The 114,709-nt window shown below is 57.1% G+C and overlaps 3 protein-coding genes, 2 long non-coding RNA genes, 1 other non-coding gene and 1 pseudogene across 16 annotated transcripts; 4 read left to right on the forward strand and 3 right to left on the reverse strand.

Annotated features, from left to right (window-relative positions):
• Nucleotides 1–1,237: 1,237 nt before the first annotated feature.
• RNF213 (ring finger protein 213) lies at nucleotides 1,238–83,697 on the forward strand. 5 transcript variants are annotated; one of them, XM_016143298.2, is made up of 67 exons: nucleotides 1,240–1,481; nucleotides 6,202–6,362; nucleotides 9,893–10,036; nucleotides 14,851–15,360; nucleotides 15,558–15,680; nucleotides 16,245–16,393; nucleotides 16,937–17,095; nucleotides 17,359–17,558; nucleotides 19,807–20,096; nucleotides 20,778–21,034; nucleotides 21,501–21,698; nucleotides 23,428–23,650; nucleotides 24,097–24,152; nucleotides 25,181–25,331; nucleotides 27,554–27,721; nucleotides 31,435–31,524; nucleotides 32,227–32,349; nucleotides 33,894–34,074; nucleotides 35,985–36,158; nucleotides 36,574–36,726; nucleotides 38,442–39,031; nucleotides 39,388–39,553; nucleotides 40,793–41,010; nucleotides 41,858–41,995; nucleotides 42,111–42,275; nucleotides 42,844–43,999; nucleotides 44,608–44,798; nucleotides 44,997–45,152; nucleotides 45,921–49,547; nucleotides 51,041–51,177; nucleotides 51,594–51,689; nucleotides 52,431–52,549; nucleotides 53,357–53,476; nucleotides 53,955–54,100; nucleotides 54,493–54,631; nucleotides 54,751–54,889; nucleotides 56,296–56,490; nucleotides 57,269–57,414; nucleotides 58,295–58,449; nucleotides 59,637–59,843; nucleotides 60,142–60,323; nucleotides 60,698–60,818; nucleotides 62,265–62,365; nucleotides 62,481–62,663; nucleotides 63,393–63,562; nucleotides 63,663–63,762; nucleotides 66,847–66,958; nucleotides 67,494–67,707; nucleotides 67,933–68,123; nucleotides 68,841–68,963; nucleotides 69,755–69,865; nucleotides 70,306–70,545; nucleotides 70,830–70,911; nucleotides 71,574–71,608; nucleotides 72,723–72,817; nucleotides 73,886–74,045; nucleotides 74,563–74,743; nucleotides 75,057–75,148; nucleotides 75,779–76,030; nucleotides 77,196–77,328; nucleotides 77,677–77,760; nucleotides 78,160–78,340; nucleotides 78,632–78,911; nucleotides 79,466–79,660; nucleotides 80,056–80,145; nucleotides 80,280–80,458; nucleotides 81,706–83,697. In XM_016143298.2, exons 1-67 carry the CDS (start codon nucleotides 1,385–1,387, stop codon nucleotides 81,857–81,859), a joined length of 15,654 nt encoding a protein of 5,217 aa, XP_015998784.2. In that variant the 5' UTR covers nucleotides 1,240–1,384; the 3' UTR covers nucleotides 81,860–83,697. The 5 variants fall into 5 exon arrangements, with proteins under 5 accessions (XP_036078753.1, XP_015998784.2, XP_015998786.2 ...); XM_016143300.2 differs by having other exon boundaries at nucleotides 45,924–49,547; XM_016143299.2 differs by having other exon boundaries at nucleotides 36,577–36,726.
• Nucleotides 45,488–45,606, forward strand: LOC118604302 (annotated as a pseudogene).
• Nucleotides 52,984–59,707, reverse strand: LOC118603866. Of its 2 annotated transcripts, XR_004951398.1 has the most exons (3): nucleotides 59,606–59,707; nucleotides 59,047–59,249; nucleotides 52,984–58,626 (listed from the first exon to the last, which is right to left on the reverse strand). It is a non-coding gene; the product is annotated as an uncharacterized LOC118603866 (long non-coding RNA). The 2 variants fall into 2 exon arrangements; XR_004951397.1 differs by having other exon boundaries at nucleotides 52,984–59,249.
• On the reverse strand, nucleotides 64,874–86,015 carry LOC107510089. Its single transcript, XR_004951396.1, has 3 exons — nucleotides 84,596–86,015; nucleotides 67,133–72,399; nucleotides 64,874–66,399 (listed from the first exon to the last, which is right to left on the reverse strand). It is a non-coding gene; the product is annotated as an uncharacterized LOC107510089 (long non-coding RNA).
• Nucleotides 86,016–86,025: 10 nt separating this feature from the next.
• On the forward strand, nucleotides 86,026–96,865 carry ENDOV (endonuclease V). Of its 6 annotated transcripts, XM_016143304.2 has the most exons (9): nucleotides 86,026–86,206; nucleotides 86,515–86,686; nucleotides 88,224–88,358; nucleotides 88,560–88,599; nucleotides 89,567–89,679; nucleotides 90,572–90,640; nucleotides 90,895–91,023; nucleotides 92,939–93,012; nucleotides 93,834–96,865. In XM_016143304.2, exons 1-9 carry the CDS (start codon nucleotides 86,151–86,153, stop codon nucleotides 93,949–93,951), a joined length of 906 nt encoding a protein of 301 aa, XP_015998790.1. In that variant the 5' UTR covers nucleotides 86,026–86,150; the 3' UTR covers nucleotides 93,952–96,865. The 6 variants fall into 6 exon arrangements, with proteins under 6 accessions (XP_015998790.1, XP_036078754.1, XP_036078755.1 ...); XM_036222861.1 differs by lacking the exon at nucleotides 90,572–90,640; XM_036222862.1 differs by lacking the exon at nucleotides 88,224–88,358.
• Nucleotides 96,866–101,196: 4,331 nt separating this feature from the next.
• LOC118603940 lies at nucleotides 101,197–102,151 on the forward strand (the record flags this gene model as incomplete). The annotated part of the gene is made up of 1 exon (XM_036223366.1): nucleotides 101,197–102,151. A coding segment is annotated over one exon (633 nt), but the record flags the coding sequence as incomplete, so codon positions are not given.
• Nucleotides 102,152–102,183: 32 nt separating this feature from the next.
• On the reverse strand, nucleotides 102,184–102,287 carry LOC118604415. Its single transcript, XR_004951726.1, has one exon. It is a non-coding gene; the product is annotated as a U6 spliceosomal RNA (small nuclear RNA).
• Between the last annotated feature and the right edge of the window lie 12,422 nt (nucleotides 102,288–114,709).

Below are 114,709 nucleotides of genomic sequence, written 5' to 3' on the forward strand. Positions count from 1 at the left end.
CGGCCGGGCCGGGCTGGGCGCGCCGGGGTGTGGCGCCTGCGTCCCCGCAGCGCCGCCGCTTCCTGAGGCGCCCGGTTTCGGTTTCTCCGCCCGCCCCGCCCGCGGGCAGCGCGCATCCTGGCGGGGCGCCCGGGCGACACCCCGCGGCCCCGCCGCCCGCCGCTGAGCCGCGAAGCGCCGGCGCTGGTTTAGCCCCCGGTAAGGGCCTTGGCCCGGCCCGTGGCGAGAGGGACGGCCAGACCCGGGCCGGCGGCTCCCGCCCGAATCCTTCGCTCTCACTAACCGCCGAACCGGGAGAGTGTTGCGAAAAGACGCCCATGTCTTTACTTCACAGTAACTTCCAGGAAACGGGCATCGCTGCCGCCCACCGCACCCCCAGAGCGCAGGCTTCCCCGACTTTCCAGGCAGCCTTGAGAGCCAGGAGGGGCGCAGAATGAGGGAATGGGAAAGTCGTGGGGGGCCGCCGGCCCCGACCCGACTCCGGCGCCTGGTTTTCCTGGGCGGTGGTTGGAGGCTGGACTCTGGGTGCCGGCGGGTTCAGTGGTTGGGGAAAGCGAGGCGGGAGCAGAGGAAGGTCCCGAATGATGAGTAGAGATTATTCCCCGCCCCCCACCGGCCTCTGGTGCAGGGGGACAGTGAACTGACTAAGGAGCCAGTGAGGGTCGCCGCGCCCTCTGAGTTCTCTGCTCCGTGGTGAGGGGAGCTTCGGGAAGAAGGAAGACAGCTCAGTGACAGAGGGGCCTGGGTGGTGGGGGTCTTCGGCGCCTTCGAGTGTGACAGCCGGGGGTCCTGCTGGCTGCTCCAGGGGGGGCTGTGGTGGGGCCCTGCCAGGTAAGGGCGCCCGTCCTGTGCGCTTCGCCTAATGGTCACATCAGCTGAGCCAGGGGCCTTGACTCTGGGCTCCTTGTCTGGGGCGTGCAGGGGGCAGGCGCCCTCCGCCCCTGGCTTATCTCAGGGCCTCGCACATGCTGTATCTCTGCCTCTGCTGGGGACACTGTCTCCCCCACCCCCCGGCCCCAGTTCTCACTCTCCCGGGCTCCCCAGTGGGGACAGTGAAGGTCGGGGGAGGGTGCAGGTGGGGGAGGGCCAGCAGAAAGAAAGCGGGTGCTGGAGCCTCAGGGCGCAGCGGTCCAGGGGCAGGCTGGAGGGGGAGGGCCTGGGATGAGGCGGGGCTGTGAGCCGCGGGGGAGGGGCCTGGGCTGGTTTCGATTGAGCAGGGGGACCTTCTGGGCCACTGTAAGTTCACTTTCCCAGAAAATGAAACTAATGCAGGGCTGTGGTCATGTGACAGGTGGCTGGTATATAGCTGCTCCCTCCTCGGGACTGAGGGGACTACTGCTTCCAGATCGGCAGGGGCCCCCAGCTCCCCCCATCCCCCCGAGGTATGAAGTGTCCTTCTTGCCAGCATGTCTCTAAAGAAGCCGCTCCCAAGTTCTGCAGCCAGTGTGGAGCGAGGCTGCCCTCTGCGGCCCCCCTACCAGGTGAGGCGCAAGGGGCCCCGCGGGGCTGGGGGCTGCATGGGGGCGGGAGGCAGCCGGTCAGCCCAGTCCCCTTCCTAGCTTCCTCTCCCGAAAGTGGAAGCTGCTCCCAGCAGGCAGCCCAGGCGGGCAGAGCGGTCTCCTGAAGGCAAAGGGCTCTTCCTAGAAGCATTTTCCTTAAAATAGTTCCATCTGGTCCTTTGCTGGAGGCACCTGTCACTTTTTAAAAATTTTGATTTCATTTCTCGGAGAGAATTCCCGGTTGCCCTGCCCCCTTGGGAATGGGAGGCGTGGGCTGAGCGCAGAGCTCCCGGAAGGCTGCAGAGGGTGGCGCATGGAAGTGGCACCCCAGGCACGGAGGTGGGCGAGGGGACCCCAGAGGTGGCACGGAACTCTCCGTGGCGAGTCGGTGCCTGAGCGGAAGCCTCGTGTGCGGCGGGCCTCGCCCGCTGTCTTGGCCGGGCCTTGATTCCCTGGGCGTCAGACCTGAGGCCAGGGCCCCCCTCCTCCCTCCGGCTGTCCCTCTCCATCCCTCACGGTGACCTCACCTGATTCCGTGGTTTTAAATACCATCCGTGGACCAGCAGCTGTGCCGCCCCGCCTGGGTGTCTGCAAGGCCTCCGTTTCCCATTTCTGAAGCCCAGCTCCTGTCTTCCCCCAGACCTGCCCCTCGGGCTCCCGCCTGCCCGGGCCAGGGCACCCCGTCCTTCTAGTGCCCCGGGCCCAAACCCAGCACCGATTCCCAGTCCTTCGCACCCTACGTCCGCATCTCAGATGACCCTGCTGGCCGCAAGTCAGAGCCACCCAGGGAGCTGTGCCCCGCCCCCTTCCACTCCAAGTAAAAGCTCCCAGGCCTTACCCGAGCGCCCCCTCCAAGGCCCTCTGAGCCCTCCCCTGCAACCCTCCCCCCAGCCCACTGGCCTCACTATTCCTCCTAGGACACAAAGGGCCAGCTCTGACCCCAGGGTCTTGGCACTTCCTGTTCCCTCCGGCTAGGGCACACACATCTGCCCTCAGAGGGCCGCCGGGACCCCCCTCCCCTCCTTCCATGCTCAGCCTGACCACCCCACTGAAAACTGCAACCTCCCTCCATCTGTTTGTCTGTCTTGTGGTTTCGGGAGAGACTTTTGCTGCCCCTTGTTCACAGCTGTACTCCGGGTCCCTTGCACAGTACTGGGCACAGAGCAGGTGCTCGGTAAACAACCGCCGAATGAATGGAGGAAAGTGTGGACCCCGAGCTGCTGCGCGCGTGCGTCAGTAGGAGCCGCGGGCCCGGCCTCCCCGCTCACGCGCGCTGGGCGAGAGCCCCTCGCGCAGGGCGGGCAGAAGGGCGGGGCCTCCGCTTGCCCCCTTCCCTGCGGTCGTGCGCGGCGCTGCCGTCCAGACGCCGACTGTGGGCTCCGCGTCACGTGGAGAGGCGGGCGCTTTTCATCGCTGATTTTTGCTCCATTGATTTTCTCTTGCCTCTTCGGGGAGGAGTCTGACTGAGAGTCAGACCTGAGGGTCCCGTCTTGCCTTCTGGAACCCCTGGGACCGGAGGGGTCACAGCTCCTCGTCCGCCCTCGGTGTTGAGCTGAGTGCCCGCTGCCGTCACGGGTTTCTCGCTGCCCCGGATACTGAACCGTGGCATGGCCAAGCTCCCTGGTGTCCGCCTGGGACTTCCTGCCTGCCAGGGCCCCCACCACTGGTCACCGGGACGTCTACCCGGGTGGGGAGCCTGGGGAAGGAAGCATTCTTTGGGGCTCCAGAAAATAAACCAGACCAAACCCCAGCTAAGCTGCGACATGCCCTGCATTGTCGCAGGAGGAGCTATCATAAACCCCCATTGCACAGATGCCAAGAGCAAAGCACAGAAAGGTTAAGCGATTCGCCCACAGTCACACAGCTTGAACCCAGGCTGGTGGGTCTGGAGCCGATGCCCTGGAGGAGGCCATGGTTGGGGTCTCACTGGCCACCCCCATGTGGGCTGCTGGTGGCTTTATACCCACTCTGGGTGCTGCCCACTGGGCCAGGTGGGTGACTGGCCCCAGCCCCTGCTGATAGATACTGGCCTGTCGTGGGAGGACAGGGGTCAGAAGGGTGTTGAGTGTGAGCCTCAAGGGTTACAATTAGTTACTGTAACCAGATAAACTAGGGTGGTCCTTGGCTGGCAGCTGAGAGGGGCTGGGGGCGGCAGACAGGAACTGCAGGGGCTTCATCTGAGTTGGGTCCTGGAGACTGGCCTCTTGGGGAGGGGCCTCCTCTTGGAGGGGCTCCAGGAAAGCCCACTCCCTCTGCTCCTTCTTTTGGGTTGTGCGAGGGCCTTTCACAGGGCTGCAAGGCCAGCGACGAGTTTGCCGCCTGAGCCAGGGTGCAGGAGCTCTGTCTGAGGACATGGGCGTGCGGCGTTCGGGGTGCAGGAGCTCTGTCTGAGGACATGGGCGCGCGGCGTTCGGGGTGCAGGAGCTCTGTCTGAGGACATGGGCGTGCGGCGTTCGGGGTGCAGGAGGCTCTGTCTGAGGACATGGGCGTGCGGCGTTCACACAAATGCTATCTGTCTTCCCGTGCTTGCCGCTGACCCTGAGCAGGTGGGGAGAGGGGGCGGGCTGTGCGGGGAGGCGCTTTCCCCCTACCCTTCTAGGGTCTCTGGCTGGTCTAATAAATGAACACAAGGCAGGTCAAGAGGACAAAAACACACATTTAATTTCATACATATGGGAGCCCCATAAGAATGGGAAGCCCCAGAGAGGGTCAGGCCCCTTGAGGCCTTCCTGGCACCATCCTGAGCTAAGGAGAAGGGGGTAGTGTCAGGGGTTTCAAAGGGGAGGATGAAGATTTGCAGGAAGATGGAAAATGTAGGTAAACAGGTGTTTGCTGGGCCCTGCAGAGGCGGTGGGACCAGGCAGGACTTTGGGCTCCAGCCGGGCCAGCTGGCCTGGTTCCCCACTCCTGACCCCGATGCTCTGTAAGCATCTCTGGTGATGGTCCTCGGCCTGGACCAGGCCCTTGATCTAAATTCTCTCAGGCTATTAAGGGGGAGGTAAAAAGCCCTTCCTGAGTCTTTTGTCTCTTAAAAGTAATTGGCCTAAAATAATCCTCCCTCCAGAGACATATTTGGGGTGGCAAATCCCGCTCCCCTACAGTAGGCTTGCTCAGCCAGCTCAGGGGCCACCCCAGTGCTGCCAGTCCGAAGCAGAGTGTGATCACTCCGGGGCAAACGACCCTCACCTCCCAGCAGGGGCAGAGGCCACTGGCTTCTGGGCTGCCCTCTTGTCCCGCGAGACAGGGACAGGGCCATTGTGCTTTGGGCCGGGTCATTGTGGGTGGTCCGTCCTAGGCTGCTGGGCGGGGGCTGGCGCTGGGCCCTGGTCATTGTGGAGCGCAGAACAGGCCGAACACCTGTGTGTTGCAAGGCGGGAGCCTGCCTGGTTTGGCTGGCCCCGGACCACCACCTGCTCCAGCCCTCAGGGCCAGGGGTTTAGTGTGTGTGGGCCCAGGGACACATATCACTTCCTGTGGCCTGGCTTCTCTGCTCCTCACGCTCCGGCTGGAGCTCTCTCTACAGGAATTGAAAGTGAAACCCAGATGTCGGGTGCATGTCTGGAGCTGCTGAGGGGCTTGGGGCATCCCAGGCACTGCAGGCGGGGCAGGGGGCTGGGCGCTGGGGGCCTGGGGAAGCCTCGGTGCAGCTGTCCAGACGCGCCAGGGTGCTGCGGTCTGGGGGAGTGGGAGGCCCCGTGGAAAAGCGTGGGAGGGGATGTGTGGAGAGTTCCAGGCCACCCAGGCCTGGGTGGAGGGCGGCCGGCTTTGCCAGGGGTGCCGTTGGGCTGGTCCCATGTGGAGGGCTTCAAATACTTGTAGGGTATGGGTCAGGGGCCAGGAGCCCCTCCCGACCCCAAGTCCCCACTGCTCCGGCTGGTGCCCCAGGGGACCCAGGCGGGACTTCCAGGTGGGACCTTGAGTGCTGGACAGCTGTTTGGGGGGAGCAGTAAAGTTCTGGGCAACGTATTTCTTTTTTATTTTCATTTTTCAAGTTTTCTTGAAGGTTTTTTTTTTATAATGAGAAAAAGTAAGATGAGTCTGAGACCCAGCAGCGGTCTGGGGAGGGGCTGGGGGCCTCCAGGGGAGGAGACAGCTAGTCCCCCAGAGCCTGTGGCACAGTTCCCGGGTTTCTCTGGGATGGTCCCCTGCTTCCTCCTGAGATTTGACCCATGTGCATCTGCTGTAGGAAAGGAAAGTTTTTCCTTCTACCCTCCAGGTTCTTTGGCTGGTCTAATAAATAGATTGACGTAAGACAGATTAAGAGAGTGAAAGCGACAGTGTCATAATACGTTCCCGGGAGAGACCCCGCAGAACCGAGTGACTCTCCAAAATGGCAGAAGCCACCGCCTTAAATACCGTCTTCAGCTGAAGACAAAAGAAGGTGTTGAGGGTGGCCAGGGTCGGGGTGGCCTGGGAAAGGGCTGCCGAGGGCCACGGTCACTATGCAGGTCGCCCTCGTCGCTTCGGCATTGATGAGTTTCTAGAGACGCGGTCGCCCCTTCCGGGGCCAGCCGGGGAGACCCCGCACGCACAGAGGCTCCCCGCGCAAGTGTCGGCGTCTCTTTCTAGCGGGTCACTTCTACTCAGATTTCAGAGCCTCGCCCCGTCTGCCCTTTCTTAAAAGTAGCCAGCTAAAATAATCCTCATGCCAAAAGATGTGTTCTGCGGTGACGAGTTCTGCTTCTCTCCACTGCCTTTGCAGATTCTGAGAACAACCCCAAGGTGGCTTCGGCCTCCGAGGGAGAAATGGAGTGCGGGCTGGAGCTGAAGGCGGAAGGCGGCCCTTTCTTATCTCCGGGCACAAGTGACCGGCAGCGAAGCCTGGACGAGCCCTGCGCGGCCGCCTCCTGGGACACCTGCCAGGTGAGGCCAGCCCCCGGTGACGGCGACGTGGGCCTGGCTCTGCCCAGCTCCCGCCCGCCCTCACTCTCAGCTTCCTGCTGTGGTTTCCTCAGCGGCCGGACAGTGCTCCCCCAGCCCTCACGACGTCCTCTCTAGGACGTGGGCACAGCACTGCTGCCCTCTGACCCCTGCTCACTGGCCAGAGGCAGAGCCGCCCCTTCTTGTTCGGTGCCTGGGTTCCTGTCTCGCCCGAGGCCTCCCCCGCCTTCCCCGCCCACCAGGCCCCATGCGCCCTGTCTCCCCACAGCTGTGCAAAGCGCCTGCTTCTGCCCTGGGGGCGTCTGCCCCATCTGGGCCTCTTTGCATCGAGGATGTTGGCCCCGAGGCACTTCTGGCCTCTGGGGACAGGCTGTCTTTTATCTCCCATCCAGTGTCAAATCCCGGGTGTCTCCTGGTTAAGGGGCCACCAGGCTGGACCCCCAGGCCAGGCCTGCAGGGGAGTTACCTGGGCGGGTCCAGGGAGAATGATGGGGGAGGAGCCGCCACGCAGACGCTCACCCACCCAGACCCCCAGTGGGTCAGCTCAGGCTCCCTGCGGGACACCGGGAACGGAGGGACAAGGGACGCTGTGGCTGTGTCTGCGAGAGACGCTCTCCAGGCTGGCCTCCTGCTGTCCCCAGCAGGGGCCAGGCTGGGCTGGGCAGTGCCACAGCTGGCCGCGTTGCGCTGTGTTGCGTGGATGTGCGTGCGCGTGTGAGGTCTGTGTGTGGGGAGATGGGTGTCCACGTGCGGTGTGTGTGTGCAGTGGGGAGGTGTGTATTTGAATGTGCTGTGCGTGTGAATGTGTTGGATGTGCGTCTGTGTGAGTAGCGTGTATGAGTGTGGAGGGTGTGTGTATTTGGGGATGTGTGTTTGTGTGTATGTGTGTGAGAATTTGTTGGGGGTGTGCGTGAATGTGGGCTGTATATGTATTGTGTGCGTGTATTAGGGTGTGTTGCATTGGGGTGTGTGTATTGGGGTACGCGTGGGGGTGGATTCCAGGGGCATGCATACTGGGGTTTGTGTGAGTGTACGTTTGGGGGTATATGTGTATTGTAGGATGTGTGTGTATTGGGGTGTGTGAGTGAGTGTGGACTGGGCGTGTGTGTCCTGGGGTCCGTGTGTGAGTCTGTATGTGTGGGGAGTGTGAGTGGGTGTCTTTCCCCTGACCCATCGCCCGCCGATGGCCAGCTCGGAGCCTGGGCCGCGGGCGTCACTGGGGTCTGGGCAAACCAGAAGTGAGCGTCGGCAAACGCATCGTTGAGAAGCGCGCGTGGCGATATGACTGAAATGAGCGCCGAGCCCAGCAGGCTTGGTTTGTTTTTTTCTTTGACAGAGTAAGGTTAAGGCTCTTTCAAAAAAGAGATGGGCAAGAAAAAACAAAATTGTGAAAAAGAGAAGTCCGGAGTGGGACTTGGCTGTACTAGATTAAACAAAACTGTTACAAGGCCACGGTCATTAAGACAGTGGCTCCTGGGGGTGGTTAACGAACCAGAACAGACCGCCTGAAATGGAGTCTGATGTGTGTAAAAAGCCTCGAGGAAAATGTACGTAAATATTCATGTCATCTCTGGAGGAGGAAAGATTTTCTAGTAATTAAAGCAAGGGGGAAAATGCAAACAAAAGATAGTATATTTGGCTCCCAGAAAAGTCTTAAAAGAACCGAAAACCTCACAGACTATGATAAGCGCAGTTTAGGAAAGATATGTAGAGAATGTCCGGCTTTACATACAGATATTTTTAGCAAAGAGTGAGTTCCCTCAATGTGTCAAAAGCTCTTAGAAATCAGGTAGAAAACGGCAACCGACCCGATAGCAGAACGGGCCAGCGGCAGGTGGTCGTCCCCGAGAGAGGCGCGGGTGACAGCTCTGGAGTCCGACACTAAGGATTAGAAGAGCCACCCTCCGATCGAAGCCTCGGCTTAAAGCCAGCGTTCGCTGCGGCGAGGCGGGCTCGGCCTGCCCTTCCGGGGCCGCCAGGGTGTTTGGCACCAGGTGGGGGAGGTGGTTGTACAGCGCCGTGAGGGCACAAGGTGCCGCCGAGGTGTGTGCCTTAAAATGGTTAATTTTAGGTCACGTGATTTTCCACAGATGGGAGTGTAAAAAACGCCTAAATGCACAGGTACCCACCCAGGAAAGGGAGCGAAGGAGGGGCGCACAGGACTGCCTCCGCCGGTTAGTTCGTGGCCGTTCCCCATGCCCCACAGTGACCCCACAAAACCCTTAGGGTCAGGAAGTGGAGCGTGCGTTGTTGAGAACGGGCTGGTAGGCATGGCGGTGTGATGACATGCCAGGGGACCAGGGACGACGGCCCAGGGCGAGGACCGGGCCGCGAGGCCGGCCTCGTCCCCAGCCACCAAGCGGGGGTTCCTGCGTCCAGCAGTCGTGAGGCCGTGTGCTGGGCGTGTTTGCTAATGAGCTCCGGTCCTGCCTGTCGCCGAGGCTGGCCGGCTGGGGGCCTTTGCCGGTCCTTGCTTCCTCCCCAGCAGCTGGTGGATTTGTTCTCCCCAGGGTTAATTTCCCTCTATGGGCAAGTGGGGTCGAAGGCTCCGTCTGGCCCTGTGGTTCCTTCCTTTCTCAGCTTCCGGCCACTGGGTGACAGGAACCAGTCGGCCTGGATTCCTGGCTCTGTGGGGAGCGGGGGCTCTGGCCCCGGGACCAGCAGTGTGCTCTGCTGTTACCCACTGGGCCGTCCCATGTGCCCCTTGCAGAAATACCAATTGTCTGCATTCCCCAGGACGCGGTCCAGAGGCTGTCGCCTTCCTGCTGTCCTTCTCCTCGATAGTAGTTCGGGGACCCAGATGTCCACCATGCCCTGGGCCGCTCCAGTGAGCCCGAGGCCAGACTGGAGGCCACACAGGTGGCTCTCTTTGTGCCCATAGCAGCTGCAGCATAGGAGCTGGGCCTTGGTTCTGGGCCCTGTTTGCCAGGACTCGCCCTGCCTTGCCCTGCCTCAGCCGGTGGCACGTTGGCAAGCCCCTCTGGCCGCACTGTCTTCCTTAGAGAAAGGAGGAGGTGGTGGGAGGAGGATATGAGCCCCCCGTGCCAGGGCCAGTCAACCCTGTGCCAGCCGAGGTGCACCATCCACAGCGGGGGGCTCTGCCCTGCACTGCCCCAGCACCTGAGAGTCCCCGGGGGCCTGGCCTGGCTCTGCCCAAGCACGAGGTGCCCAGTCCTCCTGGGAACGCGTCCACGGAGGGGGGAGCACCAGCCCAGGCACTGGGACAGAGGCCCCGGAGCGCCAGGCCCTGGGCTCGCTGGCGTGGGCGTCGGGCGGGCCGACTCATACAAGCAACAGCCCTGCTGTGGGGCACGTCTCTTACCTGGGTTTGCTCTGCCCACCTGCCCCCCCACAAAAGCCCTTCCTTGGGCTTCCTGCACTCAGCTTCCTGCTTGGACTGCCAGGGTTTGGAGAGGTTTCTGGGCCTGAGTTAGGGGTCCGCGAGGCTTCCGCCAGAGAGGGGCCTCTGGTCCCCCTGCCTTGTCTGAACTGTGGGGGTCATGTTTCGACAGGGAGGTGCGTCAGAGCGTTTTGTAGACACGGTCGCTTGCACGTCTGATGAGCTGGAGGCTGCTAATCTCCCTCCCAGCAAAAGAAGAAAAGAGGACGCGACCTGGGTGGAGGAGGCTGGCGTGCTCTCGGCAGACCCCGAGCAGGTAGTTCGCACACACGGTGGGACGCGGCGCTTCCCACGCGCTCTGCGCCTGCATGTGGTCCAGCACCCCGACAGGCAGGCACCTGGGACGCTCGCCCCGTCCAGGGCTGGTCCGTGGCGGAGCCGCGCCCTCAGGATTCGGCCCTTGTGACAGAGGACGCCCTGCGGACTTTAAATTTCAGCTTTTCCCATGTGTGCCCCACTCCCCGGCTCCCCACCGTCCCCCAACCCTCTGTTCATCGTTGTATTTCTTGTGAAACTATCTCCTTTGAGATGCAGGGAGACGCACGTGCCACACGAGATGTTCTCTCTGGGGCAAAAGGCAGGGGCCCGGGTCCTCGCGAGGGCCAGAGCCCTCCCGGGCGCATGTCACCGCCGCGTCACCTGAGTCCTGAAAGCCAGTGCGGTGTGTGTTGGATGCCGCTGATCTTGGTCTCAGGTTTCCGGAAGTTCGAATCCTGCTTTAGGAGTGTCGCGGTGCTTACTAATAACATAAAAAAGGAAACTAGCTTATATCTGCAACGAAAGCGTTTTCGCTTATGAGGAAAAGCCTATCAGATGGGCGGGGTTTTGTTTTTATTAAAAAGAGGGTTTGGGCTGGTGGCTGCTGCCGCAGGTGTGCTGAAAGCCACCTCTGCTGTTGGCGGGTGGCTGTGGTCTGAGGTCCCCGTGTGGACCATTGTCCTGGCAGTCACCTTTCCCTCGGCGAGTGTCTCCAGGAACTGGCTCACTGTCCCCCCGAGGGTCCCTCCTGTGTGTACTGTGGTCTTCACGTGGCCGCCCGTCCCAGGCCCCCGCTGTGCCGACCACGCCCCTCCTTCTGGAAGGCGGGCACGACCCCAGTGTCCCGGGGATGGCAGCCGCCACCTGCTATGAGGTCACTTGCCTCCCGCCACCTTCTGAGATGCCCGGAGGGTGGGGCCCCTTCCACACGGGGTCCTCCTGCACTGCATCCCGACTCGGCGGCCTTGGCCTGAGGGTCTGTGGCCTGGTGTCTTATTCAATGAAAGCTGTCAATGTCTTGATTACTTTGACTTATCCAGGTTGGAAGCAAACTAATTTGAGGTGCAATTATTTTAACCATTAGAAATCTTTGGGTTGCAAATAATCGAAAACCCAGCTCAGATTCAGTAATGTGACACAGGGCACGTGTCACGCACGTAACGGGGAAACCGCCAGGCAGGTGGCTGCAGGCAGGGCTCGATCCAGCCGTGAGGTCTGGGCCCCAAGTCCGGCATCTGTCCGTCTGTCCGTGCCTTTGCTCTGCCTTCCCGATGCCTCCGGACAGCCGTCTTTGGCACTCGGACTCTTCCGCCTGCGTCCCTTCTCGGCTTCCGCAGGCAGCCACTCCCCAGCCATCCTTCGGGAGCAGGGGAACACCTCCCTTGGCGGCTCTTCCAGGAGACAGAGGAAGCGGCTGTCTCCCCAGGGGCAGCTTGCTTCAAATCTCCTTGGCTCTGATTGGCTCACGCTTCTGTCCCTGAACCAATCACTGCGGCCAAGTGAATTCTACTTGCACCGCCGGCTGAGAACAGGGCAGCGCCTGTGCACAGCCTCTGCTGTGCCTGGGAAGGCCCAAGGCCACCGCGGCATGGAGGGCACTTCCCTGTGTGGTGGCATCTTGCTCTGCAGCCCGTGCATGGTCACCGGGCCACCTGGTGTGCACTGAGTCTGCAGGTCAGCTGATCTTTCTGGTTCCTGTCACAGACTTTTTTCTTCTTGCTTCCGCAAAGCCGTGCCTTGTGTTTGTAGAGGTGTAAGCTCAGTTTTATGAAAGACGGAAGCTCAGAAAGGTTACTGTCACTCAGGGCCTGGCCCCGCTGGGGTGGCCGGGGAGACGCAGACGAGGCTTAGCCCGAGCAGTGTGGTTTGCTGGGAGGACGTGTCTGGTCAGGTGCCAGGCAGAAAGGTGACACCGTCTCCTGCCCGCTCGCCCTTCCCAAATCGGCACCGCACTTCCCGTCAGCACAGGCTGCGCCAGCAGGCGCCAGGTGGTTCGGCCGGAGCTAGAGGGCCCATTTGTCAGCCCCGCGCCCTTGCCGAGCAGCCTGGGGCCCCCCTCCGGCTAGCCCTTTACGTCTCCGCGTCTCCACCGCAGCACCCCCACCCCCTGCAGTAGGCACCTGTCCGGGGTCCCCAGCCTTCCCATGTACTCCTGACCCGGCACTCAAGTGAGGGGACGGGGCCGCCCGCCTCCCCCAGACCGGGGCCTCCGTGGGGGGTGGGAGGCCGGCGTCGCTTCGTTGCGTGGAAAAATGAACCAGCACTCATTGTAAAATCAGGGATGCCTTGTGACGGAACAAAACCCCCAAGAATTAGCAAACTTATTTTTTTTCCTAGTTAGTTCTCTTCATTTAGGCAGGGGTAGGGCTCCTGTGGTCATTTATTTTGCTTTTTGGGAAACAGCCATATTCAGAACGGGCATGACTCGGAACATGTGTGTGTACAACTCACGTTTGTAAACCGTGTAAAATCTTGGTTCTTGTCAAGGAAGATGTTTAGGCTTCAGCCCTGAGCCCCGTGTGCCGGGCGTGCCAGGCCAGACTAGATGTGCGACGGGTGCTCAGCACGCGCACGTCCCCCAGGTGTGCGCTCATCGCCCTCTGCTGCCCGTGCAAAGTCCGACTCCCGAGGCAGCTTGCAGAGAGCAGGTGGGGTCAGACAGAAGGAGAGAGGGTGGGGTGACGAGGAGGGCGCGGTGCGGGGCCAGGCCGCGGCCAGCACGCCCGTCCTGCGTCGCCTTGTCCTGGGCGCTGGACGCAGAGGCGAACGGGACAGACTTCCCCTCCGGGACAGAGGAGGCAAGCCAGTGTGTGTTTAGTGTGTGTGTGTGGGGGGGCGCCGTCGAGCGGGGCCGGCTGGAGGTGTCTGCTTCCTGCAGAGGGTGTCAGGACCGTGGCTATGTCTGGGGAGAGGCAGGAGGTGTCCTGATTGCCCCTGGGATTTGGTGTGTGGAGGCGCCTGGGGACCGGGACGAGAGGGCAGTGCTGGGGAGCACAGTGCCCAGGAGGAGGCGGCACGGCACGGGCGGGCGGAGCAGCAGTGGCCGGGAGGCGCGAGGCCCAGCGTGTGGTGGGGCAGAGCGGCCACGTCCGGCAGGTGCATGATGGCGGCGGCCCCAGGGTGATCAGGGCTGGAGGTGAGAGGTCAGGAAGGTGGTGGGGGTAGGCAGGGCCTCTGGGTCAGCTGGTTCGCATATGAAAATTAGGCTCTCTGGTGATTTATCTGCTGTCTCTAGGAACTAGCCAGTCCTGGGGTCAGTGGGGGGGCATCCCTCCATGGCCCCTAAAATAACAGAGCACTCTAAATACAGAAAATAAAACGCAGGGTTAATACCTGAGGCCAGGGCCCGGGGGTCTTAGGGCCGCGTGCGGCTGAGCTCTGTTCCGGGTGAGCGAGGCGGCTGCAGAGGCCGCTGTGCCATCGGCAGCACGGGTGCGAGGCGGCATCGCTGGGTCCTCTGGCTTCAGTGTCTTCCAGACTCAGCCTGTGCCAGCTCATCCAGGGAGCCTTCCAGGCTAGGGCTACCTTCGGCTGCCCAGCGGCCGCACGTGCCTTCGCCGTCGGCGCGTGCCGTGCACTGAGACCGTCTGCTTCCAGTCTGTCTCCCCGACTCAGCTCTCAGCTTTGTGGGGAAGGAACTTGCCGTGCTCCCCTACTCCGTGCTCCTCGCACGGATGCCAGGCTCCTCCATGAATCGTGTCGAGGCGACGCGACTTGATTTCAGGCAGCCTAGAGCTAAGGAGGAGATTCTGCCGTGGGCCACGGGCCAGGCGGTCCGTGCACACGGCCTCCTGCTGGCCTGACCGCTGGTCATCCACCAGGAAGGTGAATGGAGGCGCTAGTGCCCGGGCCTCCCCAGACCAGTCAGATCAGAGTTGGGGCGAACGCGGCCGGGCTTCCAGGGGTGACCTGCTGCTCACAGCAGGTCCGGGGCTGGAGGCTGCCCCTGGAGACGCAGACCCTTGGGGGCCCAGCATGCGCCCAGACCTGTCACCCACGGCAGAGGGGGGTGTTGCTACTTTAAACGACCTTTCTTTAGCCTCTGTCTCCCTATCGTGATGTTAGTGGGTATCAGTTCTGAGGTTCAGAAACTGCCCTTGGGGTGGCCCGCGGCAGCCCCGTGTCATACTTGTCACCATGGGCAGATGTGCGGGACGTTTGCTCAGGATTCTTGCTGGGAATCTGGGAGCCGACCCAGAATGAGCCCACGCTGCTCCCGAGCACAGTCCCCACGCGAGGCAGGGCACCAAGTCCCTGTGGGGTCCTGGGGAGGCCCCTCCACGCCAGCTTCAGACGAGCTCCATTTCCAGTTCCGAAGTCGGGGTCTCAGCTTTGAGCAAGGGTCTCCGGGCCGAGGCGGGACGGGGTGACCGAGTGCATCCTGCCTCGCCCTTCACGCCGTTTCAGCGTCTGTGAACGCAACACACCCTGCGAGCGTGGCATGTGGAAGCCACCACCATGGGCCGCCCTCCAGCGGGAGCCAGCTCCGCTCTGGCCAGCGCTGGGTGGCCGGTGGCGCCCAGGCTCCGCCCACCACCCCGTTCCTGTGCATCTTGGTGCAAGACAAAGCAATGGCAGGCTTGCCGGGCGTGAGGCGGTTCGGTCGAGCTGGGCATGACACTCTTTCGTTCCTTTGCTCGTTCGTGTGTTTTTTATTGCTATTTTTTTCAGTTAGAGTTGACGTACATCATTGTATTAGTTGCAGGTGTACGGGCTTGACCTTCTCACGCAGTTGAAAGGAACTCAAAGGAAAGTATGGGCAACAGTAGAATAAACCTAAGAAGTAACATTTGTGTCTCCTTTTCTGTCTAGAGCAAAAAGAAGAGAAGGAGAAGAAAGAGACGGGGGGCCTCCGCCTCCGCCGGGCCGTACTCCCTGCCCGCGCGGCCCACCCCCCCCTCTGGCCCGGATTCGCTCGCGAACCCTGGCTTCCAGGACGCAGCCCGGCCCCGACAGTCGGCTCAGCAGGGCGGTCCGCCTGGCCAGCCAAGCCCGGATCCAGGCGCAGGCGCAATGCCGGCGGATGGGGCTCTGCAGAGCCACCCTACGGCAGCGCCGAAAGCAGCCCCCGGAGGCCCGTCTCCGAGCAGCCCCGCATCTGAGGATCAGGAGCTCAGACGTGCCCTCCCGGAAGCAGGGAGCCAAGAGCCCCCCGATATCCCCCAGGAGGGTGCCGGCCTCACCGCCTCTGCCTGCGGAGGTGGCCCCGGGAAGGAAGACAGAGCCCAGGACCTCCCTCTGCCTGAGTCCCAGGGGGACCACGCTGAGCCCAGGAAAGACCCACAGGCTGCCGGGCAGCCGGCCGAGGCCGCCCCCTCTGGGGTGAGTCGTGAACAGAGCGATGACTACGGGGCGCCCGCGGGGCCCACGATGCCTCGCTGTCTGGGGAGGCACTGTGGGAGGGACTGCCCCTCCACCCTGAGCAGCCGGTCCCCATCGCTGGGTTGGTAGCCAGTCCTAGTCCCCCTGTCCATTTTGTTACCTCGGCCCTGATGTTTTGGGGTCTTCGTTTCTTCCAGGTAGTAGATGCTGCCGCTCAGCTGGCGAACCCAGAGAAAGGGACTGAGGAAGAAGTTACCAAGAAGACTCAGAAATCGGAACGGCCTCCAGCGAGCGCCGCTGCTCCCAGCGGACGCTGCCAGGTGAAGTGCCCAGGACGGCCCCCGCGGCCCGGCTGTCTGCCCCACGCCGGCGCCTTTCGGCCCCGTTTCCCCAGCAGGTCGCTTTGCGTTCAGTTACCCGCCGGATGCGGATCAGGTGCGAGGGTGCGGCCGTGAGCGAGCCCCAGCTCCTGCCTTCACACACCCACGTTCTAGAGGGAGAAAGACAGGAAGCAGGCTGGGAGGGGTGCCCCAGAGAGCGGGGTGGGGGGTGCCAGAGGTGCCGCCAAGGGGATGTGGCCGGGCAAGCCTCTCCGAGGACACCTGGAAGAGTGACAGGCAAGCAAGGCGGAGATCTGGGGTGGCGTCCCCTGCAGAGGGAATGGCACGTGCAGAGACCCGGAAGTCGAGGGTGGTGGCCGCTTAAGGGGAAGCAGGAAGCTGGCACCCGGAGAACCATGAGTGGGGGGGACCGTCGGAGCTGTAGGGGGCACTCCAGAAGGCGCTGGCAGGTTCTGAGCACTCTGGCCGCTGTCGAAAGCCTCGCCTCTCGGGGGCAAACTTGGAGGCTGGTCCTAGAAGCTGGGGTTTGGTCACCTTTCCCAGGAAGCTGAAACCAAGGACAAGACGGCTGCTGCTGGAGGGAAAGCCAAGCCGGAGAAGCCGGAAGGAAGCGCCAGAAGCCACGCGGACGCTGCGAAGCCTGGGAAGGAGCAGAGAGACCGGAAAGCTGGTGCACAGCAAGCTAAGGACAGGTGGGCACCCCAGCGTGTTCGCGGGGGACGGGGGCCCAGGAGCCGTCCCCACTGCACCCCGCCCCACAGCGGAAACCCCAGGCCGCCCCTGCGTGCATGTTTTTGAGGGAAGGGACTCGACCCCGAGGTGTGGGGAGGGGACACTGTCCTGGTGTCTTGCTTGGCTTAAGTGCTGAGTCACAGTCCCTGAGGGCCCAGAGGCAACAGGGCCTCACAGACTCAGGACAGAGGCTGTCACGTTTCAGAGGGCTGGCCGGCCCTTCCCGCCACTGCCCCAGCCCTTCGAGAGGGACAGAAACTGTCCCCAGCCCTGTGCCCTGTGCCCACTGACCCACTGCTGTGGGAGAGGCAGGAGGAAGCCCACGGCGGGCAGCGTGTTGAAATGTGGGGCTCTTGCATTTTTGCTGGGCACGTGTTAATGCACAGTCAAGAAACAAGGATCCTATGTGTGTGTGCGTGTGTGTGCATGTGCGTGTGTGCGTGGAAGCAGATGGAGGGACCGATCCGGAGGTGACCAGTGTTCCCTTTGTGGCTTTCCTGCAGTCCCCTGAACCCCGGAGAAGGAGTCATGGTGTTCTTTCATGCAATCATATCGAAAGATTTCAAATTCGACTGCAACCGGCACCAAATATTCATCAAGGGGGGAGAAGAGCTCGGAAAGCCCAAGTGGATTAAAAAATTTTGCGAGATGACCTTCAGCAAGTGAGTATGTCCAGGGCTCACAGGCGCCCCGAGAATGTATTGGACGTCCGGTCCCTGAAGTAGATTGAAGCCGTAGTTTTTATCAAGTCAATGACATCCTTAGACTTTTGGAAAACGAATGCTCCGGACAACAGGCTTCCCTGTCCGGTTCCTCTGTGCGGCCCGCTCTCGTGGGCTATGTCAGGGGCCGTGCCGTGTTTGAGGGGCACGAGAATTTCCGCGAGGCCGTTCTGATGACCGGCCGGTGTCCCTTTGGCTCGCAGGGACTTGGACCAGCACGGGACTCTCGTGGAAGGCTCCGGCATCATCTCCAGGCAGCACCTGGACAAGCCCATCCCGTACAAGTACGTGTTGTCCCGCGGCAAGGGCTCCGACGAGTACGAGTTCATCTACAAGCAGCAGAAGGAGAAGCACGAGCACGTCAACCGCTGCCTGCGGGTGAAGGCGGAGCTGCTGGGCCCAGGTGGGCCGCGCGCCGGGCCGCCCGTGCGCCAGGGCCAGGTGCCCGCGGCCGGCGGGGACGGGGACCCCCGCGGCGCCCCGCCTGCCGCGTCCCCGCTGCCGCTCCCCTGGGTCTCTGTCGTCACTTTATTCTCCGCTTTCTTTTTCTTTCTCTTATTTATATTGTTTCTTATCTTTTTGTTTATTCTTTGCACTGTTTTCTACTCATTGCGTTATAGTGCTTGTGTGTGGGTGTGTGTGTTACTAGTAGTGTGTGTGTTACTGGCGGGGGGTGTGTGTTACTGGTGGTGTGGGCGGTGTCTAATGTGTGTGCACACGCGTGTGTGTTCTGTACATGGACCGCTCCATGCATTCTACTCCGGGAACCTGCTCGACGCTTCTGTGTAGCCTGATGCCTCGTCTGTCACCAGCGTCCCGTGTGTGCTCGGAGGACCGGATGGCACGTGTCTAGCAGACGAAGTCTCGTCAATGCCAGAAGCGTTTCTGAAGACCGGCCTGTCGGCTTCTGCCCGCTGTGTCCTGTCTGCCACTGCGCCTGGGCTCCAGCTCCCGACTCCTCACGTGGGCTTTGCTTTTAGAACAGCTTGGGGGCTGGCGCCCCAGTCGGGTGGGTCGGGTAGGGGTCTTGGGCAGCAAGGAGCCGAGGATGGACGGCTGATGATGGGAAGGTCCCCGCTGGCTCCCCAGCTGTCAGGAGGTCACTGCTTGAGTCCAAGTGATTCGATGGGACTGTCCGGGAAGTGCTGGAATTTTGTCGCTTGAGAGAAGTTTTGTGCTCTGCTCCATTTAGTGCTGCTGTGGTTTATCGATGTCAAACATAGGTGTTACTCCCAAAGCAGAGGGACAGGGACAGGGACAGAGAGACGGCCCGCCATCCTCGCACTTTCTAAGCCTGTCAGCACCTCTCAGCGGAAGGAGCCATGTGGCAAGGCCAGCAGGAGGCGGGCGCCGGGCCTTCAGCCCCGCGCCTCGTGGGGCCCAGATGGCAGGCGCACGTGCTGGGTGCGGGACGGCTGGGGGCTGGCACTCTGTCCTTTGAGTGCTTGGCGCCTTGTGAGGTGGTGCCCGGCACGGTTCTGCTGTGTCCGCTTTGCTCGGCCGGCGTCCTCCGGCCGCCCGTCCCTGTCCCCGCCCCTCCGCGGCCATGGCGACTGCTGTGCACGCTCGGGTCCGGCGCTCGCGGCCACACGTCTGCCGTGCCGGACGTCCGCGCGCATGTTTTCCTGTGTTTCTTTCATTCCGTCCAATCCACTCTGATGGTGAATTCGGCCCGTCAGCCTGGGCCGTGACTCTGGCCACCTGAACGTGTCTTTTCTGTCCGCCTGTTTCCTCGTTCTTTGCTGTGCTTTTTCTGACTTTTGGAATTTCTTTTACTTCTTCGCTCTAGTGCCTTGGAACCTCGATGTTTCATTTCTATTCTTCCAGTAAGTTCTGCGAGGCCAAGACCGTCGATGTCCCTGCTTGCCTGGCCCTCCTGGGGCCAGAGGTGCGCCTGCCCCCCGCCATGTCCGCGGGTCCCAGCCAGCAGCCCTCACCTCACCTTTTGTCTGACAGGGCCGGGGAGTTTTTGTAAAACTGAGAGAGGCCCACTGCGTCCCCACATGGGCCCCATGGGCCCTGTAGAAGGGACAGAGAGAGGAGGGAGCGCTCCCAGGGGAGCTGGCGCCTCAGTTGAGACCCGAGTGATGACGTCAGGCCGTCGCAGGCAGGGCGGGTGGCGGAGCCGGAGCCGCAGCAGCGGGAGGCCCGCTGGGCCGTCTGCTCGCTCTCATTTTCACCGACTCGTGCGCGGTGCCTCTGGCGCTCTCCTCGGCCTCTTTGTCTTCCTATGTCACCGTCGATTTTACTGGATCCGCGGCCTCCACTGGCATCCTCTGTAGGGCGAGAGACGCAGCCCCCGCCCTGTGCCCCTGCTGGAGGGCTCCGTCCACTGTCACCGGTGCTGTCCTTCGTGGGGTGGGTGTCGCGGTTCCCAGTCGAGGACAGCGGCTCTGGCGCCGAGTTCCTGTCCACCGGTCCTCAAGCGCTCACAGTGCCGCCCCAGGTGGCGCGCGCTTGCCCTCCGGGCAGCCGTGTCCCAGGGAGCTGGCTCCGCGCCGAGCTTGCCGAGTGGCGGCATGTGCCAGCGACGCGTGCCCAGTGTCTTCGGGCCAACCAGATCGTGTGGCCTCCGTCTCACGCCTCCTCGCCGCCCCGAGGCCCAGGGGGCGCGTGTGGCCGGGAGCATGACGCTGTTCCTTCTCCCTTAGACGCAGACTGGCATCAGTACGATGACATCGTCTGCATGAAGCCCCCTGGGATGGTGCAGAAATTTTTCAACACCATCTGGGACACGTCGAAGTGGAAACTCGTGAAGGGGAAGCAGCTCGCTGCCGGCGTCATGCTGGACCGCGTCTTCAGCGTCCTCCAGACCTGGAACGCCATCAATTTGAAGAACTTTTTCGCCCAGTTGAAGCAGTTTTATTTTGTCGTCCACGAGCCCACCATCTACGAAGGGGACCCCCAGCTCTGGTCGGAGCTACAGTACGGGGAGAAGGAGGTATCAGGGTTGGCTGTCCCCTGCTGCCCCGCCGCCCAACGCGAGAGGACCCCCTAGACTCAGGGGGACGGGTACAGAGGGGGGCAGGTACACCTTCAGTCCCCTTTCCCTAGCACTGCCTCTTGGGATTTCTCTGTGCTCCCCATTTTCTCCCTCCTCTCACGGCTGGACCCACCTCGTCGCCTGCGCCCCGCACGGAACCCCCTTTCTCACTTGGCCCCGCCACACCACTAGACCTACTTCCCCGCTTGGCCCCGCCCCCACTAGACCCACCTCCAGGCCCGGCCTCCAGGCAGAGTGCGAAGAAGGGTGGAACCCTCCTCAATGGCATCTCCATGGTTGCTGTGGTGTGGCCTGGGCAGTTTCGAGACAGATCCAGGGCCACTTCTGAGATGGCAATTGAACCCTTGCGAGCATCCCGAACCCCAGCCTGAAGGCCTGCCACCGCCGTGGGTCTCTGGACAGCAGTGTCGGTGGCAGCTGCCCAAGGCCCAGGGTGGCTTGGCGCAGAGGCGGGTGCTCGGGGTTCCGCGGGGAGGCCGGGCAGTGGGACGGCTCCCCCACAGGCCCGTCAGGGGCATTGGCCTCTACTGAGCTGACACGGGACTAGGGGGCCGCCGATGGGGCCGTTCTGAGGGGTTCAGCCCTGTGATCTCGTGTCTTCTTTTTCTCCCGGGCCAGGTGAAGAAAGACCTGTGGGATCATTTGGCAAAGCAAATGGCACCATTTCAGGAAGGAAGTGGAGACCCTCTGCCTCAAGACCAACCAGTGAAGAGTAAATTGAGAATGGGCCTAATTGTCCTTAACTTGGTGGAAAGCTTTGACTTTCCCTTGTCACCAGATGACCTGGCCTTGCTATGTACCCTCCTCTGCTCCAGTGCCAGTTCACCAGATGACTTTCGCAGAGACCTAAGCCATATCTTTGAGACATCGCAGAGGTAGTGTGTGTGTGTGTGTGTGTGCGAGAAAAGATTTTATAGCGACCTGTAATGATGTTCATCTGATAAAATCAGTGCTTCTCCCAGAGCGGGTGAAAATGCAAGACGTAAAAACTACCCATCATTTTACCACTCACTTTTCAACCCGCCAGCCATTTCCCTGGCATATACGTTAATTTAATGACATGCTGAGTATGCTGCTTTTGAGACAGTATGGTGTGTGGCGACTCCATCAGGAGTTTTCTGGGGGGCTTGCCTGGGGGCTTGCCTGAGGGCTTGCTGAGTGCCCGATGCTTTGGGGGGTTGCCGGGGGTACCCTGCCTCCCATGCAATCCCTTTCTCCCTGTTCTAGTCACTCAGACCAGCCCCGAGCGAGGACCGGGCACTTCCTGGTAGGACATTAGACCCGCGGGTGCGTCTGACACTGGCCGCCCTTGCTCACTGTGGGGTTCTGCTCCCCGTCTAGCTGGCGAACGTGGTTGGTGGACCTGTGCCAAAGGAGCATGGACATGAAGGTGGACCTCTGGGTGGGCACCCTGCCTGTGCTGCACCACTGTATGGAGCTGCCCCCTCCCAGGAGGGATGCCAGGATTCAGTCTGAGGACTCCTGGGCAGCCCTTGAAGGAATCTCTTTCTCAGAGTTTCGGGAACGAAGAGCAGACCCGTAAGTGAGCACCTCTACGTGGAGGTCTCAGAGCGGTCCCTGTCCCCTGCGATCTCCACTGGGCTTCAGCGGCGCTGTCCTTTCTGCTCCTAGGCACACGAGTGTGGTGCCACTTCTTGTAAAATTACTTCTTTAAAGTTTTTTTTTTTTTTAACTATCAGACATATAAAGAAACTTACGAAAACAGCCTGTCGCGGCGCCGGAAACAATCGGGGGGTTGGCACGAGCGGGCACATTTCCCAGGTCTTGTCCAAATGTGGCTATGCGGCTGCTTCCGCGCCGAAAGCCACGACCCAGAGGTCATTTTTTCTGTCTTCCAACCTTTTTTTTTTCCTTCACTTCTCAGTACTTGGTCAGTAAGTAGACACCTGCATTGCCATTATACCAACTGCTTAGTCCGCATTCATTTTCACTGAGCCAGTTATGGAGCGGGGATTGTTGCCTCACTGTTGCTTGGTGCACCGCTCCGATGAGCATCCTTGCAATGTCCCTGTCTGCTTATCTCCCCGTAATACATTCCCGAGAGCAGAGCTGCCAGGTCAAAGGCTTTGCACATCGGACATGCGCATCTCGAGGCAGCTAAGCCCCAGGCGATGGCAAACTAATCTTTCTTAGGAAAGACACAGAAAGCGCGATCCACGGAAGAAAAACGGTAAATCGATTTTAAGCACAAAAATCAAATCAACATCAAAGAAGACATGAATGTGAATTACGTGCAAAAAGATGAGTACCGCTGCTCATTTCTCAGCTCAGCATCCCCCATGTGCTTTGTCTTTTGTCAGAGAAACCGTTCCGAGCCTTGCTACCCCTCCCCCGATCCAAAGGGCACTACTAGCTGTAGATTTTTAGGGGTTAAAACTATGAGCTAAATTACGTTATGTGTCTTCACTGTTACTGGAACTTCTGGAAATTAAAGCCAAATTAAGATTATTTATAAAATTATATATTTTTAAAAGGCTCTCCAGTGGTACACAGATAATCTAGAAGAGATTTAGCCATTAATGACAGACGCCAGCCTTGACCCTGGAGAGTCTGTCTTTGGGGCGGAAGTGGCCGTTAGTATGTCCTGAACCTCTGGCCACATGTCTTTCATCGCCCCCGTCACTTCTGCAGCACCCCGCTTTATTGGTTTTCCAATCGTCATTTTTGGGGGTTTCCAATATGATTTTACGGAACGAGCATGGTTTAAAGACCTTCGCTGGGGCTCGCTTGCACTGTTTGACCCGTGGCGCTCACTTACTCATCCAAATGTGTCCGTTTTTTCCAAAGTATTGCACCCACTTTGGAAAATACCATGGCGACTCCTCAAAAAGTGAATGTTGGTCAGAAGTTACAAACTTCCAGCTGCAAGTTCTGGGCAACCAAAGCATAGCGTGGCGACTAGTCAGCGGTGCTGATCACATGCTCAGAAGTTGCTAAGAGAGTAGATCTTAAATGTTCTCACCACAAAAAAGAAATGGGAGCTATTCTAGGTCCTTCCCACCAGTGGACCCATGCAGTATTTGTCCTTTTGTGACTGGCTCATTTCACTTGGCCTCATGTCCTCCAGGTTCATCAATTTTGGTGAATTTTTAATATGTTATTGTTTTCTTTTCATTCAATTCACTGCTTAGCATTTAAATTAGTTTAAAAATCCGAGCTTTCTCCATCCCTTCGGACCTACTTTCCTCATCTCGGTCTGTCACGGGGCTCACTGCGCCTTCCTCTGCTCCTCCTCGCCGTCCCACAGGGAACAGCTGCTCAGGCTTATGGAGGAGAAGCAGCACTTGCTGAGGGTAGACGAACACCTGTTTCGATCCTGGTTCAGTCTGCTGCCTCTGAGCCACCTGGCTTCCTACATGGGCAACTTGTCTGAATACTTGAGTTGCTTTCCCTCGCGTGTCCTGGACTGTCTCCTGGGGACTTGTTACCGGCTTCAAGGACTGAAGGAACTCTCTAAAGTGAACCTGGAGGTTCGTTGTCTGGACCAGGCTCTCGAGATCTTCCTTAGCAAAAGCCCATCAAAGAGTGAAGTGCAGAGCCCGGGCTCCTTCTTCTCCAAAGAACTGACAGGGCGAAACCCTTAGAAACCAGGGCACTGGAAGGGGTCCCCGTCTCCTAGGGCCGAAGCCTTGCGCGAGGCAGGATGGGAAGTAGCCCTGGGTGCCGGCACATGTCATGCCTACTCTCTTTCATTTTCCACTTTTGGAGTGGAGAAAATGGTATAATTTTAAATCCCACATTTTATTTGTGAGAGAGAGAGAGAAGTTTAGTAGCCGAGCACCTCAAAACTTGTTTGTAGGCAGAGAAGAATTAATGGTAGGCCCTCTTTTTTGTGGAATTTTTTTAGGGTCTGAGCAAAGCCAGTGGTGTCATCATTAAATCTTCTTTCCTGGTTTTCTTTTCTTTGCCACCCTAGGACATTAAAAAGGTTCTTCAAAAGCTGTTGCACCTCCTGGATATTTATCAGGACAAGTAAGTAGAAAAGCCAAACGCGCGGAGCCACCTGCTGCTGGGCGGCAGTGTCCCGTATTTGCTGCCACAATCGGAAGGTCATAAATCAATATGTAATCCCGCTCCTTTCTTCAGATTATTAACGTAATCCTCCTGTTTTTTGAGGGACAATGATAGATATAAACTGCTGAGATTTTCGGCTTATTTCCATCTGGGCTTTTCCCGCTACACGTTTTTTCCTTTTACTTCTAATGATCATCGCCATGCGGCATGTTCACGCTCGTGTCCCGCATCACATTATTTAGTTTTTCCACTTTTTTTTTTTTTTTTTTGCAAGTCAGGCCAGTTGAAAATAAAAATCAAAGTAGCTTTACGTAGTTACCCGAAACCATCTGCTCCTGCGGGTTTTTGTGACTTCCGACACCTGAGAGAGGGATGGAACACAGAATGCAGATGCGGTGGCGGAGGGGCGGGTCCCTGCAGCGCCTCTGCCTCGCCTGCTCTTAGGGTGTTTAGGGACGCGGAGGCTGGGGCGTCAAGCACCTGTGACTTCCGGGACCTCCCCGACCCCGGGTGTTACGGCATCGCCCCAGAGAACCCTTTCTTGTGCTCTGGTCAACTCACTGTCACCTCCGGCCCGCATGAGCTGGACGCGGTTCTGTACACAGGACACGTTCTTCCAGCTTTCTTCCTTTCTCCTTCCCTCCCTGAATCCTTTGGAATGATTTTCAAATTTGCGGAGTGTTTTAATCTTTAGTCATATACATCCTTAGCGTTTTTTCAAATCAGTGATGACCTTTGGAATAGTTTCACTTTTTGTTGAAACGGTTTGGACCATAGGCAACCAAAAGGATTCTGCTTTCTTTTTGTCTTGGTCACGAGTTCAAAATGGATTGAAATTTTCTGGCTGTTAATTTAACCTAATGGGGTCAAATCAATGCCTTACCTGTCGGTGCTTTAAAGGGATGGAACTCATCATAGATAACACTACTGTTTCCCAACTTCTCCCAAGTCACTTCAGTGATTTCTCTTAACTCTTTGCGGGGTAGGATTCTTGAGGAGCCCTTGGTACAGTCTTACTTGACTGTGTGCCTGAATATTCATGAAGCTATCTGCAGACTCACAAAAGACCCGGCCTTTTATGAGATGCCTGCCTTATCTGCCGAGATTGTTTGCAGAATAATACTTAACACTGTAGCGGTAAGTGGGGCACACGTATGTCATTTATCCTCAGGACACGTATGGACTTCCAAGCAGCCTCAATTGGAAAGGAGGTCGGCCAATGCTAGGATTGCAGGAGTGACCCAGGGTGGCCAGTTCCCTCACCCCATTGTCGGGTGCCCGGCTGATGCTGGTTCTGTCCGTGCATGGAGGGTATTTCGGAGGACCCGTAGGCGCCCTTGTGCTCCCGGGTCTTACACCGGAGTGCTTGTGTAGATAGATGACAGGGAAATGACAGAGCAGTGCCACCGGCCGGGACGCCAGAAGCCCTCGTCCCCATGCACGTCCACGTGGTCTTGCCCACTTGTGCTTTTTCCTGTACGTTTTGTCTTAAACGGAGCAGCAAAGGCTGCAGGTCCCGCGTGCACACCGCAGTGCCTCCCCGCACGGGTGCGCGCCCGGCCGCCTCCCTCCCGTTCGTTCCTCCCAAGGGTGACCACGCCCCGCGAGCTCCCCACCGCAGATTAGCCTGTCCGTGTCTGAACGTTCCGTTTCTTGCATGTGACCTCCCGCACTCACATCGCCTCTCCGAGCCTCATCCTGGCCTCGCACGCGTCAGCGGCTCACGCTTCCTCATTGCCCTGTGCTCTCCACCCGCTCGCGTTAAGAGCCGCCAGATGTAGCTGTAATTATGAGTTTATATTTAGACTCTTCACGTGTTAACCACGTTACGAGTCAGAACTGTGACAATACCACATTTTAACTTTATTCCTTTTAGTTTGGGTCTTTAAAATACCACACATGCATTTTAAAATAATATTATTGATACGATGATTGCTTTTGTCTGAAGCGGGTACTATTAAAGCTATCACAGGCACTGCCAACTTCCAAATGAAATTTGCCAGCTACTTGGGGTTTATTCCCCTGCAGAAATAACTATCTGAAATGTTGGTTTGGATCTCGGATTAGTGTACCCCACAGTACGGTCAAAATACTCTTCCTGCGCCACAAAAGCAAAAAGCTTTGCAAAACAAAAACGAACCAGCCAGGAGTACAAGCTGCGGTTTTTAAAAAGCTGTGGGTTGGCTGCCGACGCACAGGGTTAATAGGGTTGACAGGGCACTGGGTAGGGAAAACGAATGAAGGTGAGTTTCGGGAGCAGGTTCTTAGGCTCGGGCTCTTTTTCTCACCCTCGTGTGCCCAGCCCCGTGCCCGGTGCCAGGAGCCGCGTGGGGACTGGGCAGGGCCCGGGAGCGAGGACCGCAGAGGGCCGTCCTGTGGGCGCGTAATTGTGGGGCAGTGGGCGACCGGGGAGCACAGACAAGGGGGGTTGGCCAGAGGCGAGGCCCCGGCCTGGGCAAGGCCTCATCGTGGAGGGCGTGGCACCCAGCCGAAGCTTCTGGTTTGTTTTAGAAAGTGCCGTGCCCCTCAGGGACTTTCGGGGGCCAGTGTGTCTGGTTTTCCGCTGGAGCCGGCTGCTGCCCCCGCCGCCACGTTGTCCTGTGCGCTGTGCTCCTGCCAGCACCTGCGTGCGTCCCCGCCCGGCACCCCCCGCCCGGCAGAGCGCGCCCACCCCGGTGGGGAGGGTCCCCTTCACGCACCTGGGGGACAGCCTCTGCACTCCCGTCTGGGCGCTTGCCGTAGGCGGCGGGCGTGCCTGTCTGTCTGTGGGCTGTTGGTCTGTCCACTCAGTACTCAGCTCCTAGGGCAGGAATGGCCTCTGCTTTGTCCCCTCCCATCCCAGAGCTTCAGGCAGAGGGCCCTGGTGGTTCTCGAGGAGCAGCTGTGGAGGGAGGGGCACCAGCAGATCGAGGTTTGGGGGTCCTGACACTTAGGCAGTTCGGGGGTGTCCATTGAAGAAGCAGCACACATACCTGTACAGAACCGGAAGCGGAACCGTGAGGGCTCCTCCCAGGGCCTTGGGACTGACCCCATGTAGGTGGGGGCTGGGCCGGAGCTGCTCGGAAGAAGAAGGGGGTGGGGGAGGGGGGAAGGGAGAAGTGTCACCGATGGCAGGGGACGTGGGCTTACCTCTTAGCCAGCAGGTGGGCTGTTGGTATCCCTAAGGCCTTGGGCTTTGCTCTCGCACTAGCTGGGGAGCGCCGAGCTGCTGGGAGCTCTGCCATTGGGGGTGCGCCCCCCCCCACCCCCGCCGGGAGAAAGCGGAAGGCCTCTTGGGCTCAGGAGCGCTGCAGAGCCCCCAGCTGTCATAGTATGGGGACTGTTCAGCATAGGCCATTAATGCCACTCCCTGGTAACAGGCTTCTGCAGAAGGACAAGGAAACAACAGTGGGAAGACCTCGGTGGGGACCGTCATCCAAGCGGCTCTGACCACTACGAGAAAATGGCATTCTAACGTCTTTAGGAAGGGGATGTTTCAGGCTCCACAAGCGTCCCCTGTCAAGTTCACCTACCAACAGGAGATCCAGGTGAGCCAGGCTGTGACCCCTGGGACCATCCTTGTCACAGGTGCCGTTGGCCTGGGCCGGCCTCGGTCCTCACCTGTGAGTAGAATCAGGCCCTGCCATTCCCCGGCTGGCACGGAAAAGTGCTCTGGGCAGTGGCTTGCGGGGTGGCATTTGGGGTCCAAGTTGGTGCTGAGGTTATGAATTGGGTTCATGACTTTGGAAACAGACGAAAGAGGTGAGAAAAAGAGCCACTTGTGAGGGAAGCTGCACAGAATGGCGCCCCAGTAAGAGGAGCAGAGAAATCAGCCTCGGAGGGGCAGGCGGGGGGCGGGTCTCCAGGTGGAATAGGGTGCTGGGGAGAGGGGCAGGGAGGCGCAGGGAGGGGCAGGGGCGGCACGTGGATTTGCTCCTGGGCCTCAGACAGATGCGGCTGAGGGGCTGCTGGCCGTGGCCGAGTGGGGAGCCGATGAAGGGGGCGCCGTGGGCTCTTGTTTTGTTTTCGGTGCCTTTCTGTTTTATTCCTGTGGCCTGGACGTTGAGAAGGTTCCACCTGTTGGCTTCCAGGCGTGGGGGAGACTATGGAACCCACTTACGAGGCCCTGTAGCCTTGACGTGAGGTCTCTGCAGGCCTCATCTGTGTGGGGTGTGACGCCTCTGGCATGTGGATGGGGCTCAGTTCCGCAGAGGCGCCTCCACATCCCGTTACTACAAAGCGAGCCTGCTTCCCTTGTCCTCTTGGAAACCAGAGGGGGGTGAACTCCTAGGTGCGCGCCCGGTGGGAGAAGGTTGGCGGACGAAGACACAGTCTTCAGAGGCCAAGCCGTCCCCGTGAGCAGTGGCTGCGAGGCTGGTGGCTCCTGCACGAGTTGGTGCCAAGCTTGCTTGCGCCGCAGACAACCCTGCGGGTTTTGCTTCCTGCGTCCCCTGGGGCCGCGTAACCCAGATCCGCACCTCATAACCAACATTCGGACTTTTCCCGGCCCCTAAATGGGACCTGGGCGTGCATGTCAGTGCCTGCTTTCCATCCAGAGAGAAAGTTCCTGCAAATATAGATCCCTCATTGGAATTAACTAGAATATATGCCCCCCTAAAAGAAAGATAGACAGTTGCAAACTTCAATTTACGACTTTCAATTAAAGGATTGGAAAACCTTACTCTGATCGCTGTGTGAGGTTTCAGATCAATGAAATGCCACCCAAACCAAATTGAATTATTAAATATTATTTCAAGATTCCAAATGGTGTCAACCCCCAACCATGAAGCTGGAGTTAGGGACAGCTATTGGCCCATTGATGTGAGAGAAAGGCTCTTAAGTTAAATGCGGTGATAACGGTAAAATAATAATTAAAATGTCAGTGAACGCCCGCCCTGAGGCAGGTGTTGCTGACACCTCGTTCTACAAAGGAAGTAACTGAGGTTTGGGAGATGAAGAGAGAATGGGGGACAGGGTCCCCACTTAGGCGGACAAGGCCGTCCGCCCGTGTCCCATTCAGCCTCAGAGCACAGGAGATGGACCTGTGGAGTTACTCAAGTCCCCGGTGCCAGAACACAGTTCTAGAAAGTGAGTCGAGCCACCTGACCCGGGGCCCGCCGATTGCGTTTAGCTCGATTTCAATAGGCCGTTGCCTTCCGAGGCCCCTTCATCCAGGTGGGCAGAGAATCACCTAGCAGAGACTAGAGACTGCGTGCACAGGGACAAATGGCCCTCGCTCGTCGCCTGTCCATCGGGGAACAGGTGGTGTACCAAGTATATAGGGCATGGCACTCACCCACGGACGAAAACGCACGTGAATCTTGAGCACGTTGCGAGTTCGGTTGTTGGCGGCAGCACGGACGTGGCACTCATGTGGCTAGTAGGTGAGCGCCATGAGACGGAGCGAAGGGACGCGGGGGCTGATGCCGTGGGAGGCCGGGGCCTTCCTCTCCGGAGCGGGAAGAGCAAGGGCGCACGCTGGAAGGAGCTGCGGAAGCCGCGTGACGCGATTCCCAAAGCAGCGGCGACAGCTCCTAGCTCCACCTCTGCCACCGCGAGGCCCAGAGTAATGACGCCCAGGCCCGTGCACAATGAGATCCCGTCATGGCTTCTGATTCCGTTCCGGCTTAAAGAAACCCATGCTTCCGAGCGGGACGGCCGGGCCCTGGGCGGCGCGGGAGAAGTGCGAGGCCCGCCTGGAGCGCCTCGGGGTGCCAGAAAGAAAGTGCTGGAAGAGGAGCGGTGACGGTCCCCAGGAAGCAGGGCGGGCGGCAGCGTGCCGTCCTGGGTCGCATCCCGGATGGACAGCAGCAGGGCGTTCGTGGAAAGCAGCGGCGAGGTCCGAGCCGAGCGCGCTCCGAGCCTGCCGGTCCCTGCTGGCGTGCGGGGAATCGGGGTTGACACGGTACTCCCAATACGACCTTCGCAGCATTTCCATAAGTTAAATATTTTCCTCGTCTTCTTTCAAAGAAGGAAACAAGCTAGCCTGCAGGGGCTCCCACTAGCCAGGTCTAGGACAATGAGCACCGACAGGAGTCGGGCAGAATTCAGCGAAACTTGAGGTGTGTGTCTGCAGAACGAGGAGGAGAAGGAAGGAAAGCTCTCTTTAAAAACTTTGCAGAAGAATGCTGACTGCTAAACAAGGACGAAACACTTGCAGTAGAAAACCATCGCTCCGTGACAGGGTGATAACCGGGCTCAGGCAGGACCCACAGACAGATGCCGAAATCGGCATGAAACACGCGTTAGGGAACAGGGCGTCCCAGAGGCCCCGCCACCAAGTACGTTTTAATGCCGAGCAGAAAAGGGGGCTTTACACAGGAGAAGTGGAAATCCGGCGGAGGACGTCTTAGCCGAGGGCAGCCCGGGCCTCAGCCCGCTGGGCAGGTCCTCACGGGGCTCCTGGCATCAGGGGGGCAGGGGCAGCAGCCTCCCCCCCAGGAGGCGCCACGCCTCACCTGCCTGACCCTGCAGAGAGTGTGTTTTCAAATGGCTCAGCACACCCACGCTCCAGGCTAATCGCGGGCGAGAGTCTCGAGGCAAAACAGTTGAGAGACACTGCAGGACAGTGGCCCGCACTTTGCAAATGATTTTTCCATGGTCGTCGGGAAAAGAAAGGAAGACGACGGCCTGAGAATGCTTCTGGAAAGGACACATGACAGCCGAATACCGTGTCCCCAGATATGATCGTGGACCCGGAGAGGCAGGACGGCAGTGGGAAACGGGAAGAATGCGGACAGGCGCCCCTTCTAGAGAGCGGTGTCACGCCCACGCGGGCTGTCCTGGGCGTGCCATGCGTCAGGAGACACCCGCCCGAGTTCCGGGCCAACGTGGCGTGGGATCCGCAACTTACCTGCCAGCGCCTCGGGAACGAGAGCACTTATCGAGGGACAGCAGTGGGTGCACGAAGCCACCGTGGTGAAAGCTGGCAGTGTTGGAGGTCCGTGGCTGCCAGGCCATTCTCGCGAGAGCGGCATCTTCAAAACAAAACATTGGAGAGAGATTCTTGCAGGGTAAGACCGGTAACACAGCAAGAGCGCCACAGCAGCCCCCTGGCCCGCACGGGGCCGTCCGTCTTCTGAGGCTCGGGTGGGTCACCCTGGCTCACCAGTGACTCAGGCCGCCAGTGGCGAAGGTGGGCTCAGAACCCAGGTGTCTTCGCAGCCCAGCGCTCTTCATGTGACCATAGTAGTCTTTTTATACACTTACGCTGCAGCATTTAGTTGTCATGGTGGCCGTCGCTCACATGTGGCTTTTGCAGATCTGGAGGCGGCTGGTGGAAATAAACTTCCCCAGGGAGCATGGCTGGAAGGAGACCTTGCTGGCGGACATGGAGGGGAGGCTGAAACAGGTATCAGAAGCTGGGGCTGTTCTTGGGGGCAGGGCAAGTTATCACTAAACTAGTGCATTATTGTCAACCGTTGGGGTGTGTTTGGATGGACGCCCTACTGTGCGCAGGGCGTGGGGTAAAGATGACTTTGCATTTCTGCTTCTGATCCACAACCCCAGGCGACAGTCCATAGAAGAATCAGGAAACAGGGTTCTCCCGCCTGGAGAGCCCGAGGCATATGCCGGGCAGTGCCCCCCCAGTGTACAGTGGCACCAAGTGGCCTGTCGGTGACAGGAACCTTACTAAACTGAGTGACGAGTGAGGAACACAAAAAAGTACTCTTCATTCTCAGTAAGGCCCGTGACCCCAGGACAATTAGGGCTTATTTTTTTTTAATGAGAAATTTATATATAATTATTAAACGGATGTTTGTAGGAAAACAGATGCAAGGAAAAATCACTCCTTTCCATCCTTACCTGTTTTTGCAAACTGCCGTGCCAGGTCCTTTCTCTGCAAAGTGGGACTAGAGGCTCCTTGAATTGTAGTCTGGTTGGTCTGAAGTTTGGGGGCAGTGAGGGTATGCTAGTGTAGGGTGGGAAGAAAGTTGAAATAATGGGGGTTAATGAAATAGTGGGAAAGTCAAAATAACGAGGGTTTTTTACTACATAGAGTCTGAGCAGGCAGCTCCCCAAGCTCTCAAACCCCCATCTTGTGGTCTTGCAGGAGAATCCCTTCTCCCAGATCTCTGCCTTCTGCAACATCGACTGGGAAACCACAGGCTCAGAAGACAGTGTGGCCAAATGCTTTGAGAACTGCGTCATCGGAGCCGTCAGCTCAGCCTGCCAGGTGAGCAGCCCTCCCACCTGAGAAGTGCTCGTGGGCTCACAGCTGCTTTCTGATGGGCTCTGACTCAAAGAGCGGGCCTGGCCAGGCGCCTCTGGCCTGGAGGGATGGTTCTGGATTTCACTCCCACCACCAAGTCCCTGAAATGCCACTCAGCTTCCTGCTGCTGCGTGGCTGCTACGTGGTGTAAATCACAGCCACTCATGTGTGACCTCGAATCAGGCAGTCTCACAGGCTGCTTCTAAATGTCCCTCCTTTTATCATTGCTACTAGTTTGCTTTATTTTCTGCCAACACTGCTTAGCAGGTGTGCGATGCAAGACGCCAAAGGCTGACAAAACATTTATGTAGGAAAAACGTCCGAAGTTGAATAGATTCCATCAGTTCACTGAGGGTTTTTTCCTGCTAAGTGGAAAGACATTGTGTTCCGCACTGCCTCTTAGGAACGGCCTCCTCGTGCGTGTGTGTGCGTGCTGTGCATGTGTGCATGTGCTGTGTGTGTGTGTGCATGTCTGTGTGTACGTTAGGGTTTTCTGTACATGAGGTCATGTCTTCTGTGAACAGAGATAGTTTTGCTTCTTCTTTTCCAGTCCGGGTGCCTTTTCTTTCGTTTTGCCCAGCTGTCCTGAGTAGGTCCTCCAGTACCATGCTGACCAGAAGTGGAGAGAGGAGACATCCTTGTCTCGTTCTGATCTTAGGGAAGAACATTCGGTCCTTCACCATTGAGTATGACGTTAGCTGTGGGCTTTTCCGAGATGCCCTGTGTCAGTTTGAGGAAGATTCTATTTTTAGTTTGAGTATTCTTTTTAATCACAAAAGGGTGTTAGATTCCGTTGACAGCTTTTTCTGCATCCACTGAGACTATCGTGTGATTTTTTTTTCTTATTGATATGATGTATTACATTTACTGGTTTCTTATGTTAAACCAATGTTTCATCCCTGGCATAAATCCCACTTGGTCGTGGTGTATAATCCTTTTTACATGTTGCCGGCTAAGGCTTTCTTTTATCCTTTTAAATATCAGAAAGTATTGTAAATTTGCCCTACTTCTTTTTTTTTTTACTAATTACTGAAATGTTTTGTACAAACTTTGACCCTAAAGAAGGAAAACATTTTGTTTCTTGGGGAAGCAGGAAGAGAATTAGAACGTATGCGCTGTTTGCAGCCAGCCTCGGAAAGAATTAGTTTAGAAATACAAAGTGCGTCGTGTGTGAATGGTTGACTCACACTGTGTTTGGTGTTTTTTGTGGAATGAAAGTCCAGGAAAAATGTAGAAACCAGCAGTGGAGCCGGGAGGAAGGGGCAGTGACGTGTGGGCTGTGTCAGGGTGTGTGTCGCCACATCCCTGGTCATCGCTCAGAGAATCGGTTCACAAGCAAACAAAATTCCCCAAGGAAAGATAAGTTAAACTACTCTTCCACTAGTACTGAAGCTTTGTAAAAGTCCTGAAAGTTTCTGAAACGCTATTGTGTGATTTACTTCTGTTATTTGAAAGCAAGCCAACAGAAAACCTCCTAAACCTCCCTCTCTTTCCTCATTTTCTCTTAGTCTCAGACCAGTGTCCTCGAGGGCCTCTCTTGCAGAGACTTGCGGAAGTTCTGCACGCTCGTGTCCGCTGTGATCACCAAGTCCTGGCCCAGGCGCAATGGGGAGGCTGTGCATGACTTGCTTGAGGTTTTGAAGCACCTGCTCACAGGGCCAGACATCAAGCATCTCTTCAAATTGTATGGTGTGTTCACAGGGGGTGTCCACATGGTGTCCTCCTGACTGTTGCAGGGGGCAGAAGACTTGACCTGACACTCAGGGTGGGCCGATGACTGACTAAGGGAGCAGATTGCAGGCAGGGACCTGGCAAGGCATAGGGTGTCTCAAGTGTGAAGAATTAGCAGTGAAGGCCACTGTCCTTGGCACACCTGCTGCGCAATAGCCATCATACTGAGGCGGTATTCCTGGAGTTGTCCCGAAGGTCCCCATTTTTCAGATGATGAAATGGAAGTGGAGGATGGGATATGACTTGCCCTGGGGCGCTCTCCACCCCCAAGGAGCCCGGCTCCGCCCACTCTGAGACCTGCGTAAATGGCTGGTCCAGTATTGGTGACCCACGCAAAGCATGGACAACTGTCTGCGTCCCCCACCTGACCCTGCCTCAGGGGCTTTGCGGCCTGAGAGGGGAGATGCATGTTGCCCCAAAAATGTTATTTTCATGTTTCTGTTTCTGAATCATCAGATTTGAATTTAGTGGTAAAGCACTAGTTTTGGACCTAAAAGTTGCAAGTTAGTTGCTTCTGACCCTCAGTTTCATCAAATTACTGGAACAGCCAAAAATAAAAAAATTTTTTTAAAAAAGCTAAGGCGCTTACATTCAGGATTCTCGTAGGCATGAAATAGGGTCGCTGATGTGGGGCTTTTATGTACATTGTTTAAAAACCACTCACTGAGTGGATTATATTTGTGCTTTTTTTTTTTTAAGTCATAAACCTTATTTTTTAGAGAAGTTTTAGGTTTATGGAAAAATTGAACAGAAATTACAGTTTCCACATTTACACAATCCCCCGCCCACCCCGCAAAAAACGTCTCCTATTACTGTCTTGCTTTCGTGGGGTCCATTTATTATACCGGAAGGACCAGTATCAAGTACGTGCGGGTTCACGCTCAGTGTTACACGTTCCCTGCGTTTGGATAAATGCGTGAAGGTGTGCGTCGCCATGGCAACGCCACACAGCAGTTTCACCGCCCTGATCACGCCTCAGGCTCCCCCATGCGCCCCTCTCCTCTGCCCTCCCCTCTGGCGTTGCTTTTTCTAGAATACATATTTGGATCTAATACAGTATGCAGCCTTTTTAGATTGGCTTCTCTCATTCAGAAATATCTATTTAAGTTTCCTTTTGATAGCGCACTTTTTTTTTGTTTTTGTTGTTGTTTTTTTAATTGCTGAATAATATTCCATTGTCTGGATGGACCACAGTGAGTCCATTCACCTACTTGGACGCTTCCAAGAGTTTCAATTATGAATAAAGCGGCCATGTTTTTTTAATGGCACAGATAATTTTGGTCTTCCCATTGTGTTACTCAGAGAGAAATCTTCTGGTAGTTAAACTGAGCATTTTTTTAAAGTTCTGCCCTCTGAATTGACCCCAAAATTCACAATGAGAATTTTGCAAGATGGCCAGGACGTGCAGAGTACGCATCTCCGCTTGCACGTGAGGTGGCAGTGCCCCGTGAAACCATCCGGATTGCTCGCTGGCGGCGGATGCGGCCTTGGCACAATTTTTTGTGCCGCACGGGTTCTCCAGACAGGGGCCCTTAAGGGAGATTACGTGTGGTTTAAGAACGTGGAAGGGCACAGTTTTTAAAACCCCGAGAAATGCATTTCCCCGGCTGCTGGTGGCTGTGCAGGGAATCATCTTCACAGTCAAGGAAGTCGTTGGAAAATGAATTTGCGTGAGACCTAAACGTCTTGGGGACAGAAAGTGGAGCCAGTGAAGGGGAAGCACACCTGGAAACAGGGTGACTGCTTGTCCCGCCTGCGGCTTGGGGCACAGCGGCCAGGTGGTTGTCGAGAGTCCTCATGTTTAACGGAGGGAGGAGGGGCGGGAGTGAGGCGCCCACCGGTTTTAATTCTGTTCTTACCCTGATCAGGAACCAATGAGAAAATACTAGCAAACTTGACAAAGGATGGCAAGGAGCTGATGGCTACTGCTGACTCCGTGTTCACGAAAGTGACTGGCGACCTCCTAAATGGGACAATTTTAGTCGGACAGCTGGAGCTGATCAAGAGCCACGTCTGTCAGTTTCTCGACATCTGGGAACTGAGTGAGTATCCCGTGGAGCTGGAGGCTCAGGCTCCCGGACGACAAGGATGGAGGCCTGCATCCGCCTGCGAGTCCTCTAGACAGGGTGTTTGTCGTCTTTATGGTGGGTGGCTCCTCTTGCTAGTAAGTTGACGGGGACGGTTCCCACTCCTTGGGGAAGTCACAGGAAGGTGGTGAAATCAGGGCAGAGGTGGAGCACGTGCTCCGTGTTCGTCCCGTGCTGCTCAGCAAACGGACGTCTCGCCAGCGCAGCCATGCGCACAGCCCCTGTCACCCTACCCAGCCCTCGACACTCCCCCTGGCCCCTCCGTGCTGTGCATTCGGAGGCAGAGTGGAAGAAACGGGTCGCCGTGGGGAAGGACGTGCTGCTCATTTATCCTATTGGGTCACTATCCGTCCCCCTTTCCCCCTCCCAGCAGAGAGAAAAAATCGTTCATCCCAGGAGGAAAAACACAATATGAGGAAAGTGCTGGAATGCAGAGAGAACGCGCTGAGTTTTCTAAAGAAAGAGAAAAGACGCGTGGACAGCCTCCTGAGACTGTGTGAAACGGTGAAGCACCTCATAAAAGGTGACATTCTTGAGGATTATAATCCCCGAAGCTGAGGGGCCCCCAGGGAGAACGCCAGTGCCTAGCAGCATTCACCTGGGGTGGGGGGAGGCTTTTTAACTTGCGTTTCTTTTCAACGAAACGAGGCGTCCCCTTGCCCTCTGTGTTGTTTTCTCCCATTCCTAGAATGAATGCGCTTTTCCAGATGTCGGCTTCGGCCACGGTGGGGGATGGGGGGCCACGTCGTCATTTTCCCACCCTCCGCCCCGCAGACACGCGCCTCAGCGCCAGCCACACCCCCACTTTGCTCCGCCCCCGCCCCGCAGACACGCCCTCAGCGCCGGCCACACCCCCGCTTTGCTCCGTCCCTGCCCCGCAGACACGCCCTCAGCGCCGGCCACACCCCCGCTTTGCTCCGCCCCCGCCCCGCAGACACGCCCTCAGCGCCGGCCACACCCCCGCTTTGCTCCGCCCCCTCCTCGCCACTGCTTTTCGCTCCGGTCCTCACGCGTGTAACTACAGGAGCGGTCGCCTCCGGGTGGCCCTCTTCCTGTCCTGTTCTTATTTGTGATCGCTGCGTCCTGCCTGCCTGAGGTTGCGGGACTTTTTGGATTAGAGGTCTTTCTCTTTCTCGCGTTGTGTCCCGTTTCCTCTGAGCTGTTCCTCGGTCAGCGTTTTGATATCTACTCTTCCCGTGAAAGACCTTCCCAACCCCGGGGGGCTGGGAATTCTTGTTTTCCTTTGTGCATTAAGAGAGGAGAGCAGCGGGCGCGCCGAGGACTCGGAGGGGCCGGGGCCTGGTGTCCTGAGGTGTCCTCTCTGGGCCGGCTCGGCTCTCCAGCCCGTCGCCTGCAGAGGCCGGGTTTCTGGGTGTCGAGAGAGAAAAGCGGCTGGAGCGTGCTCAGCGTCCAGTCTGCGCATGCCCGCGCGGCTCTGCTTTCCCGTGCCCCCCCGCCCCTCCCGCTCCTTGCACCCTGCGCCTCCCCCTCCCTGACGCTTCCCCCTCACACAGCTTGCGTCTGGGAACGCCTTTTTCTGCCGCGTGCCTCCGACCTTCGCTGCTCGGACACTCTGTGTCATTTGCCTCTGGAATGTCATCACCTGCTGCTGTCCCTTGGGCAAAAGCGGGGAGACCGGCTTGTTGTGTAGATAGGGGGTGGAGGTGAAAATCAGCCTCTTTGACCACTTCTTGGACCAGCTTTCAACCCAATATTCCTTATTTCACCCCCTGGCCCAAAGTCCAGCTCCCCGCGCACCAGTGTCCGTGCTCCGGGGATCCTGTGCCGGAGGCCTGCCAGACCCCCCCCTTCCCCCACACCTTCCACATGCTCAGGCTCAAGACCCCACTGGCCCTGGCCACTGCCCATCCACTTTAACTTCCAAAATTTTGCTGCCGTGGTCTCCTTTTCTGTTCTTCCTTGTCCTGTCAGTCGATGACTTTTTCAAAAAAAATCTCTCTTCTGGCACTGGCGAAGGATGTGGGGATGTCGTGAAAGCAGGTGCATGTCTTCAAACTGTCACCTTCACCGGAAGTGACAGCGTTTTCTTTGTTGTGAAATTTGGTGAATGCATGGGGTGGGGGGTGGGAGATATCAGGATCCTTACTGAGGAAAAAACGGCCAGGAAGGACGCTGGCCCGACTTCCCGCGAGCGGGCACAGTGGGGGCTGGGAAAGCAAAATGAAAGGATGTCGCGGCCAGCGCTCTGACTGCTCACTTCCCTTCTGACTTCACAAGTGGATCTGGGAGAGATTGCCAAAAGACACTCGGAAGACCTGGGCAGTAAGAGATTAAACGACGCTGTGACATCGAGTTTGTCGCCCGCCTCCTCGAACATCGAGTGGACAACACATTACAAGCTGAGCGCCCAAGTCCAAGAGATGGCCGAACAGATAGACTTGCTGAAGGACAGCCGCATCTTCCGGGACTTCTGGAAAGAAGCCGCCAAGTCACTGAGCGAGCCGGAGGAGCAAGGGGCGAGATGCGCTCTTCAGCTGGAAGACGTGTACCATTACTTGTACTCTCCTTGTTTCGTCAAGTTCTTTAACCTGTACGACAACCTGAAGTCAGGAGGGGTCACCCTTGGGGAAGTTGATGTCGTCTTCCAGGTCTTTAAGGATAATTACAGCGCCCTCACCGCTGACCTCCAGGTCATGTGCACCTTGGATTCTGAGGACCAAAAGGATTGGATCAAGAAGCGAGTTGAGCAGATCATGGAATACCATCACCTGGATCAGGCTGTCAGCTCAGCTGAGGTCATCTTGAAGGTCCAAAAGAATTTGGGCCTGACCGGTGACTTCAGCGTTCTCCACAGTTTGCTGAGATTTGTAAGTTATTTGAGAGGGATGCCTGGGATGGGCCGGGATGCTCAGACTCCTGGGAGCCTGGGGCTGTGGCTTTTGGGGGCTGATGCCTCCGTGGCCTCCCCTGGGACCTCTCGTTTGTGTTCCACTCAATGCCTGAATGTGCCAAGGGCTTGGTCATCACCTCTGCGGTGGGTTCTTGAGTAGGGGGACAGCAGCAGGGCCCATAGCGTCCAGATCTGGGAGTAGAGCCTCACGTGGTATCAGCTGTAGATCCAGCAGGTTTGTGGGGTGGGGCCACAGGGATGGTCGGTGATGCCGGCCAGACTCTGGGGTCCCCAGTGACCAGGTCCAGCTCACAGTAGAGCCTTGTCTTGCAGACTAAAAACTTCGAGAACTTCCGTCACGAAAAACTGGACCAGATCAGCTTGCAGCTGATCCACGCAAAGAAACGGCTGCAGGATGTGAACGAGGCCCGGCTCGAGTGTCTGCAGGAGCTGTCCCTGAGGAGGGACTTCATCTGCTGGGTCCAGGAGGCTCTCGGAGGTATGGTCCATCGGCCGGGCTGCGGGGGCCTGGGCTGTGTGCAGATGGTGCTCAGGAGGTCTTCCGAAGCCTCTGGGATGTCCCTCCCCTTGACCACATGCCGTGGGAAGGAGGGGAAGGTGTTGTCTGCGAGCCTTCGGTCTGTGTGTGCTTCAGTAGTTAGTGGAATTCATATCAAAACACTGTCTTGTGCTTCAGCATAAAAACCATGTCTCCCTCTACTCCCAATGCCTGCTGTGAACAGTTAGGCATCATTTTCCTAAAAACTTGGCCCCACTTTATTTTTCCTCTCTGGTTGATGTGCCCATGGAGAAATTTTATGACAATAAAAATGTATTTCTTTTCCAATCAGGGGCTCGGCAGCTTTTTTGGGCTGCAGCGCAGGTGCCCTTGGCCAAGTTAATACGTGGTGGGGAGACAGAGAGAAGAGGAAAGGGGGCGGCGGGAGTGGGTGGGGGTCTGCACTGCACCCCCCTCTCCCCAAGCCTTTAACCATGGGCTCTGGGCCACGTGGACACACATCCTTTGATGAGTACATAGCCTAGAGAACGACGTCTGCTTTTATAGTAAATGTCAACATAGTCCGTCACTGAGCAAGGGCTTGCTGCCGGGCGGGCATGGGAGCCAGCACCCTGATATTGGCTTTTCGGGAAAGAAAGCTCTCACTTTGAGGCCCATTGGCAAGGAGACGTGATGCAGGGCTCAAGTCCTTCTGCCCATCCCACTTTTGGGCGGGGCGTCAAGGGGTTTCAGCACCAGGTCTTCCTGGACAGTGGCCGTCACTCCCGAAAGGGTCTCAGTGTCCAGTTAGGTCGTGCGTGTCCTGTGGTTCCACGGGGGGAGCAGTTAAGTGTTCACAAGTGTCCCTCATGCCTGGTGGCCATGTGTTTCTCGTAAGGGGTAAACTTTGGTTTCAGACCTCCTTAGAAACAGGTTAGGACTGGTTCGAGCTGGTTCTGCGGTTAGAGTATTCACCAGCTGAGCCTGTTTCTTGCTGTGTAAGATGGTGACTTTTCGTGGCTTAGATGGACTCAGGCCCATGAAAGGCATACGCGGTGCCAAGACATGGCTGCCATTCGCTCAAGTCGGGTATTGGTCAGTGGTGTTCAAATCACCGGCAAAAGAAAAGACACCCGAATTCTCATTAAAAGCCCAAAGTGGACAAAATCTCTAAAAATCCACTGAACATCCATTTGTGGCTTTAATAAGGGTCGCCATCCTGTCTCTCCACGCCCCCAGGCATCAACGAGCTGAAGGTGTTTGTGGACCTGGCTTCTATCTCTGCCGGGGAGAATGACATCGACGTGGACAGGGTGGCCTGCTTCCATGACGCCGTGCAGGGCTACACGTCCCTGCTGCACAAACTGGACAGGAGTGCGGACTTCCAAGTGTTCATGTTCCATGTGCGAGAACTGTGGAAGGCTCTGGAGAATGACCCGCACCTTCCCAGCAAACTGGCAAGTCTAATCTCTGGCTCTGCAAAGCATCGCTTAGCAAAGCTAGGGGCACACCTAGGCAGATTGTCACACCCGTGCGTGCGGCAGGTCCTCCTGCCGACGTGGAAAGGATGTTTAAGAACAGTTTTTTTCATACGTGGAAACGCCTTCTCTATCTCATATGTTAGACAGTAGGGCACAAAATTGCATGTAAATAAGAGTGATTTCTTCTCTGCAAAAGGCACGAAAACCACATTGAAATGTTACCAGCGGTTTCCTCGAATGGTGGTAATTGGGACTTAATTCTGTCTACTTTTTGGGGTTTTCCATATTTGCCACCATCGGGGTCAATTTTATTTTTTTATCAGAAAAAGAAAAAGCATTTCAATGTAAGTGGACCATGCTCGCCCCGGCCCGAGGCGCCCCTGGCTGGGGCCGCAGGAGGGTGGGGAGGGGAGGGCGTGGACGGAGCAGCCGTGGGGTTTCCAGTTCTCTGCTGGGCGCGCACATCCAAAGGCCTCTGCTGTGCTTTCCTCCTAAGGCTTCTGGTTGCACTTGGGGACCCCAAAGGACAGAACAGAAGGCCTCGTGGCCCCGTTACAGTCAGCGCTACCCTCCCACAGAGAGCTGTTCTGTGCCTGTCCACCCTGTCCCTGTGTCTATAAGTATACGTTGGAGACCTCCACGTGCTGCCAGGGCACCAGGCACGGGTGGGGACACGGGGAAACAGCAGCGGCGCACCACGGCATCCTGCGAGAGACAGCCGAAGCGCGCAGGGGTGGCGGGCAGTGGACGGGGTGACCGCGAATGGCCGGGGAAGGGAGGAGGTGGGAGGAGGGAGAGAAAGAATCTCATTCTGTCCCAACAGCGTGACTCTGCCAGGAACTTGGAGTGGCTGAAAACAGTGAAGGAGAGTCACGGGTCAGTGGAGCTCTCATCACTGTCGCTGGCTACGGCCATCAACAGCAGAGGCATCTATGAGATCAAGGCGCCCAGAGATGGCCCGGTAAGCTGCCCGCATCCTTGGCACAGCTGGCCGTGGTGCTTACAGGCTACTGTCAATGGGGATGGGGGGTATCTCCCTCCAGAAAAATGACCACTAAACACGCACTGTCCCACAGATTTCCCCAGACACAGTTCTCCATTTGCTCCTCCCCGAGAGACACGCGGACCAGGAGGAGGTGCGCAGCTACTCCCTGGAGGAGCTGAGGGAGCTTCTGAACAAGCTGATGCTGATGTCTGGCAAGAAAGACCACAACAGCACTGAGGTTGAGGCATTCTCCGAGGTGAGGGCGCTTGGGTACTGCCCCCATCTGTCGGGGGCCAGGGCGCCCTGTGGAGCTGCCTGGGGGAAGTGACAAGCATTTGAGTCTGGAACCGCGTCGCTCTCTCCTCCATGGGGCATGGAGCCTGTGTCTGCAGGGCTCGCCATCTGCGGTGGGACAGGGCCTTTGGTTGTGGCTCCTTCTTAGGACCTGCAGCCTTAGGCGGGGAGTCTTAGAGAAGTAAGTTGGCCACTTCCTCTTTAAGCCAGCAAACCTACCTGGGGATCCAGATGGGAGTCCTTCGTCAGACTCTAAGGCCACCATGCCGGCAAAGCACATAAGTTTATGTCACAGTCTCTCCATTTTGTCATGGGTTTTGACTTTAACCTTTTACTTGGTAGCCTTATCTTGACAAGTTCTGGCCTTCCTAAGGAAGAGCTTATGCAGACAGGGAAGGCAGGCCTCTGGGCTCAGTCTCCTGTGCTCCGGTCACACGCGAACCCCGGGCCCCCGGGTTCTGGGTCTGTGTGCGGTTCTCCTCCCTGTGGTGAGGTCTGTGATGCCCACCTCCTGCTTCCATTTGTACCAGGTGTTCTGCAACGTGCAGAGGCTTGTGCAGGCCTTCATCAGCCTGCATTCTGCTGGGAACATGCTGTTCCAGGCCTGGACGGCCGAGGTGTACTGCTCGCCGCGCAAGGACGTCTCCATCCGCATGGACTTCGGCGTGGAGCTGCTGAGCCAGCTTTCGGGGGCCGGGCCAGTTGCACAGCTGCTGGAAGCCCTGTGCAGGCAGATGGAACACTTCCTGGACCAGTGGCAGGGATTCGTGGCGGAGAAGCGCACCGAGCACTTTCATCTCAACTATTACACCGCCGAGCAGCTGGTTTACCTGAGCATGCAGGTCGGGAGCCAGCTGCCCAGCGACGCTGCCCTCACCATGCTGTCCTTCATCAAACGCAATTGCACCCCTGAGAACGTCTGGGAGGCCTGCCGGGGTCTCGAAGGCGGGGCTGCCAGGAGCCAGGAGAGGACAGTGGCGGAAGAACTGCCACTGATGGTCTTCTGTGAGTCCAGCCTGGTGGACAAGCTGCGGGTCATCATGGAGCAGTCCCTGGCCTGCATGAGCGCCTTCCTGCCTGACTGCCTGGACCTGGAGGCGCTCGGCTGCTGTCTGGCGCGGCTGGCGAGGATGGCCGGGCCTCCCGTGACGCGGCAGCTCCCAAAAGGCCTGCAGGTTGGCCAGCCCAACCTCGTCGTGTGTGGCCACTCGGAGGTGCTGCTGGCCGCCCTGGCCATCTATATGCACAGCCCGGAGCAGGCCCTGCCCAGCTACGATGAGGTGCTGCTGTGCACGCCGGGGACCACGTTCGAGGAGGTGGCGCTGCTCCTGCGCCGCTGCCTGTGCCCGGGCTCCCCGGGCCGCGGCGTCTACAGCCTGCTGTTCGCAGACCAGCTGAGCTACGAGGTGGCCTGCCAGGCTGAGGCGCTCTTCCTGGACCTGCGCACGCAGCGCCACCGCGAGGACTACCAGCTCGTCATGGTCTGTGACAGCGAGCGGGAGCACTGCTACCTGCCCTCAGCCTTCAGCCAGCACAAGGTTCTCATCACCCTCCAGGCCCCCCTCGAGGACATCCAGGCCTACCTGGCATGTCACTTCCGGGCCCCAGAACGGACGCCGTCAGCCGCTGCCGTGTTCAGAGACCGGACGTGCGTGGCGATCGTGGCCTCCAGGAGAGCGGGTGTCGGTAATGCTGGCTGCTGGGGAGGCGGGTCTCATGTGTCCCACGGATCCCCCAGGAGCCCTTCCCTGTCCCCGAACGGGTTCAGGGGGTCTCAGATGACCCCTTCTGCTCAGGACGTGGCTCATCCGCGGTGGCAAATCATGCCCACGCCGAGCAGGGCACTGTCACCTGTTCCAGCTCATGCGACTCCGGGGAGCCAAGCCACCTACCTTCTCTGAACAACCTTCTCTCCTGTTTTTTTTTTAAACTCATTGCCTTTGGGGCAGATGTGAGCGGGAGAGCGGGGGAAGGTGTGATCGCTCCGTGTGGGTGAGACAGACCCTCCCCGCAGTCCCCACCCGACTTTCTGTCCTGTGCACTTCCTCCCGGTTGCCATCCTGCATCTGGCAGGCGGCCCCCCACACTCCCCTCCCCGCGCCACCTTCCTTACCCTTAGGTCGTGTCACTGGCAAACAGCAGTGCCCGTGAGGTGGTCACAGCGAGGTCCATCGAAGGCTCTTCAATCCAGCGTTATATTTTGCAGAGAAAAGCGACTCGTACCGAGTCTTTCTGGATTCTCTTACTCTTGGTCCTTGGCCCGGGCACATGACTCCTGTATTTCCATGTCACAGGAAAGTCTCTCTACGTGAGGAGACTTCACGAAGCTCTGCAGGCGAAGTTCCGTAGGAAAGTGCCTCTGAAAACCGTCCGGCTGATCGACCCTCAGGTGGACGAGAGTGACGTCCTGGGCTCCCTCCTGCCTTTCCTGGATGCGCAGTACCAGGCAGGACCCATGCTATTCCACCTGGACGTGACCTCGTCGGTAGGTGTCCTGGGATTCCAGCTGAGTGGCCGGCCACATGGGGACAGATGCGACTCCTCCCCCCAGCAGAAGCGGTCCCTTCACAGTGTCGACGTTCCGTCCTGGTGTTTCAGGGAACGGCAGAGGAAGGTCCTTAGGGCTGGGAGGACGGGTCTGGTTTTATGTAAGCATTGCAAACCCGTGTGATTCTGTCTTTAGGTGAAGAGTGGAATCTGGGGGCTGCTTTTTAAGCTCCTCGTTCTGCAGTACTTGATGGATGTAAATGGGAAGATGTGGCTTCGGAACCCGTGCCATTTATATGTCGTTGAAATCCTGGAAGGCCACTCACCACTGCCCAAGACGTCGTCAAAAAGGGTGCGTGTCCCAGGGCACCATTCCATTATTTTGGGTGGGGGGGCTTTTGTTACCTTTTGGAGGTCCCCGACTAGTGAAGCAGCTGAGTGCAGGGTTAGTAAAGAAAAATCAGTCTTTAAACTTACTTTTTTAATGTCTGGGGTAAAAATACTTTCCTGTTAATTAGCGGTATCTTGAATTTGTTTTGTTTGGTTCCCTCGATGCCATGTCCTGGTTAAATGCCAGCAGTGCCTCCAAATGCAGCAGGTGCACCCACTGAGGGAGGCGCCATCTTCTCAGTGCCAGCTGGGATGGGAAGGAGGCTTTCGTCTTATAAATTTCCTTTAAGGAGTTTTGTCTACGGCCATGACACCCTGGACGTGCCTGATCCCGTCTGATCTCGGAAGCTAAGCAGGGTTGGGCCTGGTTAGTAGGTGGATGGGAGACCACCCAGGAAGACCAGGTGCTGTAGGCGTTAAAAAAAAAAAAAAAAGTTAAAAGGGGAGTTTTACGCACACGAGCACACGCACGCACACGCTCACGCATGATGGAGAGATTTTGTCTCAGGAAGTCAGGTAGAAAAGCACTTGCTGATTGAGAATGCCGCTCCCACTGTGCCTGAGTGTGCAAAGATCATGCCCACGCAGAGAGAGTCTATAGAAATCGCCTTACGGAAAGTGAATTTTGAATTTTCACATGGGTCTGTCCAACACATGGAGCGTTAATACGCAAAAGCCTTTTTTTAGGAAATTTAGTCGTAACCGTTTTATTCGTCCCTCTCCTTTCTAGAAGACACGTGACTCCCAGTTCAGTTTTCTCGACATCTTCCCGAAAGTCACCTGTCGGCCTCCCAAGGACGTGATCAACATGGAGCTCGACACCCGGCAGGACCATGGGGACCCGGGGATGGACCACACAGAATTCTGCAGTGAAACCTTCCAAAGGCCATTCCAGTACCTAAGACGGTTCCACCAGAAGAAGAACCTGGACAGGTTCGAATACCAGAAGGACCTGGTGGAGGGCAGCCCCGGCGAATGCCTCCAGCACCTCCTCATTTACTGCGGGGTGGTTGACCCATCCTGGTCGGAGCTCTGGAACTTCGCTCGGTTCCTCAACTACCAGCTCCAGGACTGTGAGGCTTCTGTCTTCTGCAAACCGAACATCGTCGGAGACACACTGAGAGGCTTCAAGAACTTCGTGGTCACCTTCATGATCTTGATGGCGAGAGATTTCGCCACACCCACGCTCCGCATGTCCGACCAGAGCCCAGGGAAGCATGAGGTCACGCTGGATGGGGTCAGGGAGGAAGATCTGGCCCCCTTCTCCCTGCGGAGGAGGTGGGAATCAGAGCCCCACCCGTACGTGTTCTTCAATGGTGACCACATATCCATGACCTTCATAGGCTTCCACATGCAGCCCAACCAGAGCAGCCGCGTCGACGCCGTCGACCGCCTGAGCAAGGAGGTGATCAAGAAGAACGTGATGACGCAGAACCTATACAAGGAACTGTTGTTGCAGAGGGTGCCCTTCAACATCAACTTCGACGAGCTGCCCCGGCACGAGAAGCTGGAACGCCTCTGCCTGGCCTTAGGGATCCAGTGGGCCACTGACCCCGACGAGACCTACGAGCTCACGACGGACAACATGCTCAAGATCCTCGCCATCGAGATGCGCTTCCGGTGCGGCATCCCCGTCGTCGTCATGGGGGAGACCGGCTGTGGGAAGACCAGGCTCGTCAAGTTCCTCAGCGACCTCCGGCGTGGGGGCGCTGACACCGAGACCCTGAGGCTGGTCAAGGTCCACGGAGGGACGACTGCGGACGCCATCTACTCCCAAGTAAGGGAGGCGGAGGAGCTCGCCCTCTGGAACAAGAGTGCATGTGGGCTGGACACCATCCTGTTCTTCGACGAAGCCAACACGACGGAAGCCATAAGCTGTATCAAGGAAGTGCTGTGTGACCGGACGGTGGGCGGCCGGCCTCTGGTGCAAGATTCCGGCTTGCACGTCATAGCAGCCTGCAACCCGTACCGGATGCACACGCCGCAGATGATCGCCCGGCTGGAGGCGGCCGGTCTGGGCTACAGAGTGCGCGCGCGGGACACGGCGGACAGGCTGGGCTCCATCCCCCTGAGGCAGCTGGTGTACCGAGTTCACGCGCTGCCACCGAGCCTGATCCCGCTGGTTTGGGACTTTGGGCAACTGAATGACATCGCAGAAAAGCTCTACATCCAGCAGATGGTGCAGAGACTGGCGGAGGCCACCGCGATGGGTCAGGGGGAGAGACATGTGATGACGGAGGTGCTCTCCGCCTCTCAGCGTTTCATGAGGACAAGACAAAACGAGTGTGGCTTCGTCAGCCTCAGGGACGTGGAGCGCTGCGTCAGAGTCTTCCAGTGGTTTTACGACCGCAGCGAGATGCTCTTGTTGAAGCTGGACTTCTTTCTCCACGAGTCCGGTGCCGGCGACGGCAGGTTTGAGAGAGACCCCGTCCTCTGGTCGCTGGTGCTGGCCGTCGGCGTGTGCTACCACGCCTCTCTAGAAAAGAAGACACAGTATTGGAGAGCCATCTGCAGGTTCCTCCCGGAACCCTACGATGACAGCAAGGTGGTGCTGGGCGAGCTGACGCGAATGCAGGACCTCTTCCTGAGCGGCGTCCCTCTGAGGAAGACCATCGCCAGGAACCTGGCCCTGAAGGAGAACGTCTTCATGATGATCATCTGCATCGAGCTGCGCATCCCTCTCTTCCTGGTGGGGAAGCCGGGCAGCTCCAAGTCTCTCGCCAAGACCATCGTGGCGGACGCCATGCAAGGCCAGGCTGCCCACTCGGACCTGTTCCGGGGCCTAAAGCAGGTGCATCTGGTGTCCTTCCAGTGCAGCCCACACTCCACCCCGCAGGGCGTCATAGGCACCTTCAGGCAGTGTGCCCGCTTCCAGCAGGGGAAGGACCTGCAGCAGTATGTGGCCGTGGTGGTGCTGGACGAGGTGGGCCTGGCGGAAGACTCGCCCAGAATGCCCCTGAAGGTTCTGCACCCCCTGCTGGAAGATGGGTGCATTGAGGACGACCCTGCCCCCCACAAGAAAGTGGGCTTCGTAGGCATTTCCAACTGGGCGCTGGACCCTGCCAAGATGAACCGCGGCATCTTCGTGTCCCGTGGCAGCCCCGGCCAGGAGGAGCTCATCGCGAGCGCCCAGGGGATCTGCGCCTCGGAGCCTCTTGTGCAGGACAGAATCCAAGAGTACTTTGCACCCTTCGCCGCAGCCTACCAGACGGTGTGCGGCAGTGAAGGGAAGGAGTTCTTCGGGCTGCGCGACTACTACGGCCTCATCAAAATGCTCTTTGCCGCGGCAAAGGCCTCTCACGAGAGGCCCTCCGCGCAGGACATCGCACAGGCCATTCTCCGCAACTTCAGCGGCAGGGATGGCGTCCAGGCCCTGGATGTTTTCACAGCCAGCTTACCCGAGGTGCGGCTCTCGCAGGAGGTCAGCACCATGCAGCTCATCAGGCAGAACGTGTGCGGCGGCCCCCGGCAGGCGGCGGCCAGGGAGGCGGACGACCCTGAGGCCCGGTACTTGCTCGTGCTGACCAGGAACTACGTGGCTCTGCAGGTCTTGCAGCAGATGCTCTTCCGTGAGGACCAGCAGCCAGAGATCATCTTCGGCTCCAGTTTCCCCAGGGACCAGGAGTACACGCAGGTGTGCAGAAACATCAACCGGGTGAAGATCTGCATGGAGACGGGCAGGATGGTTGTGCTGCTCAACCTGCAGAGCCTGTACGAGAGCCTCTATGATGCCCTCAACCAGTACTACGTCTACCTCGGGGGGCAGCGGTACGTGGACCTGGGCCTGGGGACCCATCGCGTCAAGTGTCGCGTCCACCCAGACTTCCGCCTGATCGTCATCGAGGAGAAGGACGTCGTCTACGAGCACTTCCCCATCCCCCTCGTCAACCGGCTGGAGAAGCACTACCTGGACATCAACACCGTCCTGGAGAGATGGCAGAAGGACATTGTGGAGGAGCTGAAGGTCTGGGTGGAGAAGTTCGTGGACGTGAGGGTGGAGCATTTCCTGGCCAGGGGCGCAAACTCACAGTCACACCGGTACAGCGCCCCTGAGGCCTTCATCGGCTACCACTCGGACGCGTGCGCCTCTGTGGTGCTCCGGGTGACAGAGGGCCTGGGCCCCAGCATCCCGGCCGACAGGCGGTACCGCGAGGTGCTGGAGGCGGCCAAGCTGCTGCTGCTGGACTGCGCCACACCCGATGCCGTGGTCCGGCTGAGCGCGTCGCAGCTGGGCCTGCCCGCTGCGCAGGCCCTGTCGCGGGAGTACTACGGCAGGCAGCCGCGCGGCTCCTTCGCGGACTTCGTTCACGCTCACCTGCGCAAGGAGCATCCTGAACGCAGGGCCGTCTTCACAGAGGTGAGTTCTCGCCCGTGGCTTCGCCCTCATTTCCTCGCCTCAGCATCCTTGACCTCTGGCATCAAAAATTCAAGGTCCTTTTCAAGGCAGGGCATAGGGGTTGCAGGCAGGTTGAGACTTCATGTTAAATGTTAACCTTGAGGAGACCCACGTGCTGACGGAAGCTCAGCCTCGCGAGTAACGGGGGCCCGTTCTGTGCGGATAGGGACTCTGTGCAACGCTGACTCTGACGGACGAAACGCCATGTCCCAGTACTGTGCCCAGGGCACTGGGGACGTAAAAATGGACTGGCAGAGTTCTTGTTCTTGGTCAGCGCACAGCGGAAGGTGGAAGGGCAGGTTCGGCCCGGGCCATTGGTGTCCTCTGGCCATGCTGTCCCCAGGCACAGCGAGGGGGGCTGCGCGGGTCACGGTGTGCGGTCCTCGAGCAGATCGTCTGACGTGGGGAGCGTCATAGGTGGAGGGCCTTGCTTGAGTGGAGGTGTCACAGTCTGTGCAGGAGGCCAGGCGCCGGTCCCTGATACAGCTTCATGTCCAAAGTCACGGGTGCCAAGGGGGCGGAGAGGCCACATGGTGGACTCGTTGGCCATGCGGAAGAGTTTGGCCTTTGCTATGCGGAGCGGAGTGATGGAGGGACGTGTGTTGAGACACGTCCACTGCCTAGGGAAGCGGGGAGGAGTCTGGGAGAGACGGCTGCGGATACGGCACACAAGGGGGGAAGCTGCTGGCAGCGTTTGAGACAGAGGACGGACGGGAGGAATTGATAAAGTTACAAAGCGAGCTGGCCGAGCGAATGCCGGGTTCGGTCTAAGGGTGTGGGAGATGGAGGGGTCTAAGGTTCCCTGGGTTCTGCCTCTGGTGGCGGGAGGTTCGTTTAGTCACAGTGGAGAATTCGGAAAGGAACGAGCAGCAGGTTTTGGAGGCGGAGCTGAAGTCCACGTGGGGAAGGCTCTGCAGCCCAGGCGGACGTGTCCGTCCTGCAGTGGACGTAGGAATTGGAAGCTCAGTGGCTGGGCCGACCTGGAGATGGAGTGTCAGCAGCTATGACATCCACATGCCTGTAGGGAGTGTCCTGGTCACACTGTTACCAGCCTTAGGTAGGAGGGCAGGGGCACTGTCAGCTAGCTCCATCTGAAAGCATGAAGCGAGACCGCGAGGGAGGAAGCGGCATTTGTGCTGAGACCGAGGGGTCATCAGAATTTCCAGTAGGGTCCAAAGCAGGAGGAGACACATGGAGTCTGGGAAGGAGATTCGAAGTCATCTTAGGGACAGGGTGCGTCTTCTCTCCAGTGCCTTGTGCTTGTCGGTCCCGTTTCCCTCTGCAGAGCCTCGTCCTTAAAACCTCTAGTACTAGGTTCCTATCTGTGTGCCCTCCACACGAGTTCGCCCACAGAAGGGGTTTGCCAAACGCCTTCGAGTTTCTGGGGCTGACCCCAGCAGACGTGCGACCTTTCCCGAATTCTAGCACCTGACTTGCATTTCCCGGCTTTGCAGATCTCCACATTCTCCAGACTGCTAACCAGTCACGACTGTGAGCTTTTAGAAGCGGAAGTCAAGGGCAAGGCTTCAAGACCCACGCTCCTGTCGCTGCAACAGTTCGACACTGAGTTATCGTTCCTCAAAGATGTGAGGTGGGGCCCCCTGCCTTCCCTCCATCTCCCCTTCATCCTCGGCCCTGACCACACCTGGGTTTCGTTTCCATGGCTGCAGTGACCTCTGATGTGGTCACCAGCACCGGTTAATGTTCGTTGAGGGCATGCAACTCTGAAAAGGACAGTTGTTAAATTCTCCAGGGGGTCCCTCTCACTGAAGTTATCTTCTGCGCAAACCTCCTTCTCTGAAACCCGGTCCTCGTACCCTATTAGGAAGCATTTGTTGGGGTTCGTTGCTTCCCCACTGGATCCTGCTCGTCTCGTGGAGAATCTCCCCCAAATTGTGTTTTCTACGTGGCTCTTACAGTTCCCATCGCCCGGGGGAGGGCGGGGGGTACTTTAACACCCATCTTTTAGGACAGGGAGCTCATTTCCATAATCTCCTTTTCTTTAAGGAACTGCCTGACTAACTCAGCCACCTGCAAGATCCTCATCATTCAGACAGGGTTTGAAGACGGAGTTTGCAGCGCCCAGCTCGTCGCCTCAGCGAAGTACGTGTTTCTGTTACTTGTCTCAGAAATCACATAGGGAGCCCATTGAGGGCTCTTATGGAATTTCTTCCCCCAAAACATTATGGCATCATGATGAATATCGAAATGAAATATATAAGCAATTCTCCCTTTTCATCCCTCCTAAAGTGGACTAGAGAAACAAACTGAAGAAAGACGCAAAGAGGGAAAAGGCCATGATCACAAAAACGGCAAAGTGAAAGAAGTGCAAATGATAGGACGTTAGTGGGATTGAAAAGAATGTCTTAGAAACGTGTGTTTGCAGACATGTTTTGGTCATTTAGTTTTAAGCTCCACATAGTTCAAGGGCAGCAACAGTCTGTTTCGTTTGTCATTTGTCGGACGTTTTTGCAGGGGAGTGTTTGCAGGGGAAATGCGACATTTTCGGAACTATGTCCCCTTGTTACTTAAAGTGGGAGAGATTCCTGGGCCTTTTAAAGCGTCGGGAGCCACATTTCACCGGCTTTGCCCTGGCTGCCTGCTCGCAGAGCCCTGGCTCTTGAAATGGAAAGTCCCCCGGCCTTACCCTCAGGAGGATCAGGCCAGCCCTTCCAGGACCCCGGTATCCAGCAATGCCACTTCAGAGCCGAAGGCGGTGGGATTTATTTAAAAGTGTTGAAAGCGACAATGCCGGGGACAGCCATTGGCACTTCACAACGTTGGTCTATTTGCTTGGTATTGGCTTTGATTTGTTTCAGTGTTCCTTGTCTGTTTTAAAAACAGGTATTCTGCTATAAATGAAATCAACAAGATGCTAGGAAACGAGGGCCGCGTCTTCGTCTACTTCATCACGAAACTGTCCCGCATGGAGAGCGGGACGTCCTACGTGGGCTTCCACGGAGGTAGGCGCGAACCGCGAGTGCGTGTGGCTGTTCGAGTGGCATTCGTGTTATTTCTCATCTGGTCCTAAGGTGTATGAGTCTGAAATACGAGCGTCGATGTTCATCTCAACGATATTCGTTTCAGAGGCCATCGGACATTCTTACCGCCGAAGACGGCACGAACACACTCATGTCTGGGCTTCCTGTTCCGCGGGTGCCATTTCCTCCATTCTCTTGCAGATAGACACTTGACTAGTCTCTTGGGTTCCTTGCCTTTTATTACATGGACAATGCAGAGAAGATAGATATTCCCGACTCGCGAACGCCCTCTATGCCTGTCTGGGGAAGGGGACAGGGAGGGGCGCCATCATAAATCAATCTCTCGCTCTCCCCGCCCTCCCTTCATAGGATTGGCTCACCAGATACTTATTATGTAAGAAAACGGTTATTCTGGAAATAGACAAACGATGTTTACTTTAATAATCGTATAAATAACGGGAGGCCAACCTGGCCAGTACCCCACGGCCCGTTACTAGTTGTGATTCAGCAGGTGAACAGCGAATGTAGAATAGAACCACGGACCTTCAGGTCACCTTTGCAGGCCGGTTATTTCTGTTCTCAGGACGGATTTTTTCTGTTCAAGTCGCGGCCAGGTGCAGTGTGGGCCAGGCGGCTTCTGTGCATGTTCAGGGGTTTAGACTTCAGGGTGTTGATCGTTGGCTCAGCAGCACTGTCTTTGGCACCAGGACATGCAGCGCGTCCCCGCTCGTGCCTGACAAGCCAACCAGGAAAGACACGAAGACATTCTGGGGGCTTTGATCTCCACAGGCCTGTGGCAGTCCGTGCACATTGACGACCTCCGCAGAGCCACAGTCATGGTTTCGGATGTGACGAAGCTGCAGGATCTGACCATCAGCCAGCTGTTTAATCCAGACGACAGACCTGAGTGTAAGTCTCGAGGAAAGATCTTTGGCGATGTGGGGTGGTACGAGTGACAGCCAGGCAATGTCAGGAGAGCCGCAGGACAGGGCCACTGTGCTTTTGTCACCTTTGCATCCTCTCAGTAGTAGCTCAGGACACGTTTGCTGAGCTGACAGATGACAGCTCCCAGGGCACCCCCTCCTGCTTTCCAGGGCCCCCTGAAAAGTAGGTCTGTGGGCTCCCGAGGCTCAGAGGTGAGTGCCCGTGGCGCGTCAGCCTCCATCGGTCCGACATCGGCCATCGGAGCCCAGGACCAAAGGAAGGGGTTACCTTAGCAGATCCCCCAAGCAGGCGAACTGAAGGCTGGTCTGCGTGTCCTTGGCCTCTCCGTGGGGGCCCCACCAGCCGGGTGCTGGGAACACCCACTGGGTGGCACCCCGCACTCGGCTCACGGGCAGTGTTCCGTCTACCGAGCAGTAGCTCGATGGTGTCGTTTCTGTTGCAGCTGAGGTGGGACACAGGGCCAAAGGCGGCCACGAGGAGCCGATGGAAACTGAGAGTGGCGGTCCAACGGACCCGGCTGAGGTGGACATGGAGACAGAAGCTTCTGACGGCCTCGAATGCGAGCCTGCTGAGCGGGGGGGAGCCCATGTGAGTCCTGGCTCCTTCTCGTCCCTTGGGTCACCCTCCAACCAAGCTTCACGCTCGCCCCCAGGAGCCTGCGGGGCAGACACAGTGGCAGGCGGAGCCCGGCCCTTTTGCCTCCCCCCTGCGGTAGGGACCAGTGACCAGGACAGGGGCCGATGTGGGCTTTCCCTGCTGTCCCTTGGTCGGCGTTGCTCTTTTCCTTGACCCCTGGCCGAGAACCCGAGCACGTGCGGCCATCTCACAGTGGTTCTCAAAGGGCTGGGGCAGGTGGACAGCAGCCAGGCTCTGGCAGGAGCTTTGCCTGGTGCGCCCCACACACCTCCGCAGGGCCTGTCTGCCTGGCAGGCGTCACCCATGCAGCGGCGGCTAACGCGAGCTCTGTCGCCTTCGGACAGACGCAGGTCCTGGACACCGGCAGCCTGCTGCGGAGCTGCGTGCAGAGCGCCGTGGGCATGCTGAGGGACCAGCACGCAGGCCGGCAGTGCGGCATGAGGAGGGTGCAGGTCCTGCTCGACCTCCTCCAGGACGATGCAGGTGAGGGCCCCGTGGCCGCCCCTCCGGCCCCTTGAGTTCCTCTCCAGGCCACCCCGGGGGACAGGGCACAGCAGGGCCCCGGCAGGCAGTGAAGGCGTGTCCCCTCTGCTTTGTCGCAGCCGCTTTCTCGCGGGTGGCCAAGATGCGCCTGCACAGCCTCCTGAAGAAGCAGGAGGAGACTCACCTCTCCCACGTGACGCAGTGGGTGGCCAGGGAAGCCGCCAGTCCCGACGCCCTCCGGGAAGCGGGCACGTTCAGGTACCGCATGCGGCCTGAGGCGCCCAGATGGGCGGCGCCGCGGGGGTCACAGGCAGCATGTCGCACGCCACACTCGCACATGCCATTTCAGGTTGTGGGAACAAGAAGGTGATCCACAGGGAAAAAGAGAAATCGTTTTCCCCGGCCTCCTGCTTGCAGTCCTTTGACTACAAAAATGAGACCCTGGACAGTCTGTTGCCGGCGGTCTTTTTTCTATAAAACCTCGACCCTTTTCTTGGGAGTAACCCATGGTGACCCGTGTGCCAGGGGGAGGGGGACCACTCTGGACCCCAGACCTTCTTCACTGTTCTGACCCTCAGCATCCTCATCTCTGAAAGAAGGTCTAAATCATGCATGAGCCCCTTCCAGGCCCCGCCTCCTCAGCTGGCGGACTCGGCCTTGGCGTCCAGCCTTGTGCCATCTGCAGGAGGGGGCGGGAAACAGCCAGAGGGAGTGGCGGGTGGGCACTCATTAATGCTGGCTTTGTGACTGTAGGGGTTTTTCTGCTTCTCTTTTTCTAAACATCCTCCATTTCTTTCCTAATTATACTTTCTGGGTAAGAAATTCTATAAGATCAGATATGGACCTTGAAAGATTTTCATTTCCCTTGATCACTTTCAGACTTCACAAATACTTAACTTTACCTAAATACTTCTTAAAAATCTGTACTTTCCGTCTCCTCTTTACACCACTGCATCCGTGACTCGACTTCCCCGTTTGCCAGGTGTCCAGAGAGGGGTGTGGGCGCCCCACCGTTCACCACTCTGCTGTTCTCACCCCGTGGTCACGGGCGAGGCCTGAGCAGCTCCCACTGGAGTCACCTGTATCGGGCGTCAGGCATCAGGCAGAGCTCTGGAACCAGCTGGTCCATGACCACAAGCCTTGGGGACACACTGTTCACCCTCCATGTGTTTCGGACTAAAGTCCAAATCGTGACGGTCCATACACTCACGTTTGTCCACTGCCCAGCGTCTGCACGCCCGTTCGGTGCACCTTCCCCGTTTGTCCCTACGGCCGGCTCTTCCCTTCCACACTTTTTCTAGTTTTGCATTTTTCCCCCTTGCATCAAGGATCTCTTCGATCATCGCCAGGCTGTTTCCTCAATAGATGGCTGAATTCTCTCCAGGTTCCTGTGTACTATGTATTTTAAAAACTAAAGTATATATATTTTTTCTTTTCGAAACAGATCCTGCATTTTCCTCCCCAGTATTAATTACCTCGCAGTAGATTTTGTAGGCTTCACCACAAGAATTTTGAAATGAATCGTAGAGTGTATTACTATGTATAAACGTAGCAACAAAGTGTCACGTCGTTAATATAAGCAACACAATCTAACTTTGACCTAACCGCGTGCTTTCCCACTGTGGTCTGACCTGGAACTGGGCTGCCCCTCCCCCATGCTGCAGGCACACCCTCTGGAAGCGGGTCCAGGGCGTGGTGACCCCTCTCCTGGCGAGCATGGTGTCCGTCATCGACAGAGATGGGAACCTGGAGCTACTGACCAGCCCAAGGACTCCGTCCTGGGCGAGAGATCTTTGGATGTTTATTTTCAATGACATGAAGCTTCTGAACATCCCTCTTGTAACGAATGGTGATACAAGGTGAATAAAAGGCTTTCTTTTTCTGGGAAGAGAAAAAACCCTGACGTAGCATTGGTCTTCACGGGTCTCCCAAGTATCTGGTGAAACATAGGTGTCCGTTTTAGAATCACACTGAAGTTGGTCTTTTGCAGCCTGAAGGGTTGTGGCGCTGCAGTAACAAGTGGCCATTTACCAAGGTTCCGAGAACCTTTGTTCGTTCCCTGCCACCCTCACCTTCACGCTCTCGGGGCACGTGACAGGTGAAATCGTCAGTGCTGGGGCTTCCCCGGAGAAGTGCGAGGAGAGCTGGTCCCTCGTGCCGTGGTGGGACCCACTCAGGCTCAGCTGGCCTCCAAAAAGCTTCCTACTTGGATTTCAAGGGGCTTCGGTTCTGGAGTGTGTAGTTAATAAAGAATGCTCGAGGAAGTGGATTTCTGAGTCACCGGTGGAGACACTTATTTAGAAGATGAGGCACTGTCAATAATGAGGGTGACTCGCTCAACAAGTCACATTGATATGCAGAGGGCGGGCTAGACCCAGGCTCCCCAGGACCTGCCCAGCCGGAGACTTTGGGCAGCGTATTGACCCCTCCCAGCCACGGTCTGTTTGTTTTGCCTACAAAACAGAGATCGCCAAGGTCGTCCTGACATCCTTTATGACAGATGTGAGCTGTGAGACAGCCCCGGGGACTGGCTTTGTGCCTTTGAGACGCCCCGTTCTGAGGCATCATGGTGGCTCCTATCTGTGTCTTGGGCGACATCTCACTGACTGTGCTCTGTCCTCATTTGTGCCACTGCAGATCCAAAAGTGAGATGTCCTACATCCTGGTGCAGAGTCACATAGACCTCTCTGAGAATGTCTGCTGCAACTTCCCGTTTAGCTGGAGAGTCAAGGACTACCTGGAGGAGCTGTGGGCCCAGGCTCAGTACATCACGGAGGCTGGAGGTGAGCTCAGGAGGGGGCATGTTCCAGCCAGTGAGAGCCCGGAGCCCCGTCCTGGGTTGGTCACTCCCCTTCTGAGGCTTCTAGACAGCCAGGGTCCCAAGGACTCAGGAGAAGTCCTCAGCTGGGCCTTTCTCAACAACTGCCAGTGGTGAAAGCAGAAGGACTTTGTCAAGTTGACCGACCGTGTCCCTCCTGACCACGCGGCACCATGCTCTGCTGTCACACGCCAAGCACTTTGGTGTTGGCAGTCCAGGAAAACCGGCGTTAACGCGGTGCTTTTGGAAAAGCCATTTTTCACACAAGAAATGGTCTCGCTGAAGTTTGTTTATGGTCTCGCCTTTAGAAAGCACAGGTCGAGGCCTCCAGAGCTGAGCTTCCTCACCTAAGTCAGCTTCCTGCCCCTTCCCGAGCCCAGTGGAGCAGCCTCTGTCTGAGCCTCTCTGTGCCAGGGCCATCCTGAGCCACCCTGCTTCTCTGTGGTAGGGTAGCATGCCCCAGAGGTCCGCCCCAAGGGGACCCCAGGAAGGCAGATCTTTCTGGATGGAGCGTGTGACCCCACCCCTGGAAAGCAGCCCACCGCTCTGACCGTGGGTTCCCAAAGCCTGTCAGGACAGAAAAGCGAGTCTGTTTCGGTCGCTTCTCCCTTTGGGGCTAGCGAGGCTATTAGTAACTGAGATGTAACCTCCTTTCTGCCTTTGTGGCTGTGGTCCCCCAGAAAGCTATCTGAAGTGTCTGGAAACGATCGTGAAATCAGGCTGCGGGTGCCCTCCACTCACCCCGCAGACCCTGACCCGCCACTCTGTCTGCAGGGACTGGGGTGGGGGAGTGGGTAGACCGAGTCCAACCGCCCGCCCAGCCCCTCGGCCTGGCCCCTCCACAGGGCTGCCACGGAAGCTGGTGGAGATCTTCCGGCAGACCGACCTGGGCGCGTTCCTGGCCCGGCACACCGCCAGCGAGCGGCAGGAACAGTTTCAGCGCTACCTGATGGACTTCCTCCTCTTGAGCATGAAGGTGTCCACTTGGCAAGAGCTGAAGGTATGCCGGGGCGGCGGGGAGCCGGCGGTGTGGCCCGGGCCGAGCACGGGGGCTTCTCCTCTGCGAGGCTGCTGCTGCGGAGTGTGCGTGTTGCTGGCTGAGGGCCGGGGTCTGAGAGGGCCCAGGGCGTGACACTGCTGCCACCTCCGGAGCCGACCCAGCCCACCACCTGGGTCCCTACGATATAGAGCTTCAAGTTAACCCAACAGAGACCTCTGGTTTTCTGTAACTTTCTTTTGAGTGTTTAGTTTCTCTTGAAAATTGGGGAGATGTTTAGCTGACCTTTACAGGGCAATAATAATAACAGAAATTCCCATGGGAAGAATGACACTTATGAACACCTAGGGACTTCAAACTCCAGTATGTCAAAAAGGAAAGTGACAAATTTGAGAAGAACACACAACTAAATTGATTAAGAGTTAATAAAGTATTTCTAGGACCCACTAATAAAATCCCCTTAATTTAAAAAAATGGGTAAAACTTGTAAACCGACTACTAACAGAATAATTACATAGACATCCAGAAAACATTTGTAAAATTGCTCAGCGTCACTAGCAAATCAACAAAACACAAATAATTTTTAGACAATATCTTTACCTGTCCTTGTGGCAAAACTAGATTATTGAAAAAGGCCAGAAGCCCCTCCACTGCCTGCGGCCCTGTGAACGGGCACGAAGCTTCTGGGAAACACGGGGCGAGCTGCGAACTCACAGATTCCGAGCTGCTACGTCCTGAGAATGTTATTGGAGACGTTGACAAGCATTTTAGCCACGGGAATATTATTTTTTAGCTTTGTTTTTCTAAAAAAGAAAAATCAGAAACAACAAGTGTCAGAAACAAGTGTCCAAAAACAAATTAAACTATGGCCATTTGATGGGTTACTGTGAAGCCGTTAAAAACGGTGTTCTTCCAATGGATTTAACAATGGAGACAGTTCGTGACGTTAAGTGGAAAAGAATCAGGAATATGCTGTGGTCCCAATACACTGTGTTGGGGACAACAGGGAACAGATGTATGGATGTAAAAATGCCTAGAAGGGAGGCCACCAAAAAGTCAATGTGGCATAGTAATAGTGTGCGTGGGGTTTTTGTTGTTTTGAACATTTTTGACTTTCCACGGGGAAAAACTTGTCTGTGTGAGTGTGTGTGTGATTTACCAATGTGCTGCAAGCGTGTTTCTCGCTGCAGTTTCTGCAGGCGGCCCTGTCATCCTGCGTCCGTGAGCTGAGAGCAGGAAGCCCGGAAGACGACGCCCCGCTGCCCTGGGTGCACCTCGCCTATCAGCACTTCCGGATCCGGCTGCAGAACTTCTCCAGAATCCTGACCATCCACTCCCAGGTTCTCGTCACCCTAGCTGGAGCCACGCAGAGACGTGACCTAGAGGGACACAAGATGGTATGGTTCCCCTTGGAGACACCGACTGCTGACAGCCAGGGCTCGTCCTTCCTCGAGCGAGTGGGGGGCGGACTTAAAGGCCGTGCTCTGAACGGGAGGCGTCTGGACAGGGCACATGCGTAGGCAGGACTCAGGTTCTACGAGCACATGTAACGACGCCTTCCTGTGTCCCAGGATGGTGAAGACTAGGCTCCTGGTCTGGGCCGTGAGGGCACGTGGGGCTGACTCGGGCCTTAGAGTGGCCTGGGGGCGGGGAGCGGGGAGCCGCCGAGTCACAGCCTGCTCTCCATCCCCCCAGACTCTGGACGTGTCCGCGGCGCTGGCCTGCACTGAGCTGCTGACCAGGGACCGCCTGAAGCCCAGTCCCCAGGAATGGCTGCGGTCAGTGAAGAATCTCTCCGTGCCACTGGGGCTGCTGTGCTCCGACGGGTACCTGCAGGGTGGCGGGGGTGCCGCCGACGCTGTTGTCAGGGAAGTCAGGTGAGGCCTGTGGCTGGCACGCCCTGGTTCCTTCCAGGAACGCTCGCCGGTCACCCCCGAGTCCCGGGCACATCAGAGAGATGGACAGACGCGGACATTCCTGCTACGGGGTGGGGCCCTTCCTCACTCCAGGCTTCTTCACGTTGCCGCTAGAAACTCAGAGAAGAAACTGCGTCCAGGGAGGGCACAGAGAGACGGGGGGGCGCGAGGGCCGGCATATTGCTGCGACCTCATGGGACGAGCATGCTGGGTCTGAGGGGAGGCGGCACGGAGAGCGGGCACCCCCCCCCCCCGCCTGGGCCTGCCTCCCTGCCCCCTCCTCCTCCGCCCATGCTCTCAGCTCAGGGCCGGGGCACGGTGCCCTCTCGTGACAGAACCCACTGGAACCGCATCTTCTCTGTTGCGCTCTTCGTGGAGCACGTACTGCTAGAGACGCAGAGCCAGGTGCCCGAGCTGAGTGAGCTAGTGACCAAGTACGTCGACTTGCTTGACAAGGTGAGCGCGCAGGCCCCTCGCGAGGCTGAGCGACAGAAGCCCAGCCGGCAGTTCCCTGCAGGCAGGCGGCTCCCGGTCGATGCTGGCAGTTTGACCTAGAAGTGTAAGGAAAGGGACTTCAGCAGAGGCCGCTGCTTTTCTGGTGTGTCACATTCACTGTTTGCCAAGTCACTTTTGTAGAAACAACTCATGCAGAGAATGTGCTGGAGAAGTTTTTGGGGGGACTGAGGGAAGGCCCTCCACCCAGGCCTCTGGGTGGCCCCGGGCTAGCCCAATAGCACGGCTTCTGGGGAGGCGGCCCCCAGTGCCCCCACGGGGAGGTTGGGGGTGCAAGGGGATGCTGCTGGGGCTGTGGACTTGGAGACACAGTGCTCCGTCCGCAGGGCCAAGGCAGCAGAGCCCATGCTGCCACCCCCAACACGCTTTATAAGCCTAGCCGCAGGCAGGACAGTGCTTTGGGTCTGCCCCTCCCCTCCCAATTATGGGCAGCCACCTTTCGCCATTTGAAACTAGATGCTGGAGTGGGAGGCACCACCTGTGAGGCAGGCCCCATCGTCTGGCTAGGGAGTCTAACACGGGGCCTCAAGTTCTCTCCTGCTGAGGCCCCCTGACCAGAGCCCGACCCAGGAGTCGACAAAGCCTTGCCCAGGACTGGAGTAGAACCTTCAGAAATCAGCCATCATGCTAATGCATGGTCTGAGTTTTCTCAGTTCTGATAGGAAGATTAGGCACATGATAGACACGTAGATTACAGGTTGATTACAGGTAGATGATAGATGATTGGTAGACTGTAGATGATAGATAGATAGATAGATAGATACATAGATAGATAGATAGATAGATAGATAGATAGACAGACAGACAGACAGACAGACAATAGACAGATTCTCTTGGTCTGTGACTTACCTTCCAAGGTACCACAGATAACGGTCTTACCAGATATTTTTCTGCCGATCATAAGGGCACCCACCGGCTTTCCAGTCTCTAATGTCCCTGTCTTTGCTGTCCACTGTCCAACCACTGCGCCATTTTTTTTTTGTGGTAAAACTGTATCTATAACACTTTGTCTCTTTAAAAAAATGATCTAAGAAAATGCTAAAGCCTGGTGTTGCATAGACAGGTGGTCATTGTATTATCATTTAAAGTTTGAAATCAGTTATAATGGGAAGAGGGAAGTAGACCTTAGAAACAGGTGGAGGGGGAAAATCAGAAGTCAAGAACGTCATCCTTCTCCCAAAAGCTGCGTGATCTCAAAGAACAGTCAGAGCTGAAGAAAGCAAACGCGAGGCCCGGCTATGCTGAGTCATAGCGGTGCCGACTGCGCAGCAGCTGGCAGAGTGGAAGTCGTGTCTGTTTGTCGCCCTGGGAGTTAAACTCGCCCGGCCTGGCGCCCTCTGCCCTTCCTCGCCGCTCATCTGCCTCCTGGTCACTGTCTCTCTCTTGCAGTGTCTGCAAGCGAACTCTGACATCAAGACCCACAAGGCTTTCATCACGGTGATGACCATCCTCTGTGAGTGCAAGGACCTGGCCAGCAAGACCCTCACACGGTGAGACAGCGTGCAGGCTGGGAGCCATGGGGGTAGACTTCTGAGGCTTGAGTGTGTTCAGCGTCTTGCAGCTAGTGTCTCTGCTTCGACACTGACCGTCCTTCTTGGATTTTAGGTTCGGGGTTCAGCCATGCCCCATCTGCCTGGGAGATGCGCAGGACCCTGTCTGCCTGCCCTGCGACCATGTGTTCTGCCTGGGCTGCATCCGAACCTGTGTCACCCTGGGGCAGATGCACTGCCCGTACTGTCTGACCGAAGTGCCAGACAGCTTCTCTCCAAAGGTCTCCCAAGAGAACAGGTGAGATGCCCTTTCTCTCAGGAGGGCTTTCCTTCCCTTTTTGCAAATGCAGCATTCAGAAATCTAACCAGTGACCTTAGAAAACCTACCTGCAGGGAACTGCCCTAAGACAAATGACCACTTTCACACCTTCCAAATACCTCAGTGTCTCAGAGCTCCTGTCTCCCCAAGGTGCACATGTGTGTAGATTTGAGAGACAGTGAAATTCGAGAAAATAAATCGGAAAGTTGTAAATAAAGCCATCCCGAGAGACCCAGGGAATTTGCAAGCATCTGCTTTACCGTCTTGATGTGTGACTGTCGGTCATGTTCCATGACCCCAGGACAGAGCCAGCTCTGGGCTGGCTAAGTGCTTCTCGGGCCAGGTAGCCGGAGTGAGCGGGAGCATCGTGGGCTTAGCCTGCCCCAGAGGTGGTGGATTTTCCTTCGCCTTCCTCCCGTCTGAGGTCTCCCAGGACTGGTACGCGAGGCAGCCCCATGGACGGGGTCTTCAGCAGACTCATAGGGTAGCAGTGTTGCTGGCTGGTCCAGATGCTCAAAGCGTTGCCAGAAAGCGATGCGTCCACATTGCCTGGTGCAGGGTTCAGGGCCAGCTCTGACCAACATAAGGAGATACTTGCACCTTTTTACGTGAAAAACCAAAATGCCGTCCACACCCCAAAGCACTGTGTAAGGAGGAAGTCTGAGCTCACCCTTCCAAGCCTTTTGACTGTTTCCGACCCTTCCCAAGGGATGCCATTGAGAAACACGCCCGCTTCCGGCAGATGTGCACAAGTTTCTTTGTGGACCTGGTGTCCACCATGTGCTTCAAGGATAACTGTCCGCCACAGAAGGACGTGGTCCAGGTTCTGCTGTCTTTACTCTTTGTACAAAAGAAACTCTTAAGAGATGCTCCCGAAAGTAAGTTGCTTCTTTTCTCTTGACGCAGAAACTCGGTTCTTCTCTCGCTCCTGTTTGTCTGGTGTGAACGATGAGCTTAATCTTCTCTTTCTGGTTTAAGGACACAGTGAACACACAAAATCTCTCTCTCCATTTGACGATGTCGTGGATAAGACCCCTGTCATCCGCTCCGTGATCCTGAAGCTGCTTTTGAAGTACAGGTTAGCACGCCAACACAGGCTTGCTTTCGGGTTGCTCCATGTCGTGGCTTTTTCTGCCAAATACCCTTCACAGGACTAGTAGCTACTTCACGATTTGGCGGGGGGTGGGTTGGGGGGCATTTTTGAGGAGACCGCCATATTGGTTGTGTTGGCCATTTTCACGTAGAGGCAAATGAGTTCAGCAAAGCCATAAGCACGCTGTTAGGGAAAAGGAAGCAGGTTGTGAGGAAGGAGCCTGGGGAAGCAAACTGAGGGGTCGCTTGAGCCAGGCGCCTGCGTCTGTCTGGCCCTCGCTCCACAGCTCTGCAGGTTCGGGACACTGAGGATGGTAACCTGTAATGTCCCCTCTCCCTCACTCTCCTAGATGTCCTTCGTCTTGGGTCCTAAGTGTCTTCGATTCTATAAATGGATAGAGAAGCCCATATGGTGTCAAAACTCTGCTATTTTAGCATTCTTAGAAAGTGACCAGTAGTTGGAAGACTCTCAGTGTACATGGCCTGAGTTCTGAGTCGACCGTGTCCTTTGAGGTGTTGGCAAAATCTAGACACTGCAAGAAAAGTTCTACCAGAAATGACGATTCTGACTTAAATGTCCAAAAGCAGATGGAGAGTGGAGGTTAGGTCACATTTAATGCGTGGACCTGCTGCACACTTGTCCATGGACGGACGGGTCCTTTTGCTTTTCTCCTCATCATTTGTGTTAAAGAGGATTCCTGAAGGATTTTAAATAAAATGCTCTTAAAATATATTTTATTACAGAGCTAGCATCTTACTATACCTTAAAATGGCCTTAAGGTATAGACGTGAAGAGCTGGCTTAAGATATGAAAAGAACCTCTTTTGATGTTAGACAATTTTCATTAACCTTAAATGTGAGACATCTGTATTCACTTGAATGTCTTTGCTTAGAGAAACGGGAATGGAGTTGTTGACATAATGTGTGTTGACACAGTGCAGAGTGACAGAACGGCACACTCGTAGCGCAAACGCTTTGTTCCGAGATATTTAGACTAAACATTATAGAACTGATTTTAAAAATCTCGAGACATAAGACAAATATTATTTTTTACTTTATTTTTAAATAATTTAAAAATTTTTTTCAATCATAGTTGGCCCACAATATTGTTTCAGGTGTACAACATAGTGATTAGATGTTTATGTAACTTACGAAGTGATTACACCAAAAAGTCTAGTACGCGCCTGACACCATACGTAGTTATTACAACATTATTGACTATATTCCTTATGCTGTATTTTTCATCCTCGTGACTATTTTGTGACTACCTATCTGGACGTAAGACAAATTTTATAATCTTCATTGTCATTCTGCAGGTTGAGAAATACTGGCTTCTGTCATTACTTTGCTTTTGTGATCTGTGTATTTTGGTGTGTATTAACTAATTTGATTGGACTTGAAGTTATTTTGTGGAAGTGCACACCTCAGCTCTCTGGGCAGAGCCATGCGACAAGGCTGACGAACCCAGCTGCTGAGCACTGCACCCTCTCGCCTGCCGTGGGTCCATACTCCTCGCTGCTTGCGTCCTGGACACTTGAAGGGGGACCAGTCCCACTTTTTGGTCATGCCTCAGGCCCCTGAGTGTGGACTCTATCGGTGTATTTCCTTATGAGATAAGCTGTCAGTGACACCCAGGATAGCATCACCTGTGGGGCTCATATTGATCTGGTGGTGCAGTTCTCAGACTGCGGGTCTCTAGACCCATGGGGAGTCCCCAAGGTCACAACGCCTTTTTAAGTATTGCTGGGATGTGACTTGGCTTCTTGTTCTTGGTGGTTTTGGTGATGTCACTAAAGCGATGATGGGTAACACCACTGGCACCATGGTGTGAAGTGAACCGCCGCAGCGGCCATTCCCTTCTTCACTGCCACGCGTGTGTCGCTTTAAAAAGTGTCCTTCTGAAGTGAGAAGTACTCGGGCATGGTGGTTATCGCAAGGAGGACCACTCCCGCGAGATCTGGGTTAAGCGCTGAACTAGCCGCTTTGTTCCTGGGAGACACCTGTACTTGGAGGAATGACCAATGGTCCGCGCTTTCAGACCTCAGCATTTTCTTGAAAACAAGTAAAGGAAAACAGCTGACGATGTTTATTGTTCATGATGATAAAATGAAATTTTTGTCATGTTTATCCCCAACCATGAGCCCGTCAGCTTTCTAATAACTAAAGACATTTGATGGCATGGGTGGTGATAGTAAAGAATGTGAGGTTTTTAAAAGATACACTATGGAATAAAAATGTGTCAACATTTTCAAGATCTGCATAGCTCAGTCAACCAATATTTTCCGAAGGACCGACCAGTGCTCAAAGTCACAAAATCATGTGTTTGTCAGGAAAAAAAACAAAAACAAAGTATAAGGCAACCATTTAACTTAATGTAACTGACTATGAAAAGCCCACTGATATGGTTCGAGATTGCACATTGCCACTAACCTTTAAAATGATCCATTTATCGAGTTTGGTGTAGTGTCAAAGAAGACTATCCACAATTATCAGAAAGACTTTTAAAACATTCTCCTTTTTCCAACCACATAACGTGTATACCAATTTTCCTCAGAAAATTCAGCATCAGCGCAGTTGGCGGCGGCAGCCGATCTGAGTCCAGCTGAATTCCATTACCTGAGGCCTTAAAGAAATTTGCAGCATGAAACACAAAGCTATTCATCAATTCATTTTAGTATTGAAAAAGATTTTTTAATGTTATTTATTTTCATGTGTAATGGGCTTGTTATTTTAAGTGAGTTGATTATTTCTAATACCGTAAATATTGATAAATATAGCTCACATAAACAAACACTCTTTGGGGTTCTTAATAATTTTGAAGACTGTAAATGAGGCCTGAAACCAAAAAGTGTGAGAACAGCTGGTCTAAAATACACCATTTTCTGTTCCTCTGATCTTGTGCTAAAAAACTTTTAATGAAGTTACATTACAAACTACATGTGCATATCTGTGTATGTATGTATATGTGTACATGGGGAGTAACTACCTTTTTTTTTTTTTTTTTTTTTTTTTTTGGCAAAATGAGTTTCCAGACCTGAAGTAACCAGATATACTATTTTTCTTTCCGCAGCTTCCATGAAGTAAAAGGTTATATTCAGGATTACTTGTCCCAGTTAGAAAAGAAAGCATTCCTATCTGAAGATAAAACAGAGCTGTACATGCTGGTTATCAGCTGTCTGGAGGTGAGTTTTCTGTCTGTCACTCCCCTGTGTGTCTTTTGGAAGCTATCTGAAACACGTGGTTCACACAATGGAATACTGCTTCTGAAAATTTACAGAATATAATTTTAGTCGGTAAAATTAATAGCAGCTATATTCCACGAGGGGAAAAAAAAAGGTTTCAAACACATTATTTACCCCTCTGTGGTCTATGTTGTCATCTGCATACATGTGCAGGAGAGGCAAAAACAGCCCGGAAGAATATGCCACTGAACTTGACCATGTCATCTCAAGTGAAGATACTCTGAATACGTTTCACTTTTATTCTCTTCATATTTTCGTTACTTCCCAAAATTTTGCAATGCTAGATATTTTTCTCCCTTTGTTGCCCCTGAAATAAGAAGGCATATTAGTTTTCCATGATTCAAAAAACTGACACTCAGACCTACACATTTGTCCTTCCTAGTTCCCCACAGTTACACGGTGGGAATTCCAGAGGGTCGGGGCTTGCACATCGAGGAGAAAAACCAGATCTTCCTCCTGGTTCTTTGTGCCCTAGGATTCCATGCACGAGAAGAACAGCATGTCCCCCACGACTAGCATGCTGCAGTCCCTACGGGAGGACAGCCAGTTCCTAAAGACTTACCTGTGGGCCAGAATCGGCCAAGACGCCTGTGGCGAGGCTTCAGTGGAGTACCTGCAGGAGATGGCCCGCATCCACCTCTGTCTGGACCGGGCCTCCGATGTCCTGTGTGAGGCTTGGGACAGCTCAGGCAAGTCTGCTGCGGCACGTTTCTTGGCCTCGGCCTTAGCGGCCCCGTTATCTCAAAATTCGGGAAGCATGGGAAGCCGGCTCTGAGCAAACTGGGGCATCCCACGGCCCCTTCTTCTCAGTTCGCTTCTTCCTCTGAGTTCATAAGAGCAGGCTCCGGGCTGTTTGGCCAACAGGGTCACGCAGTCCCAGCCCCCCGCACTCACCCCCGCCTTGGACTCTGCAGAGATGGCAAAGGAGCGGCAGCAATACCTGCGGCAAGTGGAGGACTTCTGCACGAAGGCCAGGAACGACTGGTACCGCGTGTACCTGGTGAGGAAGCTTACGGACCAGCACGGGATGGAGTTTGTGCAGAGTCTCTCCAGACCGGGCCACTGGGCTCGGTGGGTGTTCCCCAAGGAAGTCCTGGAGCAGCAGGTGAGCGGGGGCCCTGGGCCCAGCCCCCCTCCCCGGCCCCCTCTCGGTCTGCTGGGGGGAAGGTGTGCGTCGGCGCCGGTTCTCTGTCTCTGCTTCAGTTCATCCGCTCTAGCGCGTGATGCTCTGTAAACATCCTGCCACCTGCAAGAGCCGCATGCGTGCTGCTGGCTGTCACCTACCTGCAGAACTTACGTAGGCCTCCTCACTTCTGGTCGGGTTTGATGGGGAAAGCAGAATGACTCTGTGGCTTTTGCTCTCAGTAAATCAGAAGTAACTCGGCTGGCAGGAGAGGCCGCTTCTCCCCGTGGCAGGCAGAGTCGAGGATGAAAGGAGCAGTGACTCTGGCTTCAGGGCCGCTCCGTTGTCCTTTCCTAGTGCTCGGAAATGGACGCATTCTTACTGCTCTGGGGCTCTGAAAATGACCCAACCACGTCTGGCTCTCCTACTGCCAGGCGGAGGTTAGCATGGACATGGGTGACGCTGCCGGCCTCGGCGCCCTGCTGAGTGGGGAGAGCAGACAGCCCCGAGGGCAGCACCTCCGCCCCTCCCAGCGCTCAGTCCCCTTGCCCTCTTCGCACGACGAAGCGGACGTGCCCCCCACAGAACCCCAGGCCGGCACCCTTGCCTCCTAATGGCTCCTTTACCTATCCTGTGGTTTTTTGCTAAACCAACCCCGACTGTCCCCACCGTGACTCACCCGTGCTCCTGGGGTTGCAGGAGGACTATCCGAGCCAGATGGACCGGTTCCTGGTGCATGGAGATGAATACAAGGCTCTCCGTGACGCCGTGGGCACAGCCGTCCTGGAGTGCTCGCCCCTGGCTGTGGCGACTGCTCTGGAGGTAGGCCAGGCTCCAGCCTTCCCTCTGGGCAAAGTGGCGCCCCTTGGAACATGCATCCTTCCTTCATTCTGTTAAATGATGCAGATGGAGGGGTCCCAGGGATGACACCCTGCATCAGAAGTCACGTGCCGTGGCCTCCACAGGCACACCTAGCCGAGCCACAGAGCAGTAGCAACTGAGTGGGTCGGCAGATTTGCTGGGCCTTGCTGACCTGCTGCAGCTGTCGGCATCAGCAGGTCCTTTTTGATGCATTTATGTCCATTACTTCGAGACCCTGCGGAAATCGCTTCCGCCAGGATTACTCCGTACGAGGTGTGCGGCCACAACCAGCAGCATGCACTCCTGTGCACACTCACAATCCTGTGTGTGCCAATCGTCGTGTGCATGCAATCCCATGTGTGTTTATTCTAGGAAAGATGGAAGGATTTTAGAATCTCATCTTTAAAGTGTTCTGGGCTTGCTTCCTGGAAAAGAGTAAATAGAACATCCTACCCCACTCAGGAAGTTTCCAGGACTAGCAGGGTCGTCAGAGAGACTAGATGGTGGTTGCTATTACTTCCGTTGCGAGCTTGCTGATAATCGGGGGATACTTTAGAGCCATTCATTCTGTCTTCCAGGTGGGCCTTGCGCTGCTGGGTCCAGAGCTCTGAGATCTTGGGAGATGCTCCCCCTCTATCTCCTGCTTTAGGGTGGACCCACGTCCCATGTGTACACGTGACTCGCACAGCTCTGGGCCCTGGCTAGACCTGTATAACTTTGCAGAGTCTCGCTACATGTCCTTGCTTCCTCAGGCCTGCAAGAACTCGGGAACACAACAGGCGGTCCACTTCCTGTTAGCGCTGTTCAGAGAGGTCACCACTCTGTACAGATCCCGCAATGCGAACCTGCACCCTAAGCCAGAGGTGAGTATCAACCTCCAGGACTTGTGGTCACGGTCTTGGTGTTCAGGGTGACTTTTCTGAATGGAGGGAGAAGTCACAAACACAAATTACGCCCGTAATTTCTTACCTAGCATGGGGGTTTTCACCTTTGCGTGCCAAGGGACCACTTGCTGTTTCATCCAAAGCTCTCAGAATTACAGTTAAAACTCAAGGCAAGAACGTAGGATACTGCTGACCAAAACAGAGCAGCTGAGTTCTCGGGAAGGTGGAGCTAGCTGCCTTTGGTAGAGAAGTGTTCTCGCCTCTGGGTAGTTTCCTCCGAGACAGTGATGGTTCAGCCATGTTTACCATGATTCTTGACATGCATTTGGTAGCGAAGTCTGACGGACTTAAAGCAAACCTTCAGATTTGCATATTCTTCCTCGATAACATTTTAACATTGAAATGTATTTTCCTGTCAGCAATGTGAGGCTATGAACAAAGTCATTGAAGAAAGCAAGATCTTTTCACCCGAAATGAGACATTTTGCAACATCCCTTGTGACCAACACCCTGCCACTGCTGAGGACGGGTCCCACGGACAGCAGCCTTGAAGGCATAGTGACAGAAATGGCTATTCATGCTGCAACCATCCTTCTCTGTGGACAAAAAAAAATCTTGGAACCCCTGAAGAATCTGGCCTTCTCCCCAGACGACATGGCGGTAAGATGAATACGACTGTATTCGCTCTCACGGTAGAAACGGTAATGGCCTGTCGCTGTGGAGACGGAGCCTGTGCCAGGAAAACTGCTGAACCTGTTTGTCTTCTTGGTTCTCTGCCTCTGTCTCACTTGATCCTTTAGTCCACGACGATGGTGGACATCTTGCCTCATCCTTATTTTCCACTCAGCTCATGACATTGAGAGAGAAAATCAGAAGTCTGCACAGTAGCAGCCGATCAGTCTGTTTACTTGTCTAAAGCCAGCTCTGCTTTCTTGGTTTTCCAGAAAGCTTTTCTTCCAACAATGCCTGAAGACTTGCTGGCTCAAGCTAGGAACTGGAAGGGTCTGGAAGGAGTCCGCTGGTACTGTAAGTGTTGGTGTCTGAGAGAACTGCCATCCTGAGCTTTGGTGAGCATCCCGATGCCATGCGAGCCGTGTGGTCGGTGCCCGCCTCCTCCTGCCGCTGGTGCGTCGGCAGGCCGAGAATGGCATGAACAGGCAGTGTGCCGACTGCAGACCAACCGAGGCCTTCCTCAGGCGTGGGGAAGAGCCCCATTAGGATGTGCTCCTGTTCCCTGGATTATGCCGTTTGAGGAGAAGTGGGGATTGGGGACCACACTGGAGGCTCAGGCAAGGCCAGCTCACAACCTAACCAAGTTTTTGACCCAGAGATAGTTCTTTTAGAAAAATAAAACTGGGAGACAGAGCGATATAGCCCATGGCTCTGTGTAAAGTTTGCTAGTGCCTGAGGAAATCACCCTTTTAAACTAGTTTTAAAGGTTGTTATAGAACATGGTCTTGGCAAATAAATGAGAAGAAAGGGTGTCAGTGCCATCCGGCCGCCTCCACGGGTCACCTGGCCAAGCCTGGAATGTAGAAGTAAACTCAGACACTTTTCCCAAATGTGCTCAGACATCTGCTCCATGTCTGTGCTTGGTTCGGCCAGAGGACAGTTAGCTTTCCCTTTAATCCGCGGGTCATGCAGTGAAACCCCAGCAGCCAACACGCGCCCTGTTGCTCTTTTAACAGACTGTCCCAATGGCCACCTGTGCTCTGTAGGAGAGGTGAGTCTTGGTATTTGGGGTAGGGTTTGGGGGGCTCCAAAGTGTGTTCCCCGGGTCTGGGGGGCATGGAAGAGGAGGATAATGAAGGTCCCGACCTTCTAGAATAGACTCTTTTGAGGACCGAGCAAGGAGTTTCAACTAAGCATATAAACGCAGTCAGGGTGTCCAGCCAGTCTCTTGGCCACAGCACCGCGGACACTGCCAGAGGTCCCCTGGCAGACAAAAATCCTGCTGGTTAAAGACCACTCTAGCTACCCTTCTTGGCCACTGCAGCACAGATTCAGTGACATGTCTTTCTGTGACAGCCAAGTGTTGGCTAGATCAGAAGCCGATTACTAACCTAGAGAAGAGATGTGGGCTAGATACGCGGAGGCGGGATGAAGAGACTCCTAGCTCATCAGCTGTGGGGGGAGGAGACCTGTGGATTAGTCGCCTGAGTCCCGAGGCATCAAGCCAGGGTCCTTCGTAGGCCGGTCTGTTCAGTGACAAGCTATCGAACTGAAAAGTATTATTGACTAAAGTAAATGAGAGATAAGGAGGGAAAAAACGGATATATACACTTCATTCTGAGTTCACTGACTTCCTCGTCCATGACGAGACCGAAATAGGTTCTTCCCGAGGGGCTGTGGTCCAGGAGGCAAGAGGCGTCCGGCCTGTCACGGCTGTGGTCCTACCCAGAAGGAAGCAGCGGATCACATGGTTGCCCTGTTTAATAAGTCCTGAGGGAGTTCAGAACAGCAGTGTGGAAGCTGCTGCTATGTTCCCAGTGGCAGACTGCGAAGAGCCGAGGACTGTGACAGACGGAGGGTAGAAAACAGACAAAGCTGAGAACGAAGACTAGGTTTTACACATCCGTCTGTAACGTGTCTGTTTGGGAATAATACTTAAATTGCCTCTTCTGTTTAAAGAAAAAAGGTCCAAATTTGCCCACATACAGTGTAATTTGCATGGAACAGGTGCCCGGGCCCCCCTCAAATACGCATGCGCTAGAATCAGCAGCCCTAGTGGCAGTCACTGCCTACTGTGGCGAGTGTGCATTCATGTGCGTGATGGCATTCATGCGTCCAACAATACTGGCTCCGAAACTGAGCCGGGCCACGTCTGTCTGTCCTAGTGTGGCATGCCCATGGAGCGGGGCGCCTGTGTGGACTGCGGCGCTCTAGTCGGAGGGACGAATCACAAACCGGAGCACGGGTTTACCGCCATCCAGTACGTACACCTGTGCTTCCTTCTAACTCGTCAAACCACGGGCTTGGGGCTATTTCTATTCGATTTCTGATACATTGATGATATAGTATAAATACCGTACATTTGAACCTATGACATGCTGGACCTCAAGGCCAAGGTCCCAGAGTTATGCCTCAGTGAAGTGTTTGATCTGTCATTGGCTAATTAGGCTTTTAAATGCAAAGCAGATGACATATTAATACTCATTAATATGGATACTTAATTCAGATGTCTTCCACTTGGGCCTGGGACATGCCCCCTGTTGAAATGTTTGACAGAAACAGGTGACCTAATTCAGAGGGATATTTAGGTCTGCAAAACCCAGAACTGGGCCTTAAGCTTTCTGAGCACATGCCATCTTATTCGTAAGCTCTCTTAGCTTCCTCTCTTTCTGAGGAAAGTAAAGGATATGTTCTCTCATCAAATACTTCAGAATCCCAACAGACACTTCATCTCGTAGTCCCACATTTGCGCCCAGGACGAGTAGGGTTACGGATGCTCCCTTAAAGGAGGAGGTGGGACCTCCGCAGTCACTGTACTTTCTGGCCATGCCAGGGCAGTCACAGCTTAAAATATTCTAACTCATTACCTCCAAAAACATCAGAACGTCTGGCATCGCCAGCATTTTTGCAACACACCTGTCGTGCTGCACATCCATCTGGGTGTCAGCGGGCACCCTTTGCCAGACCTCGGATCCCAGCTTTTGGTTTGGGAAAAGGAGGCCCATGGGCCATGTCCCCATGCTGATGTCAGCTGTCTGCAGCCTGCCTTCTCGCCCGGTTGTGATTTCGGTGGAAGCAGCAGGCCCAGACCTGTCCTGACACACGACCCAGGGACGGCACCGACAGCCCCGATTCAGCGCCGAGAAGGCCATGCGTGTTGGGTCGGCCAGGAAGGCGGCTCCGTAGGGAGAAAGGCTTAGGAAGGTGGTCTGGCTTAGCACACGTACTTTGACCATTGAGTTCTTCGAAACTGTGAAGCAGGTCTCCGAGTCCTACGGGACTGGGTGTGCCCCCTGCTGCCCTCAGTGGCTCCTCTCGCTCTTCACAGGACTGTCTCAGACAGAACTCAGACGGGCCACGTGCTAGGAAGCCCGCCCCCCAGAGGCGCCGTGGTGGTGTCTGACCGGGATCTGCCACCCGCGGTCTTCCTCCTCATCCGGTTACTCACGCATCTGGCTCTGCTGCTGGGAGCTGCCCAGAGTCCCCAGGTACCGGGGAGCACTGGCAGGCCACACTTCTGTCCAACAGTAGTGACCTGGAGCATTTCGCAGTATCCTTTTATCTAAAAAGTCCTAGCCCCTACGGTGGATGCTGCCCGTGTCACTGTTACCTAATCCACAAAGGAGTAGAAAACTTAGGCCTCCTGTGGTGTGTGGCAGCACGGGGGACGTGCTCGTCCGCTTCCGTGCGCCCCACGTGAAACGAACCACCCTTCCTTTCACACCTGGGAGAGCAGAGCCCACCACGGCCAGGCCTCCCTGCGCCGCGGCTAGAGCTCAGTACACCTCCCCCACGGCGAGTGACCAGGGCAGCAGAAAGCTCTTGCTTTGGAAAGTCTCTACTCCCCTCTGAGGGTCTCAGAGGCGGTCACCCCCAGCCCTGCCCTCCTCCATCTGGCCGTGTGTCGTCCCCACTCGATGCTGGGGTGGCACCCTTGGCCTCCGCGGAACTCCCCAGCTCCCCCATAAGCTAGCCCTCGTTCGACACGCTGTCCCCCTGCCCCAGGCTCTGGTCAACATCATCAAGCCTCCGGTGAGGGACCCGAGGGAGTTTCTGCAGCAGCACATCCAGAGGGACTTGGAGCAGCTGACGCGGACGCTGGGCAAGGGCACCGACGAGACCATCCACGTAGTCCACCTTGTCCTGTGCGGCCTCCTCAGGGAGCAGCACCACCTCCCTGGCTACGGTAAGGGACCGGGCGCGGCGCACATCCACAAGGATGGCAACACCCGAGGACTTGCCACAGCGGACAGAAGCGACCTGTTCTGCCCTTCCCGTGTCCCCCTGCTGAGTCGAGACCTGTGAATTCAGGTTGTCAGCCCACAAAGAACATGAGCCTGGGGGCAGCAGCAGGAGCCCTTTCCATGTGCTCAGGGTCCTTTAGAAAGAGACCCACTCCCCAGGGGGACACTGTTTCAGTCTCACAGCTACTCAGTGTCTGCTGTCTGCAGACCGCCTGGTCTTGGTTCCTTGGGTAACCCACACGTTTCTCTTCGTAGCGCCTTTAAATTTTGATGCGAACTTGTCAACCAAAGAAATGAGAAACCGCTGGGAAAAATGCATGGAGATGATTATTTTACGAGAACTCGCGGTACGTGGGGAGCGGCGGCAGCCACCTGCCCCGTTCAGCCAGGGGAGTGCGGGGGTGTGTGTCCTGAGCGTCCAGTGACGCACTGGCCGACGTCACTGCTGGACGGCCTGTGGAAGCCTTAGGCCAAGCCCAGATCCAGGTGTTCACCACCCGGGTCACCCCACCCTCCCCGTCCTCTGTCCCGTCCTGAGGCCAGTCCAGCCAGGCTGAGGGACTACTGGGAGTGCAGGAGATGCAGGCGGTGCCTTTGTCGCCGCTCCTGCCACAGCAGGCCGTGGGAGCGAGAGGTAGAGAAACGACGACACAGACCCCACAGTCACACTGCTCATCGGATCGTTCTCTGTCCGGCAAGAATGTTCCTGAGAGTAGCTAAGCCCATCAGGAAATAAATGTCACTAATTAAAGGGATGGGACTAAAATATAGGTCTCTGAGTCTCATTCTCTCCGGGAACATAAAGCTACAAACAAGGAAAATGTAAATTCTAATCAGTTAGCCAATGTGAATATTTGATTACGCGCTAAAATGAGTCAGCCAGACTCCCTTGTTGGCCCCCTGGTAGGGTCACTGAGGGTCCCCTGTACTGGCGGTGCACCTCACATTTGGAACCCGGCACTGTTCTCTCCACCCAGCACTTGGACAAAACCCTCCTGGCGGTGAATGCTCGCATCAGCCGCGATGAGCGTGTCAGCTCCGACCCCGTGGCCAGAATCGTCTTTGGCGACCCAGCAGCCTTCCTGCCCCACCTGCCTCGCAACAGCGTGGTGCACAGCTCCAAGATGTGGAGCTGCAGGAGGAAAGTCACCGTGGAGCACCTCTGGCACCTTGTGGAGCAGAAGAACGGCAAAGAGACCATGCCCATCCTCTGGAAGTTCCTGCAGAAGGTAGGGCCGCCTTGCGTGACCTCCGGCCCGACTTCCCCTGGGGATCCAAGGGCCCTGGCTCTGACTTGGCCTGGTGGTTCTTGGAGGCGGGACACTGGACAGACCGCTTCAGGGCTTTGAATTTTAAATGGATTGTCCATAGCAGAGGTCTCAAGGATAGAAGTGTCCGTCCACGCCAAGCTGAATGGGTAGTTCGAAGCAGAGACAGATGAAACTTACCCGCAAGCTGGAATTAGCAGGAATGTGTCAAGAATGTCAGGCCCCACCCCACAGAGTGCCCCCTATCACCTTGCAAGGAAGATTAGGGCAAAAGCCTTTCCTGGCCACGTCTGTTCACCTTCTTCCCCCTGGGGCCTGCAGCGACTGGCCGTCCATGGATAGCGCTTGAATGATGAGCTTTAGTCCGAAACGCCTAACCAAACCAAACCAAGAAACCTTTCCTTCTTCTTGAACTGTGGGGGCTGAGGTTGAACATGGGGGGAGTGAGCATAGGGAGGGATCTGGAGGGGGGTAAAGGGTCGCTATTGGTCACATCGGTGAGGACCAGAAACACAGTTCCTAACTTCAACCCCCTTGAACTTTCACTTTCTATAGTGAATGTTCTAGTCACTTCCCTCCATGGACCAGTGTTTGCAGCCCAGCAAGAAGTAAGGTGATTCAGGTATTTCCATCGGTCAGTTAAAGGAAATGAATTCACGCAGGAAGAACGACAAGTTGAGACAGTGGTCCCTCACCAGTGCAGGTCTTGTCCTCAGAGCCACACCAGGTGGCACAGACATCACTGCTGGAACTCTGTTTCTTGCTCTCGGCAGCTTCTTCCACACCCAGCCCATCGTGTGGGCCTGAGGGCTGGTTTCCTTCATCGGCTTTTGGCAAGCACGTGACGTGTCAGTGTCCTGAGAGCAGGGACTTTATCCGCTCCCTCCTCGTCTGTCTCTAGCGGGTAGGACAGTGGCCACAACGTGGCAAGCAGCCGAGGGTACTTGCTGAAAGAATGGTACAGCCCTCTACCCATTTTTAAGCACCGCGATACAACTTTGTATAAAATGCCACACTGACCAGATGAAACCACAAATACACATCCTGAGCCAGCCCAAGGTCTAATTCGTCAATAATGTTTTCTGGGCAAATTAAAGGTGTTACTGCATGGTCTCCCCTTCTCCAGGAAGCAGAACTGAGATGGGTGAAGTTCTTGCCTGAGATTCTGGCTCTGCAGAAGAGTCTAGTGAAACGCTTCCAGAATGTGCCAGAAGCCGAGTACCAGTCCATCAGAGATTTTATCAGCAGCCACACTTCAGGTAGGACTGTACTCTCACGGGGGATCCAGAATAGGTTCAGTGGCTCAAAAGGCCACTCCAGCTGGGGGGTGGGAGCCCTTCAGGGCTAATGGGTTTTCTGCAGGCTCAGCTTTCCACATGAGGCATGGGTGCCATGAACCCCAAAACACATTACAGGTATTGCTGCAGCCAGGAGCCCCCTCCCTCCGGCTCCGCAAACTCAGTCCCTGATCTCGGGCAGCATCTAGAACACACTGGTGTGGGGGAGGCGCAGAGCTGGGTCTGTGTGAGGAGTGCGGGACAGGGCTGCCGGTTTGACTGAGACCAGCGGGTATCGCATGAGTTCGTAAGAAGTGTTGTGTTTGACAGATGGACTGAAGCAGTTATTCCACGACAGAATCAGTGTCTTTCTGTCAACATGGAACCAGCTGAGGAGATCGCTGGATACCAATGGTGAGTGCCATCCTCCCCTTCAGCACTGACTGTGACAGGCTGGCCCGTCCACGCTGTGCCCATGCCCATGACTGCACAGCGCCATGCCACACACACCGATGCCGAATCTGCGCATCTCTGAGTAGAGGTGTCTGGTCAAATGTAGCGGGAAATAATGTAGTGGGAAAAATAGACGCTTGGTCCACTCGAATCTGTCGATATGGAAATAAAAAGTTGAGGGGGTTTGAAACTTGTTGGCATATGAGACTCGGCAGTGGGCTCTTTGGAGTGTCGCTGGTGCAGCTCCGCATGGCTGAGGTGATGTCCTTGGGCTGCTCCCACTGTGGCGGCTCCCCGCCTCGATGCAAGCAGCAGCACGGAGTAACCACCGTTGCTCAAAAACACCCCTGTCATTTAAAGGTGAGATCAAGCTACCTAAAGACTACTGCAGCACCGACCTGGACCTGGACACCAACTTCGAGGTCATCCTGCCGCGTCGCCAGGGCCTGGGCCTCTGCTCCACTGCCTTAGTCAGCTACCTGATTGCCCTGCACAACGAGATCATCTCCACGATGGAAAAGTTCTCTGAGGAAAACAACAGGTGAGTGCATGAGCCACTGGGACACGGTGGCTTTCAGCCCAGAAGGCCACTTCCCAGGCCAGCCAAGCAGGGTCTCCAGGCTCGGGAGGGCAGGAACGAGCCAGACTCAGCACCTTCTCTAACAAACGCTCCTCCAGACACTGATGAGAGTGTCGTCAGTGCCACAGATTTGCGTATCGTTTCACCTGCTCAGGCTCTGAGAACATCAAGTGGGAACTGGCTCCGTATGTCCCAGCGTCCGGGCCACGGACGCTGACCAGGACACTGAGTGCTGTGTCTTCACGTCCTCAGCTATTCTGTTGACGCCTCTGAGATTACCGACCTGCACGTCATCAGCTACGAGGTGGAGCGGGACCTGACCCCGCTGATCCTCTCCAACTGCCAGTACAAAGTGGAGCAGGGCGCGGAGAGAGTGCAGGAGTTCCAGCTGGAGAAGATCCAGCGGCAGCTCGCCAGCCGCTTCCTGCAGGGCAAACCCCGGCTGTCCCTCAGGGGCATCCCCACACTGGTGTATAGGCGCGACAGGAACTACGAAGACCTCTTCGTGGACATAAGGAACAAGATGCCGCAGGTGAGTGTGGGGGACCTTATCTGTGGCGCCTCTGTCTTATCAGAGCTTCTGTCCTCATTCGCCTCGGTCCACGCTCAGGCCAGGCCTTTGCTGGGCGCGCCCCTGAGCTTCGGCAGCCTTCCCGAGTCCCTGAGCCCACCGCTCGTCCCAGAGGGTGAGCAGGCGGCCAGTCGGCGCACGTGTGCTCATAGAGCGGGAGCGCACTGAAATCCCGTCGTGTCAGTCTCTCGTGACTGGGGTCGCGACCATGTGTGCCAACGCCGGAGGCTCAGAGGGCTGGCGGCTTCCCGCTCTGCCCCGTGCAGTGACGGATGCTGCGTGTGTGTGTGTGCGTCTCCTCGTGCATATCCTCGCAACAGTGCTTCGAGGATTAGGCAAGTTCCCATCTGTTCTTGTGACGTGTGTGGAACTCTGCTGACACTTAGGAGGCTCCAGCGTCCACCACTGTTGCTGTTCGGTTTTGTCCTGTGGCCTTGGCAGAGGAGAAGGTAAGCACACTCGCCAGGTCATGCTGGGCAAGCACCCACAGACCCCTCCCGCCTTTGATTTCCTAGGACCCCCTCCCAAACACGGCCATCAGCGCCATCAGTGGGCAGCTACAGTCCTACACGGACGCCTGTGAAGCTCTGCATGTCACAGAAGTCACTTTGGGGTTTCTGAGCACAGCTGGGGAGGATCCGAACATGGACTTAGCCTTGTACATCCAAGACAAGCTGCGGATGAGTGAGCAAACGGAACAGGTTCTAAAGGTGGGTCTCGCGTCCAGGCTCTCTCGAGGGAAGTGGCCCTGCCCCTCATGTCCCTGCCACTCCTCCCACAAGGAGCAGTGCCTGACAGCAAAAAGGAGAGGTGCTGAGACCAGCCCATCCCCCAGCCTGCCCATGTGGAAACAACAGCCTGGGGGGAAAGACTGGTGCCAGGGAGCGTGCCACAGGTGACTGAGGGTGGCACCCCAAATGGCTTGGTACTCAGGGGCTCTGAGCTGCTGCCCGAGGCGAGGTCTCTCCAGATGGTTTAAAGATGAGGCTGGGGAAATCGTGGCTGGAACGGAGATGGCTGCAGGCCGGGGTGGCTACAGCGAGCACTGGGCAGGGATACAGCCCGCAGTCCGCCCAGCTGCCCGTCACTTCTCTTCCTCTCCTAGGCCTTACACCACTGTCAGCTGAGGCACGCCACTGCCCTCTGGCAGCTCCTCTCTGCCCACAAGTCTGAGCAGCTGCTGCGCCTGAGAAAAGTGAGTCCCGTGTCCCCCCCCCACCCCCGCTCTGTCCCTCCCTAACACACACACACACACACACACACACAGCTGCGCGGAGGGAGCGGGCTCCACCCCAGGCTTGGGCTTCATTTGTTCCTACTTCATTGTAGGAGCCATTTGGGGAGATAAGTGACGAGTACAAAGCTGATCTCAGCCCAGAAAATACTAACCTCCTCAGCAAGTTCCTGAACCAGATCAGCCTGGACGCCTTCCTCTTGGAGCTCCATGAAATGATGACCTTGAAACTAAACAACCCCCGAACCCAGGGGGATTTCAAACCCGACTGGAGGTAGGACTGGCCAGCCTGGTGGGCTGGGCACACTCAGAAGGTTCTGCCGTCTGTCCCATGACCTCCCACAGAGGTGGAAATGTCTTCTTACCCAGAATTCGGTTTCTGGCCATTACCACGGCCAGGGCACCTGAGGACTGGCTTTTGCGTTTTAATCTCTATTGAATTTTAAAAATAATTACGAAAGTCACGTTCTCGTTATATCAAGCAGACTCACTATGTCAGAGATGCGCATTTTAAATTTGATAGAAAAAGCTACCCCAGCGTGTAGTATGTGAGAACACTGGATATGATCCATCTTTTACATTTTTGCCAACCTAATGGCCAAAAAAATGGTATCTCATTTTTGCTTATATTTTCCTATTTACTAGTGAGGCTGAGGACATTTTTCTTTTTACGAACCATATATCTTTTTCTGAATTACTTCTTCATAGCCTTTGGTTATTTGGGGGGAGGGGCAGTTGTTTATCTTTTTTTTTATCTTAAAAGATTAATCTTTTATCTGTTATGTTACAGATGTTCTGTGTTTAATTTTCTAACCTGATAGAATTTCACTATAAAGCCTCTGTAGGGAAATACAGCTCTAAGGGTCTTCCTTACCCCAAGGTTAGGAATTAGTAGCCTGTGTTTTCCTCTCGTGCTTCTACAGTGTTATGTTACACATTTGTTTGGTTAGCCAACTGATTTTTATGTGTGGTGTAAGGTAGGGATTTAACTTTGCCGGTTTTCTAAAGTTTCTTCACCGATACACGTCATAATTGCTATTTTTTTCCATCATGCTACATGGCATATACCTGTGTGTACTGATATTGCTAAATTTTTTAACAAGTCTTGATGATCTTGGACTTTTAGTGTAGGAAAAAAAAAATCCCTTCCCTAGAGAATTGACAGTGTTTGTTCGCACAAAACGCGAAATGGAGTAGAAGCTTTTTCCAGAACAGTAGGCTTTGTCTTTTATATAGCAGCTTGCGTTACTAGAGTGCTTAAGATCTGCCTGGGCCCTCCCGGGGCTGGCTCTGTCCTACGGAGCTTGTGCACTGCATGCGGGAGGGCAGGTTCATACCAGACCCCGCATCCAGGAGTACAGGCCCTGCTCACCAGCTTGGGTGGTGCCTGATGATAAGCGGCCCCTCCATGCTCCTGGTCTTGACACTTCAGTTCTCTCGCCAGCTTGAAAAGTGACAGTGATGGTCTCCTCACGTCATCTGGAAGGCTTTTAAATGCTGTTCTTGTTCCTTGGTTTTCAGCCTGCGAGACACGCTGGTCAGTTACATGGAAACTAAAGACGACTATGCTCTTCCAGAAATGGAGTCCCAGTTCCCAGAACAGATACCACTTTCCAACTGTGTCTCTGTGTGGAAACTGGCCGCTCAGCTGAAACGGGACCGACAGATGAAATAGAGTCATCCCCTTGACACCATCTCTGCCAAGCCTTGGCGACGGAAGGCTCTCCCCACCTCACCCCTGCATTGGCCCCACTGTGGACTGTCGCCTTTGCAGGTGCTTAGAAGAAAGCCTTTGGCATCGCTCCAGGCTCGGGACAACACACGCCGTGTGCTGACGGCTCTTGGAGAGCCCGGCTCTATCCATAGGCCCTTGTGTCTATTCCAAACTTTCTCACGGTTTGATAAATACTGGTTCCTGGGAGGTGAGGACCAAAACTTACTTGAAATTGCAATAACCCCCTGCCTCCTGCACATCCAGAGAGTATGAAAAAGTCACCTCTCAGCTTCACACACAGGAATGCTCTGTCGTGGGCCTCCAGCCTCTTAACGGGACATACCCAGCCACTGGGACCCTTCTTACTTAAACTGCTGCACAAGGACAGGGGTGGGAGGAAGCGGGGTTGCTTTTATTATTATTTTTTTTCTAATTCTGCACTTACTGAAGACAATCTGGCTTTCTTCTTCCTTTCATTTCTTTAAATGCTGAGTACTGTACAAATATTGCTAGGTTTCCAAGAAGATGAAAAAGTAAAAAGTGCCAGATTCTTTTTTGTCTTCTCACAAGTCAGGGAATTCTGCAACAGAGCTTGAAGCCAAATTAACAAGACCTCCCCCAAGCCTGGCCACGAGTCACTGCCACAGTGAAGGTCAGAGCCACAAAACTCTCACTGTGAAAAGCATTGAGCGAAGAAGCCCTGACACTTCAGGGTCTCAGTTTCCTCATCTAATAAACGAAGGGACTGGACTGATGGCCAAATTCCCTCCCAATCCTGGTACTCTAAACTCCTAAATGAATGTCATCATGGATCAAAGGTACAGTCCTGGTGTCTCTCTGCGAAGGTTTTGACTGCTTGGCATCTTGCCAAATAAACACGTGATCTCAGTGTGGTCCCCCAAATGTGTGGATGTCTGGTCCTAGCTTTGGGTCTCAGCCAAGACACAAAAACAGACTGAGCGAGAACATAGGACCACTTAAGTTTCCAAAAAGGAAAAAGAGGACCATCAACCAGCCTTCACGTTGTGCTGCTTTCTCACTTTAGTATGGTGTCTCTTTCACAATCGGCTTGGGCGCTTGGCGACCTCAGGACCAATTCCTATTCCCAGGTAGCCCAGCACGCATTGCCACGGAGAAACACGTGTTTACGATCAGGTGAAGATCTTTAACCTGCATCCTAAGTGAGTGATGACGCAGTCAACTTGAACTGGGGCCCAGGGGTGATGAGAGCTACAGAAACAACAGATGCTCCCCCGGCACCTGTGGATGCCCTCAGCAGCATGGGGAGCTGCAGAAGGCCCTGCGCTCTTTGTTCACCATGATTTCAGATGCAGCGGGTACAGTGATCCGGGCCCCGCAGTAACTCATCTGGGACCCCATCAACTTGCACTTAGTACTCTATGCTTGTTCAGTCATTCCATACTATGCAAAAGCACCCTCCAATCGCCACCTGCATCCTGGATTGCAAATCTAATTGCCACTTACTGAGGGTGGAGTGTTGCTTGTTCAACTCTTCAACTTGCACTGGGACTCCTTTGATACCTCAGAGTTGGGATGGAGCTCGCCAGGCTATCAAGTGCCACTGTGGTTCTTCATTGTGCCACAGCTGAGCATTCCCTGCCATTTTTATGAAGGTTTTTAAATTAAGATGTTTTGTTTTGTATGCTATGCTTTCAAAGCCTTACCTGTCATTATCTCACTTATCTTGTTCTTTGTACAAAAATACTCCAGTAATAAGCAAACGCAGGTTTTATCACATTTGTTATATTCAATTAATAAACTAAAATTTTGCTACTAAATAACACTTCTCTTTGTGGGGAAAACTTCTGTGGCAAATAGGCTTTGGGTATGGTTTTGCTGGTTTATGCAAATGTTTGTAGAGGTGTCCATCAAGTAAGACATACACTCTGGTTAAGAACGTAAAAGTCAACTTTTCCTCTAGACAAAAAATGACGGCAGGGCAGAGGACCCACGGGGTTGCACACCGCTCCCCAAAGCTTTAACCCCTCCCACTACCTGCCTGGTGTGACTTTCGCCTAACGACACATCATATGCCAGAGCTGGCAGTGGGTGTGCTGCAGGGTGGGGAAGAGTCCCCAGTGAAAGGAAATCTGGACATGGGAGCAGTAAACGGTAAGCTTCCGGTGGCCCATTTGGATTTGGGTGGCAAACACCACTCCAGGGAAAAGCCTCATTTTCTCTTCCAAAAAGAAATGGCTCCTCCCAGGAAGAAGTCTGTGGCCTGAAACCACGGCTGGGGAAGACGTGAGGCCCCACCAGGCCCTCCCCTCATCTCCCTACACGTCGTCACTGACCCCAGCCTCCCTCCTGCTCACTCTCCTTCCGGGTCATATGTGGGCATATCCCTTCGTACAGTTCTTTCGGCACGGGCAGCAACAGTCACGAGGCAGGTGGTACTTACCTGAAAATCTCCATGGTTGACCACTAGCTCCTTAAGATCTTGCCATGCATGTAAGTTATACCTTCCGATGTGGGACGCAAGGATTTGGTCATTTGTTTATGACAGTCCTAAGCTATTGCTTTTTCTTGCCCCTTCCTCCCCACACCCCACAAGCTATTTCAGTTATTCTCGGGTTCAGGCAATTCCTACCTAGAAAGGAAATTCCAAAGGAAAACAATCACTGTGAAGAAAAGTTCAGGGCAAAGGGCCCTGCTACGTAGGTAAGGTGTACTCACGTGGTATGCGCTCCGTGGGAAGTCGCTGTACCAGCAGGGCTCCAGGGACAGCAGGCAGGGAGGCGGGAGGCCAGGAGGAGACAGCCACCCACTCCAGCCATATCAGCGTCTGTACCGCTCTCTGCATTTTTCTAATCCCTCCTTGGTCACTAATTAAGCATTGTGAATCCGTTTCCCACTGGGAAGGCAAGCGCCAGGAAGGTGCTGAGTCACATTTCGTCGGACTTGAGGTATTCTGGGACAGGACCGGCTTCCGTCTCAGGAGGTGGGAGCACTTCCAGAAGCCAGCTGGGGCAAGAGCAGAGTGGAGGTGGAGGGAAAGGGCCGGAGCTGGAGCACATGCAAGCCATCCAGCGACACTTCACGTCCCCTAGAGGACTGCTGCCAGCCCCTTATAACTTCCCAGGACAGGACCCAGAGCCTCCGATCACTCTAAATGACAAGGCTGACCCGCAAGGCAGCCCGGACGCGCCCCGGGGGAAATCCTGGCTCTTCCGTTTGCAAGCTCCACGTGACCTCTTTAAGCCTCGATTTCCCCACCTGTGAGGTAACTCTCGCTGCTGTGGTGAGAAATAAGTCTGTGTAGGTAAATAACCGGGAACAGCGCCTGGCACTCATCCCCAATCCCAGCGGAAAACTCGGCCGCGTCGCAAGGCCCTGCGGGTTGTCATACGTTGCGTGAAGCCCCTCCGCCTCAAACACGCATGCTCGCCTGCCGTGCGTTCGTCCTGAGATCTAAACTGGACGCGTCTTCTCTGAATTTCTCTGAATTTCCCTGGTACAACAAGCTCACCGCACCGCGGGGCTCTGGGCACGAAGGAGTCCGTGTCCCAATGGCCGGCCGCGCTGCCGGCGGCCGGCGGGGGACGCTTCCCGCACGCCAGGACCCGAGCAGTCGAGTCCAAGGCCGCGAGTCCGGCGTGAGGCTGTGTCTCTCCCTCCGCATCTCTGGGGCCGTCACCGGGGCTGAAGTCACGGAGCCACGTACGTGGCAGGCGCTCGGCGTTGGGGTTCGGGGCACGCTACCCTAAACGCAGCACCCTGGCCCGCTGAAGAGCAAGCGCAAGGACTGTGAGGAAAAGTCCCTCCCGAACTTTACGCCGAGCCCCGAACCGCGTGCGCGGAGGATGCCGGGAGGGACACAGGCCACTGAGGGCCCGGCCCCTGACTAAGCAAACTTTGTCACTTCTTCGCCTTTACGGCGCAGCCCAGTCCCCTCTGTCTTGTTAATTCTCCACAAATTCACTGTCTCTTCGTCTAAAAAGTAACGTTTCTTGCTCCGGTCACTCCTTCGGATCGTCGTTCTCTGGCGAAGGCTTCCGCGGACGAGAGAAAATTCGGCGAACGCACGTGCTTTTCTCCTGCGGTCCCGAGGGCGGCGGAGGCGCCGAGGCCTCCAGCCACGAGGCGGCGACACCAGAGGAGCGACGCGCACTCGGGGCCGCCCCACGGAGCACCGCTGTGGCGACGAGGGCGGCTCGGCGCCTGCGCACGGCGTCGCCGGAAGTGACGCAGCCGGAAGTGACGCAGCCGGAAAAGGGTGCTGGGGCCGGACATGGCCCGGGAGGCGGTGCGGCGGCTACCGGAGGGAACCCTGTCTCTCTGGAAACGGTAACGGGGCCGGCAGACGAGCGCGATCCGGGGGCGCCCCCACCCCCCCGCGGCCCTGCAGCCCCCGGGCGAGGTGCGGGGACCTCGGCCCGCTCCCAGCGCGCGGGCGAGAGGCCTTGCGGGAGGGGCGGGGGGCGGGTCGGCGGCGCGCGTTTCCGGCGCCGCGTCGCGGGTCTCGGGGAGCGGAGGCGGGGAGTGAGTGGGTTGGGGGAGACGGGGGCGCCTCGAGAGAACCCCCAGCCCCGAACCTGAACGTGGCTGGCCGCTGCCAGACGGCAGGGCGCGTCTGGACGTGTGTGTCCCCTCAGGGAGCAAGCCGTGCTGAAGGCGCGCGTCGTGGACCGGGACACGGAGGCGTGGCAGCGGGACCCCGCCTTCTCAGGCCTGCTGAGGGTCGGAGGCTTGGATGTGTCCTTTGTGAAGGGCGACAGCGTCAGCGCCTGCGCCTCCCTCGTGGTGCTCAGCTACCCTAAGCTCGAGGTAACGCGCGGCACGCTGGCGAGCGGCCACCCGGCTCTCCGTGAAGCGGGGGTTCCGGGCCAGGGGACAATGTCCAGTACGATTCCATCAATAGGCTGAGGAGTCTGAGAAAAATGAAAAGACAGACAGCAAAAACTAAAGACCCCATGACTTAGGTCTGGGTGAACTCATGATCTTTACCACAAGTCGACTGTCATCTGGGGTCCCGTCTTTGACCCGCAGGGACAAGGCCCAAGCTGGAAACCACTGTCTTCCAGTCCCCTCATGTCCAGTCACACACCTGTTCTGTGTTTTAGTTTTTGTCATTCTGCCTCTTAAATGTCGCTGGAGTCAGTCTCGTCTGCATTCGGCCGCCTTTTCCCTGCGGTCACCCCTCCTGGAGGTGACAGCAGAATCTTCGCTGGGCTCTGGCCTCCAGAATTGCCCTTGGCAGGCCTTTCTCCATGTTGCCGGTAGAATGATTTTCTTAAAAAGCAAATGTGATCATGTCACTACCTAGTCCACTTAAAACACTTCCGTGACGTTACTGTAAATAAAGTTTACACACACTAACAAGGCACAAAAGTCTTTGCTTAATGTGATATTGTAGGCTCGGTCCTCACCACCACCCACTCCCCGCTCTGAGGACTTCAGGTCCCTCCGACATGCCACGCGGTATCTGCCTGCCTGACCTTTGCAGTGGCATTTCCTCTCCTGGAACATTCTTCACCTAACTCTCTCCTACCCGTGTCTTATGTCCTCTAGTAAACAACGCTGACGGGTGCGGGGTTTCATGTGGGGTCTGGAGAATGGGCGCACATCCTCAGGCCATTGCGGCTGATGAAAACTCCAGGGCAAGGGCTGCCGACCCTGTGCTCTGAGGAGGTCCCTTACCATTGTGATCACGTACCACAGGGCCACCGTTCCCGTGCTGTGCAGGACTCCTCTGGAGGGCTGTGCAGAGCTGCGCATGGAAAAGCTCGCCAGCAGGGCCCGTCTTTTGGGGGGCCCTGACCTCCAGGCCTGCGTCCCCACACCTCCTGGTTCATACAGGGCTTTCCTTTCGGGGCCTCCCCTCCCTGCGCACCCATTCTCCCTCTAGCCCAGAGGTGACACTGACCCTTTTCCACGTGTCTCAAACTGGTTTGCACAGAACCAAAGCTACCTTTCTTGCGACTGCCTCTCTGGAGACCTGGCCTTTTCCTCCCGAGGCCTCTTCCGATGTAAGACGGTGCTGTCCTTGTCCCCGTTAAACTAAACATGATGCTGGCACTTTATCATGTTTGGGCCTCCCCACAGCCCACTCTGGCTCTGACTTAGAAGGTGGCAGCCCGAGGGGGGCCGGGCGCAGACAAGGTGACTTTCCAGCCACATTCGCAAGGCGATCGCCTCGTCCTCTCTTGTGCCTACTTCCCAGATAGATAATGCAGAGAAGGGGGACGTGGGGCGGGCCTGGGAGACGGGAGCTGGCATTCAGAAGGACTGCTGGGTGAAGGGGTGCAGGGAGGCTGGCGGCCCAGGCCGTGCCCCGCCCGGTGACCTGGCCACCTGGTGATAGGTGCTGTACGAGGACTGTCGCATGGTTAGCCTGACGGCCCCCTACGTGCCAGGCTTCCTGGCCTTCCGAGAGGGGCCCTTCCTGGTGGACGCAGTACAGCGGCTGCAGGAGAAGGAGCCCCACCTGAGTCCCCAGGCAGGTACCTCTGAGGGCCACTCATGGCAGGGAGAGGCCTGAGGAGCTTCCTGGAGAAGCCGCGCTTTGCCCTGAGGGTTGGGGGTGGGACTGTAGAAAACTGGCCTCAGCATGGCGTCCCCACCTTCCCTGCTCCAGGATGTCCCCGCCGGTGGGCGGTGGGCAGTCCCATGACTGCGACTTTCCTTGTGACCCTTCCAGGTCCTTCTCGTTGATGGGAATGGGGTGCTCCACCCCCGAGGTAATCCTGCTCCTGAGAGACTGGGCCCAGGAGGGCCGTGGGAGAGGGGTCCAGGGCGGGCGCTTCCGACAGGCCCTCGCAGGTCGCCTACACTGTGCTCAAGACTGGCCTGACAGCTCCTTGGGCCTGCTTTCCTGGTCGGGGCCACCAGTAAAGAACACCAGCTTCTCTTCACCCCCATTCCTCCCTGCTCCCAGGGCCTACCCCTAGGCCCTTGTCTTCGCCAACCTCAGGGGCCGTTGTCCCATATAGACCAGACCACCCCCAGAAGTCACAGGCTGGAGCTGAGCTGGCCTGTTCTGCTGGTGCCCGTCCAAACCAGACGGGAACAGACAGGGGTCCCCCTCCCCGCGGGCCCTGGGAAACCTGCACCCTGACTGCTGGGGCCCTGGCCCAGGGTGGACCCGAGGGAGATGTGCTGCTTCACCCCCAGCTGTGAACCTGGGGTCCGGCGGAGGAGTGTTAGGCCTCTCAGCTGCTGCGCTGGGTCCAGAACCAAAGGGTGGACATGGGTTCAGAACCAAAGGGTGGACATATGCCACCATGGACACTAGTGTGGGACCAGCAGGCCACCCTTCGGACGAGCCCCCTGGCACTGCATGTTGGCAGCGAGGGATGGACATAGAGCCAGAAGCCGGACGGTGGCCACAAAGGGGAGAGGAGGTTGAAGGTGTTAGAAATGGAAGGAGAGACGAGGTGAGGTCCTGTGAGTGTGCTGAGCGGGCACCTAAGTGCTCAGGGAGAGGTGTCCTCTATCCAGCGTGACACCCGTGAGATCAGGGCCACGCCCAAGGTCAGGCTGGGCCTGGCAGTCTTGTCGCCGCAGCTCTCGGCCAGTGACAGGCCTCTGTCCACTTGGGGAAACTTGCTGAGGCTCTAGTTTGTCCCTAGTCCCCATGGTATCCCGAGACTGCTTGGCTCAGTGTGCCCCACCCCCCGCACCCCCATCACTCCTCCATCCCTGTAGGCTTCGGGGTGGCCTGCCACCTCGGTGTCCACACAGACCTGCCCAGCATCGGGGTAGCCAAGAAACTCCTGCAGGTGGATGGGCTAGAGAACAACGCCTTACACAAGGAGAAGGTGAGCCAGCCCATGGGGCGCGCGGCCCAGACAGTGCCAGCCTGGGTCAGCCCCAGGGACAGGCACCGGAGAACACCGAGCTCCGGGGTAGCCTTGCCTGTCGATGCTCTCATCCCCGCCCTGGGTCCCCCGTGTGTTCCCTGTGGGTGCTGGAACCTCGCGGGGCGCCCTCCAGGCTCCTCGCGCAGCCTCTCTGCTGCCGAGTTGCCCACGTGGGGGGCTCGGCCTCTGGTGCTCAGGCCAAGCCTGGCCGGGCCGTTTGGGAGCCTGCGCTGAGCTCCGCTCTTCCCCACCCTGTCCCAGCGTCTCCCTCCTCTGCCCCAACTTCCCTACCAGCGGTTGGCACTGGGATCATTAAGTCCCCCTCCACAGGGAGGCAGCGAGCGACATGATGGCACTGTCACTGGACAGCAGACTCTGAGGACAGAGCACACCTGTCTCGTTCCTCCAGCCTCTCACCAAGTGGGCCAGTCCCTACTCCCCAAAAAAGTCTATTAGGTTGAATCAAATGTGCCCAAATTCCTAGCAGCAGAGAAAGTTGCAGGAAATAGTGGTCTCTGTTCAGTTGGGACCCAGTGGCCAGAGGATCCACCAGCCTAGCTTGGTGGGTAGGCTGCTGCCCCCGCTTCAGGCGCTGGCTTTCTCTACCCTAGAGCAGGGAGGAGAAAGCCGAGTTTGCCTGGCCAGTGTGGCACAGTGCCATGGGCTGTGTGCCCTGGACGTGAGGTCTACTCACGGGACGAGTGCGCACAGCCATCGGCGCTCGGCCTCACCTGGGCTGCAGCACGTGCACGGAATCGGGCGTGCCTCGCCCAGCAGCTGCTCGTGTTGTAAAGACGAATAGGTCCTCCACCAAGAAGAGATGTTTTTCTGAGCTTTTCCTGTTTCCCAGATACGCCTGCTGCAGGCTGGAGGAGACACGTTCCCTCTGACGGGAGGCTCCGGGGCCGTCCTGGGCATGGTGAGTCAGCGGGGTGCCGGCGAGCATCGTAGACTCACGTGTGCCCAGACGCGTACACCAGACGCCGGCCGAGGCTCCGCCTCTTCCCGCCATTCGGCCCGGCCTGGGTGTGCCCCACACCTTGATTTCCTCTTGTGTCCTTGCTCACCCACCCTGTCCCAGAGCAGGCAGCAGGAAGGTGCCCAAGAGTGCTGCAGGTCCCCCCAGTCTCCCTCCTGCCACCTGAGACCCTGACCTCACTTTCTTTGTCCCAGGCCCTGAGGAGCCACGACCACAGCACCAAGCCTCTCTACGTCTCAGTGGGCCACAAGATGAGCCTGGAGGCCGCCGTGCGTCTCGTCCGCAGCTGCTGCAGATTTCGGATCCCGGAGCCCGTGCGCCAGGTGGGTGGGCCAGCGCGCAGGCCCGCTTGTCCTGTGCCCACAGCGAGCCGTCCAGGGTGCAGTGTGGCGATGCGAGGACAAGTCTGCCCGCGCCTGCGGGACAGTCTGGTTGGGCTGCATTGGGCTCTCCTGGGAGAGGAGGGCACTGGAGGACGCAGGCCCGGGAGCTCAGCCCGGGGCATCCTCTGCGCTCCTGCCCACAGCCGCTCAGCTTCCTGCGTCTGGTACCAGGGCCACTGGGAGATTCAGCTGATGTCAGCTCAGGTGGTAGGCCATCAGTGGCCGGTTCCAGGGCCCTGGCTCTGCCTCACGGGTCCCAGGGAGCCTTGTCACCCTGCTGCGCATAGCCACGGCCACTTCCTCTGGGCCTGGGACCCACGCTGGCTGCTGATGTGCGGGCGGCCTCCAGGTGGCAGCAGCAGGCCGCGCAGCGCCGCTCTCAGCCCCTGCTGAGGGCCAGGCCTCCAGGGTGGCTTCTGGGGACCGACTCGCCAAGTGTCCACTGACCAGGACCACAGCGCCAAGCCCCTCTCTGCCTCGCTCTCTCCCTGTCCAGGGTTCGGAGGTGCGTGGGTTCCCAAGCTTGTGACATGCGTCCTGGCTCCAGGAGGCCTTTCCTCCTCCATTCCCCCCAGCTATATGACCTTGGGGTAGAATTTTCCCCAAGCCCTCAGAGCCAGGGACTGGGGCAGGTCTCTGTCCCCTTCCCTTCTCAGTTTGCCTAAGACAGTGGCCCCCTCCTCACCACAAGGGGATAGCCTCTAAGATGCCTTGGGCACCTCAGAAGCGGGCAGGGACTGTGTGTCTAGCCCTGGAGAAAAGTTTGCCGAATTCCTAGGCCTACATTCTCAAGGGAGAAATGTCAGCCATTTGTTCCTGGGAGCCCACGGTCCCTGTCACTTCTGGGAGTGGGGGTGCGACCCCATCTAGCAGCCCTGGCTGGCTGTTGGTCTGTTTCTTTCTTGCGTTCAGGGTTCTGTTAACACTGTCCTCCCGACTCTGTCCTGGGCAGGGTAGAGGGCTGGTCAGTGCCTACTCCCCCTCCATGGTGTCCACAGGTCCCCCACCCCGGGCCACTGAGGAGGCTGCTTGCTCTAAGGCTTGTCCTCCCCCCAGTGCCAAGCCTGGGCTCTGCCCGGCCAGATTGGGCCAGGCCACTGCAGGGGAAGGTAGGCACTGCCTCGCTTCTCTCACGGGGCGCCTTCCCACCTGCCTGCTTGGCTGCTCACCCTGAGGCAGAGGCGGCCTGCGGGAATTAGCTGTCATGTCGTGGCGTCATGCAGTCAAGTGGGGCTAAGCCCATCTGAGCTGGGATCAGGGGCCTCCTTGAGGCCAGGCACCCCGGACGGGGGTCATCACGTGGCAGACCCCAGCAGCAAGGTCCAGGGATGTCCCTCCCCTGGGATCTGCCTTCACTCCAGCCGGCAGCCCACATCTCTTATCGTTCCAGTGACTTTACAGAACTTTTCATAGATATCTCCCTAGGGATAGGGCCACAGCTGACACTACATGGGGAGACAAACAGTGACCCAAAAGTGAGGACAGGTAAGCTGGGCCGAGGAGAGCTGCGGGTAAGATCGTTTAAGCAGAGGGACCTCTGGCTCAAGCGAAACCTGCAGGGAAGGCCCAGCTGTAAACCAATGAAAAGCTGAGTGACCGCAGCTGAAACCTGGGAGGGACCCAGGACTCCCCTCCTCACGCTGTTCACTCAGACCTTTGGAGGACCCGACCAGAAGGCCTGGCATTCCGTCCCCTACACCCTCCTAGGACTGTCACTCCTTGTCTTGAAGGCTGGGCCTGCGATGGCCTGGGTCACCTGGGCTTTCTCAGGAGGGAGTGACAGCAGGTGGGGCTCGTCCAGGGCCAGCTCAGGACCGCAGCCACCACCCCTTACTCGAGCCACCCCTCTCCCCAGGCCGACATCCGCTCCCGAGACTATATCCGCAGGACCCTGGGAGGCCCCGGGCCCCCCGCACAGGGGCAGGAGAGGTGAGCGCTGGGCTGGGCAGTCGGTGAGGAGTCCTTGGCGAGCCCCGCCTGGAGCTGCGTCTGTGGACTCAGTCTCCCCTGCTGCAGCATGCCCTGGGCCAGGCGGGGGACGCAGTTTACTTGAAGGGACAGGAGGGTTGAGTCAGCCAGAGGAGGGCCTGAGCAGACATCATCTCCCGCAGGAACCCCAGAAAAGCCCAAGGCCCACCCCCCACAGGGCAGCCCCACCTGCTTGGGCCACATTTGTGAGGTGGCTGGGGTGAGGACCACAGAAAGGGCTTGGGGGGTCTGAGGGGCCAGCTTATCTGGCTGGATGACCAGCTGTGTCATTCACAATCTCTGAGCCTCAGTTTCCTCATCTGTGTGGCAGGGACAGAGATTTTTACCCTCCCATTTCCTGTGAGAAAAGCTGAGATGGGTAGTCACCCTCATCGGTGACTGGTTATTTAATCCTGACAGTACCCTGCCACAGCACAGATACTGCGACCCACTCTGCAGGTGGGGAAACTGAGGCAGAGCACCGATGAGTAGCAGACGGTTTCAGTTGGCAACCTGGGTTCAGAGCCTGGCCTCTGACCCCCAGCCAGGGACTTGCCCCACCCCCACCCACCTCCCACCCCCCACCCCCGTTCCCCAGGGGCGTTACCTGTGGCCATCAGGCCTGGCTAAGCTGCTTTGTGAATGGGGAAAGGTGTGGCAGGGTCCCCAGAGCTCTCCTGGGGGTGAGGACTGGCCACCTGCCGCAGGCCGACCTGGCCTAGGCCGTCACAGGCCCTGAGGGTCCAGGGCTTGATGCTGCTCCTTCTCCATATCCTTACCAGGAGCCGGAAAGCACAGAGACCAAAGACATGCCTCCAGGGAGGCTCAGAAGAGCCCACCCACAGTCAAGGCCCTAGGACCCATCCAGAAGCCTCAGACCCAGGCGCCCAGGAGCAGTAGGACAAGGGGCAGGGCTGGAGCTGGGCACCCTGAAGACTGGCCACCTGCCACCTGCTCCAGCCTCAGGCACAAACCCCAGGGGCTCCTCTGTAGGTATCGGGGCAGCCGTCCCTGAACAGCACGCCCAGGCACTGAGGACACAGCGGGCACAGTTCCGATGGACCGTGTGGCTGCCCCTTCTCCACGATCACGGTCAAGCGGCCTGGAGCGGCCTCAGCGTAAGATGGATCTCGTGCCAAGGAGTGCCAGGCCCAGAACAGTGTGGCGGGAATTGTGGGCTCGTGGGGGCTGGTGTTTTCGTTTTTTCTGAAGGTGCCCTGGTGGTTAGCGGCAGCCAAGCCGTACATATGTCCACAGCTTCTGCTCCGTCTCCTTTTGGTACACGTGCCGCTGACTGGAGATTTTGTTTTCCGTGCATTTTTAGACCAGCCTCCTCCCCGCAGTCTCACTAAGCTGCCTATGCCCAGACCCAGGAGTGTCCGAGCTGCCATTGGCCCCTGTTGGCTGGGCCCCTGGCTGCCCAGCCCACCTTCCAGCCTGCTGCTGCTGGCGCAGCTGGGCCGCAGTGCGGGAGGACATCTCAGCCCGAGAGGGCCTGAGGGTGGGGGACACCGAGAGGCAGTCCTCAGGGTCAAAGGCGCGGAGCTCCACCCCCCGTCCTGCCAACACAGCACCCTCCCCCGCCTGCCCACCCAAAGGCCTGCTATGCAAAAAGTTCTGTGCCCCTGTCCTGACCACTTCTCAGCGTGGGCCGTACCGGCAGCCCCAGCCCTCCACCACCAGCTCGCCCCTCTACCCCCCATGCTCACTAAGGAGCCTGGAACTGGCTAAGAGGAGGCCTTGTCCTCACCCTGCCTCCCAGGAGGGAGCTGGCCATGGGATGGGCAGCCTGGGACGGAAACCCAGGAGGCCAGGCCGTCTGCACACCCTCTGTGACCCCTTCTATGTCTTCGTGATGAGAAGGGAGCTCTCCAGGGCCTGGACCCTGGGTGGAGCAGAGGGGACCGCAAGCAAGGCAGACTTGTTCAGGCCAGTGGTGCTGCCCCCCTTCCCCTCGAGCTGCTGCAGCCCCTTCGTGAGGCAGGGTCAGGGCTGCCCCACTCGATGCAGTAGCCCCTATTCAAGGCATTCCAGTTGGTGCCGGGTGCAGAGGGCCTGCTGGGCCACCAGGTACTTCCGGGGCTCCACTCTGGCCCACCGTGGAGAGCAGGTTCGGCCATGTTCCACAGTGCCTTCAAGGGGATTCCCGTAGGCAAGAATGACCATCCTCTGACCTCCCACCTTGCTCATGCTGCCTCCCCAGATGTCCCCTGACCTCTCACTCTCCCAGTCCTGGGACTGCGCCCCAGCTCCTCACAGCAGGGCTGCACAGGGTGCTCCAGGACACCCCACCCCAGGAGGCCTTCCCCTGCTCAGAGCCACTCGGGAGCCCAGGGTGGAAGCCAGGCAGAGCTGCCTATGCCTGCTGCTGCCTGCCGCCTGGCCTTGGCACAGCCAGGGGGACACCTGTCCTGCCTTACCATGCAGCTGTGCCCTGTGCAGAGTGGGCAGAGCACAGAGCCCAGCACGCACTTCTCCATAAGGGGAGTGACAACATTCAAAGAAACGGGGCCTGCAGAGGCCATCGGTCTACTCGGCTATGCCTACTCCATCGATGGGGAGGGAACCAGAAGGAAAAGGGGTCCTCATCTACCAAGCCCCCCAGCCCCCAGAATGTGGGCCTGCAGTAGCGCCCCCTGGAGCCCACCTCTGATGGACTTTTGGAGGTGGCCATGGCTGCCTATGGGGGCAGGAGTCGGCTTCTGCTAAAAGCCACTGGTTCCTCAGTGACCACGGGGGTCAAGTGGGCCCCCAGGCTACAAGCATGGCCATGCAGAGTGCATGGTCTCTTCTGTGGGGGTCCGCCATCCTCTTGGAACCCTCCCCAGCGAGGAGCAGGCCAGAACCTGGACATGAGTTTGCAGACAACCTGGGTAATTTTTGTTCGGAGATTGAAGTTACTTAACAAAGGTCACCATTTTAAACATTTTTTTAAGTACGATTAAGTGGTTTTTGGTATATGCAAAATCTTGTGGCACTGTCACAACTATCTAGTTCCAGAATTTTCCATTGCCTCAGGTAATGAAACTCAAGTCCCCATCAGCAGTCGCTCTCCAGCCCCCCACCCCCAGCTCCTGGCCCCCACTAATCGGCTTTCCATCTCTGGACTTGCCTGTTCTAGTTACCTCATTGGACCTGAGTCACACAGCGTGTGACCTTCCTGTCTGGCTTCTCTCCTCAGCACGATGTTTTCAAGGTTCGCTCGTGTTGGTACTTTTTACAGCTGAGTGATAGTGCACTGTGCGGGTAGACCACGTGTTCATCCATGCATCATGTTGATGGACATTCGGGTGGTTGCTCTTTGGGGCTATTATGAATAATTCCACTATGAACATTGATGTACAAGTTTGTGAACTTATGTTTTTAGGTCTCTTGGGTGTCCGCCTAAGAGCAGACTTTCTGGGTCATGTGGCGACTAACTTGCCGACAATAGCCATGCCGTTCACGGCAGCGCCACCACCAGCACGGCGTGCCTGTTTCTCCGCGTCCTCACCCACGTTTGTTATATCGTCTGTCTGATTCTGGCCAACTCGGTGCCAGGCCAGGCTATCTCATTCTGGTTTGGTTCGTGCTTCCCTGATACCCAGTGTTGCCGAACATCCTTTCACGTGCTCATTGGCCATTTATTTGTCTTGGGAGACGTGTCTGCTCAAAGTTTTTGTCTTTTTTAAAAGGGTATTGTTTGTCCTTGGATTGTTTGCCGTTGCGCTTTGGGAGCTCTTTACATGTTCTGGACATGAGACCCTTTTCAAAAATCAGAAGCCAGTTGTATTTCATAATTTATAAATAAATTCTATTCTGGATTGTCTTTCCATTTCCTTGATAGTGTCCTTTGATGCATTAAAGTTTTTACATTTAATGAAGTCCAAGTTATCTACTTTTCATTGGTTGCTTGTGCTTTTGGTGTCATTGAAAAAACCTTTGCTTAATCCCAGGTCACCAGGCTCTCCTGTTTCCTTCTAAGGGTTTTATAGTTCCAGCTCTTATGTTAGATCTTTGACCCGTTTTGAATTCATTTTTGTAGGTAGCTTTTTGGGATCCTTTGCAATTCTCTATGAATATTAGGACCAGCTGATCAACTTGGGGGAGCATTGCCATCCTAATTTTAAGACAGTGACTGAACATGAGGTGTCTTTTCATTTATTTAGATCTTCATTCAACGATATTTTGTAGTTCTCAATAGACAAGTTTTGCAATTCCTTCCGTTTATGTCTATGTGTTTTATTTTTGACGCTGTTGTGAATGGAATTGTTTTAATTTCATTTTTTGGATTGTTCATTGCCAGTGTATTGAAATACAACCGATTTTTGTATCTTGTATCTGCAGCTTTGCTGTACTCATTGACTCTGTGTGTGCACGTGTGTGTGCTTTAGGGTTTTCTGTACATGAGGTCATGTCTTCTGTGAATAGAGATAGTTTTGCTGCTTCTTTTCCAGTCCGGGTGCCTTTTCTTTCTTTTCGTGCCCAGCTGTCCCGAGTAGGTCCTCCAGTACCACGTTGAACAGAAGTGAAGAGAGGAGACATCCTTGTCTCATTCCCGATCTTAGGGGGGGACATTTCAGTCCTTCGCCATTGAGTGTGACATTAGCAGTGGGCTTTTCCGAGATGCCTCGTGTCAGTTTGAGGAAGTTCTCTTCTATCCCCGGATAGCTGAGTGTCTTTATCAGTGATGGATTTGTCAAATGCTTTTTCCACACCTGTGGAAATGGTTGTCATCCTTCATCTTTTCACGTGATGTGTTATATGGCTTGGTTTTCACATTTTGAGCCCCTCTTGCGTCTCTGGACTGCATCCCACTTGGTCATGGTGTATTGTAATCCTTTCGGTGCTGCTGAGTTCAGGTATTTTGTTGAGGATTTCTGCATCTGTATTCATAAACGATATTGGTCTGTAGTTTTCTTGTGATGTCTTTCTCTGACTTTGATATGAAGGTGACACTGGCCTCATAGAAGAATTGGGACGTGTCCCTCTTCTGTTTTTTGGAAGAGTTTGCAAGGGATTGGTGTCGATCCTTGTTGAAGTCTCCAGTAGAATTCACCAGTGGAGCCATCTGGCCCTGAGCTTTTCTTTGTCAGGAGGTGAGTTGATTACTGATTCAATCTCTTTATTTGTTATAGGTCTATGAACACTTTCTATTTCTTCTTGAATCAGTTGGTAGTTTGTGTGTTTCTAGGAGTTTGTCCCTTTCATCCAGATTACTTAATGAGTTGGCCTACACAATTCATGATATTTTCTATTTCTGTAAATGTGGTAGTGTCCCCACTTTCTTTCCTGATTTTAGTCATTTGAGTTCATTTTTGGGGTCAGTCTCTGGTTGTGAGTGGTTTCTAAGGAGCCCCCTCCCCACCCCCAAGATTCCCCAGCAATGACCCTGGGCTTAGAGTGAGGGATGGGAAGGCAGAGTCCGCTGCAGGAACCAGAGGGTCAGAGCTCAACCCACATCCGCCTTCAAGTGCTTCCGGCTCCCCCCAAGCAGGCCAGCCTCCAAATGTGCAAATCCAACCCCATCGGAAACCAGTTATGGCCCCACTAAGTCCTCAGCCCGGCCTCAGGGAGTGGGGTCCAGGAGCTCAGTTGGCAGGCAGCAGAGCGTGGGCGTTGAGCTTGGCAAGGAAGGCTGGTGAAGAGGGCTCTGGACCCTGGTCACAGCCTTAGGGAAGGAAACCCACAGGCTCCTCAGGCCTGTCCCGTGGCCACACCATGGCCGCATCGGAGAGGAGCAGAAAGCCTTCAGTGGCTTGCTGAGTCCGGCCCACACAGAGGGCGTGGATTCAAGGCAGAGCTGCTCAGGGAGCCAGGTGTGGGGGAGCAGGAGTCGAGGGCTAGGCGTGGGGCAGGCTCGGGGTTCAAGTGGAGGGGTGGCAGTGGGGTGTGGGCGGGGCACAGAAGCAACTAGAAGGCACTGAGGTGGGACCCGGACCTGCTGGTCAGGGTCATTCAGGGGAGACCCATAATGCAGCAGGGTCAGGGTGGGGCAGGGGCCTTCGGAGTGGCACGTCCTGCCCCCCACTGGGTTCTGAAGGGCCTGTGGGAGTCCTAAGTGCGGTGGCCTCTCAGCTTCTCACAGAACCTTAAAAATAGGGCCGAGGTGGTGTGTGTCTGCACAGCCTGCCCCGGAGCCAAGAATAAGTCCCGAACCACTCAATAATTCAAGTTGGATCCAAATAGATTTTCCACTTAACCTGGTGGCCTCTGCGCCCCTTCAGCAAGTCCCTACCCTGCCCAGGGGCTGGGAGTGAGAGGCTCCCAGGAGGTGGAGTCGGCCTGGCCTTTGCAGGTCACGCCCTGGCCCCTCAGGGCCCGGAGTAGAGGACACTCAGCACTGGGAGGGGCCCTTAGTGAAGAGGCCCAGCCCCCACCCTAGCTGTCCCTAGGACCTCTCCCCTGCCTGCTCTCCTCAGGCAACAGGCATTGGCCTATTCAAGCCTGGGTCTGAACTGGGCTCCTTGGGCCCTCCATACCTCACCCCTCCTCCTGGGCCCCAGAGGAGCCAATTCTCTGGCTTCGTCCCCCATCCTGGTACCCACACGCACCTCAGGGTCTGTTTCCCCACCCCCTCCTGGAAGGGTCCCTGAAGCAGCTGCACCTGGGGGCTCGGGACCTGGTGAGGACAGCTAGGCTGGGGACAAGGGACCTGGGCCCTGGGTTCCAGCCCAAGGCCTCTGCACTTGCTGGGGATGGGAACATGGGGAGGGGTGCCCGCCGGTCTGGCCCATGGCCCCAGGTTCAGCCCAGCCCCAGCAGGCCTTGCTGCACTGCCCCGGCCAGGTCCTGTGTGGAGTTTTACCAAATTATTAATTAAAGGCACAGGCATGCGGCAGCGCTGACATCCAAATGAATAGCACGCTGGTAATTAGGCGAGGTGTCATGGAAATGATGGAGCGAGGCCCGCTATCCCCGGTTCACCTCCAAAGCAGCAGGACCAACTTCTCCCCGTTTCCTACCACTGCAAAGTGGCGCCGGGGGCAGGTGGGGAGTGCAGGCCAGAGGGGCCGGGACACAGCTGTTGCTGTGGACAGAGCTGGGCCCCTCTGTCTGGCTCCTCCCCACCGGACTGGGAGAAGAATGAAGAAGGGGCAGGGGAAGAGGCTCACGGGGGAGGGGTGAGGTCAGAGATGGATAGCCACGCAGACTGAGAGCAACTCAGGCAAACTGGGGAGGCAGCGGAGGGCCGTGGTTGGGGAAGGCTCAAACCCCAGGGCGTAGGGGGTCCTGCCCTGGGAGAGGACGCAGCTGCCCAGGCTCTCCCCAGGGCGCAGGGGTCCTGCGGAGAGCTGGGAGTGAGGAGCGGGCCCCGGGTGTACTGCAGCAAGTCCGCAGGCGCCTTGGGAGCCAGCCACCCCTTCCCCACCCTCCGCTCCCCTCGTTTCCCATCTCAGAGATGAACATTTTTTCCTGTCTGTATGGGTTTTGTTTGTTTGTTTGTATTTACTTCCAAATAGCATGCTAATGTCATGGGGGTTTTGTTGTTGTTGTTTTTAAGATTTAGAAATTACCCATTGACTTCCTGCTGTGGGGGCCGAGAGTCTGGGCAGCGCCTCCCGTACCCCCCACACACACCTTCCTGCCCCCGGGCTCCTCATTCGGGCCGGATCAGAATTCTGTGTGTGCCTCAGTGCTGCGCACATGCTATCCACAGCTGAGAACGGACTGTCGTCACGTCTCTTGTGCAACCTGCCGTTTTTTTCCTGGACTTAGTGAGAGCCTCGTGTTTTAGGTCTGGCTGATTTTCGACGTACCCATTACTTATTTATCCCCCAAACCTGCGATGGAAATATAAATCTCTTTTTGGCACATAAAAACAGCAGGCCATCTATGAATTTAGTTTTTTTCTTGGCGCCTGCGACAGCCGGCCTCCAAGATGGCCCCCAGTGACCCATGCCTCCTGGGTCCCTGTGGCGCTCTGGCCACCTGGAGCCCGCTGGGTCTGTAGGACAGAGGGAGATGCAGGAAAGGAGCGAAGGTGCGTCACCTCATGCTGGACTGGGAGACGCTTGGGGCTTCGCCCGATGCGTGCCCACGCGCCCTCTCGCTCTCCTCGCTCTCCCTCCCTTCCTCTCCGCCCCACCCTTGCATTGTTCATTTGGAGGGAAGTCAGTAGCCATGTCGTACGTAAGCTGTTCTGGGAAGTCCACGTGGCAGTGAACTCAGCTCACCTGCCCTTCACCGTGTGAGGGAGCCTTCTTGGAAGTGCATCCTTCAGCCCTGGTCAAGCCTTCGGATGCCCACAGCCCTGGCCATCACCTTGGCTGTGACTTCCTGAGAGACCCAGAGCCAGAACCAGCCAGCCAGCCTGCCCCCAGCCTCCTGCCCCTCAGACCCTGGACGCCTACCGTGCACCCTCAACTCGCTCCTGCATGGAATTCTTTCCCTCATGGGTCACGTGAGGGCCCGTTCGGGCTGCTCCCTCGTGTCAGTGCCGTGTGGCACCTGCTGGCCCTTCGAGAGCACGAAGATGAGCGCTGCAACCCCACCCCGCCCCCACCCCAGAAACCAGTGCCCCTCCTGGTCTTCCAGGGGAGAGACCTGGAAAAGCGGCTGTTTGGGGTTTTTTTTAACCGCCTGGAAGAATTCTTGTCCTTAAATCTTGCAGGTGCCTGTCAACAGCCTCAAGATGAACCGCACTGTCAAGTTTCATGCCGCGAGAATGCAGTTCAGGTGGGAGAGCGGAGCCCGGGTGGCCGCACTGGGCCTGCAGCGGGGGGCGGGGCGAGCCCGCCGCTGTCCGTGGTGCTGAAGCCAGTGCCGGCTCGTCGGGTCGGCCTGGCCTGGACCTGACCTGGCCAGGCCAAGGGCACCCGGCGCCTCTGCTCTGGCTTTACTCTGCTTCTTCCTGGTCCCCCCGCCCCACAAGCCTGGGCAAGCACTCCTCTGTAAGTCTTTATTTTTCACTTATTAATCTATTTTAATGGTTTTTAAGCAAGCTGCACATTTTCCTTCTGCATTGGGACCCACAAATTACGTATGTGTCCTGACTGCTGGTGTATCGTGCGGCGCCCTAGCTGACCCCTCCACATGTAGAAGCGGTTCTTGGTTCCGTTGTCACTGCTGGCTCGATTCTCAACTCTTAAAAAATAAATCTAGCAAAGCAGGTTATTGAGCTCCTATTTGACAGACTAATAATAGTTCATAAGAAATGTGGGGCACGTCACGAATTGGCGTGTCACCCTTGTGCAGGGGCCATGCCAGCCTCCTCTGCATCATTCCGATTTAGCCTGTGGGCTGCCAAAGCCGGCACCTCTGTAGCTCTCGTGCGCAGACCCCACACAGGCTCCGCGGCTGGGCTTGAGTCCCAGGGCGAGCATCTGTAGATGGCTGAGCTGAGGACTCGCCGGATCATACGTGACAGGAACTGAGTGAAACCACCTTGAGCACAAACGGAGCTCGTCAGGTCACTCGCGAGGCAGAGCTGGCTGTGCCTAGCCCGGCTGCGGCACACACCTGCTCTCTCCCTCTGTGTCGGCGCCGTCCCCAGAGGGCCCCTTCCCTCTGGGGGCCGGATGGCCAGCAGTGTCCTCAGGCTCATTTGGTCCCCTGTCGTGTTCCCAGGCAAATGCACCCCTCTATCCCAAAGGCTCCAGCGACGCCTCGAGGCCACGCCCCTCTGTTCTGGCTGGCCTGGCTTGACCCTGGTCACTGGCTGGGGGTAGTGGAATCAGCCCCCAGCCGCCTTGGGGAGGGCTGCTCAGTGGACAGCCAGCACTGTCCCTGGAAGAAGTCACCCTGGTTGGGGTAACTGAGGGAGATGCCATGACCCCAGAATGTCTTAGGACGCTTCATCCCCAGGGTCCTAGGCGAGAATCACCTGTTCTCAGCAGTGACCCGTCTTGCCTCCGGGTACTTCTCTTCCAGTGACGGCAGGGAACGGCGTGATTAAGGCTCCATTATTAACTTGCCAATCTCATTTCTGGGGCACAGACGCTGACGGCTTAGGGGACCCAGTTGGCATATAACAAGGTCTCCGTGACAAATTACTTGGGTATCAATTAACTATCTAGGGAAATGTCAAGCAGGATCCGTCATGCTGGCAGCCAGGGACAGCCAATTAACCTGGGGCAGGTAATCCAATCCTGCTGGTCGCCTGCCTCGGCCTCCAGCAGGGCTGAGAATGAGGGAAGGCGCCTGGGGCCCAGGGCGGGCGGGGCGGCCTCCATCCCAGGGACGCGCAGCCCCGCAGTCACGCCAGGGGTGCTGTTAGCATGGCTTACCTTGCAGCCGGCGAGGCCGTGGTTCATTCATTCTAAAACCACCAGCTGGGGCAGGTCTGACCGCTCACCAGGGGATGGGACAGCATGGGAGAGGGACAAAGGTGCAGACAGGCGTCCATGTCTTGTGTGGTCTCTGCAGGATCCAAGACAGTAAGAGCTTCCTCAGGGCAGAGAGGAGGGAAGGGTTAGCGCTCTGGGGGCCAGGGCAGGCAGAGGTGCGAGGAGGCGCCAGGGCCCAGGGTAGGGGGCTGCTGGGGGCACCAGAGACACAGAACAGCACACCGGGCCCAGTGCTCAGGGCCTTTGGCAGTGAACTTGCAGAGCTGGGCTTTGCCATTCTGAGCTGTGAGACTTAAAGACAGTTTCTCAAGACTTTCTTGAGCCTCAGCCTGCTCACCTGTGGAATAGGGCTAGTAACCCCAGTTCCCAGGGCCAAGAGTGAGGGGTGCCCGGTGCTGACAAGCCAAGCTTGGTTCCCTGGCTGAATTTGATTCCCTCTTCCCTGGAGGTGAACCCTTGGTCCCTGACTTCCTGGTGGGGAGCTCAGCACATGCTGGGGGGAGGCACAGGGACGGGGGATGTGGCAACCTAGAGGAGGTGGCGTGGGCTGGCCAGCAGGCACACAGACCAGGGCTGACAGCAGGGCCGGGGACGCCCCCCGTACCCACTCCATGCCTTTTACGTTTTATCTGTTTTCAGGAAAGCCTTCTGGCCACCTGGGTCCCTCCTGGTGAAGGCCAGTGGCCATGCTCTGATCCCATCTTATTCCCTAGCCTTTTTCCACACTGTCCCCCCCCACCCCCGCCTGGCCCACCCCTCTGGTAGAGCTGCCCCCTGCCCTGTGGTAGCTCCGCCCCCCTCTGTGATTGGCAGCTGCCACGCCAGCGTGGCGCCTCATCCTTGTTCACGACACCGACATATGGCACCTCTGTGGGGGGGGAGGAGCGGAGGGAGCTGCCAATGGTGACAGTGCAGCGTGTCCCCATTCGAGCCCTACCGAAGCACAACAAACGCGCCACGTGAGGGGAGCAGAGGCGGCGGAGGCGTGCGCGTGCGTGTCTGCGCGCGCTGGCCCGGCGCCGCGGGGGGCGGGGAGAGCGGAGAAAACAAAGGCCGGGCTGGAGGGGGGGCAGGGCTGGGGAGCGAGTTTTGGTTTCTGTGGCTTCTGAGCTCTCAGCTGATGCATAGGGTCCGCAGAGCTCACAGCAGCACCGAGACCCCTTCTACCTCTCCTGCACCGCCTCTCACAGGGGACTCTGGGCTCGAGGCCATGAATTAGACAGGGGCTCAGCCTTGGGCAGTGCTGAGTGCAGATCATCAAAGTGTTCTGATTCTTCGAAGTGTTCTAATTCTCCCAGAATCAGGAAATTCCACCTAATGTCAAACCAGAGTCCACAGGGCTCCAGGCTTCGCCAGGCTCTTCTGTTTTGTTGTGATGGGAGCATGTGTGTGCGTGTGTGTGTATGCGCGCGGGGACACACTACCCCGCATCAGTGGGCGGGCCCAGCAGCCCACCAGCAAGGCCCTCCCAGCCCCTCCCCCATGTCGGGCTGGCCCTCCAGGGCTCAGCTGCAAAGCTCTGCTCCTGGGGCTATGAGGGCTCTTGGGGTCCTCGCCTGCCCCTCCTCCCTGACCCAGGGCTGAGGCTGCTGCCATGGAAACGACGCTCTTTGCCGGCTGGCCATGTGCATCCTGGAAAGGGTTCGTGGGTCCAGGAACCATGGCCACTGCCTCCCAAGAGGCCCAGCCCTGCGATGCCCAGCCATGCTCTGCCACCTGCTCCTATGGGTAGTGAGAAGTCACAAGAGTTAGGAAAGAGAGCTGAGGGAGCCTGGACTAGAGCCCCGGCCCCAGCAGGCCGGGGGCTAAGGTGGCTGGGAGTGAGGAGTCTGCCCTGTGAGCCCCAGCTGAGGGTACAGCCACGTGGAGGGGTGGACACTTCCACGAGCCTTCCTGTGCCCTTCGGACAGCGGCAGACCCCGTGGGGACCTCCACGGGACCCACCAGCCTCCTTCGTGGGGGGCAGTATGGCTGGGGGCTTGGGAACCGCATTCCCACACTTTTGGCCTTTCCCAGGGAGCTGCAGAACCTTGTCCCCCAGGGGTGCAGCCAGAGAGCTGCCCACCCAGCAGTTCCCTCCCAGGCAGCTGGAGCCCTGGGGGGCTCCTGGGGGTCTGTCTCACTGGCCCCCAGCCCTCAGCGCTGTCTGGGGGGCCCCGCCCCCGCGGAGTGCGGACGAGCCCCGCGCCCGCTGGCTGTGCTCTCGGCCGGCCTCCGCGCTCGGCATCGCTGTGCGTGGCGGCATCTGCTGCTCCCGTCGGGGCAGATGGGCTGCCAGTGAGCTAAGTGTGTGCGGGGGAGGGTGCCATAGGAACCCCTTCCCGCCGGAGCGTGGGGGTGGGAGAGGCAGGCGCCTGCTGGTGGGGCAGGCAAGTGGGGAGTGAGCAGGAGGGAGGGGTGCTCGGATCACAAGGGCTCCTGGTTTGGGGTGAGGCCCGTGGTGCTGATTCCTGGTACGGGGCTTGGGGAAGCCCCCCCCCCCCAACCTCCTAGGGGATGCTGGGCCTTGGAGGCCCTTGTCAGGGCAGGAATCTCCCTGTCACCGCTGGCTGGATGGCCTTGGGCGAGTCGCTTCCCTCTCAGGGCCTCGGGCCTGAAGGAGTGAGTCTGGACCATCCTCAGGGCACCTCGGCAGGAGCGGGCGTCCTAGCCAACAGATGCTTGCCATCTGCAGGGGCCTCCTGCCAGCACAATCCGCCAGCCCCGTCCAGGGCACGTGGGCTGAGCCCGTCATGCGCTTCCGAGGCCGTGGCTCCTGGAGAGGTTAGGGCAGCGCCGTGTGTCTGGCAGGGTCCCTCTGCAGCCAGCGCTCACAGCCCCGCTCGGCCTTAGTGGGGACCACGCAGCGAGGTCACTAGGGCCGGCCCCTGGGCAGGGTGCTGGCTGAGGCAGGAGACCCACCCTACTTGGCTGCCCCAAAGCCCAGCACCTGGATCCCCAGGGATACTGGGGCCCTTGGAAGGGGGTCATGTGGGAACATCAGTAAGGACATAGCCCAGGGCCTCCAACAGCCTTGGAAACGACTTCCCCGGGGCACCTGCCAGGCGCCGCCAGAATCCTGCTCTGGGGTGCCCGAGGGGCTTCTCTGTGACTACAGCGAGCAGAACCCCAGGGCCTGGCTCAGCCGCCATCACACCGGACGTTGCCCTGAGCACTTAGCACCCTGGCCTGCAGTGATTAGCACGGCAGCAGGGGGGGTGGCCATTGCCCCACGAGACAGAGGAGGAGCCTGGGTTTAGAAAGGGCGGCTGGCCAGCAGAGGCGGGGGGCCCCTCGGTGGCCGAGCCGGGATGAGGGCCCGGGGGGCTGGCTACACAACCCTGCCAGTCAGCTCTGCCTCGCGGGCTCCCGGTCCGCACACCACACACGCAGCATGCCCAGTGTCTCATTCCTGCACGGCTCTGGAAGCCAGGGAAGGCTCCAGGGGGCCCTGGGTGCCCCCTCCCGGCCCTCCCATCCCCAGGCGGCCTCCATCCCGCCCCTGCAGCCGCCTCCGCCGCCCGCCGTGACTCAGCGCAGCTGTTACTCACCCTTTCCACTTGTTGGTGGCTGCCTTTTTTTTTTTTTTCTTTTCTTTTCCAAAGTATGACATCGCTGCTGTGCTTTGGCAGGGTGACTGCCTCTGCCCGGGAGTGACCGTGGTGGCCCCAGCTTAAGGTGGCCAGATGACCAGGCCTTGCCCTTGGACTCTGATGCTGGGCAGAGAGATTCTGTAACCTCCAGAGCAGGCACAGTCCTGCCTTAGTTGTGCCTGACTTGGGGATGGTGCCTGGGGACACCTGTCCAGTCACCCTTCATAGCCCCTCATGCACGACCAGAGGACCTTGTGTCCTTGTTGTTGTAATTTAGGCATCAAGAGGCCAGAAACCCTCTGAGGAAGGGTGACCTGGAGGGGGGCCAGAACCCCACTTTTCGAGAAAGGAGAAGAAATGGATAAATTTGTCCTGCAGAAGACCAGGGTAGGGCAGTGCCACTGCCAAGGCCGTGGGGGTCGAGTGGTGTGGAGAAGGAAGGGCCCCCCTCAGCGAAGGGGGCTCCTCCACACCTGGGACTGGTGGCGGAATTCAGTGTCTCATTAGATGGTGAGTTCCCCGTCTCTAGGAGGATCCAAGCCCTAAGGTGAATGGGATCCTTCACGGGACTCAGCCCAGAGTGGTGGAGTTCTGTGGGCGGAATGTTAAAAGCCAGGGTTGGACGTTTGGGGTTCAAGTCTCAGGTTGCCTGTGTGAGCTTAGGCTAGTCCTCGAGTCTGATCGGCCTCCACCTCATCTCTAAATGACGCCAGCACGTGCTTGGAGGCGGGACTGGGGGTTCGACGAGACGGCGTGGCAGAAGGAGCACGAGACGTTTTTACATTCTGGCTCTGACCTGTGCAGCCTGAAGGCCCATCTCTGAGCCCATTTGCTGCCAAGGCCAGGGCTGAGCCCTGTCAGGAGAAATGGCTTAAACCCCAGCAGGGAGGATTGGGGGAGTTGGAAGGGAAGGGCTCTGGGCGACGAGGAGCTGGGAGCCGAGGGGCTGGTGGGATCTGCCCTCCTGCGTGCGCTGAGGACGCCTGAGAGAGGCGGGCCTCTCCTGCCTACTGCACTCAGAGGTCCTGGGGTTCTGAGGTGTGGCGGGGATGCTGGGGGCCCTCAAGGGGATGGGGGTGCTCACAGATCCTGGCATTGGAGACACCCCTGGCCTTGGGGAAAAGACGACAGTGGGGAGCTCGGAGGCGGTGGGAAGCCCCATCTGGGCAGTCACGAGCTGACTTGGGGTTCTTAAGTAACTAAGAGAAGTCAGACAGTCCCACACCCACCCGTGGATGCCCAGCCATGCCCCCCAGCCTGCCGCACCCCGCCTCTCCTCTTCCCGCCCCCGTTCCACGCCCGTGCTCTGTGCCCACTTCTCATGCCTCTGAGAGTGACTGAATGGCAGCCACCAAAACTGCGTCCACCCCAAACGTCAGGCCTTGAGCTCACTTAGAACAAGAGTCTGTGAGGCTGTAGCCGAGCTAAAGATCTTGAGGCGAGATCATGATGGATCAGGTTAGGCCCTGAGTCCAACGTCAAGTGTCAGGAGACAAAGGCAGAGGGAGACTCAGTCTCGTGTGAAGTTGGGGGCAGAAGTTGCACCCACAAGCCAAGGAACGGCAAGCTTGCCAGGGGCGCTGGAGGCAGGGAGGGAGCCTCAAACGGGGTCTGCCTCCCAGCTTGGTAGTTGCTGGAAATTTGGGCTGGAAAAGGCCTTTGTAAGCTAAGGGGCTTCGGAAGGGGCTGCACGTGGCCAGGGTGTTTCCTGCCTTATGCAGCCCCCTGACCTTGAACCCACACACCCTTCCTCCAGAAGTCAGAGCTCTAAGCCTTGACTCCTCCCTTGCAGCCCAGGTGTGGGCGTGCCCCCCAGCCCCTCTAACCAGCCACCCCAGCAGCCTGACTCAGAAGTGAGTGCTGGCTCTGAGTAGCTCGAGGGGTAAGGAGACCTCGCTGGGAAACTGCTCTCAGCTCTGTCTGTGGGGCAGGGATGTCATGCCCCAGAGAGAAGCTTCTAGAAGCCCTTCTCCTGCTAATCCTGGCTGGACGAGAGGGCCAAGTGGAATCAGGAGGAAATGCTCACAGCTTGGGCTGGCGACACCCGTGGTCAGGACAGACCGGCCCCCACTTCGCCCAAGGCAAAGAGGCCTTGGTTTTTCCCTGGGCCCTGGGCCCCCGGCTCTCCTCCCTCGCGCCTGCCCCTTCCCCTCTCGGCCCTGCTCAAGGCTCGCGTCCTCCCTCCCTCCGTTCTCCTTCTCTCCCCTACACCCTTCTTAGAAATGAAGTCATCTAGAAAAATAATCAAAAAATAGAAAGAAAAAAAACCTAAGAAAATGAGAATTTTTTCCCCTTCAAACATTTGGTAAGACACCTCCCACACGGATGAGTGTCCATGGGGGCCTGTGTTTGTCCGAGGGAGACTCAGGCCCGCACCTCTTGGGTGCTGTGAGCGAGTGAGCCTCCCCAGTCCCCACGTGGGGGTTCGGGGGGCTCCTCCTGCAGCCCGAGACCCCAGGCGCTGCCCTCAGCAGGGGGCAGGGGCAGGCAGGGCTGGAGGAAGGGTGGGTGGATTCGAGTTCAGGGGGGTCATCATCTTCTAAGTGAGGGCTCTGCCTCCAGTCTCGCCCCTCTTCCCGCCCACCCACGCCCTGCCGCAGAGTTCTCGTTTGTTTATTTATAATTTATACGCAGCCTGTTTCCAAGAACAGTCCGAGGCACTTGCTGGAAAGCTGCTTCCGAAAGCTCCACACCGCTCACATCCAACTCGGGCTCGCGGCCTGAGGACACGTCCCGTCTCAGCCTGGCTCCTTTCCCGCCACCCCCCGACGTGCACCCCGGGGAACCCTCTGCCCCGGAACCCCCTGCCCCCGCCAGGGCGGCTGGTTCGAGGTGATCCTGCAGCCCGAGTGCCTTCTCCCATCTTGGGGCCATGACGCCAGTGGCAGGGGACCTGAGGACATCTGCGCCCCTCTCCTGCCCCTCGGGAGTCTGTTCTGTGTCACAGTTACACGGTACGAGCTCTTCCATCCTGCCCTCGACCAGACCTCACCCGGCCCTTGATAGCGTGTGGCCAAGTCATGCCGTCGGTGCAGGTGATGGATGACGGCGAAGGCGGAGGCTCTGCGCTCTGTCTGGAGTGATGTTCGGGGCTGAGGTGCCGGGGTTGTCGCTCGGGCAGGGGAGAGGCTGCCGCGACAGCAGGGTTCACCCTCACGACTTCGTCCGAACCCCAAGGCAGAGGCCCAAGACACTGTTTTCACGGGTTTCTTCAGGACCAGGGTGACAAAGTGCAACTCCGTCGACCAGGAGCGGGTGGGGCACCCAGCTTGGTGGGGGCCGACGTGACCACAGCTGCACTCGGCACCCGCCTCCCAGCTCCAGCTGGGGCCTCAAAACTTCGCGCCTCGGGCGGGAGAGTCGCCTTTGCTCTCCGTCTGGGGCCTCCCCTTCCTCAGCCTTGCTTTCCCATCTGGCAGCACGGGCGCCAGTCAGGGCCAGAGAGCTGGCTTAACCAGAGCTCAAAAACGGCTCTGCACTTCTCCACCCCCTTTCCTTGCAGGTCGGAGCTAAGGGGGCCAAGCTGAGCCCTCCACAGCCAAGGTCAAGCCACAGCGTGCCCGCACTCCCAGCCCTCCCAGGGCCTCAGCTTTTCCATCTGCAAAATGAAACAGTCTCTTGGGCCTCCCCCTCCGCCAAGTTCTGCAGGTCCAACTTCTACAGAGCAGGCCGGATGCCTCTGCCAGTCCAGGGCGCACATGATGGGCAAGGCGTGGGGGCTGCCGTCCCTCTCCCACCGGCCTGGCTTCATCGGTACGGCTCCCCCCGCCTCTCGCTCCCTGATCCAGAGCAGACTCGGCCTGGCCACAGAAGCCCTGGCATGGCCAGGCCCTGGGGTGGCCCTTGGGAAGCCTCGGTGGTGAGGGTGATGCCAGGCAGGCCATGCCAAAGATGCTGTCACTTGGCAGGCACACGCAGAGAGTGGCCTGTCCCAGGTTCCGGCTCTCCTTGTTTCTGAGTTCCAGGGCCCACGGATGCCTGGCTGTGGGGGTTGACGCAGACCAGATGTCTAGTCCAGGCCACAGTGCCCTGGCCAGAAGGATAACGCAGCCTGGGTCCTTGCTGACACAGGCCTGGAACACTTGACTTTGGCGCTGAGCAGGAGACGGGGGCAGCAGGGAAAGCAGCCAGGTGGCCCCGTGTCCTGAAGGAAATGCCTGGAGCCCCAGACTGGCCCGGGAGCATCTGGCTGCTGGGGCGGCCGGTGCCCTGCTCCCCACAGGGCTGGCGGCATATGGCTGCCCTGGCTTGCCCGCACCACACCCCCAGCAAAGAGCTTGTCTCCCGATGCCCACGCCCACAGGGAAGCCGGTTGTCCGGACATTGGGATGCAATTCCCGGCAGCCTCGAGTGCTCGTCTGGCTTCCTGCCTGGGAAGCGGCTTCGTGCCGGGAGCAGCACAGGTTTCTCGGCCGCACAGAGCTGGGCTGAAGACCTGGGACCCGCGCGTACTGGTGGCGTGATCTTGGTCAGCGGCCACCGCGTCTGAGCCTGCTTCCTCATTTGTAAAAGGATGGCCGGTGTGGGGACTGGTACCCAGAACCACGGCTCGCATGCTGTACGCTTCACACCTGAAGGAGCCCTAGGGACCACTGGGAGGACCTGCAGAGGCCCCAGTCCGGGAGCCTGTCCTCAGCCCCCAGCCCCCCAGTCCTAACCACTCTTTCTCATCAGTCCCTCCCACCAGACCTTCGCCATCTGATGCAGCACCTAGCAGAGCGCTGGGCGCGAACCAGTGACATCTGGTCCCCAGAGGATTCTAAGCTGCGGTGACTGTTTGAAGGATAAAGCTCCCTGAGGCGTCTGGGTCCTCCCACAGGAATGAGCTCTTTGGGAGTGAGACGCTGACAGGCGCTTGGCGCGTGGGCAGTCACCCGATCCTTGCTGGTTCCCCTTCCAGAGAATTCCCCAGGGGGGCTCACACCCCTGGTGGGGAGGGAGAAGAGACACTCGTTCACCTCCTCAGTCTACATTATTTACTGAGCACCCGCTCTGATCTGAACAGGACAAATCCTCGGCCGCCGTGGCGCTTTCAGACATCACACGTATTAAACGGCCATGTGGGATGGTGACAAGACCTAGGGAGAGAACATGGCGGGGGGTACGGGGAAGGTGCCGCGCAGTTTCAAAGGTGGTCAGCTCGCTGAGGAGATGTCTGAGCAACGCCTGAAAGGAGGTGACAGGCCGTCCTGCGGATGGACGGACATCTAGGAGCAGCGTTCCCAGCAGCGGGGCCAGTGAGCCGAGGCCCTGCGGCGGTCACGAACCGGTGGCCTTAGTGGGGACAGCAGGGAGAGTGGCAGATGGGGCGGAACCTTGACCTTCACACTGAGGGGGACAGGGATCCGTAGAGAAGGGGCATTACTTTTAGGAGGGCACTGGCTGCTGCGCTGAGAAAGGGCTTAAGATGAAGCGGGGAGACCCCGGCCCAGAGCAGAGGACGGTGACCTAAGTTCTAGGTGGTGGCCCGGCCCAGGCTGGTGGCAGTGGAGGCGGCAGAAGTGGTCAGTTCTGGGGATGCTGCCCAGACGCAGGGCCGCAGCCGCACTGGAGGCAGGCGCCACCAACAGGCGGCACGGGCCCCGCCGCGGCCGGAAGCCCCGCCCCGTCGGCCCCCACGGCCCGCGCCCACCGGAAGCCGAGGCTGAGCTCTCGCGAGAGCGCCTCGGAGCCCCGCCCCTCCGCGCTGCGCTCGCTGCGCGTCTGCGCGTTGCCGTGGCAACCCCTGCGGGCGTCGGGCACTCGCCGGGGTCCTGACAGCCGAGGCTCGGTGTCCCAGGTCCCCGCGCGGCCGGGGCCCGGTGGGGGGACGCGGGAGGCCCCGCCGACGCTCCTAACGGCTTCAGAGCGCTTTGTACCCACCGCCCTGGAAGCCGCGCAGCCGCAACCGCCCCTCCCGGACCCCCGCTCCGGACACGGACGCCGCCCAGGGCCACCTCGCTTTTCCCTGGTCTCCCGCTTCGGGCCTCGGCTCCCTCCCCGCCCTGGCCAGAGGGCTCGGAGGGCTCCCCGGGGACGGGGGAGCCGGCCTAATCTTGATCCTCAACACCTCTGCCCTCTTCCCTCTCGAGTTCAGGCCTGGAGTCAGCAGCCGGAGAGGAAGGAAGGAAGGGTCTGGAAACGGGGCAGGCCCCCGCCATCAGATCCTTGACCTCAGCCCGTTCTGGAGGGGGTAAGAGAATGCCACCGGGCGTAAGCCCCCGCGGTGGACCTCCGCAGGGCCGGCCCGGGGCCGTTATTGTCAGATGAAGAAGGCGTGAAACCATGTGAAGTAGTGTGAGTTTGACGGGGCGTCGTCGTCCCTTGGGTTCACCCAGAGATCTGACTCAAAGGAAAGTCACCACAACTGGGGAAGAGCACAATTGGCTGGAGAATTTAGTTTAAAAATAAATAAATAAAATTTAAATTATATAACGAACATGTGTTCAGTGTAAAAAATTTGGAAAACACATGGAAGTATAAAAATCCTTGATCCCACCGCAAGATTTCAGAAAATTTTCTTCCAGTCTTTTCTTCCATCCCGTGCCTTTTATTTGCAGGTACGGTGTTTCAAATAATCCGTGGATGTGCTCCAGTGCCCCATGGACGCTTAAGTATGAATGGGAATGGGGGTCCTGATGTGACTGATGTTAAGCTGGCTCCCCAACACCCCCACGCACCCCCGACACACCTGTGCACACACACACAACGGCAGCCTGGGGTCTCAAGTGAACACAGAAGTCCACTAAGGTGCTGGTTCCTGGCGGCCCATGCTCCCCAGACAGGGTCCTGGAGGTGGCAGTGAGTCCTCCAAGCTCCATGTTCCTTCCCACAGTCCCAGATTTTCTCCACTTTCTCTTTCTGGGTCAGAAGCATGGAGCTGGGGGACCGGGGTGGGATGAGGCTTGGGGAACCTGCCAGCCCAGGTGCCGGAGGGAAATTGAAGCAAGCAGGCCCATCGGAAGCCCCCCTGACCCCCACCCCGTGGCATGGGAGGGTCCCGGGAGAAGTAGGAGAAGCGACCAGTTCAGACAGGGAGGCAGCGAGGGGACCAATGCCAGCGTTTTGCCTTTGCCCTCCCTGGGGCCCACTGGTCATGCTGTAGGACTAATAACCAAAAGAGGACCTCCCCCACCACACACACACAACAAAGGGTTTTACCCTAACAGGACAAGGTGACACATTGTAGCCTGACACCTGGAAGAAGCCCCTGGCTAGCCCACCCTCCCGGGCACCCCTCCCTCTGAACTGCCTGCTGACCTGGGAGGTCGGTGATCCGCAAGATGCCCCTCAGCCTGCCCAGCTGAGCACGTGCAGTCCCCCGACCCCCTCAGGGCGATGGGGAGGACCTCGCCACCCAGCTGGATAGCCTTGCAGGCTGCCACCCGTCAGACACCTGTGCGGAGCAGGGCACAGACCCCACACGCCTGGCTCCTCAGTGCCTTCAGGACTGGGTTGGTCTTGTCTTTTTCACAACTTCTCTCTTAAAGGACGTCTGAGTGTGACATCCTGCTCTGGGGGTGCTGGTGCCTCATCTCCCTGCTGCCTGGAGCGCCATGCAGACAGCCCCGTCTGGCTGGCTGCGGCCGGCTCCCTATCTCAGAAACCCCTTGAGCAGTCTGGGGCACAGAGCAAAGCTGAGGCTGAAATGAGTAAACGCACTCAAGTCGTCGAGGAGAGAGGGATGTGTGGCATCCTCGAGGTCTGGACAGTGGTCAGACACGACTGCAGAATGCTCCTACTTTTGTCTTGGTCACAGAGTGGCCTCGTCTGATGTTGGTGACATTGGCCACGAGATTGTCAGCGGGCCAGCCACCAGCAACACCAAAACTTTTCTCT

Source organism: Rousettus aegyptiacus, unplaced genomic scaffold, assembly GCF_014176215.1.
Source record: "Rousettus aegyptiacus isolate mRouAeg1 unplaced genomic scaffold, mRouAeg1.p scaffold_m13_p_6, whole genome shotgun sequence".
NCBI classification, from domain to species: Eukaryota; Metazoa; Chordata; class Mammalia; order Chiroptera; family Pteropodidae; genus Rousettus; species Rousettus aegyptiacus.

Excerpts from the sequence above, each read along its gene's own strand:
- RNF213 (XM_016143298.2), top strand. The coding sequence starts at position 1,385 with ATGAAGTGTCCTTCTTGCCAGCATGTCTCTAAAGAAGCCGCTCCCAAG. Across the intron at positions 24,153-25,180 it reads CTGGATATTTATCAGGACAA|GATTCTTGAGGAGCCCTTGG; the intron begins GTAAGTAGAAAA and ends TTTGCGGGGTAG. Across the intron at positions 53,477-53,954 it reads TCCAGACGACAGACCTGAGT|CTGAGGTGGGACACAGGGCC; the intron begins GTAAGTCTCGAG and ends TTTCTGTTGCAG.
- ENDOV (XM_016143304.2), top strand. The coding sequence starts at position 86,151 with ATGGCCCGGGAGGCGGTGCGGCGGCTACCGGAGGGAACCCTGTCTCTC. Across the intron at positions 86,207-86,514 it reads ACCCTGTCTCTCTGGAAACG|GGAGCAAGCCGTGCTGAAGG; the intron begins GTAACGGGGCCG and ends GTGTCCCCTCAG. Across the intron at positions 88,600-89,566 it reads TGGGGTGCTCCACCCCCGAG|GCTTCGGGGTGGCCTGCCAC; the intron begins GTAATCCTGCTC and ends CCATCCCTGTAG.